This window comes from Colossoma macropomum, unplaced genomic scaffold (assembly GCF_904425465.1).
Source record: "Colossoma macropomum unplaced genomic scaffold, Colossoma_macropomum, whole genome shotgun sequence".
Taxonomy (NCBI): domain Eukaryota; kingdom Metazoa; phylum Chordata; class Actinopteri; order Characiformes; family Serrasalmidae; genus Colossoma; species Colossoma macropomum.
Genome location: NW_023494801.1, coordinates 12,027,306 through 12,155,452, shown reverse-complemented (window position 1 = coordinate 12,155,452; position 128,147 = coordinate 12,027,306). Strand labels below are relative to the sequence as shown.

At 38.4% G+C, this 128,147-nt stretch overlaps 8 protein-coding genes across 18 annotated transcripts; 5 read left to right on the top strand and 3 right to left on the bottom strand.

Annotated features, from left to right (window-relative positions):
- Positions 1 to 17,164: 17,164 nt before the first annotated feature.
- On the bottom strand, positions 17,165 to 18,836 carry nupr1b (nuclear protein 1b). Its single transcript, XM_036589861.1, has 3 exons — positions 18,546 to 18,836; positions 18,131 to 18,268; positions 17,165 to 17,536 (listed from the first exon to the last, which is right to left on the bottom strand). The coding sequence occupies exons 1-2, from the start codon at positions 18,640 to 18,642 to the stop codon at positions 18,141 to 18,143; spliced, it is 225 nt and encodes a 74-aa protein (XP_036445754.1). The 5' UTR covers positions 18,643 to 18,836; the 3' UTR covers positions 17,165 to 17,536; positions 18,131 to 18,140.
- Positions 18,837 to 24,349: 5,513 nt separating this feature from the next.
- sgf29 (SAGA complex associated factor 29) lies at positions 24,350 to 31,996 on the top strand. Of its 2 annotated transcripts, XM_036590383.1 has the most exons (11): positions 24,350 to 24,368; positions 24,586 to 24,697; positions 26,181 to 26,260; positions 26,388 to 26,463; positions 26,584 to 26,656; positions 27,908 to 27,972; positions 28,056 to 28,185; positions 28,388 to 28,534; positions 29,671 to 29,706; positions 29,886 to 30,048; positions 31,445 to 31,996. In XM_036590383.1, the coding sequence occupies exons 3-11, from the start codon at positions 26,186 to 26,188 to the stop codon at positions 31,559 to 31,561; spliced, it is 882 nt and encodes a 293-aa protein (XP_036446276.1). In that variant the 5' UTR covers positions 24,350 to 24,368; positions 24,586 to 24,697; positions 26,181 to 26,185; the 3' UTR covers positions 31,562 to 31,996. The 2 variants fall into 2 exon arrangements, with proteins under 2 accessions (XP_036446276.1, XP_036446277.1); XM_036590384.1 differs by lacking the exon at positions 24,350 to 24,368 and having other exon boundaries at positions 24,567 to 24,697.
- An 803-nt stretch (positions 31,997 to 32,799) lies between these two features.
- On the top strand, positions 32,800 to 38,283 carry LOC118821710 (nuclear factor of activated T cells 2 interacting protein). The gene is made up of 9 exons (XM_036590441.1): positions 32,800 to 32,863; positions 34,055 to 34,174; positions 34,555 to 34,609; positions 34,761 to 34,899; positions 35,312 to 35,395; positions 36,068 to 36,320; positions 37,281 to 37,425; positions 37,662 to 37,771; positions 37,915 to 38,283. The coding sequence occupies exons 1-9, from the start codon at positions 32,852 to 32,854 to the stop codon at positions 38,074 to 38,076; spliced, it is 1,080 nt and encodes a 359-aa protein (XP_036446334.1). The 5' UTR covers positions 32,800 to 32,851; the 3' UTR covers positions 38,077 to 38,283.
- Positions 38,284 to 39,246: 963 nt separating this feature from the next.
- On the top strand, positions 39,247 to 54,934 carry spns1 (spinster homolog 1 (Drosophila)). 4 transcript variants are annotated; one of them, XM_036589956.1, is made up of 14 exons: positions 39,247 to 39,528; positions 40,954 to 41,066; positions 41,364 to 41,573; positions 43,322 to 43,387; positions 43,556 to 43,692; positions 43,820 to 43,971; positions 44,517 to 44,583; positions 45,080 to 45,222; positions 48,186 to 48,338; positions 49,261 to 49,450; positions 49,998 to 50,063; positions 50,143 to 50,241; positions 51,586 to 51,754; positions 53,649 to 54,934. In XM_036589956.1, exons 3-14 carry the CDS (start codon positions 41,366 to 41,368, stop codon positions 53,717 to 53,719), a joined length of 1,521 nt encoding a protein of 506 aa, XP_036445849.1. In that variant the 5' UTR covers positions 39,247 to 39,528; positions 40,954 to 41,066; positions 41,364 to 41,365; the 3' UTR covers positions 53,720 to 54,934. The 4 variants fall into 4 exon arrangements, with proteins under 4 accessions (XP_036445849.1, XP_036445848.1, XP_036445847.1 ...); XM_036589955.1 differs by having other exon boundaries at positions 41,361 to 41,573; XM_036589954.1 differs by lacking the exon at positions 40,954 to 41,066 and having other exon boundaries at positions 39,248 to 39,528.
- Positions 54,935 to 59,161: 4,227 nt separating this feature from the next.
- lat (linker for activation of T cells) lies at positions 59,162 to 75,224 on the top strand. Of its 2 annotated transcripts, XM_036590394.1 has the most exons (13): positions 59,162 to 59,671; positions 62,863 to 62,967; positions 64,600 to 64,636; positions 65,006 to 65,034; positions 66,219 to 66,276; positions 66,967 to 67,016; positions 68,236 to 68,268; positions 69,018 to 69,087; positions 71,076 to 71,137; positions 72,708 to 72,767; positions 72,853 to 72,921; positions 73,125 to 73,195; positions 74,787 to 75,224. In XM_036590394.1, exons 2-13 carry the CDS (start codon positions 62,865 to 62,867, stop codon positions 74,814 to 74,816), a joined length of 672 nt encoding a protein of 223 aa, XP_036446287.1. In that variant the 5' UTR covers positions 59,162 to 59,671; positions 62,863 to 62,864; the 3' UTR covers positions 74,817 to 75,224. The 2 variants fall into 2 exon arrangements, with proteins under 2 accessions (XP_036446287.1, XP_036446288.1); XM_036590395.1 differs by lacking the exon at positions 68,236 to 68,268.
- Positions 75,225 to 77,126: 1,902 nt separating this feature from the next.
- Positions 77,127 to 92,902, bottom strand: atxn2l (ataxin 2-like). 6 transcript variants are annotated; one of them, XM_036590595.1, is made up of 24 exons: positions 92,540 to 92,902; positions 92,173 to 92,279; positions 90,969 to 91,008; positions 90,197 to 90,253; positions 89,869 to 89,940; positions 88,593 to 88,767; positions 88,324 to 88,445; positions 85,936 to 86,027; positions 85,266 to 85,484; positions 84,218 to 84,582; positions 83,030 to 83,113; positions 82,773 to 82,904; positions 82,585 to 82,653; positions 82,419 to 82,480; positions 81,635 to 82,002; positions 80,839 to 80,908; positions 80,533 to 80,682; positions 80,340 to 80,406; positions 79,662 to 79,822; positions 79,350 to 79,482; positions 79,041 to 79,150; positions 78,707 to 78,889; positions 77,856 to 78,057; positions 77,127 to 77,618 (listed from the first exon to the last, which is right to left on the bottom strand). In XM_036590595.1, the coding sequence occupies exons 1-24, from the start codon at positions 92,558 to 92,560 to the stop codon at positions 77,560 to 77,562; spliced, it is 3,120 nt and encodes a 1,039-aa protein (XP_036446488.1). In that variant the 5' UTR covers positions 92,561 to 92,902; the 3' UTR covers positions 77,127 to 77,559. The 6 variants fall into 6 exon arrangements, with proteins under 6 accessions (XP_036446488.1, XP_036446492.1, XP_036446490.1 ...); XM_036590599.1 differs by having other exon boundaries at positions 79,041 to 79,123; XM_036590597.1 differs by having other exon boundaries at positions 80,340 to 80,403.
- A 4,872-nt stretch (positions 92,903 to 97,774) lies between these two features.
- On the bottom strand, positions 97,775 to 114,911 carry sh2b1 (SH2B adaptor protein 1). The gene is made up of 11 exons (XM_036590594.1): positions 114,460 to 114,911; positions 114,057 to 114,112; positions 110,490 to 112,650; positions 109,407 to 109,508; positions 109,090 to 109,181; positions 108,190 to 108,272; positions 107,694 to 107,846; positions 106,475 to 106,686; positions 105,855 to 106,029; positions 103,622 to 103,712; positions 97,775 to 101,800 (listed from the first exon to the last, which is right to left on the bottom strand). The coding sequence occupies exons 3-11, from the start codon at positions 112,206 to 112,208 to the stop codon at positions 101,779 to 101,781; spliced, it is 2,649 nt and encodes an 882-aa protein (XP_036446487.1). The 5' UTR covers positions 112,209 to 112,650; positions 114,057 to 114,112; positions 114,460 to 114,911; the 3' UTR covers positions 97,775 to 101,778.
- A 4,278-nt stretch (positions 114,912 to 119,189) lies between these two features.
- On the top strand, positions 119,190 to 127,229 carry pitpnbl (phosphatidylinositol transfer protein, beta, like). Its single transcript, XM_036589768.1, has 11 exons — positions 119,190 to 119,314; positions 119,804 to 119,834; positions 120,125 to 120,270; positions 121,857 to 121,948; positions 122,635 to 122,642; positions 122,828 to 122,902; positions 123,098 to 123,181; positions 124,512 to 124,589; positions 124,729 to 124,836; positions 125,814 to 125,936; positions 126,264 to 127,229. Exons 1-11 carry the CDS (start codon positions 119,295 to 119,297, stop codon positions 126,309 to 126,311), a joined length of 813 nt encoding a protein of 270 aa, XP_036445661.1. The 5' UTR covers positions 119,190 to 119,294; the 3' UTR covers positions 126,312 to 127,229.
- Positions 127,230 to 128,147: the final 918 nt, after the last annotated feature.

Genomic DNA, 128,147 nt, shown 5'->3' with positions numbered 1-128,147 from the left:
TTGTACTGTGCCAGCGGCAGCATCTGTCTCTCTCTCTCCATATAATTTACTCTAATGATGCCTAATGATACATGTGTGAAGACACACAACTGGATGCTCACACACACACATTCAGTCCACACACACACACACACACACATGAAATGTCTTTTTTCTCAAGAGGGCCGTAACCTATCAACTCCTGACCCCCTCCTCCCCTTCTGTTTACTCTCTCTCTCCTTCTCTGTATCTATGTCTCTCTTTCTCTCTCTCTATCTATCTATCTATCTATCTATCTATCTAGGTCTCTCTTTTTCTGTCCATCTTTCTCTCTCTCTCTTTATCTGTCTATGTCTCTCTGTCTCTCTTTATGTATTTATCTTGCTAACTATTTAGGTCTGTCTATCTTTCTCTGTCTCTCTCCCTCTCTCTTTATCTTTTTTATCTCTCTAAGGCTCTCCCTTTATCTTCCATGCCTCTATCTTCCTTCAGTTCTCTCTCTCCCCACTTTATCTCTCTGTTTCACTCTATATATCGATCTCTCTCTCATCAACTCTCTATCTCTCTTTATCTCTGTCATCTCTGTCTCTCCTTCTTTCTCTCTGTCTCTCTGTCTGTCTCTCTCTTTCTCTTTGTCTCTCATCTCCTTATCTCTTTCCTCTCTTGCTTTCTTTTCTCTCTCTCTATCTCTCTCTGTCTGCGGTCACTGAGTTGGTAGGGGGCTTTCCCCCAGGCGAGCGCTCTCTCTCTGTTTCCCCTTGTTAAAAATCTCTCCAGCTCTGATGCAACACGTCTCATTTTTCCCCTCCCTTTCCCTTTTTCTCGGCATCCCTCCATCATCCCCCACGTCGCTGCCTCTCTCTTCTTCCTCCAATTTTCCTCGCTCCTTGCTTGGCTGAGGGATCTTTATCTCTGTCCCTCTGGCACGGTTGACTTCTGTGTATCTGTTTGTGTGTGTGTGCACATTTACACACGTGCACTTGTCAGTGTCAGTGTGTGACACTCCGACGTCTCCTCTCTCTTTCATCTCCTCGTCTCGGCATATCTCCTGCTCTCCCAGGTCCACAATCTAATATATTGGGTTATTTATTAAAGCCTGGCCATGTTGCTTTGCCCAGCTCGTCAACCTGCTTTCACACCAGTATCATGCTGATCAAAGGGGCCTACTGTACAGATGTAATGAAAGCAAACCAGTGGCCTTCCAGACCACACCAGCAGAGCTGACCCCGCCCCCACCCTTTAGTGAACTGTGTGTTTGGACAGTCAAAAACTGGTGAATTTCAGCATTTGCTGCACTTAAACAATTGTAAATACAAGTGGTAAACTTGGCCAGCTGTCATCGGGTTGCTGGGATAAACTCATAAACTCTTTAACTGCCATGTTACCTGACAGGCATGTACGCCCTGGGAAGGCTTAAGCCCCTGCCACTCCTCCGACTCTACAGGTGCCCTCTTGGTTGATGTGTAAAATAGTTATATTTTATATGACTTCCACCATTCTTCAGTGAGATGTGGCTCAGTCTCAGCCCAGGAATAGAGCTTGGCTTGTGTTCTGCGAGATTCATTGCTCTAAGGAGTTCATGGGTTGGCTTGGGTTCTTGAGATTCATCACTCTTGAGAGCCCCCTCTAGTGCAGTACCGACTGCCTGTGGAGATTTCTGTAGTAACTCCAACCTGTCTGGCATCACCACAGCGCTGGAAATCCCACCAATAATCTTGTTAAGAAAGCGTTATATTCCATAATGTCCAAATTCCATAACAGGCAAACATGATATGAGCAATAAGCGCTGTTAATATCTTACACCAAGTTTCCATTGTTGGAAAAAACAGATTTGTACACAACTATATGGAACTGTTAAAAAAGTTAGAATCAGAATTATAAAACATAATAATGTAGCAATCAGATGTAGCCAACTGGGGTTCAAATCCATGCACCGATAAACACATTTCTGCTTTTGGCTACCTTTGAAAACCTCTTAACACTATGTGTGGATTCATCTGAAACAAAATTACCCTGTTTCTCTTGAGACGCGTCATTGCAATATACAGAAAAATCAATTTAGATTAATTCATGTTAACACCATTGAGCACCTGCCCCCCAAAATGTCTCTGTTACCTGAAACTGTGATCGGTGATATATCATCAGCTGACACAACTGAACACAGCAGACCACTCTGACACTGTTCCATCCCAGTTGAAATACACAATGGTGCAAAATAAAGGAGGTGGGATTTGGTGGAGAGGGGGGAATGAATGTGTCCTACTTTTTGAAGATAAATTTGGGGATGATTGTCACAAAAGGTACATGGCCTACATTACTGATGACATTTTTGAGAGTAACTTTTCCATAAAACCCCACATCAGTGTTATTACTGATCTAAACCAGAGAGGCTGAGTGGATGAAGATGCTGTACCACCACTGAGGTGTAAAAGAGTCTCTAGCTGTGGGCAGCAGTGCTCCACTAGCCTGCCAGCCAACCCCCACGACCTTTTACTTCTAGCAACCTTGCATGATTACTATCTTTAACATATTCACATTTGGAGTGTTGGTTTGTCTAAAAAAATACATTTGCTCCTTGAAGCAGATTATTCACATAGGAGAGCGTATTTCAGGCCTATTATTGCCTTTTTTCAGCTTATCGCTTCGTTCAGAAATGTGAAACAGCTTTGGGATTTTTATATTCCCAATGAAAGTAAAAACAAACACAAAGGTGTTTCAGTTTGTTATAGTCAGCAGTGTCAAGCTCTTCTGCAGGTTTGGAAGCTGTTGTGTATAATAATATTATTTTTTCAGGTTAACTGAGAGGCCATAAACCCCACACAACATATTTGCAGTATTTTTCATAAACCACAACATGGAGATCAGACAGGATTTATTATGTTTCAGTGTATTTTAGTGATAAAAAATTTAATTAACTTTTCCATTGTTAAGGGCAAGAAACTGATAAACTGAATATGTTTCAGAAAATTCATGACATTATTCATGTAACAATACTGTTTTTTTTTTTTAAATATTGATTTACAAAACCTTATATATATGGCAATACGACAATTCTAACTGCAAGTGTATTTTTCTCACCTCCTGACATTAGTTAGACCCCCACTGGTCTGACCAAATGTGCATCCCTAGATTTGCCCAATGTATGCATAGTTGCCAATATACCCAAATGCAATCAACTTGTAATTATGATTTATGACATTTTTCCAATTTTACCAGTTGACAAGGACCATCCAAATGCACCAAAACCCCAGTGACCTGCCAGACAGTAACGTTGCCAAACCCCTTTCCCAGGGACAACATAATGTTCAAACATATTGGACCCAGTCAAGAAATGTCTGTGAGTACTGAAATCTAAAACCCTGTTTCCAAAAAAAGTTGGGATACTGTGCAAATGTAAATGAAAACAGAATGCAATGATGTGCAAATCCTATATTTATTGAAAACTACTACAACATATCAAATGTTGAAACTAAGAAATTTTAGTTTTTTGAAAAATATATGCTCATTTTGAATTTAATGGCTGCAACATGTTTCAAAAAAGTTGGGTAAACTTTAAAAAAAAAAAATTGTGGAACATCTCACAACTAATTGGGTTAACTGGCAACAGGCCAGTAACATGATTGGTATAAAAAGAGCATCCCAGAGAAACTGAGTCTTTCAGAAGTGAGGATGAGGAGGGGTTCACCACACTGTGAAAGACTGCACGATCAAATAATGCAACAATTTAAGAATAAAGTTTCTCAACATAAAATAGCAAAGAACTTGGGGATTTCATCATCCACTGTACATAATATCACTATAAAAGCTTCAGAAAAATCTTCGGATGCATAGGACAAGGCCAGAAACCAATACTGGCTGGCCATGATCTTTGAACCCTCAGCCAACACTGCATTAAAAACAGACATAATTTTAGCATGGAAATCACTGCATCAGCTCAGGAACACTTCTGCAAACCATTGTCTGGGAAGACAGCTCTTCGATGTATCCATAAATGCAGGTTAAATTGAAGTTCAAATTCAAATAAGAAACCATATATAAACAGGATCCACTGCTTTCACTGGGCCTGAGCCCATTTAAGTTGGACTGAGGCGAAGTGGTAAAGTGCCCTGTGGACCAACAAATCAAAATTTTAAATTCTCTTTGGAAATCATGGACGCTGCATCCTCCAGGCTATAGAGGAGAGAGACCATCCAGCTTGTTATCAGCACTTAGTTCAAAATCTAGCACTTATGATGGTATGGGGGTGTTTTAGTGCACATGGCAGGGGTGACTTGCACTTTTGCATCTTTGAAGGTACCAATAATGCTAAATGATATTTACAGATTTTGCAGCAACATATGCTGCCATCCAAACAACGTCTTTTTCAGGGAAGGCCTTGCTTATTTCAGCAAGACAATGCCAAACCACATTCTGTATGTATAACGTACAACAGCATGGCTCCATAGTAAAAGAGTCCAGGTCCTAAACTGGCCTGCCTGCAGTCCAGATCTGTCAATCATTGAGAACATTTGGCACATTTTGAATTTAAAAAGTGCAAAGGAGACCCCGAACTGTTGAACAGTTGAAATCCTATATCAAGCAAGAATTGGAAAATATTTCACTTTCAAAACTACAGGAATTGGTCTCCTTAGTTCCCAAACACTTAAAGAGAGTTGTTAAAAGAAGAGGTGATAAAACACAGTGATAAACATGCCCTTCCCAACATTTTTTGTGTGTGTGTGTGTCTTGCTTCAAAATGGGCATATATTTTGCAAAAAATTTTTGAGTCTTGACATTTGATATGTTGTCTTTGTACTAATTTTAAATAAATATAGGTTTTAACTGATTAGCACATCATTGCATTCAGTTTTTATTTACATTTTGCATAGCGTACCAACTTTTTTGGAAATGAGGTTGTATTTCTAGTACTTTTTTCCACCATTTTTGTCATGTCGTATGCAAGTTTGAATCTTCAGTCAAATTGTGAAAATAAGTTTTCCTATCACCTACAGAGAACAAACCAAAATACACCTTTTGTCTGCACATTTTAATTAAAAGTTTCAGTTTATTTGCTGAGTTTAATGTATTGTAAAAAAGAGCATGAAATATAAAATGTACCATAACTTTTGTACAGGCCACATTTTATTAATTTTTTTCCCCATATGTTAAATTCACAAATAAACAGTAATTGTCCAATAAAATGTGATGAAGTTTGTTCCCTGCAGAGGACGTGTTCGTTATTTTAAAACATAAACAAAACCTATAATTTGATAAGGAGTGGCCCAACCTTTGCATATTACCTCATGTCGCTTAGAGAAAGTGTGACCTTAAAGTGTGAGGTCAGCTTTACTCAAATATAACATGATATCATTTAAAAAAATAAAAGTATTTTTTAAAAGTCCTATAATAGTTGCCGCACTTGCTAACTCTACGATGGATAATATTAATGGTAGCTAACATTAGCTAGCTAATCTATGCAGTCATGAAAACCTAGTAAGACCAGTCATATTAAGCCTCATAAGTTCATAAGATCATTTCTACTGATAGACTAGTGTATACGTGTTGTCATTTGCCCTTTTTCATTATCTGTCTTTCTTTCATGCATGAGTCAAGGAGAGCGTGAGAGTGGTGGGACGGACTGTGAGAATGGTGGGGCTTGAGGATGATGCCTGCTGCCATATCATCATCACAAGACAGCTAAATCAATGAAGCAGTCTCGTGCTCTGATTCAGGCTCCCGCTCCCCCCACAGCACCAGCAACAGTCATCTCTGGAGCTGTTAAGTGCACTGGCTTAATTAGCATTCGTTCATTTAGCACGCCACAGGCCGCATGTCAAAAAGGTCACGCGAATCCTGAGCCACTCGAGACACGGAGGCGCTTGATTGAAGAGGAGAGGCAGGCGTGTGGATATTCTCCAGGGTCCGCAGTGCTGGAAAAGCTACGCAGGCCCTCGTCTTACGAATGGCCGAAGGCATCGCCTGGGCGGAATTTGTGCTTTATTGCACGTTTTATATTTCATAACATCATGCGGATATTGCATAGATCAGTATCACAGTCCCTATTTGATTGAATTAAATACAGAGTTAAAAACAAACCACACTAATTAGAGCATAAATCTTCTCTATTGGGGTAATTAGAATGCCAGTGAAGTATAAAGCAGTCTTAGATGGGTTGTTTTATTTTATTTTTTCCCTTGAGGTCTACGTGTGATATGTGTGTGGTTTTATGTACCAGATCTCACCTTCACCAGCCATATTATATCATATATCATATCATATCACATATCAAGCTATCACCAAAACAGCCTTCTGTCATCTTAAAAATACAGCCAGAATCAAGGGTTTGATGTCCTGAAAAGACCTTGAGAAGCTCATTCATGCTTTCATCTCCAGTAGAGTGGATACAGCAATGGTCTCCTGACCCAAAAAGACCATTAAACAGCTGCAGCTTATTCAGAATGCTGCTGCTAGTGTTTTAACCAGAACTAAGAGAACAGAGCACATTACTCCAGTCCTACAATCTTTTCACTGGCTTCCAGTTTGTTATAGAGTAGATTTTGAAGTGCTGCTACTAGTCTTTGAACCACTGAATGGTTTGTGCCCAGAATACCTCACTGATATGTTTAAGGAATATAAAGCGAGTAGGTATTTTAGGTCCATGGATTCAGATCAGTTAGTAGAGCCCAGAGTCCAAACTAAACATAATGAAGCAGCATTTAGCTGTTGTGCTGCATACAACTGGAACAAACTGCCAGAAGATCTTAGATGTGCCCCAGAGATTTTTAAATCCAGGTTAAACACTTTTCTCTTTTCATGAGACCTTTGTTTTAATTTCTTTTTATGTTTTTATTCTTTACTTTACTTTATGTGCCTTGCACTTTCTTTTAAATGTTTTGTAAGATTTTTATCTTATTTCTTATTTCTTAAGCACTTTATCTTTTTTCTTTTGTTGTTCTTTTTGACAGAGACTGAGAAAAACAAAGGTTTTTTAACACATTTATTTAAAATCAATGGAAAAAAATGTGGATGCTTGGCATGTCATGTTATTCTTAATTTGGGAAAGTCATTAAAAAACCCAAATCAAATTGATTCAGTAAAATAATGTTTTAAATAGATATTTGCTAATACTTTGGGTATATTCAACATTCATCAAAATGTCTGAAAAGCAGATTTTTTCTAAATATTGATCTTTAACAAATGAAAGCACACAGTTAATCCAGTGGTGTGGCATGGTTTTGTCAACAGGGAGGGTGGTGCTATTACTCATCTCTCTAACACAGTGGCCCAGTTTCATTTCAGACTCTGCTGCTTTGCCCTATCTACTCTGTGTCACTGATACAAAAAAGTTCCTGTCTTCCATGGAACCCCTGCTGCTTTTTTCTGTGATGATCCACAACCAAGCAATGATATAAAATGATGAAATAAATGTCAGAAAACTGTCAGTTTCCATAACCATTATTTATGCAAGTTTCCTCCATTCTAATGATGCACAGAGAAGCTACGTGACTGCTCATAGTTATTCTCTCTGGAGAGCCTTCAGCTGGCTAAACTGAGGGTATCCAAGCCATGTCTATTAGGTGCATATGATGAAAACGCTTGACAGAACAGCTGGACAGCATATATTATCAACATCACACACATCAGCCTAGAGATAAACAGCACAGCATTCAGCAAATACTAATAAATATATATAGTCGTTAAAAGATCCACAGAGCTGAAAAAACATTACAACCAGAACAATCAAAATACATACAACAGTAATAAACCTGACTAGTGATGTGGAAATACTGTAGCATACAATTACAGAAAGCTTCAGGATACTGACCAGAATTGGTCTTTTCCCATTTTAACATGATTTATGTCCACTTAACATAACAATAGATTTAAAATGACCACCTCAACCCTTTTAGCAGACTGTGTTACATTAGCCATGTTTATCAAACCTGGCACCTCAAGCTCTTGATAGACAAAAATGTGGCCAATCGTTGCAAAGCAGCATGTTAATTTTGCATAACAATGGCTGCTCAGTGTGTCGCCCCAGCACCCATAATGGACAAAAAAACCCTGATTTGAAGTGTTTCTACTGTGCAGTCCCTGCATTACTAAAGCTACTCGTTACTTTGTGTGCTGTGGCTTCTATTGCAGAAATGTCACAGCGTTTGACGCAATTCAGAGAGCTAAGAGGTTACATTTACCACAAGTTCAAAATCATACCGTTCCCAAATGAGTAGGTTTCATGCAGTAAAATTAAACTCAAAGGCATTTGGCATGGAATTCAAGTTCAAGCTGAAAACAAATGTGTTTCAAAACATAAAATCAAAATAATAATTACTTACTTTCTTGAATTATTTTCTCCCCAAACAGGCAATTTTATACCACAATGGTCAAATGTAAATTATGAAATTGCACTTATGTTAATTTACATGGAAGTTCTTTAGTAGATGACCTGTTGGGGGTGGCTATTGAAAATTGGCCACCCATACCAGCACAAACTGTCATAGACCATCAGTAACTGCCGCATCTTTTAGTAAATCTGGGGGCCCCCAGTCTTGCTAGCTGATACACTGATACACTAAAATTAAAGGCTAACTAATAACAATGACTACCACAGTCTCACAGTCTAAATTATCTAAATTTATGATGGGCTAATTTGCATATCGCTGATGATTGGATGCTTATGTGGGTTTCTAATAAGTTACAGTTTAAATTACAAATTACCTTCTCAGCATTCTCAATTGAGGGGTCTTTCTCACCACACAGCATTTCTTGCTTGATGGAGCTGAAACTTCGTCAGAAGGTTTCTGCTTCACTCTAGATCTACTACTCTTTGTTTTCCAACTAAAGGCAAAACAAAGGGCATAATGTTAATGCAACAAAAAAAATCATATCTTTGTCTTTAAGCTTTTTCTCATTATCTATTTTCCTTTTCATTTTTTGGACTCCAGATGCATATGTTCGTTTTCGAGACATGATTAACCAGTTTTGTTTTCCCTCTCACTCAGACATCTTAGACAACATAAAAGGGTGGTAATAACCCTGAAGTTATTAGTGGGCCCGCTGGTGGCCACAGGGCCCTAAGCAGCTGCTTATGTCACTTACAAGGTAGAGCTGGCATTGAATCTGCACCTCAGACCTGGTTACTTAATTTTAAGCATTTCTGCAGAGTCTTTAGGGTATTTGTTATCTGCATAAATCTCACTGCAGCAGATGGTGTTAATTGTGCTATCAAGGCCAACACTGAACCATATTTCAGTTGCAACAGAAACAACATCAAGTGGGTCATTCCAGCACATATTTTCTTGTAGTTGTTCCTTGCAGTTGAGTCTAAGTGGTTCAATCTTAGGTGGCAAAAACTAAATAGGAAATTCAGAGCTATATTTCAAATGAAACAACTCTGGTGTTGTGTTTCATCCATTCAAATTCAAATCAGTTTACTGTGCGAGGGACAATTGGAACGGAACCGATCCAACTTGATTGTGGTTCAATCTGGCAGCAATGAAAATCAATACAAACCAAATGTTCAAATATCTCCTCGTATCCTTCTCATTCACATCCCTGCCCCAGGCTCACCAGGCGGGGGACCGCCTCATAGAATCACACACGCACATGTTGGATTCTGCTCGTTTGTTCTTGCCACAGTGAAATAAAATGTAAAAGAGGAATAAAAAATGAAAAGATGAGGGTGGAAAGTTGTGTAGAGAATAACAGAAAGGAGGGGGGTGGCGTTCGAGTGACAGTGACACTGACACAAACAGACAGCAAAGAGATGATGTCATGTCCCCTAAACCCCGACCTGGCTGTCACCATGGTAATGAGGTGGCTGTGTAAGCAGGTAGTATTGCTGATTGTTTTGGAGCCTTCTGGAAGCATCTCCTTACAGTACAAAAGCTCCCGAAATTAAGCGAACAATCTAAAAATAAAGCTAACTACTATGCTTTTCAGAGAGGGAAAGACAGAGCAAGAGAGCGAGAGAGGAACAGGCTTGAAGGAGAAGGACTGAGGGAGAATGAAAGGGCTAGGGGTCCAAGAAGAATGAACATTTAATCTGAATGAAATTGGACCTGGATTGTTATCATCTCAATTAATTAAGGCTCATTAGGGCTAATAAGGCTGATGCTCATTATTGCAATGCTGGCACTCTCGGGCATGCTTGGTAATTGTCAATAGGGGGAGAGAGATTTATAGAGTGTGAATGAAAACAGAGATGAGATAGGCAGGAGGTAGAAAGAAGGAAATAGATAAATAAATAGACAGAGGGGGTAGAAACAGCGGGTGAGAAAGAGCATTTGAAAGTAGATGGCATGGTATGGAGAGAAAGTAATGAACCAGAAAAAAAGGGGTTGTAAGCAGAAAAGAGGGGAGGATGAGAGAAGAGGTGTGAAACATTAGCGCTGAGAGCACTGATACATCAGGGTTACACAGTGCAGGCCCAAGTGTCTGCAGGTATTTGTTCCAATCCTGTATGTCACCACCTGGTTTCACTGATTAAGTTCTCTTTTTTGTTAAGGTAATGACATCAATGAAGTGACTGACCGAGTTCATTAGAGGGGAATTCCGTTTATTTTTCAAAATTTTGGCCTAATATAACCTTGGACATAAACAACATCATTCAGAGTGATCTAATATCAAATGCTGCGTACTCTGCTTTTTTGCAATAGTGCTGATAGGAACTAGGTTTTGCAACACATTTACTATCCAAGAAAACAGAATCTAAATGTGCCTTCTGAGTTTTTTTGATATGGTTTTGCATTATCTGCAATGCAAATATAGCCATTTCATTTATTGTCCAAAATAACCAGTGAACCTGTTTTTATACGTAATGTTGTTAGTGGTAATATAGTGGTAAACCTGAAAAAATACATTTGGGGAGATCATAAGTTTGATCCCCAGCAATGCCACAGCCATCTGTGGCCAGGGGTCCAAGCCTAATTGTCCTCCCTCTCCCACCGTCACTCATTGCAATGCTAGCCAGCTGACGTAACAGAATTTGCAGTAAGCCCTCTCCTCCAAGTGTGTTGAACTGTCCAATGACATTGCATTAGCGGCAGTTTGAAAAGATAAGGTGACTTGGAAAAATTACATGCTAACCTTCTCCCTCCCAGTGTTGGTAGGATTGTGCGATAGGTGAAGATCTAGCTAGAAGATAGAATGGAACGTGCTGAATCAGGGAGCAAAATACTACAGTAAAACAATGTCTCAGGCATCTTATAATCATTTTGTGTAATACTGGTAGCTTTTGGCGGCATTAAACTCTTTAGACTTTTGGTTCCTGTCACCACTGCAGTTGACAATTCTGTATTTCACATCAAACCAAATGACTTTTTCTCCAACCATTTAATTATGCAGAACCTCAGAATAATCAGTGGAATTCCCCTTTAACCCTAGTAGGACTGCACACTCACTCTTCAGCCACTTAATTAGAAACTAGCCTTTCATCAGTGGTCAGTTTCTGACAACAGAACTGCTTTGGGCTGGATTTTTTGGTACCTCTCTAAAACAGCAGCAACAGTGACATGTGTAAAAACCAGAGCAACATCATACCAGCACAACACCCACTACCTGATTGAGCTGAATCAAGCTGAATAGCCTTTGCTTGTCTGTTTATTCATCATTGCCATGAATGATTCATATGTTTATATGAGCTATGAATGATTAAAGTGGGGTCTTTGGGCACGTTTAGCTGCTATAGCTTGTGGCTTTATGCTTATGAAAGTCAACAAAACTGCTCAAGCTCATTAGGATTTCTATGAATTTTTAATGAAACCATTAGTCACCTATTCTGGAATTTTCATCTAATTCTGAAATTTTGATTACCTGGATCATTGTCAGCCAAGAACTTTTATCAAGAGGTGATTTTTACCCCTTATATTTGACTTTCAGGGGCTCTGGGAGGACATACCCTTTAAAAAAACAATGAACACCATACACAAGGGACTTGTTTTTAATAAAAAATTAAAACTGACAAAAATAAATATTAGACAGTTTTATAGTCTGCCAGTCTGTCTGTGTCTATGAGTGGTTGGTCATGGTCTGTTTTCATTGTGCTGTTCAGTATGTCTATTCTCTGTGGACGTGGAAACAGATTTTTAATTGAAACATTTCATGTTTCACCCACATCGTTGATCTCAGTGGCGCTGAACGATCCAGTGTCTCTTTTAAAAAATATCACTAAGGACTATCTATCAGCCACAGGCCAGTATGGTGTCCACAGAGACTAAAACCATATTTCACATGTCGTCTGAGTAGACAGCCTAAAACAGAACGTATAGTTCATATATATATATATATATATATATATATATATATATATATATATCATTCATATCTGACTTTGAAGTGGATTAGGCGCCTTTGATGTATGCATGAATTTACGTGTTTGCCCTTTTTTATGCTAATTGCTTTGCCATGCAGGCACTTAAATGACTGCACAATGTTTACTGGTTGATTTAGTCCGGTCTCACATGTGGTAACGATCAGTCCTGCAGGCTGCAATGATGTGCTGACCCTTGTTCTCATAGTTCACCACTGAGACCATGTAATATGGAGGTTAATAAAGACAACTGCTTGGGCCACACACACAACACACACACATACACTCACACACACACTATACACACACACACACACACACACACATCGAAATGACAACACGCCAACATTAGACGCTCGCTCCTCTACAAACCAGTTAATGCTTTGTATTGGGAGACGCAGCCCACGTAGGTAATGATGACAGGACGTAGATTTGTCATGCAAAGCTCTTTAGTGCACTCACTAAATTCAATGTGAAACCAAAACTAACCGGATCAAATGCATACTATATAACAAAAACATCAACCTTGGTTCGGACCTTGGACCTGACTTTCAGGTGTGAAAATGCCATTAGACTCTGTCTAAACGGGGGTGTCACACTCAACCACTAAATGGACTTGAGCTTGATTTTATTCTCTCTTTCAAAGATGAAAGTGTTTGTCTGATAGTGACAGCATTGGTGGGCTGCCTGGTCTTGCACGGTTGTTAGGACTCCCATTTTCTGTGCATGTTTCAAGAATTTTCTGAATTACAGTTTTGGAAAACTGCATGTGTTTCCTCCACTGAAAAATGAGTAACTTTTATTTAAGGGCCTTTTGGCTGCAAATTGAATACATGAAAGGGAAAGTCTCTTACTTTTACACAGGGCTGTAGACATATACGCCAGAACACATACAATGACCAGTTGCTCTCGCTGTGGAAAATCATGTAATGGAGATACATGATCACACTCAGCAATTCACACTTGCCCCTACATACACACACACCAGCTGTTGACTGCTGTGTTGACTGATGCAGCTCCACAACTCTACGCATCCTGCAGATGTATTTCAGTGATGCTCATGCAACCCCCATCTCTCATTACTCTTTTTCTCATGGACACCTGTTCACCTGTGTCAGAAAACGCACTGCCACTGCCATCTTACACACACCTTGGGCGCACACACGCTCACATTGCGCCACCAAGAACACTCCCTGTGCTCTCCACGGGCTCTTTTGGAATTTCCAAAGGCTAGTTGCTAGGCAACAGGAGGAGTTTCTCAAACCTCCACAAGTGAGAAGGGGATTGAGAGAGGAAGAGGAGAGAAAGAGATGGGTTAAGGGGGGAGGGGGGCAAAAAACTAGGGAATCAAGCAGTACTTGCTGGGGTCCATACACGATTTGTGACTTAATTTAGCTTGTGTTTCATCATCCAGCTACTTGCCTTGCATACTCTTTCAGCTCTTTTATGTAATACAGTAGACAGCTTCAGCTGCAGCTTTAATATGATAGACTTCATTTTGCCAATCTCTCATATTATAACCTGTTAAGCAGTGGAATCAGATGATACTCAGATAATTCAATCTGTAAAACTACCTCAGGCATTCATAATTGCTCCGTATGTAATGCAAATGGAATCAGATTACTAGTCAACATCAAGTAATACTTGAACCAGAAGTTTATATTTTACACCACAAATGAGAGCGTGCCCACAAAATCAGATCTTTTGTGGCGACAAATGTACTTGTGTGTGTGTGTGTGTGTGTGTGTGTGTGTGTGTGTGTGTGTGTGTGTGTGTCTGAGTGAACACATGAGATCGAGGAAATGAAAGCAGTGAAGCAGTGGAGTATGAGGGGGTGGGGAAAATTACATAAATGGATTATCTTGTGTTACGGTACAAGTAGAATGGTAGGTTCGGAGGCAGTGAGAGAGAAATGTGAGATTTTGCTTGTCCAATATCCCTGCTTAAGCGTGTGTGTGTGTGTGTGCATATACATGTTTGTGGGCTGCCATTGGCTGGTTTCCTGTAGTCAAACTGCTCTCTTGGTAAACTTCTCTGCTTTGTGAATATTGATCAGGCAATTAGCACTGGCACTCAGAAGGACAATGCCTTTGAAAATAATAATGCTTATAAAAACAACAATGCTTTTGATGCGCTGAAATAGCAGCTCCATATATTCCAATATTAAATCAAGTACTGTGATGAATATTATTTATCACCCCCTGCATGAAATAGTGTCTCAGATGGATGTTGTTCCATGGCAGTGTACAAAGACGTATTACTGTTTAGCTTATATTCATTCATTCATCCATTCAGTCATTCATTCATCCATCCATCCATCCGTTCATTCAATCATCCATTCATTCATTCATCCATCTATTCATTCATTCATCCATCCATCTATTCATTCGTTCAGTCATTCATCCATCCATCCATCCGTTCATTCAATCATCCATTCATTCATTCATCCATCTATTCATTCATTCATCCATCCATCTATTCATTTGTTCAGTCATTTATCCATCCATCCATCTGTTCATTCATTAATTTATTTGTTCGTTCTTTCTTTCATTAATTCATTCATCCATTTATTTATTCATTCATTTACTTGTAATTACTCTTACTAAGTGAAATTCTCTCATGCCACTGGAAAATAATTTACCAAGTACAATATGTTTTAAGTGATTTTCCCTTTTTCCCATCATAACACATTGCTCGTAATGACTTCAGCAGAGCTTCATGTTTTATTAATTGTGAGGAGTTGAATTTTTACAATTGTTTAACACATGCTAATGAAATGCTGCCGGTTGTTTTTCACAGTTGAATTTCACTGATCAGTGCTTCATAAACAAACACGATCAGCGGGAGAGCTCGTGTGAATTTATGGACACTCGGCAATGGGCATTTCACAAGATATGCAACAGCAACACTCGCAGCATGCATATAAAGAGGCAAGGGAGAGAGAGAGAGAGAGACAGAGAGAGAGACTGAGAAAGAAAGGACAAAGAGAAATAGGGGGAGAGAGAGGGAAAAAGTGGAAGAGAGAAAGATAAAGAGAGAGAGGACAGAAAAAGAGGAAGAAAGAGATATAGAGAAGGAGGGAGAAAGATAAATATAAAGAAATGGGGGTAGGGGGAGGTAAAACAGAAAGAAAGAAAGAAAGAAAGAAAGAAAGAAAGAAAGAAAGGAGAGCCTTGGAAGGAAAGAATGAAGAAAGAGAGAGACAGGGAAAGTGAGATGGTGAGAGAGATATAGATATAGGATGGATGGAAATAGCGAGAGAAGGAGAAACAGATGGAGAGGAAGACAGAAAAAGAGAAAGAAAGAAGGAAGAGAGACTGAAAAATAAAGAAGAACGAGAAAGTAAAGAAAAAAGAGATGGGGAAAGAAGGTAACAGGGGGGAGAGGGGGCAAAGAGCAAGAAAAAAGAAGAAAGAGAAAAGAAAGATAAGGAGAGAAAAAGGGAAAAGAGAGAAAGATAGAAAAGAGAAAGACAAAGATACGAATGGATCAATAGAGAGAGATATTTATGGGCACTCCGCATTGGGCATTTCACATGATAGACAACAACAACACTCACAGCATGTGTTTGAAGAGGCAAGGGGGAGAAAGAGAGAGAGAGAGAGAGAGAGAGAGAGAGAGAGAGTTAGTTTCAAAGTCTTACAGTATCAGTCTCTGCTTGGCTGCTCCAGGCTGCAGACCATTAACAGAAGCCTTCTTTAAACATTTATTTCACTGTATTTCACTGTGAGCGTGTTTTGCTCCCCAGAGGAAGCCCTTCAAATGAAACACTGGCTCTGGGCTAATATTGAGTTCATAGATGCTACAGGTGTGATAAATGTACTCTGTGTAAGGTGCCTGGTTTGGTAACTATGGCTCTAATGACCTGATTTCCAGGCCACTTTTATTAGCCATGTCATGTCATAAGCACCAAGCTTAAGCTTGGTAGCCTCAGAGAGTGTGTTCCACTGATGCTACAAAGTTTCTGAGCCCTGGTGAGTCATTCAGATTTTACAAGGCAGTCTGTGCTACGACAGTGTGGTTATTCTCCTTCCCCACTGAGAATACATTAATGTTTCTAACAGCTTTGAAATAGTGCCTGGCTTTATAGTGGGAAAGCTAAATTATATTACATAAGCTTCATGTTTAAACCAAAATGGTTCATCTACTTGAATCATTTGGTACCTTTTTTGGAGAAAAAAAAACATCCAAGGACTTACTTTTTGTATGAAACTGCCTTTCGCTCTTTTCAAGCGCTCCAAATGAAATGCAGGGCTTTTTGGGATAATCCTCTGAGACACTCATTTCCATACTGCGGTTTAATGTTCCCCATCCAAACTACTGCCTCCTATTGGTCACCATAAGAACTACAACTCAAAGAAGATTCAAAGGAGGCACAGAGCAGCTTTAATCAATGTTTAATAAGTGCCATAACACCATCAGCCTGGGACAGATCCAAATCTTGGCAATAATGAAGAAAACCAAGTCATTCAGTGAGAATTAATACCATTTTACCTGAACCTTCTTAAGCCCAGGTCATTTGAATGACTTTAAAACAGGTGCACTTATGCATGCTGATCAGCATCACTGAATATTTTCTCAGAGTGAGCTGCATGATTCTGAACTTCATTTACAAGTACTGACTAATAACAGCTGTTAACCAGCCTAGACCTCCCAACACAGCACATACTTGGTGTGTTCATGAAAATCTGTGATACATTTGGACATATTTAGCTTGACTTCCAAAATAGCTCCTTCATGCATGCACCACATCTGTAAAGACTTGCTCTTAAGGCCTACCTTCTTAATCAGTGTGCAAGCACACGCACATGCTACAAAGCCAAAAGCTCTGTGCATTTTTGCTTATTTAATCTGAAGTAAGCAGGACTTGGACTGGTTAGAAAAACAAGACTTGCATTTTAATAGGTAAAAAAAAAATTCTTTATTCTCTTTCAGAGTTACAAATGTATTTAAAAAACACAAAGACAGTCATAAAAAGCACTGTCGACCACCACCACAGAACATGCACGTCTGCTTCTCCGGGGTTTATTCGGTCACCGGAACAGGTGTGCGGCCGCACATGGCACAGCAGGCCACACGTGCCTGTCGAAACCTTGTGAACCCCAAACTAAACGCTGGCCACCGCATGCCGTTTCACCGGTCTCCCATGCCAGCAGTCATCTTATCACAACTGGAGTGGACTTTTGGAAGTCCACCTATTTCCTGCCCTTTGAAATCAGTCGCCAAGGCGCCCAAGGTCGGTTGCCAGATCAAGCCGTCCGAATCATTCTAAGAGGAGAGAGGAAAAGCTTAAAATTTTTTGATAAAATTAACATCATACTGCTCATTATGGTCAATAAACAGAAATACACTACCAAAATCACTGCTCGAAGCTTGACTACATACAAGTTGCAGATATATGAGTACAGGCTACAAAAATATTGCTGATATTATTATTATTATTATTATTATTATTATTATTATAACAACAACACAACACGAGGACTGAAAAGCGGTGATCAAGTGTCACATAGCAGTTACTATAGTATTTGTAAACACTAATATATATATATATATATATATATATATATATATATATATATATATATATATATATATATATATATATATATATATCCACAGCTCTCAGCACACCTGAACCAGGCATTCATTGCTTTGCTCAGGTGTGTTGCGAACTGGGACAGATCAGAAATGTGGGCCCTTTGGTGTTTTGAGAACTCCAAAGCAGGATTTCACAGTTAACCAGATTAAGTCAAAATTCAAGCCTGTCCAACAGAAGACGAGGATCCTATTGGACAATCCCCACCTTGGACTTAAATAACCTGCCTATTTGTGAAGGATACCCTGCGTTATGTAACATACCTGTTGGTTTTCACTCCTTGCCCTTCTTCTCAGAGTTCTGAAGCTTCTCGACGATCTTGCGCTCATGTCCCGCGGGGTTTTGGCGGTTCGTGTTGCAGCTCGCCTCCTTCTTCGTCTTCCCTTTGCGGCTAGTGCACTCTGGCGGACACACAGAGAAGCGCACACAACAAAACGGGTCACTGTACCACGTAAACTTCACCAGCACTTCCCACACACAGTCCTGTGGGGCGTTTCACAGAGCAAGTTTCGAGTCAGCCACAGAATTTAATCCCTAAGCGAAGACTATTCAATAGTAAGAGGCATTTTTAGCTTTTCCAGTCAACTGAGAAATTAATATTTGAGAATTATGAAGAAGGAAAACTGTCGGAACGACAGTAAGCTGTGAAATGAAAGCTGTAAAAACTCGAGAGCTTACCGGTGTAGCGGTCTGTCAGGTTATAATATTCATATTCGTCGTAGTAGCGATCTTCAAAGGTAGTAGGCTTCAGGTTTTTCACATCAACGTGACTCATTTTGCTTTTTATAAACTCTTAAAACTCACAGCTGCTAAACAAGGCTACAACTAATTAGGCACACTTCACAGAGGAGTAGTGTTAGGCTTGGAGAGTTCAGACAGCTCAAAAGATAAAAATAAAGACTATAAAGACTAGACTAAGGTTTTGTTCTTCGGTTGTCGTTTTCTCCACGGTATGGTGTTTACATCTGCTTCTCTGGCTGTTTTTATAGAGAAGTAGCTCCGCCTCCCCTCCAGCTCTTCCCAGCTTTTAGGACTGAGTTGCATCAGACTTGAGCTAATGTTTGACTGAAAGGCTTTGCCCACAGCCAAATAAAACATCATGTCAGATGACCTTGTTTTGTTTTGCTCCACTATTTTTCTTTTCAGAGAGACTGTGTAGGAAGAGTGTATGTAGCTTAGCCACATTGGATTTATTATATTCTGTCCTGTTCTATCTTCTATTTGTTCTAGTCTCCTCTGTCATGTCATAGTACACTATAATAATGTAGTTTATTCTTTATTTTTTTTGTTCTTCTGTTTTTTGATGTTTCTATTCTAGCCAAACCTAGTATTTTTAATTATGTTCTTATATGTTGTATTCTGTTTTATTCTGTTTAAATATATCCCATTTTAGCCTAGTTGAGCATACTACCCAGACAGCAAGCATGTTTGGGCCAGATTACTTTGGCCGTCACAAAGTCCTAGCAGTCGCATCTGCACTGCGGACTTGTGCCACATTTGGGCCAGATATGAAGATAATATTTAGACCCGCACCAATTCAGGGCCAGATGTAATGCTGTTCTTTGCTCATCTTGACCGGTTTTTAATCAGTTTTGCCGCAGATCCGTAAAACAGATCAGTTCCGGTATTGGGCCATTGTGCAAAAAGACAGCGCTACATTTGGCCCTAATCAGGCGCAGTATACATTTGTTGTCTGGGTAGTCTTGTGTTATATTTTGTTCTAGTCTAGGCTAACCAAGTCTAGTCTGTTCTGTTTTTTTTCTAGTCTTATTTAGTCAAATCTTGTCTAGTCTGTTCTGTTTATGTTCTATTCTAGACTAGTTCAGTGTAATCTAGTTTAATCTGTTCTGTTCTATAATATTCTAGACTACTCTTGTCTAATCTAGTTTACTCTGTTCCGTTCTGTTACATTCTACTCTAGGCTAGCACTCTTAACAAAGATGTTTCTTTAGAACAGGGAATGGTTCTGTGTAGAAACATGAGTTCTGTATAGAAACATGTAATGCTTAATTGGTTCTTTGCATCGTGAAATTGTTCGTCAGATTGGTGGAGAATGTGTTGTACATGGTTCTATATAGCACCAAAAAGGGTTCTTCTTTTGTTACAAGCTTGACATCGTAAACAATAGCAGAACCCTTTTTGGTGCTATATAGAACCATTTTTAAAAAGGTTCTATATAGAACCATGTACAACACATTCTCCATCAGTCTGAACAACCATTTCACCATGCAAAGAACCATTTAAGCATATAAAATTTCATGATTCTAAACAGAACCATTCCCTTTACTAAAGAACCCTTGAAGAACCATCTTTTTAAAGAGTGTAGTTTAGTTTAACCCAGTCTAGTCTGCTGTGTTCTTTTATAATCTATTCTAGTCTAGGTTAATCTAGTCTGTTGTATTTTATTCTATTTTATTCTAATCTAGTTTTGCCTGTTTTGTTCTGTTAAATTGTGTTCTAGACAGGTTTTGTCTAATCTAGTCTAGTCTGTTGTATTTTATTCTATTCTAGTTTAGTTGAATCTAGCCTAGTATAACATTCTAGTGTAGTTGAATTAATCTAGTATAATCTGTTCTGTTTCAGTGTAGTTCAGGCTAATCTAGTCCGGTCTGTTCTATTTATTATATTTTACTTATTTCTTTTTTAGTGAGTGTCAAACTATTGGCCTTCACCCACATCCATATCATGTTTAGGTAGATTACAGTTGGTAACGTTTGTCTCTCTGAGCCACACCTGTCCATTTCCTCACACTTCACACATCCTGCAGCAGTTTGTGTCCCACTAACCAAAACTCAACATGTTTACATCTTACATTAGAAGTGATTTCTGAAACTCTTCCATGCAAACGTGTAACATGTTAAAATATATTTTATTATGTTCTCCTTACATCTAGGAACATATTCACAGCATACTGCAATATATGCCATTTCCATCTGAGGTCCTAGTGCATGTCATGTTATCTATTTTTTTTCTTTTTTTATTATTTTTACTTTTTGTTCAAAATAATCCAAACATGCTCTTTTCTTCTATCTGTAACCTTGGTCAAAGGATGTTGTTCAAAGTTATCTCTACAGCTTTCACTGGTCACTTTGCCAAGTTTTATTCCTGTGTGTTTACGCTGAGTGAGTGTGTGCAGAGCCACACTATGTGTTGAGAGGACGCAGTTTTAAAGGCTTATTGGCAATAATATAAAATCTCAATCACTGAATGAAGTTCAGCTCCATTGTTTTTTGTTGTGTCTGCATTTTCTTAGTGATGACGTGGCTTCCCATAAGTTTCCTGTCCAACCTCAGTGACGGCGAGAAATACGACTAGAGGGAGTGTGTTTAGAGCTGAGGTCTGGAATATTCCACAGCGCCGTGCTTGGATACATGACCTCAATGTTTATGGGTACAGTGAGTGTGTGCACTGCACGAGAGCAGAAGTGACTCATTGTTCAACGTTTGGAATCAAGGTTTTGCCTAACATAAAACCAGTTTGGTTGCAAGAAAATGTATAAAAATAATTCTAACATATTAGAAGTTCTTGAAAAAAGAGATTGAATTTTTTCATTGTGTCCAGAAAAAAACAAAGCAATAAATGTTCTGAATGACTAACAACAGCTGTAATTAATATTCAGAATGCCTCATATCTAAAAAAAATTCCTAAGGCAGTTGATGTAGTATTCTAGGTGGTTTCTATGGTATTCCAGCAGTTGCCAGGAATTGTTGTAGGAAGACAATTGTGTAGAATAATGATAATAAGATTCCAAAGAGCTGTATGTTGGCTTTGTCATTTGTCAATTCTTAAAGAACAAATGTTCACAGAGTTGCCCCAAGATTACTTTTAAACACTGTATCCTTTTGCTCCCAAACGATGTGAAATATTGAATAAAACATGTAAAATACCTTTTGACATCTAGTTTATAGCAAAACATAAATCTGCATTGTTTAAGTAACTATCATATATAAAATAACAAAAATTAGAAGTGAAACTTTTAAAAACCAGTATCTTCTGTTTTCATTCACAAACAGAGACAAAGTATGTGAGAAGAACAAGCTGTTCTACTTATCAGCAGTCACGTACACCCATAAACACACATACACCGCTGTGTGAGTGCAGACTCATACTGTATGAGTACAGACTCATATGCTTTGGAATCCAGCCATTTCTCCTTTTTCTCCCACAGCTCAGTCCTAAAACATCTAACAACATTCTTCCAACCACAGAAAAGGACCTAACGCACTCCTGTCTGAAACCATAACAACGCAGTGCAAATTCTTCATGCAGTTTCTTTCTCTTATACACTAAAACATTCTGCACATGTGCTTTCCCTTTCTGTCTCTCATTGTTTCCTCATGAACTGGTTTTTGGCTTGAATTGTAACTGATGTCATGTGAGGCAGGAGTGTTTGGTACAATAAATATTTGGATTATTAGCTGAGCTAGTAATAATCCTCAGCTAGCAAATATCCTTTTAGCTGTAAAACATCTGGGTTTATAGAGCTGCACTGCTTTTGAAGCAACCCTGTTGAAAATTAACTTTATCTGACCATTTGCAGACTTTGGACTCCTATGATTTCAGATCTGAAAGACGTGTAATCAGCTTGATCTACTATTTACATAAATCAAAAAGTCAACACCTTGTTTTTTTGAGCAAAATTAAAACCATCTGCTTTCACTTCTTTTCTCTTGAGATACTTTCTCAGGCGTGTTAGATACAGAGAGGCTGTGCAGACAAAGTTCAAACTACTTCCATTTGTTCATAAGTAGAACACAAATATCATTCAGGTTGATATGGAAACTGAAAGTGGCTTACTTCAAGCACAAATATGACCTTGGATGTTTAATCATGTAAACAAACCTTGTTATTGAAAACAAACACTGCAGTTCAATAATTTTGCAAAAATACAAAGAAATTGTGCCTAAGGTCTGTTTTTTTATTCAAAACACTGTTGCATTTGCATAGTTTACACAAATACAGTGCAAGAGTACTGGCCTGCCCATTATTGGTAACTAATTTTATGTCCCTAAATGTGCAACTGAGCACAATAAAAGACAAGATTATTTTATGCACAGATCATCCTCAGTTGTGTGGCATGTACAACATTCTTTTTTTTTGTGTTTTCTTATTATTATATTAGTTCAAAGTCAAAGCCAGTTTTATTGTCATGCACTCTCAAAACAGATGTGTTGAGTTAGGGACAAAATATAATGCTACATTAAACTCAGAAAAGCAGCAGACAGTAAAAAGAGATATAAATACAATACAGACAATAAGCTACACAGAACAATATGCAATGAACTCTACTGTGGAATATTTAATACAGTAAACAACCATTAAGCACAGGACAGTAGAGACTAGACAGTATACAATAAATGTCCATATATTTTTATCAGTGCACATTAATCGTTTTGAAACGACATACGGCCATAGACAACCATAGCCATAAAAAAAAACTACAGACTTTGTATACAGATTAAAGTGTCTGTTGTTCATATAAAGTAACTGGGTGTGGTAAGTATAGTGCAAATACATCTAATCAAATCCCTTCCGAACTGCTTGTAATTGACCCTGTTCATGACTTGCGTTCTCTGTTATGTGAGTACAAATGTGCACTAGTTGTATTTTGGAATATGTGAAATTTTTGCAGTATGCAATGTTGCACTGTGGCAAATAAGAAATAGTACCCCCTATATTTGTATATCATGACAAAGTTGAGTTACAGTAGTTTGGCGAACAATTAAACTCACACAATACGGTCAATATGCCAAGACAGGTTTTGAGTCCAAAACTTTTCCTTAATTTTATAATGGAGTTACAAGTCTAATGTAGCCAAAATAACAGTTTACACCCATCAGTTAGCGTCATGTTAACTCCATGCCTAAATCATCACAGTGTTATCAAGACTGTAATAGAAACTGACAAATATTTAAGGCAAATATATGAGGATTTAGGCATTTAGGCAGTTTGCACAATGGCCCCAACCATAAAAGGACAGAGCCTTAGAACTGTTACAATATCAGGTTCAGCTCAGCTTTTTCAAGTTTTCCAGATTTGCTTAATTGTATTCTGTATCCCTGCTAGAAAAAAAACAGCATAGACTAGCATATGAGGCTGGTATGCTGGTCAACCAGCATGACCACGCTGGGGTGACCAGCTAAACCAGAACAAGACCAGCACTAGACCAGCATAAATCAGTATGCTGAAGCATGAAATGCTTGCTGGTCTGAACTGTTTTTATTTTATTTTTTATTTTATGTTTTTTAGCAGAGGTGTTTCTGGTTCAGTTTGTTTAGTTGTTCTGCCGACCAAAAAGCTGGCATTAGGGGCAACGACAGGTTAGAAATTTGATGTAGCTCTACTGCCATGCACTTCTCCATAGTCTGACCAAGCTGGCTTCAGGTCAAATATTATCTTACATAAATGATCTACTGCATCTTTTTTCTGATTCTTTTGTGCTAAAGTTGAAAATTAGCAGCGGTTACCTGCAGCGCGAGCTCCAGTGCAAAACTAAAGAAGGTAACCAAACATGATCTACGTCGACTAGAATGTAGGGGGAATAAGAATAAGGGGTGTTAATTATATTTTTTGCTAAATTATCGCTTGAATTATGGGATTTAAATAACAGTTTTAATTAAATCACCATTTATCCAAAAAATGCTGGCCTCGTGGTGTACTTCGTTCTTTATTTTTCCACATTCAGTACTAATTCACACTGACTGACATGAATTTTCAGTGCTGGGGTTCCGTTTCAGAGATGCCGTCGCGGTGAATGTCCCTTCGAGGCTTCTGTAGCTACAAGGCCTAAGCTAGCTAACGAACCGCAGACGAAAACAAACCTCAAAAAGGTAAGTTAGGGCTGTTCAGATGAATAAAACGGGAGGTTTTCAATTACGCGAAAATCGCCGCCACTGAATAAATATTTAGGCACCCCACTATAAGCCCTAATGACAAATTTTTAGAGGAGTAGCTCAGCGCTTTCCTCGTTGAAGCTAAAGCTAATGCTAGCCAGGCTACAGACTACAGTGTTGTGACCAGAGTCAGTGCAGCAGCGAGCGGATGGAGCCGAATAACACAGTTAGCTCATTTACTGCAGTATACTGCATGTGTAACTTACACCCGAAAAGTTTGTTCAAAATCTGTGCACATCTGCATGAAAAGTGTTACAAAAATCTGAAAATTCGTTTGCCGTGCAGCCTGTAGATGGCTGGCTGTAATAGTTGTTCTCTGCCTTCAGGTCGAAATTAAATATTTGCAATGCATTTAGTGCATTCAGGCTGTTTCTGAGTTGTATGCAAAGCAGCGGAAATATTATAAATATAGACTTAATTGTAAATTGCTTACCATTTATGGGGCATGTAAAAGTCTCAAGATCAATTGGTTTACTTTATTGCAGGGATGGGCGATATGGCAAAAATACATATGCCACATTTATAAAATACTGTCAGAAAGTGCAATATTTATTTTTAATATTTTTATTCACTATTTCACATACTGCACCACACAGGCCTAATTCAGTTTTCTGTGCAATAAAATATGCAGTTGTTCAAGTGCTGGTAGTTTCCATGATATATTCAGAAAAGTTTATAGTGACGTAATTAAGCAATGGAACATCAGAGGTCAGTGTGTTGTCAGAGTCAATATCACGGCTGTGATTCAGTCACAGATCATCACAACTGTGATGTTATTCGAGAACACACATTCCTGAGTGTTGTATTGCAATTACATAATAATTCTGTAAAATAAAGGACAAAAAAAAAAGCAAAGCAAATGAGCAACATTGTATTAAATGTGTTTTAATATTGGCAGTTCATTCTACCAATAAAGGGTAGAGCCATAAAATTGTTGGAATATCAGGTTCAGCTCAGCTTTATCAATATTAGCTAGATCTGCAGAATTGCTTGTTTCTGGTTAATTCCAGTTTGTTTTGTTGTTCTGCTGACGGAAAAGGTTGCTTTAGGGGCAACGACAGGTTAGAAATTTGATGTAGTTCTACTGTCATAGTCTTCTCTATAATCTGACCAAATGGGCTGCATATGGTATAGAAATTATGTAATCTATCCATTTTATGTTTATTGACATGCTAAAGTAGAAAATTAGTAACAGCTGCACTGTAAAGAGAGTCGCTGCTAAGCTGTTGAGCTTTACACCAGCTAACCATTACTAATTTTCTCTCTAATAACATGCAAATACCAGCACGTTTCTGAATCAACCAGACTGTGTTGTTGAAACTAACTGTTGTATAATGTTATGCAATTTAAGGCGATAATGATGCATCATTATATTGCTCACTGACTGTAAGGAGAGATTTTTCTGACTTTTCTGTTCCAGACTCAATGGCTTTGGTGTCTGCGGATACCAAAATTGCTGAGCTTCTGACTGAGCTCCATCAGCTAATAAAGCAAACTCAGGTGACACTTTTTTTGTTTTTAAACCTCGCTCCAGCTGTCAGATTTTGAGGTATTTTCTGTGAAATTGGTTGTCCAGTGGTGCATTGGCTCATTATATCTCTCTCTGTTTTCTTCCTCTGATGGAAAGGAGGAACGTTCACGCAGTGAACACAACTTGCTCAACATCCAGAAGACACATGAAAGGATGCAGACAGAAAACAAGAGTCAGTCTACAAGTTCTAGTAGTATCTCTCATTTTTATTTTAACTAAGCCCATCAGCCATTTGCTAATCTACACTAAATCAAAATATGCAGAAGTTCTGAGCCTCCTCTTCTCTCCACAGCCTCTCCATACTATCGGACCAAGCTCCGGGGACTCTACACCACAGCAAAAGCAGATGCAGAAGCAGAGTGCAGGTAACTAGCTAAGTTAGGCATTGTCTGTGATTTGTCATGCATTTAGAGGTGTATTTTAGTTGAGATTTATTCTAGGTATACACACACACTAAAGGATAAAAGCTACATATAGAAGATTGTTATGAGTCATAGAAGACATGAAGACACACTGATATGGAAATTCTGGGCCAACAATGATCATTTTATGTCCATGCTTGATTAGCTCTATCAAGGATTTATAGGGTTGACAATGCTAGCATACATCTATTAATCCAGCACATATCAATTAAATACTAAAATCAATGCAGATATTAATATTTTTGACAGTGATGTCCTGATAGTAATATAGTTAAAATATGATCATGCATCATTACATAAACTTTTGTTTGAGAATATTTAGAATTGTAGTTAGAATCTCTGTACTAATCAAGTAAGCTTGCATAGCTGAGGAATTTGTCTTCAGAATATTGTCCTAAGAATATTCACTGTGCTAACTTTCCTTCCTTTTCTTTTTTGAACAGTAAAGGCAATGGTAATAATAGAGCTCCATCTTGTGGTATTAAGTGGAGAACAGTTGGAGCTCATATGCTCTTCTCTTTAACCCCTATGTTGTTCTCAAAGGAACCTCCTTTAAGAGAATAAAAGTAGCGTTTATTATGTTATTTGCCTAAAAGTAGCGTTTATTATGTTATTTGTCATGTTAGGTAATATTCTGTAGAGTAACATTGCATCCCTCAGCCTCATAAGTTTGACAGAATTTATGATTTTATTTCCTTTCTTATGTTTTCATCCATCACTGTTCTCTCACTACAATACCCAGCATGCATTACACAAATACATCATAAAGCCATGGGGAATCGCCCCAATGTTAATAAAGGAATCAACTGATGTTCCACTTATGTTTAGGCTAATAAATAAAGATGTGATATCACCTTCATGGATGTAACATTACATGTCTGGCTTCCTTTTAAACGTTTTAAACAGCCCATCCCCAAAAATCCACCCCAAACAATTGTAGTTTTTCAAAAGTTCCTCCCACCTTCAAGATGCATCATCAGAAGGGTGTTTTCTTAGTCTTTTAACCAGAAAATCTTACTCTTGGAACTCCCATGGCACCACTGTAGAAGATGTAGAGGCATGTTTACAGTATATGTAGCAAGGGTTAATTTTTCATTTTTGCTGGAGTGTCCCTTTAATATCCATTTTGTTCCATTTCGTTCCATTTTGTTCCATATGCGGCAGCAGATTAGACTGTCTGTGTTTGTCCTACAGCATTCTGCGCCATGCTCTTGACAAGATTGCAGAAATTAAATCACTACTGGAGGAGAGACGTATTGGTGAGTCATTAAAAGTGTCTGTGAGTTTGAGAGAGATTGAATCTGTGCTAATGGCTGACTCACATGACCTCAACCTCTCTCAGCTGCGAGGATGGCTGGAGTGCACAATAACAGTGACCCACCCAGGAAGACCATGCGGAGAGGCGTTCTGATGACTCTGCTTCAGCAATCTGCTATGACACTTCCTCTATGGATTGGCAAGCCGGGCGAAAGGTAACGGCTCACTCTTTGAACTCTCCATTGCCTGCGTTTACCTGTCAGCCTCATTCATCTGCTGTCTCTCAGCTGGCTCTTTGAATCAAACATGGTCACACACTGAGCGATGATTTGTCCATGCTGTTCCTCATCATGATACAAGATCTCTTTTCAGATGAAAGTGAAGTGTAATCCTGTCCCTGTTGTTTCCCTACTGCAGTCCGCCTCCTCTGTGTGGGGCCATCCCTGCAAGCAGTGATTACGTGGCAAAGCAGGGGGATAAGGTGGCAGCTCGAGTGAAGGCTGTGGATGGAGATGAACAGTGGATCCTGGCTGAGGTTGTCAGCTACAGCCACTCCACCAACAAGTAACTATCTGCCAACTATCTGCAGTTTATAGCATGAGTGTAAATCTCTAACCTCACAACAATTTGATTTGATTATGATTCTTTAGGAGACTACTCAGTGCATTGTGAAATGTCAAATTTCATCTCTCAAAATAATTTGATTAACCTGAACTTCTGACTTTTTTTAATATTATTAGAATTGATTGTAATCATTTCTAACATTTTAAAATCATTGCAGTGGAACCTTAAATTAAAATGAACCATAAGCAGTATGAGGTGCTGTGAGCATAACCATTGGCAAGTCACTAAGAAACTGACAGCAAAAACAGTTAAAGTAATTGTTTGGTGAAAAATCAAATGTACACGATTTTCTTCACATACCAGATGTAGTTGATCAGCCAAGACACGTTTGTTGTCCAAATTTTGCCTTTTTAATTTAGCACTGGAGCTATAAGGCTAATGTTGTTAACACTAGAAGTCATTGTCACCCAAATCTTTTCCATTAATACATCCCCAAAACTTCTTTTTACTTGCTGAAACTCCATCCAGGCCTTCATTAAGATTGTACAGGTTTGTTGATGTGGTTTAGGCACACAGTATAACTTGCTGTGAATTATAAAAATGAACAAAATTTCATTGTTCAGCAAGGCAGTGGGCAGCTTTTTTAGACATGTTTTCTATTTATAAACCTTCAGTATGAAATTTCTTGATTAATATTTATGTATAAATACGCACGCACATTTTCTAAGCCACTTATCCTTCTGGGTTGCAGGGGTTATAATAGAGACAGAAATTTTTAATGTATTGGAGAGTTTGTATGCCTGCGTAATATGCATGTGATTTGATTGGGTTGAGAGAAGTTCTGGAGATGTATTTACAGAAAAGATTTGGGTGACTATTGACTTCTGGTGTTTGTTAGCAATGTTGGCCTCGTAGCTTTAGCACTAAACTAAATAAGCAAATTTGGACACTAAACATGTCTTGACTGATCAGCTACTTCTGGAGTAAGTGGAAAATTACGTAAATTAATTTTTCACTGAACCATTCCCTTAAGGACTGTCACTGTCTGCCAACTATGCAGCTGACAACAAACTAACTGCCAGTCAGAATTTCTTTTGAACCGCTTTCATGTTTGGGTTTTTGTCATTTGTTCTTAGGTATGAAGTGGATGACATTGATGAGGAAGGAAAAGAGTATGTATATCTTATATCTTTATGTGTAAAATAAGTTGCCGTGGCATGCTTTTCTCTCTCCTCTCCCTCTTCTTTCATTTGTTGCTCTGTTAAATTGCTGTCTGCCCTTGCTCTTCTTGGTTTCTTCCCATCTCCTCCTAACCTCTTGTCCTGCTCTTCTGTCTCTGGTTTTGCTCCAGGAGGCACATGCTAAGTCGAAGAAGAATCATCCCTCTGCCACAGTGGAAGGCCAACCCAGAGACGGACCCCGAGGCCCTGTTCAGCAAAGACCAGCTGGTGCTGGCCCTCTACCCACAAACCACCTGCTTCTACAGAGCACTCATTCATACCCCCCCACACCGGGTGAGAACATGAGGGAGCAGTAGAAACATGGAGGGATGATGTTCTTTGCAACATTGATGCTAACAGGAAGCCAAACTTCTGTTCCTTTTTACCTGTTCACAGCAGAAAAGCTTTCAAAAATAGTGTGTATGTTTTTATAACAACATGAACATCATCTGCTTTACTAGTTAAAGGAATACTTTAGTGCTCTTCAGGCTAAGCTCAGTCTGCTGCATCTATAGCATACGATCAATTCAGTATCTGCCCATTGCCTGTTATTATAAGTGTGTCTTAAGTCAACAAGTTTTCTGTTCTTTCACTAAGTATATGGAAATGGGTTGAAAGTATAGTCTATGGTAACTGATAGTATAATACTGATGCAGTAGTGACTAGGTTGAAGAATGCTGGAGTATTTCTTCACATGACACAGCAATTTTTTAGCTTTACATTCAATACTGTGCAAAAGTCAAAGACCACCTTTCATTTTTTTAATTTCCAGTCAAAAAAATATTAAGTACATGCTATTCATTTGTCAGCATCAGGGGAAAAAAGCACAAAACATATATTTTACAGAAAATTACACAGGAGTCTGAACAACTAAATTTAATCACATTTTTAGGATTTAGTTGGTCTGCCCTGTGCGTTGATTACAGTTTTTACAGCATTGCTCTAAGTTTTTCAAAGAAATCTGCAAGGATAATTTTTCACACCTCCAAAGTTCAATCTTAGAAGTTGGTTGCATTTTCTGCTTCTCAAAATCCAAGTAATTCCAATTACACGTCCTTTCAGACCTGTAGAGTTCTCACCTTGGAAGGATGGAAAGCAAGAGCTGTGGATTTTTTCAAATCTAAAGCAAAAGTGAAGCTTGATTTTCTCCTCTCTCTCAAAATGAAAGCTTTATGTACTGTTTGTCTAATCCTTAAATGATTTAAGTCCAGTTTTAAAAACTTATATCTCCTTAGAAATATCTCCTGAAAAATTAATAACTTGTATTTCATAGTTGTTTTGACTGGAAGATAAATAAATGATAAGTGGTTTCTGAGTTTTGCTCAGTACTGTACAAAACAAAAATTCCCAGCTAGAATGATTACCATGTAGAAATGAAGTGGCTCAGTGTTTATCAAAATGTAATAGTTTGAATTCCCTCATAACATAAGAATATAAAAAACACATAATGAGGAAAAAGTCTTGTACCTGCAAGAACCGCTAAGCAACATCTTTCTATGGAAAATAAATAGGCTCTGAACCAGTGAACAGAAAAGTTCTAGCTAGGAGTTAGGCCGCAGCAGAAATTCTTTCATTGTCCCTTAGCGATTTAAATACTACTTTGAATTACTTTCGGAAAGATCTAGACAGATGATCTCAGAATTAATGGATCATATGTTTCGTATTTTAACAAGCATCACTTTAATTGCAGCCCCAGGACGACTATTCAGTGCTGTTTGAAGACACTTCATATGCAGACGGCTACTCACCGCCTCTCAATGTAGCCCAGAGGTACGTGGTGGCCTGTAAGGAGAACAAGAAGAAGTGAAGAACACTTTGACTATTCTGCGGGTCCTGATCACCTCTGTTACAAAACTAGATCTTGGATCAGGGCTCTTTAAATGCTTTTCTCGTTCCAGATCAACTGAAAAGTAGACTATGGCAGAGATTGTGCCTTTAGCTGTAATGGGCACATCCTCACTTTTCACTTTGTATTTGCAAAGGACGCTTGGATAACACTGGATGACATTATCACTGTTGTCCAACAGTTGTTTTGTGAGTGGTGAATTAACCCGAAACTGTGCTACATCAGGTCTGCGTTCAGCGTTCGAGGCTATGTGACCTTGGTGTCGTTTCGTGTGTGTGTGTGTGTGTGTGTGTGTGTTTTAATTTTTTTCATATGACATTCTTGTCCATGTGGTGGCAAAGAAGCCAACTGCCGGTGAATCGTGTAAAAAGTGAAAATAAACCATTTTCAAGCTTTGCGAGTGTTTTTCTCTCTAAAATGAATAAATGTTTAGGTTAGGTTTAATTTGAGTTTTTCAAGATCTTTAAAAGTCTTGAAGTGCTTGCTTTTATAAAAGGTCACATGAATTTGTAAAGTATCTATTATTGGTATATTCCACTGATTATTCAAATTTTCCACATAATTCAGTGTTCTGAGATGTAAACCAAGTGTTTTGTGTTTTGATGTGAAACAATCGCAGAGAAACTTGCTGACTTGTCTTTATAGTGGTGGTGAAAGGAATTGGGGGTCAAAATGTGTACAATACAAATGTATCCATTTTATCCAAAATGACCAGTAAACCTACATGTGTCGTGGACCACACAAGTTTTTATATATTATGTTAATAATTGCAAAATAATGATACATTAAAAAAAAAGTCTTCTTTAGGTCTAGTTTGTTTTACAATGCCCTGCATGTATCCCTCTTCCATGAATGGGTTTAACTTAGGCCAGAATTGTATCTCAAATCACAAAACAATATCTAAGGCATCAAGCAGAGTATTGGTAACTACTTCATGTAATACTTCTGTGAAGTAGCTTTTAGAGGCAATAAGCATTTTGGACGTCTGGTTCATATCACCAAAACAATTTGGACTGTAAGTATCTAGAATGGAGCATTTCACATTCGGTTCTATAGGTAATTCAGTTCTGTGTTTTTTATACTGATGTTGTGTTTACGGTGCTTTACCGAACTCGACATGACACTGCGTGGAGACGTATTCGCGCTCGAGACCCAGTTTGTTTGTGTGGCGCTCTGTTCAGCGAGATCATTGGCTGGGAGGGGCGTTACGTCATTGGACAGCAGCGACGGGGTTCCGCGGCTGTACGAAAGATGGCTGAAGTGGTAAAGTGCTGATTTTTACTTTGTAAATTTGTCTGTTGTCTTGTTTTTTTGTTAAACGACACACCCGATAACTCCGTGGTCCCGATATCTTTTGAAAATAAACTTGTGTAATTGGTTGCTCTTCGCCCTAACTTTTTATTCGCTGTCTACCTGCTTAAAACCTCGTAACGTGGTTAGCATGCTGGCTAACACTGTTTGGTATGACATGAAAATAAGCATAGCGGAGAAACAGCCTCGGGTTGAGTTTGCGTCTAATCTAACAGCCTAGCTCGCGTTAGGTGAGTTACTTAAGCTAACTGTCTAGCGATCTTAGTACTGTGTTGTAAGTAACGTGGTCTTTCTGCACTGTTATAAGTAACGGTACCGTTGATTACAGGCTTTTGCATTGTTAGCTAATCACTCATGTTGCAGTTAGACGAGTTGGTGTGTCAGAGGTGAAGACCAGCATCTGTTTTCCGTTCAGTTTTTCAGTCACTGAACAAAATTACAGCTGGTTGTGAAACATAGTATAGTATAGTTTTCTGTAGAGGTGGGCAATATGGCAAAATGTAAAATCACAATACGTTAGGATGTTTTTACGGTACACAGTGTGTCAAGTTATGTTTTCTGACGTCTGATAAGTTAGAACAGACAAAGCAATGCCACACTTGAAAAATACTATCAAAAATGATGAATCCAGTTTCTTGTATTCAACATTTCACACACTGTGCTGCACTATATCCAATTAAACAGGACTAATTATGCTTTCTTTTTAAACAAACATGCACTTGGGAAGTGATTTCTAAGTTCTGACGATATCCGTGATTTGCTTAGAAAAGCATATTGTGATATTGTCATGTAATATAATCACGATAACAATAAATATCATATTGCTCAGCCCTAGTTAACTGTGATGTATGCAGTTCGTTGTGTGCCTCAGATTACTCAAATAGTTTTCCTTTTGACACATCAGTCCAGTCAAAACAGGCTAAGTCAGAGTGCATTTACTTAGAAAGCATTGTTTTATTAACTTTATTAATGCAAAATTAAATGCCATCTGATACCATAGTATATTTGGGAAATACTGTAAGATTGAATATTATCAACATTGCTCAGTACTACCTGTAATGAGTGAGAACTAAAGGAGATGTGAATTTAATGATAAATGTTCGAGCGGATGTGATCTTTGTTTCCCTTTTATCTCCAACCTAGATATCTGACAGTGACAGTGATGGGGAAATTCGGGTGACAAGTCGACCCAACCCACCTCCCAAACGCAGGCGCATCATTGACCCTTCAGCTATCACATCAGTACCCATTTACTCAAATAAGGTACGGTCCTGTTCCTGGAACCAATAACTTTGCCAGGTCTTTGATGGCTTAGTGTGCTTATGACACCTAAACTAGTACACATGGCTACATTTGGCTGTAAGCGTTCTTTGGTATCTTGCCATTTTGGTATCGTGTCAAGGCCTCAGCATATGACAGCTTGCTTGCTAAACTAAATTATTAGTATTCATGCGAGTATGTGAATATTTTCTCATAATGTTTGACATATGAATAAGTGAAGTGTCAGGCCTTTATCAAAAATAATGTTTGTCAGTACATACTCCATTGGCAGTGGTATAGGTGTATGGTATCAAAATGAAGGGAAAAAAAATATAATTTTTTGCTTGTTAGAACCTGTGATGGTTATTTTATTATTATTTTAGGTGAACAGCAGCCTACAGCTGAAGCCAGCTATTTTTAAAAAAGTGGATTGCACAGGTAATGTTACATCTCATTTTGTTGTTAAGCGTTCATGCTATAAAATAGCTCACTTTACCTGTGACTTAGGTTATATAATTGTATGTTTGTACATCATTGGGTATGCAGTAAGAATCCAGTGCAGATATGTTTTGAATGAAATGTCTTGTAGAAGGAGAAGACGAGGAAGCCAACCTGTGGTCTCCATCCCCACCCAAGAGAAAAAACAAGCCAATCAGCATAACCCTGAGTGACTCAGAAGAGGAGCCAGAGAGAGATGAATCAGAACAAAAGAACCAGAATGAGAATCGGTGAGTTTCAGCTTAAATAACAATACTGAGTGTCAGTACAGTAAAATATAAGTATATAGTAGAATTCTGTATGAACACTTTTGATGCATTTTCAGTAGTATCTATAATAAACACTTATGTATTAAGAATGTGACAATGCTTTGGTATAACAAGATGATGGGAGATTAGATAAGTAGATGAGATAAGATAACGTGATGTTGTTATGAAAATCTTTGTAAAATTATTATTATTATTATTATTATGTCAATGTTTTATTATCAACTACTATGTTGCATATTTATTTATTTAATCTGTGTGAGATGTAACCTTCATCTAACAGAAACCATAAGAGAGAATAAAGATAATGTTCTTGCTTGTTTTTGTCTTGCCTTCTTTCTTATTGGCTTTCTTACCTTTCCCCTCTCCATCTAAGAGAGGTCTTGCGATCCCCCTCTCCACCCCCACCTCCCCGTAGCCCACCTGTGAAACGAACTAACCGTGCAGACAAAAAAATAAGGTGAGTAAATGACTTATTAAATAGTTATTAAAAATAGTTCATGTATAAATATATATAAATATTAGTTAGTTTTAGTATAAATATAAAAACTATATATATATATATATATATATATATATATATATATATATATATATATATATATAGTTTATATTTATTCATTTATATTTATATTTATTCAACATATATACATATACTGATCCACTCGTACCAGCACAACACACACTAATACACCACCACCACATCAGTGTTACTGCAATGCTGAGAATGATCCACCATCCAAATAGTACCTGCTCTGTGAGGGTCCATGGGGGTCCTGACCACTGAAGAACAGGGTTAAGGGGACTAACAAAGTATGCAGAGAAACAGATGGACTACAGTCTGTAATTGTAGAACAACAGAGTGCACCTATAAAGTAAGTGGAGCTGATAAAATGGACAATGAGCGTAGAAACAAGGAGGTGGTCAGAATGTTATGCCTGATCGGTGTGCATGTACATGTATATAATTACTTAATGATGAAACCCTAAATAAGGCAGCATTGCAAAATAAAAAACCTTGAGCTCACTATTGAGGCCCAAATTGATTTTGCAGAATCTGTATTTTATAAGAACAGCAAATAAATGCATGCAACTGAATAATTTGCAATTATGGACTTTTTCTTTTCCCTTAGAGAGATCAACAGGAAGCTGGAGGAAATTGACTCTCTCATGTGTCCTTCACCTGAAAGAGCAGAAGATGCTCTTGAACAGATTGACTGCCTCTCCCCCAGAAATGACTATGATGACGACGATGACATCATAATTATTTCCTCTGAAGATAAACAGAAAAGACGTCCGCCGAAACCCGAGCCCAGAGCACCAGCCCGAGAAATTTCACTGAAATTCCGGTGGCGAACAGATGTGTACAAAGTTCCAGTGCTTTCGGTAAGATGGGCATTTTATTATTTGGGTGTTTTCATGCCGTATAAATCACTTTAGATCAGTGTTTCCCAATCTGGTTCTCAGGGCCCCCCAGACGATCCACATTTTCACTTTAACCTAACTCACAACACATGGCAATGGTGGAAAAATGTGGACTCTGTGGTGGGGTTCTGAGGACCAGGTTGGGAAACACTGCTTTAGACATTGCCTGAAGAAAGGGTACAGTCCATTGTACAAAAGAAATATTGCTGGTGCACTTGAGTGGGATAAAAATTAGCATACTCTAGTATAGTCTTGAGGTAATAATATATATGTAAATTAGTGTTATTGTGGAAGGATGTTTTGGTTTGAATTATATGGTGCACATTTACTTAAGGTGATATGTGGATAAAAGGCATATTCTGTACGGCTGGGACCACTTATGGGTCTATCAGTTCATGAAATAGATAATGGCCATGAAATCAGTAAGTACAATTTTTTGTATTTTCTTTACATTTTTAGTGCATGAGTGGTATATGTGCCTTGATCCATTATCTCCAGTATGCAGACACTGGGTACCAGCCCGTTCTGCTAAAAGATAATTCAGTAGTTGCTGACTCACAGAAGCTTTGCAGGGGTACTTTGTGTGTGTTGTGGAGTTTAAGGCACTGCTTATCTCAGATTTCCACACTTTTTTTTCATGTGCAAAATGCAGATTTAGGCATTAAAGCTTTGTTTCCCCCTCTAGCGCAAATGAAAACTGTCTTAGGATTTGTAACTAAAATGGTTGGTGATGTAAATAATGGAAAAATGCATATTTATTGATGTCCTGATTTTATAAATTTTTTAAAATGTATTATAGTCCAATCCCTAATACAGTGTAAATTTGATAAGATATATTTGCCAGTTATAAGGGACAAATGTGTAAAATATATAAGTCTTACCTTTTAAAAAAATTACATAATACACTGGTTTTCATTGCAGACGGACCCTTTGAGTAAGGCTGTGGAGCAGTTATCTGCCAAGCTTAAAGTCCTGCCTTCTCAAATACTGCTACTGAAGCAAGACACTGAGCTCCCTGTGGACTCCACAGCCACTGAGTTAGGTCTTGGCATTGCTGACATCATAGGTGAGTGGAAATATGTATCTTGATTAAATGATGAGTCAATCTCCAAAATCATGAGTCATTTATTTTCGTGTGTGATACTTGTTGTGGCCTGTCTCCTAGGCACAAGACAAACAAAACACTTGACAACAAACCATCATGATTCCCTTTATTGTAGATAAGTGCACTGGAGACCCATATCATTCTTGTTCTAAATGTTTTGTCTTTTTCACGTTGAATTTTCATCTATATTCCATTAGACTGTGTTGTAATAACAGAGGACAAAGAAGAAAGCAACAGCCGTGATGTCATCACTCTGCGGCTGCAGGGCCAGGCGAAAGGATCTGCACAAGAATATTCTTTACATAAGGTTAGTGTCTTTGCAAAATTACTGTAGTATAAGGTCATCATGGGCATTGAATACTGGACTCATACAGTAATCCTTGTGCTTATTCAGTCTCTCTCTCTCTCTCTCTCTCTCTCTCTCTCTCTCTCTCTCTCTCTCTCTCTCAGGATGCTCCTCTAGGTTCTATCCTCTCTCAGTACACATCAGGCCTGTCTGCTGTTGCCAAGCGACGGGTTAAATTCCTCTTCGATGGGTCAAAGGTGACACCCAATCAAACACCTTCACAACTGGATATGGAGAATGGTGATGTCATTGAGGTCTGGACCTGAGTTCTACAAATAAGCAACATTGCTTATTTAAGCAACAATGATGGACCTCATTTCTTTAAGTAAAAATGCTGTTTTATATAAATTGATATATTTAGTGTTTTCTTTACAAGGATATAAATTAAGGGTTTTATAAAGTAAAAAATGTATATGTGTAAAGTTGGATTTTGATTTATATTTTTAATAAAAGTGAATGTGGATTAAAATGTGCATGTGTGTGTGTGTGTTTATTTATTTATTTTTTTTAAGACAACAGCAAACAGAGAGATTTAGAAACAGAGAGTAGTATCTGTGTTTAATTGTTCAAACCAACAGTGATCGAGTTCATAATATCGCATAGCTGATTTAACTGTTTGGTGATTGAGTCACTATTCGTCAGTGCATGATCACGTGCTTTGTCCTGAAGGCTCTGCTGAGTTGTCACTAAGAGTCAGTCAGTAAGCAACTCAATAAGACAGAACTTGATGTCCAGTGTTTTTTTTTCCAGTAAGTATTGTTTTCACATTATTTCTTTTTCCAAAATAATGTATATAAACCACACGTTTGACACTTTCCTTCTGTATCATCACGTTCCTGAAAGCAGTTCATAATAAATGGCTCATTATGGGCCATGAACTAATCAGGTAATGTCGCATTGTGCTTTTTGTTCGCCTTTGCAGGGTAATAGCCAGCTTATCATGTGGAACTGTTTACTTAACCATATCTCTGTAGTCATGGGTAGACCTACTGTGATTCAGCTATCAATGTGGCGAATGAATCTTTATTTTGATCCGGTTCACGCGTCCAAGTGAATCGAACTATGTTGGATCATCTGTGCAGCGTTTACGTCAGTATATTTGACTTTTACTTTAATCTGTGTTTAGATTCCTTATTGCGGAACTAAATATTCTCTGGATTCCCCTTTCTGATGTGTTTTGCCACGTACGTTGGGAGACTGACTTAGTCTACCAATCAAATGAATCAACTTGTATATTTGGTGGTAATTGTATATGCAGAAGAAGGTAAGATAATTAACTAATTATTGCAAGCATCAAACTGATTTCAAAGTCAAGGCATATGAAGGAGAAGAAAATGAATTTCACTTGAATCATCCTTGTAGCAACGAAACTGAACCGTTCGTTTAAACTGAGAGTTCGAGAGAGTCGAATCACTTTAGCGCGTGTCGTAACAGTCATGTGAAACTGGAGCGGAAATTCAGAGTCACTTCAACATGGCGGCGCCGTAGGAAGACTTGAGAACAACAACTGAGATACTGGAAAAAACAGGGAGACGATCAGATTGGAAAGCGGCCGGCCTGGATATCGAGTCACTGGTTTTGGTTTTAAGATGTTCACACGTCAGCTAAGCTAACCGTTTAAACCTTTTGGCCAACAGAGCGAGTTCAGTGTAGCGTCCGAGTGGATCTGTGAGGGCGCAGCATCCATCTGCACTGCTGACTTCAGCCTGCAACTCCAGGTAAACAACAAAAGTATCACCGTTCAGCTGCTGAGATTATTCAGCGCGGGTTATGTGGTTTTATTAGGCGGTTCTGCCTCATTCCTAGCTATAAATATCACCTCTTATCACTAAACACAGCAAACAAGTTCTCTTGTTTTTCTTAATCCTGTTTCTGATAGGTATTAACGGTGAATGAATTTGATAATGTAAGGTTAGTTAAATAGCTACATTTCTCAATGTCCACTTTGACAAAATAACGTCATTTGACCTATTTCAAGCATATGTTTCAATGAAGTGTATGGTGTAATAGTAGCCTGTGTGGGCAGTGTGGAAAGTCTTTAAAAAAAGCTGGTCGTGTGTCATTTTATTTCATGTTATTGTCAGCTTAAGTTTTTATCTTAAGGGTGCTCAGCTGTTATGCTTGTGGTGTTGGTTGCAAAACCATTTTTTTTTTTAAATGTTGGTCAAGGCTCAGGATATGGTCCAGTCTTGTCAGCAGAAATAACTGCAACTCAGAAGGATTTGAGCTGACAAGGGCGTCTGGCTTAAAAACACAAAATATGTGACTGATGTGTAGACAGCTTTCATCACCTGTGGTCTTCTAGTTCCCCTAGTTTTCTCACTTCTCTTAGATTTTATTATGTTAATTCACTGTTAGTGCGGTAAACATATTTTCAGGTTCAATACAAATTTTACTTCTGAGGTAAGGATTTGATGCAAAATATAAATTTTACTTAGAAAGATTGCAAAGTAGCTTGTCCTTTTGCAAAATAGTGACCTCATTAAACTTGCTCTCTTTGCACCTGAGTTATAAACAATGCAAAGACCTGAAGTGCCTCATAAAGAACAGATAATGACATGATTAATGTCACATCTGCCGATGCTGATATTGACACCAATATATATTCATAAAGTGTAAAAGTTATAACATCTATTTGTGTTAGCATTACAGTCAAAAGCAGTACATTCTAGCATACGTGGTAACCTCACATGCACAAGCTCAAAAAAAAGGTCCAGCTTGATGTATAGGTCTCAAATGGGAAATCAACATTATACTGATAAAGGCGACAGCAGGTAGTTCACTTGCATTCTTGGAAAACATGTTCTTCACCAAGTTTTGAAAAAAAGTTATTTTTAACTCTGATCACACTGTTATGCTTTGAAGTTTTGATACACCATGTTAGATTTTTTTTTCCTGCTCTAAGCAGTCAAAGACCTGCACAACAACAAACATGTACCATGTAAACATACCATTTATGTATTACATAAACCAGCTTACATAAAGCAATGAATGTTTTCTGCTTTCACTTCTGAGATATATTTACATGTATTTTCATTATCTGACATCATAAGTCCCGTGTCCTTATTTACTTCCTCATGCACATGTGTACACACCCTCACATTTTCCCTTCTCCTCTGTGCTCCGCTTGCTGAATAAATTAGATCGTGCACACTTTCGTGTACCTGGGTCTTCGCAGACTTTTCTCAACGAAGAACATACCACAGTTCCTTTTCGCCTCAGTGTTTCTTCTTGCATGACCTGTTTTCTGAAACAGGTCAGTGCACCCAGGCACCCATACATACACAAACACATCTTCTTCAGATTCAGTGATGTTAAAGAAATAGTTTAAAATGCTGACATTGCAGATCAAAACTGAAAGCTAACAGAAACCAGTTAGAATTTATTTGTGAATTTGATAACTGTTGAACGGACAACTGAAATATTCCTTTATGATCTATCTTGTGTTCCTTTTGAAGGTTTTGCTTGCAACCTTTCTGATATAAAACTTTCTAATATCTTCTAGGACATTAATATCCTGCCTTTTCTCTCTGCATCTTCTTTTTTGCAGCAGTGATGTCACTCGTAGATCCCACGTCTGATACCACACCATTCTTCTCTGATGACAACGAGGGGGAAGGGTCTGCTGGAAAGGATGAACTGCCTTCACCTAAGCAGGAAGAGGACTCCCCTAGTGGGCTGTCGTATATGCGAGCACATCTGACTGTAGCAGTACTCTGCTACATCAACTTGCTTAACTATATGGACAGATTCACTGTAGCAGGTAACTAGTATTGTGCATGCAGATTTAGCACAAGTTGTTATGGAAATGAATTGCAAACAGAACAAACAAAAAAACTTAAAGAATGAAGGCTTGTTTTCTACTTTAAAGTATTGTACACTGAGAGCCGTGTGTTTGATGTTACAATACTTACGTAGAACTCCACATTATAGGAATCTCTGTGATTCCCAGAGGCTGGTGAGAACAGCCATAATGTCTTGAGGTGGCTGAAGACGCGACTGTATGCATGTTTAGTGTTTTTCCCGACTTCTGAATTATTAAATTTGTATGTATCTTTACTTTTCAATTAAGAGTGGTTATTCTGTACTGGCCACATGGGTTTTATATTATTTTACAGTAAAATGGCGCAATGAATGTGATTTAACATATTGAAGTAGTGCCAAGCCACTTGGGCTCTGTAGAAAAAGTTTGATTAATGTTTTATTTCACTGTTGACCTGTGTGGAAATAATTTGCTTGGCTTCTTCCGTGATGTCCGGACAGAGGTTTAACTGGCAGTAAAATCACATCCCTTTAGATAGCACTGTCACCACGAATGTATAGTTTTACTGTGAGGAATTTGGGAGTTGCTTCAGTAGGCTATTGATCAGTCATGCTTGAGGCACATGGGATCTCTCAAGAAGACAATCAATCACTGACCCTGTGAATATATTGATTTCAGTCATTCAACAAAAAGGGTTAAAATCCGCCGTCCCTTTTAAAATTGTAACACTCTGGTCATCCTGATTGTTGAATATTCTATATGGCTCAGAGAATTGGGCCTGATCGTTTATTTATATTGGCTTATATTGCGGTCCATCTGATTTATTAGTGTTGCTGATAAACCGGGCCACTAATTATTCCTTAATATTCAAAGGAATAGACATGATGTGACTTCTGAGAATTGAATGGTTTCAAATGCATGTGGTGGTCTTTAAAGAGACTGTTAGATCACCACCTCCTCACTTCTTCTCTTACCAAAAAATATACTGGGTCTGTATTACTGGTTATCATATTTCTAGCTCCTTAAAATTGGTGTCGGTCACAATTTTCATCTAAGTCAAGCTGTAATATGTATTCACTGAGTACCTTTAAGCACTTGAGGGGAATTCCATGGAATTTTTTTAATCTATAAAGTTCCATTATTGCAGCGTAAACAAAGTAATTCAGGGTGGTTAGATGTGAAATGGTTTATTGCAGAGAAACTTACTGACTCAGATTTCTTTACGGTGGTGGTAATAAGAACCAGGGGTTCTTATAATTACCTAATTATCTAAAATGACAAGTTAACCTACACATGCCCTCTTAGTTTTATATAATATGTTAATATAATGGAACGTTGGTAATGGTAAAATATTAATAAATCTGAAAAAATAAATTTTCTTTGGGGACTATTGTACCTTACAATGCTGTTTACCTCTCTGCAATGGATAGATTTAAAAATATATATATTTTAGGGCAAAACCTTCGACAGCATATTTTGTGTAATAACTTTCTGTGAGGGAGCTTTTTGAGGCATTATATTCTATAGAGTACTGGTTCCTGTCACCACCAGTTTGAACAGTTCTGAGTCAATAAGTTTCTCTCAAAATAAAGCATTTTACACAAAACTGCTCTTAATGAATTTAATGAATTGCACAGAAACTCTGAAAAATCTGTGGAATTCCCTTTAAGATAAATCTCGTCAGTAGTCTATGAGAAGACAGTGAGAATGTGGATCAAAGCTGAGATTGCTGATGTCCTCTCCTCCAGGTGTGCTTCCTGACATTGAGCACTTCTTCAACATCGGTGATGGAAAATCAGGGCTGCTTCAGACTGGTGAGAAGAAGCCTCAGAAATGTTATGTCTGTTTGAACATTTTAGATTCAGAGTTACTTCATCCATGTTTCAATTCATAGTATTTGTTTTACTAAAGCTGGAAGACATTAGTTGAAGCATGTGAAATAGAAAGCAAGGTTAAGTGTGTAACACACCCCCCTCTCACAGTCTTTATCTGCAGCTATATGTTCCTGGCTCCTCTCTTTGGTTATCTGGGAGACAGGTACAACCGGAAGATGATCATGTGTGTGGGCATTGGCTTCTGGTCAGTGGTCACTCTGGCTAGCTCCTTCATTGGCAAAGATGTGAGTTGCACATCTAGCTAGTAGTGTTTACACAGCTTACCCAACAGTTAACCTTGGACTGACTACATTGATTAATGTATGTTTAACTGCCTGTCTTTGTTGATTAATTGCCCTCTCTCACTCTCAGTATTTCTGGGCATTGTTGTTGACGCGTGGCCTAGTGGGGGTGGGTGAGGCCAGTTACTCCACCATTGCTCCCACCATCATTGCTGATCTTTTCATCAAGGAGAAAAGAACCAACATGCTCTCCGTCTTCTACTTCGCCATCCCTGTAGGCAGGTGAGAGAGAACATGCATATAATAAAGAAGGTCAAAAGTAAAGTTTCAGCTTTTCAGAACAACAAATTGGATTTTCTTTAACGCTTTGGGAGTTGCTGCAGAATGCTATTGATTGGTCTTGCATGAGGCACACAAGATCTGTCTGTTAAGTGTTAGTCTATAGCGCAGACCCTTAGACCGTTTGAATCCCAGTCAATCAACTAGTTAAAACTGGAATCCACACATCCCTTTTTCCCATTTCAGCAAGTGATTTGTACAATAAGCTCTGAATACAATTCTTTCACCATCACTGGCATGTCAAAATGTAATAACTCCATAAGTCGTAAAATAGATTTGACAAATGTAAGGTCAAAAAATGTCTGAAAATGTTTTTACTAATAATAGAGATAATAGAGATATTACACAGTAAGGTGAGGTCTTAAAAAGTATGTTTTTCACTTCACCTATAAAATCACTATTTTAAAGACTTAAGGTGTTGTTTGATGATATTGTAGTATACATTCATTAATTTGTTCATTTTCTCTCCATTTCTCCTTACAAATTAGTGGTCTGGGCTATATAGTGGGATCTGCAGTGGATAAGGCTGCAAAAGACTGGCACTGGGCCCTGCGGGTAGGTCTGCTAAACCCTTCACAGTCCAGCTTGTTTTATTTCTAGTCCTACATTCTCAGGAGAGAAAGGTACCAAACTGTCACTGGGGTGGTAACCTTCATCGCCCTTGGATTGGTCTTACCTTACTAAACCTTACTTTTAGTTGTGAAACATAACTGTGCTATATTTCATATGTTTTAATATTATTATCAGTATACATAAGTTGCATCAGCTCCATAAACTCTGTCTAGGCTTTTTTATTTTTTGAAATGTTGAAAGGTTACAATAAGGTACAAATGTGCATCTTTCCCCTTGGCTAATGAATGTAATTTAACTTTACACAGTTGTACACAATTAGACCTTAAGACCATTTTAGTATGTTTTAACATTTACATTGTATCTTGGTGAATAAAAATACACCTGTACAGTACCCTTTTTCTGACGGTGTAGCCAGCTTTGTTCTGACAAATGACACTATCTCTGTCTGTCTGTCTGTCTGTCTGTCTGTCTCTGACAGGTGACCCCTGCTCTGGGACTGGTGGCAGTCTTGCTGTTGGTGTGTGTGGTTAAAGAGCCCAAGCGCGGTGCTATTGAAGCCCGACCTGAACACACCCTGCAAAGGACCAGCTGGCTTGCTGATATGAAGGCCCTCTGCAGAAAGTGAGTAGTGTTAGTTAGTAGTGTTTGAGTTCACCAGGAAACAAACTTTCTTGATATACCTTGGTACTTGATCAAGGGCTTTGTTGATGCAGCTCCATACTGTATATGTTAACCAGTTCCATCATGATCAAATTAAACTTTTTTGTTATTCTTTGCCTCTTTAGGTCATTACTATGATAGAGACTGAGATACAGTTTGGCACTCTTTGAATTGTTGACCATTTAGCTGACTCCTAAATATCAGTTGGTTATAGCATATACAACCCCATTTCCAAAAAAGATGAGATGCTGTGCAGAATTTAAATAAAAATAGAATGCAATGACATGTAAACCATATTTTAAAAGGAAAATACTGCAAAGATAACATATCAAATGTTGAAACTGAGAAATTTTATTGTTTTTAAAATTTGTTGCCAACATTTTGAATTTGATGCCAACGACACGTTCCAAAAAAGTTGGGACAGGGCATGTTTACCACAGTTTCATCACCTCTTGTTTTAACAACACTCGGTAAGCATTTGGGAACTGAGGAGACCAGCTGTTGTAGTTTTGAAAGTGAAATATTTTCCCATTCTTGCTTGATCTCCTTTGTCGTATTTCTCATTTCATAATGCGCCAAATGTTTTCAATAGGTGACAGGTCTCAGTCCATTTTAAATGAGATCAGGCCCACAGAAGGTCGCAGCATTTCTGGATCTTGTTTATATATGGTTTCTTCTTTGCGTTTTAGAGTTTTAACTTGCATTTGTGGATGCAGTGATGAACTGTGTTCACAGACAGTGGTTTTCAGAAGTGTTTCTGAGCCCATACAGTGATTTTCCACTACAGAATCATGTCTGTTTTTAATGCAGTGCCACCTGAGGGCCCAAAGATCACAGCCAGCAAATACTGCTTTTTGGCCTTGTCCCTTGCATACAGAGATTTCTCCAGATTCTCTGAATCTTTTAATGTTATTGTGTACTGTCGATGAAGAAAAGCAAAAGTGCTATTTTATGTTGAGAAAAATTTGATTGTGCAGTGGTGAACCTCTCCTTATCTTTACTTCTGAAAGTCTCAGCCTCTCTTGGATGCTTTTTTATACCCAATCATGTTATTGACCTGTTGTCAATCAACCACCAGGTGTTTTTTTTGTTTGTTTTTTTAGCATTACACAATTTTACCAGCCTTTCTTTGCCCCTGTCCCAACTTTTTTGGAATGTGTTGTTGGCATCAAATTCAAAATTCAAAAAAAAACAATACAACTCTCAGTTTCAATATTTGATATGTTGTCTCTGTACTATTTTCAGTTAAATATAGGGTTTAAATCATTTGCACATCATTGCATTTTGTTTTTATTTACATTTTGCACAGCGTCCCAACTTTTTTGGAAATAGAGTTGTATGATGATAATTAAAGATGGCACTAATTTGATACGGAGTATCAGTATCGGCTGATATCAGCAGAAAATGCTATGCAGCTGAATGTTAGCTGTGTATTTCTTTCTGTGGGATGGTAGAGTTTGTGAGTAGTTTGAGCATGATGGCCTCAGTTTGCTCCTCTTGAGTAAAGTATTTTAATTAAAATAGCTCATTTTAAAGCTTAGTAGTTTAAAAAAAAAAATCTGTCTGATTTCAGAGCAGTATCTAAAAAAAAGTGGTATTAAACCATCTCTAATGATAAAACAGCATGGAGCTCTAATTCTATGATCATCATCAGGGTGGTTGATTTTTAGGGCTATAACAGGTGATCATTAATGATCATGTAATCAATTAATTGAGTACTCAGTGGATTTTGTCTGCACTTGATATTTCTTTGGACCTTTCAGTTGTTCGTGTACATGGTGCTCAGTCAAGTTATGTGTTCTTATGATTATTTATACGCCAACATACAAGTTAAAAGACAATAAAAAAATTGTTCACAAAAAAAATAATAATTGACTACTCAAGCTATTCTTCAGTTTTTCTCCATTTGCCCCACCATCATTCAAAGTTCTGTCAGTGTGACAAGGTATTTTTTTATAGTGTAACAAAACAATACTATCTGTAGAGTATTGCCACCTGTCAGAATGACCATGTGTGTCAGATGAGCATTAGAGAGCATTAAAGATGACTTTTTCTCTAACTGCACAAAACATTAGCAAAAAATCCCTGCAGATTTTTCACAATAAATGTAATTACGAAGGAATTCTTTAATAATAATTGCATAGCACTACATTAAAGATCTAGACCAAAAAAAATCCATAGTAAGTGACCTGGCTTCAAATTTATGCCAAGAAATGCAGCCAACCTAAACTTTTTAAGATAAACAGACGACTGCTAATTGTTACTTCAGCTAATGTTAACTTACTCTCCTGGTCACATCATAATAATTTATTTCACCTCTGTACATTTTAGCTTGAAAACAGCATGTTTATAAAAAGTTAGTTATCTGATATCAAGCCTAATAAATTCACTAAATAATGTTGAAAGTTGTGTTCCATTAAATTTCTATCATTACAGTGATGTTCGTGGGTGGTTTTTGTACTATCTGCTGGCACGACAAAACACTTCTTGACTAGTGTTTTGTTAGCTTATGGGTGGCTTTGTGATCTTTCTGTTTCCTTATTTAGACTAAACATATCAGAAGCTTTGATGAAAATGGAAGACGCAGGCTTTTCACTGCCTTCAGGTGGAGTTTAGATGTCTCATGGTTCTTAAAAAATGAGAAGTGTGTGAGGCTAGAGAAAAGCTGATTTGCCTATAAAAAACTGGTTACTTTTAGGTTATTTAAACCTTCATGAGCTTTTTACATTTTTTTAATTAATTTATTTTTTTGTTTTGTTTTTGGAACGTTCCTTTTTCGAAAATTTGAAAATTCGGGCTTATCCCTATTACTTACTGACATACTGGATATTGGCCTTATCTTATATGGTAGTTTATTTGAGCAATTATCTCTTAATCGTTATCTAATTATAATTGTCTCTATGTCTGTCTCTCTCTTTCTACAGTAATAGTTTTGTTCTGTCGACGTTTGGCTTCACGGCGGTGGCATTCGTCACAGGCTCTTTAGCTCTGTGGGCTCCTGCTTTCCTTTTCAGAGCTGCAGTCTTCACTGGTGAAAAACAGCCTTGTGTTGCCGAGCCCTGTGACACCTCTGACAGGTAACACACACACACACACACTTTCTTTCGCTCACTCATACACACATGCACACATAGACAACGATAGAACAAGTCAAATCTATAGAATCCTTTAATTTTTTTCATGGCTTTTTTATCTTGGGGCCTGTCTCACAACATGATCAACTGTTAACTCACAGTTCTGACAACAACTGAAGTGCAACTGAAGTGCATCAAATTGTGTGTGGAGTTGTAAAAATAAACTGTATTAGATTTCTACTACTTTGTCATCCATTAAGTATGTGTTTGAATTAAACGAATCAGGTCAGTGACGCCTTGCCGAAATATTAAAAATACGTTGTGCAGTGCACATGACAGTCAAATGCTTTGTATTGCTCATCTGCCGTCATTAGCAGCAGCTCATGTCGCAAGAGCAATATAAACGTCCCTGTTCAGACAAGCAAATTTTATGCAGACAGTACTGCTCTAATGTGCACTATGAATAGCATTCCCTCACCAAAGAAATCATACTATGTAAATATGCAAAGTAAAGCATTAAGACCAAGTAAAAACCCAGTGCTTATTTGAGTAATTATTTCTTTGTTCTTGACATGTATGTAGTATAATTTGTCTCCTCTGCTGAAAAGCTGTATCTTTCAGCTTTCAGGAAAATACCACTTAAAAACAGACACTAAAACACAGTGCAGCATCATTGCTCAAAACATGTAAAGCAGCTTGCGTACTGTAAAGAAATTAAATAAAAATGCAAAGAAAGCTAAATCAGAAAGAAGTAAAATAATTTGGCAAAGCACAATACATATTCTGCTTATTCCTCTGACAAAGAAAGTAAAGAAAGCAAAAGCATGATTAGATCCCCGTGCATTATGCCTCACAGTGTTTAAAACACAATCTTTGGGCTGTATTTTATGTTTGTTCTAATCACTTCTGTGTCTGTGCTCAATAGCCTGTATTTTGGGATCATCACGTGTGTGACGGGCGTGTTGGGGGTGGCGATGGGTGTAGGGGTCAGTCAGTGGCTGAGGAAGAGGACGCCACGTGCTGACCCACTGGTGTGTGCTGCTGGACTCCTGCTGGCAGCCCCTTTCCTCTATCTGTCCATTGTCTTCGCCCAGAAAAGCACTATAGCCACCTACGTGAGTCTGCTTCACATTGCTACTGTATACACACACTCGTACAGTACTGTGCAAATGTCTCAGGCAGTCTAAGGTTTGCTTAGTTGGCTAAGACTCTTGCCCTCTCTTTCTCTCTCTCTCTCCCTCTCCTTCTCTCTCTCTCTCCCTCTCTCCCTTCTTCACTTTTTTGCACACTCACTTTTTCACACTTTTTTTGCACACTCTCTTTTGTATTTATTCTTTCCAGTTCCATTCTTTTCCTGCATTTCTCATTCTCATTTTAGTCATTCACTGTGTTTCACTAAAATGAATATTGCTCATTCATCAGCAACTCTGAATCCTATATTTGAGTAAAAGGACTGTCTAGACACAGAAATAGGTATGGATGTATGTGTGTGGGGTTGTGCACCCCTGTGCACCAGATTAAATGCTGAACGACAGTGTCGGCTGCACCTTTGCCTAATTTAGATGTGGCTGTGCTTTAAAATAAACTCATGGCTTTGTGTGTGTGTGTGTGTGTGTGTGTGTGTGTGTGTGTGTGTGTGTGTGTGTCTCTTGTTTGCATCAGTTCTTCATCTTTTTTGGTGAGATGTTCCTCTGCATGAACTGGGCGATCGTGGCTGACATTTTGCTGGTAAGACTCCTTCCCTCTCTCTAATCAGTCAAACAGTCTGTCCCTTATTTACCTCTGTCTGTGTCTCTCTTTCTCATAGTACGTTGTGGTCCCCACACGGCGGTCCACTGCAGAAGCTTTCCAGATTGTTATCTCACACCTGCTGGGAGATGCAGGGAGTCCCTACTTCATAGGGGTGGTATGTGACATACACACACTAGGGTTGCAACTATCGATCACGTTTAATACGTACACACAAGCTTGTTTCCTTTCAGTGGAATTCACTGTTTTGAGTGATGACCATGCTGTTTCATGTGAATTGTGGAGATTTGACAACTTTCATGTTCTGGGAGGCGGGGAGTCTGCTGCCCGCAGAGAACACCCGAGAATTCTGAGAGCCCCTCCTGTCCCCCCGAACGCAGCAAAGTAGGCGCTCACTGTCATTATTCAGTCGACCCACAGCAGTGAAGTTGTTTTTATTTTTTGTATATTCAGATTTTTTTCTTTAGTGAGGAAAAAAATTTAACATATAAAACACGATTTCTGTGGTCTGTTATAACTGCCATTAGATCTTTGGTGACCGTCTACAAATTAAACCGCAAGTGGCAAACATTAGGGTCCAAGCATTATGTGCCGTAACGGAACCAGTAAATCACAAACGATAGGCAAAGTTTTTAGGATGTCCTCAATTTATAATAGATGGGTTCTCAAAAGTACACACTGACTTCATAAACTTGGTGCAATAAGCAACGTTTTTTTAACAAAAAAGTCAAAATACCTAGAAAAATATTTTTACATGACTTGCATTGATGAACAAAATTTCACAGCAGTTCCCCTTTATTGTACTTCCAGAATGCACTTGAATTTCATCTTAAAATCCCTTCATTTATTCCTTGGAATGATGCCACAGGACCACGCTACCGGGGATCGGTCTATGAAATACTCACCTTTTTCATTGCATGAGTTTTCGTGTCTGCTAATAGATAAACATCTTCACTATTATTTGATTGATCAACTAATCTAACTATGATGCCTTTTTCAGTTCCTCTTCCTTTGTTGCCACAATCATTCAAATTGTGCAGCAGTTGATTCCTTCTCTTATGGTGTGAAAACAACCTGAAGCCATATTTTCCCCAACTGTCATTTGTAGAGCAGGACTGCCCAAACTTTATCATAGAGTAATGTATAATGTTTGTGGTGGGTCAAGGGCGAGCTATCTAGCTAGCAGCTCATTAGCATTAGCATTTACGTTATTGCACATTGCTAATATACATGGAGAAGCAGCATTCCTCAAATACTCAGTTATTTCTTTACATAAAAGACACACTGCCTTGCCTTTCAATTCAGTGAAACGAAGCAAGTATGTCATATAAATATTATAGAGCACTATAGAACACTATTAATGAGCAATACAACAATAATGAAATGACCCATAAAGTGTTCATGATCAATGTTGTCAAGTTTGGTATCGGTTCATTATTTAAGCCCAGGAAGCTTTCTAAAGCTTTCTTTTTTTGTTTTTCTTTCTCTCTCTCTCTGTCAGGTGTCAGACTCACTGAAGCAGGCAGACTCCTACATGTGGCAGTTCCGCTCTCTGCAGCTCTCTCTCCTGCTGTGTTCCTTTGTGGCTGTGGTGGGCGGAGCCTTTTTCCTGGCCACTGCCCTCTTCATTGAAAAAGACCGGCAAATGGCTGAGAACTATGTTCAAGCAGGTGAGCAGGCTTGGTAGGACTGGACATTTTAACCATTTTTGCCATTCAAATATCCATATTTTTAAACAAATGGATTTAAGGGAAATATAGTTTAAAAAAACAGCGAAGAAAAACAGTACAAAAAAAACAGTGAAGGTTTAACATTTATTTACTGAATGTAGCTAGCATAAGAAGTGATCTGTACCTGATTGTTGTTTTGGTTTTTTGATTTAGTGAATTTTTTTTTCTTTGTTTCTTTTGCGTATATATGATTTAACACACTACCAGATGACCATAAAGAATTACGAATCAAATATTAAAGATTATTAGATAAAATAAGATGAAATAGATAAAAATAAGAGGCAATAGCAGCTGTTTGTGCCTGTCATACTCTCTGTGGTTCTTTTTACACAAATCAAAAACTTTAATTAAAAGTTGCAAGATTACATGCGTTTTACTTTTTCAATGTCAGACTAAACATGCCTTTTTTGAATACCAGATTAAGTATACAAATACTAAGTTGAAGTAGGATATTAATATATTTAAATAACCACAAGCTTCCCTAGTGCTTCGAGCACTAAAAAAGTAATTTAAGATAGTAGCCATTGTAGAATAACAGTATCTTATCCAAACTCCAGAAGTGAAAAGAGTATTACAGAAACAGCCAAAATTTCCTAAATACTGCCCTAACAGTGGTGTCCTAACTTCTAAAATTTCACTAAATTCCTAAATTCTTAAATTTTAGTTTGTGCTGTTCTAATAAAAGAGAATGTTATCATTTTTAGGCAGCTGTGACACGTTAACCAGCAGTAACTGGCATTACATTTATTCATTTTACAAAACAGTGGTGTCAATTGTGAGAGTGATTTATTTTTTTAAACTCTGCAGTTTAATAAAAACCCAGACAAACATCATTTATCTAATTCCCATTACTTGTGTCTGTTAATGTAGATGAAAACTTGCCAAATAAAATATTGCAGCAATGGTGGTGAATAATGTGTAGACTGAGTTAAACATGTGGCTGGTTATTAGGAGGAATAGCATGGTGCTCGGTGACAAAAGCTTTAAATGAAATCTGAAACGGAGTGACATAGACAACTTGCACGTTATTTGTGTTTTCCCATTTTTTACAAATAGTGGCTGTCTATACTATAACTTATATTTTTGTTTTACAATATTTTGATTACATGTATGTTTGTTTGTATTGTTTGTTTGTAGCTTCGTGCGTATCGTCGGTTGCTTGGTAACAGACATAACAATCAAATGTCAGCATCCGTCAAGCAGCTTAGGATTTCCTAACATATTAGAAGATGTTGGAAATTTAGATATGATTCATAAATAAAGATATGTATTTGCTTCTGTAATGCGTTCTGCCCCCTGCTTGGTTGAAATAAGAAATTGCAGCCACACTTACATTCAACATGCTGACTGTTGAGTCCGGAGTAAATTCTTCTTATGTGACCCATAAAAAAAAAATCACCACCCAGTAGTTTTAGCCACAAGCATCAAACAGAGGGTGTAGTCTAATTTTATGTGGTTTTTCACTGTTAAGTGATCCCACATAAATTTAGTAAACAAACACACACACACACACACACACACACACACACACACACACATATTATTTTTATATATATATATATATATATATATATATGTGTGTGTGTGTGTGTGTGTGTGTGTGTGTGTGTGTGTGTGTGTGTGTGTGTGTATATATATATATATATATATATATATATATATATATATATATATATATATATATATATATATATATATTTTTTTCACTGCCAGTGTATATAAGGCAAATATCAGTTAGCCTAGTCCATATCATGCAGACTTACTAGTGAATGTACTGTACAACCAAATGTATGGTCTCAAAAATATAAAAAAAAATCTTTTCTGTCTTTTCTAGATGATGCACCCATCATTGTCCCTAAAAGAGGAAGATCCACCAAGGTCCCGGTGTCAAGTGTCTTAATTTGATGGCAGGGATGTTGTGAATCTAGGGAATTCCAGCTTCATGCGCCAAAGTAGATGGACATAGTTCAGCTGAAGGCTGGGCCTGGAATAGCCTGGGAAGAATAGAACCACTGATTGGACTGTCTCCCCTTCAGGGATTTTTATGATTATTTATTTTGCTTGTAATATTTGTTATTAACCCTTCTGTCAGTTTGGGAGCATTACTTAAGTAACAAGAAGTATAAAAGGGGCACTTCTGAAGAACTCGCTGTTTTATAGACCTCGTGTACTGACTGTCGTTCAGCATTTCACTAAGGACCCCTGTGTTTCCTGTTGAATGAAAGCTGATGACTGAGGACTTTTGGAAAATGTATGCAGATGAAGTGGATAACAGGAGGCTTCGGGTGATCAGAGAAACACAGACTGTGTTTTAAACCCAAAACCACAATAAGGAGATTTACATTTTTTGTTGAATTTTGTTTATTTCCAGGTCAAAATTAAAGCAGCACTGGACAAATTTAGCAGATATCAATTGACTTACCTGCAACACAACATCTGAACCACTGTGTAGTGAAGTGGCTACACTTTTAGCAAACACCTGTTCTGTGGTCAGCTCTCTAACGTGGTCAGCTCTCTATGCTTTTAGCTCTTTAACATAAGTTTTGTGGTCAGCCCTCTCAAGCTAACTTCATGTGTGCAGTGTTCTAACATGTCAGACATACTAATCCAGTTCCTGTTGATTTTATAATTTTACTCATCTTATAGGCTGTAAGGTTGAAAGGTGCACAGAAACCAAACACTACCCCTAAAATCATTCTTCAGAGATGAGACTAGCTTTTGTTATGCTGATTACACTTTCTCAATAAGACACATTCAGTGGAGCTGAAAAGTTCAGTGAACAGACTGTTTTGCAGATGTTTTGCTCTTAATTGTCTGAAGAAAATCATTCCTTTTTTGATTTTTTTGTGAGGACGGTTATAGAGTACCAAGTGTTTATTTTGAAAAAGCTGTAATTTGGGGAATAATTTTTACATTTGAAGACGCTAAGTTTTATTCATCTTTTTAAATTAAATATGGTTAAGATCATGTGTGTATATTTTATTATAATATTTTTTTCCTACTTCAGCTTCTCTGAGCAGTTGCTGTGGTTGACGTCACTCCTTAGCAACTCATGTTTTATATTTATTTACTGATCCAATTCTGCGTAGTATTAAAACTCTTGGAAATAGTGTTACACCATTTATTGACAATCTTTATATTACTGGGGCTCGGAATCATCTCAGCTACTAGTACTTTTTTCCTTCTCTGTCCTTAACTGTCACTGTCATTTCCCATGCTTATCTCTCTCGCTCTCTCTCGCGCGCTCTCTCTGTTTCTCTTTCTCTGATGAGTGATGTTGTCTTCAGTTGCTGTGGTTTCCTGTTTGTAGGTGGGAGAGACAGGTTCGGTAAATTTCTCACTATACTGCAAATTGGTCTCGCAACATGCAAAAATGAAAACAGCTCGACCGCTCCAGGCAGTAGTAGTGTACTACCGGCTGGCAGTTTGTGCAACTGCATCCGTGTGAGTGTGAAAATGTGTGTGTGCGCACAGCTAAATGCCATGTGTGTGGGAGGTGAGATGTAGGGGTTATGACTGAACAGCTATCTGAGATTGCTGTTAACCCTTAACTTCGCTCAAGGCACTCTTGATTGGTGGCCTTCAAAAACTTTTTTTTTTTAATTTGCTTACAAGGAGAATCGGACAAGCCACTTTATTGCTGAAGTAGTAATTTCTGCTTAATTCATGTTTATACTCTCTCTGGAACATAGAGGTTTTTATCACTAAATAAGTGGAAGCCACACACAATTCTGTGTCCTGCAGGCAGTCATACATGAGCGTGTCCAAGACAGAAAGAAATTAATTACATGTGAAGGGGGCGATATGGTAAAAGTTTAGTATACCGATACCTGGACATTTTCATGATATATGGATTCTACTGAATTCTACTGAATTAGTTCAAACTGGAGTCCCACAGGGGATAGAAAACAATTAAGTGTTCAGACCTTACATATTTACAGTGATTATGTTCTATTTAAGCCCAAAGCATTAACTGATACAGCAATAAGCTAAATTAATACAAAATCATGATTTATAGGGTACTTTTTTACTCATTTGGGAGGTGTCTACCCACTAAATTTCAATTTGGGAAAATAATATTTTTTTTAAACATCTTTTTAAAAGTGAAATTGAAAGAGTTTAACTTTTTAATTAAAGAAATAAAATAAGAATGCTGTCCCATATTTCTATGTCGCTACCAAAACAAATGTTTTAGTCCATAGTTGGAGCCACACCCCTGCATTTTAGAGCAGGAAGTAAGACTGCATCCATGTCCCTCATGGCCACATGGTGAGCAGTTAGATCCCATTGTTTTGAAGAAAATATGTCTCAAAGTCTCAAAATCAGTGTGTAACCTTGAGAATTGTCACTACTGAAACATATTTTCTGCAATTAAGTAAAATTTTTGGGTTTTAATGAAAAATATTATGATTGTATGCATGTACAACTGTTCAAAGCTGTGTTTGCTAGTCATGTACTGGCTAGTGTATCACTACTGAAACATTTTTTAAAGTTTGGATAGTGTTTTGGCAGTGACATAATGAAATGTTCAATTATTTGTTTTAATAAACATAATTAAGGTATAGGTTCACTTGAAGTATTTAGTCTAAAGTCCAAAATGTGTTATGATCTCTGGACCAATTCAGTAGAATTACCATATGTCGTGATAGTTAGTAGTTTTGTACAAAGTTGGACAAAATGTGCCAGCAAAACAGTAGCAGTAGTAAACAAATAGATTGGTGAATTAAATACAGTGATGTTGTAATGGACTGACATCCACTCAGCTATCTGTTACTGTGTAATTACTGCACACTTACTACTGACCATTTGCAAAATTTTAATAATATCCCACCTCCCTTAGTTATTGTCATCAGAAGCACTTGTGCTAATAGACTAAAAAACATCACTAGTGCAAAGGAAAAATTCAAAGCATACAAAACAGTATATTTGAAACACTCTAATTTCAAAATAAACTGGTTTTACAAGAAGTTCAGTGATGACCACCATGTTTGAGAACTGTTCTGTTTGCATTAATGTAATCAGGAAAATCGTTTAGCCACTTAGCGTTAAAGCAGCAGGTCTTCCTCTTCAGTGAGGTGGAGGTTGGGCAACTGAAGCTACCCCTTCAGATGAGCTAATGCTAAAGCTAACACTGGAGCTAGTAAGAGCAGCGATAGATGCTAAGAATGGCTCATCGTCTTTTAGCAAACTTTAATGAAGCAGTACAAAGAATGGCATGTGTTTGAGTGCATTAATATTTGTCTTTACAGATTATTTTAAATCATTGTTTTAATCACAGATGGGAGGTCTGTACAGTCCTGTTTAATCTGACTGATTTATAAAGCTGTCAGCTAACCGATCTGAACAGTTTTCTGTACTGTTGCTTATCGTTACACATCATATTAAAATGGTTTTTAGTACAATAAACCAGATAAACGTAAGCTTACCTCAGAACCAGCATAACTCTTGCCTATTACTAGTTTTAACACTCAATGCGTTTACATGCAATTGGGTAATGAGATAATAAGCCAACTCTGGGTCTGCATCATAGACTGTATATGTGTATTATACACAGTCTGTGGTCCACAGGAATCAGACAATAATCAGATTTATGCTCTGCAATAAGCCAATAAACTGAAGACATGACATAAACGTTGTAACTTTTTTTTAAAATATTGAGTAACTTCAGTGGAAAATATGAATATCGTAGTTGGTTTTATTGCTCCAAAAGTGTTTTGTTGCCATCTCACAGGTGCTGTGTTAAACGCTGCTTGCTGTTTCTGGGACAGAAATCAGAGTTAAGGTATACGTGCACTGAAAAACCTGATTACTCAGCTAAAATCCAGCTCTCATTATCAGATTTCTTAATGGAACTTCTAGACCTTAATCCAATCTCAGAAATCAAAGTATGTTGACCATTTGAATGATTAGATAACTGCCAAAATCCAATAATGATCAGATTATTAAGTGCATGTATACGCACTCACTGAGCTGTGAGTTTGGTCTACTACATAGTTCAATCTAAAACCTTTTCAGCTTTAGGAATGAAATAAAAACAGCACCACCTTCTAGATGATCCGTATAGTGTGTATCAGGCATTTTGTGTTCCTCAACAACCTTTCCAGCATTTTTTAGTCTGATAAATCAGACTATTTTACTGCCACTGGCATTCTCACTGCAGGCTTTGTTCTGAGGAGTTCTGTCGAAAGTTTTCCTTCACCTGAAGGTGGAAGAGACATTTAGAGGTGACTATGATTGTGTGACTGGTTGAAAGGTGTGTATCATATTTTTGCAAATGGTCAATTGTACATAAGCTCTATATCAGGAGTGCCCGATCTTATCTGCAAAGTGCCAGCATGGCTGCAACTTTTCATTCCATTTTCATTGAGCAATTAATTGTCCAAATGATCAGTTGTTTGAAGACTGAGACCAACTGATTTAATGAGCATGCTACTGTTTACTTGGGATGAAAAGCTGCAACTGCTCTGAGCTTTGCAGATTCACTTCTGCTCTATAAAACTGATTTAAATCGGTCATATTAAGATACATATAGTTGTTCAGTGTTTTGGAAGTTCTGATGGTACCCATGATATATTAAGAAATGCATTCTATAAAAAAGTATCACGATAATGACACCATATCGTCATATTGTCCACCACCTTGTGGTGCTTCAGAGACAAACTGATGGAAGTAATCAGGATCGGTTTAACAGCATTTATCATCATGTCCAGTGTAGACCTACATCATCATATTGTCTGACCTTCATAAACTCTTTGACCTTGAACCACTTCAAATTCAATTCGGACTAGTGGTGTGTGTGCATGCTGTTAATGCTGGTGTTGGATTGTCTCCATCTCTAAAAGATGGGTAATTCAGAAAAATAAACAATGTAGAACCCCTTAAACTAACCTGTCAGCTTGTCAAAACTCCTATTCCTCGCTCTTTTAGAATAATAATAAACTTTATACATCAAGCGCTTTGTAGCAGCTCAAAGTGCTTTATAATCATGTGATAAAAATAAATAAGAATAATACAACCAAATGAAATAAAAGCATAAATAGAAAAAAAAGAACAAGATAGGACGTCAATTACACTTGAACACACTTTCAAATGTTACTTTACAAGAGTATACTAAGCTAAGAAAATGTAGCATTGAGTTCTGCAGTTCCATTTAATATCCATCCATCCATCCATTTAATAAAAAGTTAATAACTTAGTAACAATAATTTATTTTTCCTACATAATAACTGAATAGTATGCTTTAGGATGTGGATATGCAAAAAAGCTTAAGAGGTTAAGTAAAGCCTGCCTCTGTGAGGCTAAGAGGAGATTTAAAGAAGGGAGAAGAGGAGCAGTGTGCAGATAGAAAAGCAGTTGCGGAGGCAGGTCAGATGAATGAGAGAGAAACCACGGAGAGAGAGAGAGAGGAGCTTAGAGACTGAGACGCCACTCAGAATGAGCCTATGAGGAGAGAGAGAGGTCGAGCGTATGCAAGAGCAGGCACAGGAAAGATAAAGAACGGCAAAGTTAGTCAGGGATGGCCTAGCTCTCCAGGGCGCTTATTTGGTCAGAAGCATTGGGGCGAGCATTTGAGTAGGGGGATACTGCTTGTGTTATTTTTGTAGATTATGAGCAGTTTGGATGATTTTGTGGCTGTCTGAGACTCAGGTGCTAATAGAGAGACAGGTGAGAAGAAAGAGGGAGACCTAGGCTTAGAACATAGACGAAGAGAGGGACTAGCTGTGTGGGTGAACCAGTATGACCGAACCTAGGGTGTGATCAAGGTGTGAATTCGGTCAGTGACGTGTGTCGTGTGCGTGTGGACAGGTCCTCCAGTTTGGTTCTGGACCCTGACTGGCAGTTGCTGCTACTGTGCAGGTAAGTTTGACTGAATTCATTTTTTGTACTCGGAGTGTCACTGAACCTCAACTGGAAGTTTATGTTTGAGCTAAAAATTGTAGTAAACTGTCCAACGTACAATGTGGTGTGACTTTAGAGGAACAGTTTAGTCAGTAATACTAATGTTGCAATAATGAAGCAAAGTGTGCCCCCAATTAGCACGATAGAAATGGTATTATACCAATTGGTGGCTTACATTCATTGTCAGAAACATTAGCATTTATAATTGAGCAACTTATTTAAAGATACAGCTTTGTAGTTGCCTCATACAGTCCTTTAGTTCAGTCCTCAAGGACGTGTCTTGTCCTTGTCATTCGTCATCATCTCGCCATTTTCTCGGGCTTATTTCCTCGACGTTCTTTAGGCTCCATCTTGTCTTCAGCTGGCTTTTTTTTTTTTATTTGGGTTGTAAGGTCCTAATGTCCTTTGGCGTAACCAAGTGGTCAAATGGTCTCATAATGGTATACCACAGATTGGTCTGTTAAGGAAACCTCATTTTCACACTTTCCTTCCTTCCTTATTATCATTCACCCCTAAAAGAGAAGTGAAATCAAAGAAAGTGTAATGCTGTACTCGTTACCAAACTATGCATGATTGATTTCAACGAACTATGCAATGGTTACCCCAATGACATATATGTTTTTGCGTGTTTTTGGGTTGATTTGTATTTTTATTGTCTTGTTTCATGTCAATGATAAAATGTGCAATGTCCATGGTGGTACATAAGCATCAGTTCGTGATGTAGGTGTAGGTTCAGGTTCAGCTTGATATCTAGAATGTGTAGGGTGGGTGAGAATGCACTGGTGAAATAGAGGTGGCTGTGCCAAGGGTCTGGTTCTTGGGGGTTTGGGGCTGAGAGAGGTTCTGCAGCTGGAGGTGTAAAGAGAGGCCTAGGCCCACTCAGCCTTTTATAATGTGCCTCTTTTTCTTGTCTTCTTCTCATCTAACTGCAAAATACAGGAAATCCGTTTCCTGGCAGTAAATGCAACCACACTCACATACACACACAGCACCAGAGGGTGTGAATATATGTTGGGGTTTCTGTGCAGCCCTGCTGATGCTAAATGAGATTAATCAGATTGAGGATGTGTTGAAGTGTAATTAAAGTCATTTTCCTTTGAAAGACGGATGTAGATTTATTTATTTAATGGGAAAAAAAATGTTAAATGAATGTTCAACAGAGTGTTTTTGTTTCAGCATTTCAGTATCAAATGCATTTCCAATCTTATCTTAGCTATTTTAAGTCTGGTCTTAAGGCCTAACAGTGTAATTTAGTTTAGCCATTTAAGCCGTAACAGAAAAGCAATGACAAGATTACATTTCTGACTTTATTACCCATTTAGCTTAAAAAATGCATATTGCCATTTGGCCCCCAACAGAGTGCCTTGCTATCCCTTTGCCGCTGTAGCACTAAGAATTTCCCTGTTGTGGGACTAATAAAGGATTATCTTATCCTATCTTCAATAATCTAATACAGTCTTATGCCAAAGTTGGTCACATTGCATGTTTGATTTTCTAAGTGAAAATAAGTTTTTGAAGTTAATAAAACAGCTGCACATTTTAATACACAATTACTGCGTATTTGTGAGTTTGAAAAAAATAATAAAACATATAATGTGCCATAACTTTTACACAGGCCTCATTTAATTTTTTTTTTTTTCCAAATATGTTAAATTCAGTGAATAAACAGCAATTGTGTATTAAAATGTGCAGAAGCGTGTTCTCTGAGGATGTGTTAAGTTATTCACTTAGAACATCAACATGTCACTTAACCCGGGGTGCCCAAACTTTTGCATATGGCTGTAGACAAAAACAACATTAAAAACCATTTAAATTATGAACACCCATTTCACAAAACAGTGCTAAATTCTTCATATTAAAGTTTAAATAAATAAATAAGGTTAAAATAATGTTAAAATTAAATTAAATAAGGCCTATTTATGCAATAAATGGTAACACTTTATTTAAACGCTACTTACGTGAAGACTTCATAACACATGCATTAACGTATTTATTAAGCAATACTTGAATATTTTTATGAACAGCATATTGCAGTAATCACAAGGAGATATAGGATGTTTTATGAAATAAGTTACATTATATTGACATAAGAGTCTAAAGTGAAACTAAACTAAGTTGACTGATAACACTGATATGAAGCATCACTTCTAAGAAATGGAACTTAGAACTTGTGGCTGCAGATATAAACAACTAACTCTGTTTCTCATGTCTGCAGCCTCACACATCTCTGAAGTAGAAATCATTCTTCAAAATAGTGTAACTAATAATTCGCAAGACAGATGGGGAACTTTTATAAGATGAGTATTTTGCCAAAGGTATTTTTTTTTTCAGGTGTTCTTATGGGAATATGTATATTCATACATACCATCAGTAAAAAATAAAAAGCATCTCCATTTTTAACTATTTCTAGTTTTGCACATCATTTGAGCTCAGCAGCCTTTAACAAAGCCTGTGAACAATTGATAAATGAACCAACAGAAATGCTCCAAAATTACTTGTAACTAAATCACATTACATTAACTTACATTAACACTTGAAAATGTTTTTGCTCTTGTCCTGTAATGTTTCCATTTTGGAAATGCTTATTTTTCTTTAGACAGTGACAATATGTGGAAAAATTTTAAGGGCATCAAAATCTTCAATAGAACTAATATGTGGAGCTTTTAATGAGGCATCTGCCTTATAAGTACCATTTCTTGGGTATGATGCTTCATAGCAGTGTTATAAATGTATTACAAATGTGTGTCGCTTTATTTTAAGTCCCCGATGTCATTTACTCCATAAAATGTCTTCCATCATCTGGAGATAACTTGCTTTAAGCTGTTTATAAAAATTAAGAAGTATTGCTTTATAAATGTGTTGTTTAGTGCTTGTACATGTGTTATGAAATCTCTATTATTATTTCTTTACCAAATGATCTTTATTTAGTAAAGAAATAATAACACTAGTGATAGATAAAGTTGCTGCTTTTCCTCAGAAGAGGTTGGAAATTGTTGATTATAACTCAGTAGTTGAACCAGTAAGCATCCAAATGAACCCCTGGTTTGGTCTCTTAAACCCTCTTTAGACCAGATGTACAAATGTGTTGTAAAAATGTCAGTGTCTTCAAGTTTAAACCTAAACATTTAAAACTGTCCCAAACTTCTCAGGTATGGATTCCTCCACACTACTGAGCTTGGTGGGTGCAGCACTTGTTCTGTCAATCATCTTGCTGGCCAGCATTTGCCTACACTGCAAAGGAAACAGCCAATCAAGTAAGATAATGCAGAATCTCTACGTAGACGCTTCCATCACCGGAAAATAAAACCTCTGTCTGTGAAGATATATACACTGCCACTCAGTCTGGAATGAATGTTTTTTATAATATAAACTCAGTCTTGTTGCAGATATATCATATGGCATGCAAAGGTTTGGGCGCCCCTGGTCAAATGACGTGTTCTGTTGATTCTCTAAGTGAAAATGAGTATCTAAAGTATCCTCTACATATACGAAAGTATTTAAAAAACCCTCTAAAGAGGACACACTTCTGCACATTTTAATGCACAATGACTGGTTGTTTGGTGAATTTAACATTGTGGATAAAAAAGAAATTCAGTATGTTACACTCAGCAAATAAATAGACATTGTATACTAAAATTGGCAGAAAGCTGCCTTATTTACGTTCTCTGTGGAGGACGTGTAAACTTATTTTCACTTAGAAAATCAACAAAACGTGTCATTTGACCAGGAGTGCTCAAACATTTGCATACTACTAAACATAAAGTAGTTTCAATATGATGCTAATACACTGCAATTCCACTGATTTCTGGTAACTAGTAGAAAGCTGTAAAAGATTTAAAAATGTGAAATGTGTCCAGATGCTCTGAAATTGACTGAGAAATAGGTAGAACATTTAGAATGACTAAAATTAACTGCCAGAATACAATAATTTGCAATGTGGTGATGAAATTTTTAGGCAGATTTGATAGGAATTTGCTACAAATGCAGCATAACAGTACAATAGTATAGAATGTACATTTTCTAGATTCAGTACATTATCTATATTATCTATATTAATAGATTCTTTTTGATCACAATTAAAATATTGAACATAGCATCTAAAACACATTTGTCTGGTGGTTTGAGAAAGGGTGCTATATAGTGCTGAAAAAGGGTTCTTTGATTCATAACAATAGCTGAACCCTTTTTTAAGAGGTCATAGAGAAGACCCAAAAGGACAAAGAACCATTTAAGCATTCGAAAGTTTTTTTTTTTTGAGTTGTCATGTTTCTCTACATAACTATTGTCTTTAGTAAAGAACATTTGAAGGGTTTATTTAATTGATTTAAATCTACATATTATATAAAATCACTATTAATAATTAAAATCTATTAATATGACCTTTATTATAGGATAAAGGAGCACAACTATTAACATGGCTGGTGATTCTAAACTTTTCAGTGGTAGTGCGCATCGTCACTGTTTAAGAATAAAACAAACATGTATGTCCACTTTTTAATTTTAATTTTCCTGCATCACTGGAACACCAGGGCAGCTGCTCCTTACAAATTTGTGACAATTCCTTGATGATTGGACTAATAGAAATGATCCAAAATCATCACTTAACAAAATAAAAGTCTCTTTGCATTAACGTACATTCTTGCCTTCTCCAAGTTTGGACAGTCACGATCCATAAACTCAGCTCTTTTAATCCTATTGACCTCTTAACAAGCCATGGGTCCACTGGCAGGCGCAAAGTTTTATTGCACACCTCTATAACCTAAGAAGAGCTCCATCAGCACATTGTCCCTGTAGTTACTGAATAATTAGCTTTTGTACGAAATTAAACGGGAATGTTAAGGGGTTAAACATTGTCGAATGATATTTTTCTGCTTTATTTTTCATAGAATACATATCGCAGGACTATCAACAGTCCAGTCACGGGTAAGGAATGATGTCTAGTAAAGCTTATGCTTCACATAGTTCTGCTTTTGCTGGGCGTACTTCCTCATCTAACCACACCTTTAAAGAAATATGTGCAGCTAGTACTAATGCTGTCTTCAGGTTCATTTGTTTTTTAATGCTCACTTTTAGCACTGTTCGGTGATAAATCCCATCTAATGGATTAATTTTTTATCGAACATGAAGTGTTTCTTAATGCTACCGTATGTTGCACTACCTTCTTGAATTAGATCTGTGTACTCTGCTTAGGGCCAGCTGTGCTTTGTGTCCTTTATTTGTGTGTGTGTGTGTGTGTGTGTGTGTGTGGTGCATAGGTGATAGTTTTAAACTTGTATCTCTCTGACCTTACAGGAACCATGGATTCGCACTTGTACGCTCATGTAAATACAATATTCACTCATTTAAATTAAAACCACATTTTTCAGCTACACACAGTACTGCGCAAAAGTCAGAGACCACCCTTCATGTGTTTAAGTTCCAGTCAAAATGGCCATTAAGTACAAGTTATTCACGTTTCAGGAGATATTTCTGGGATTATTACTATTTGGGAATATCGAAGGTAAATAAGTGAAAAGAACAGGAGTTTCCAAACTGGATGCAGAGAAAACTGGACAAGTAAGAGTCCAGTGCAAGATCTGGTAGACCACCGAAACTGTCCCCATCTGATAAATAGTACTTAAAGCATTCATCTGTAAGAGAGAGGAGAAAATCAAGCTCCACTCTTACTTCAGATCTGAAAAAATCTACAGGTGTTTCTGTCCATCCATCCACTGTGAGAAGACAACTCAACACTATGAATCTGAAAGGATGTGTAGCTGTCAAGAAGCCCTTACTGAAAAAAGGAAATGGACAACAAAGAATAACATCTTCAAATCAAATAAAGAAGCTGCTGGTGTCCTCAGAACAATGGACTGACCACCCCAGAGTCCAGACCTTAACATCACTGAATGTGTTTGGAATTACTTAGATCGTGAAAGTGCAACCAATGTCTAAGACTGAACAGTGGAGGAGTGGGAAAATTTCCCTGTAGATTTGGAGGAATGGAAGCTGTTATAAAGGAATAGGGTGACACATTAGAAAGTGAATCAACCAATGTTTTATTTAGCTGTTGAGGCTTCTGCGTAATCTTCTGTTAAGTATACTTACTGAATGAAGGATGGTTCTGGCTTTTGTACATTACTGTTCAAAAGCTTGGAATCACATGTCATATGAATAATTGTTTTTATTCAGTAACAGCCAATACAGTGAAGGTCTGTTCTGGGAACAGTTATTAAGTCACAAATAATATCCCTTTAATTATTTATTTATAGTTATTTCTTGATAGATTTTCATTTTTACAACTTCCTACTAACTGGTTGATGCCCATGAAGCTGTAGAGTAGAAACTAGTTTCATGCTATTGAGAAAAGAGATTCTAAACATTTGAAAGGAAGTAAAATATTTAAACTATTATAGCATAGTGTGTTAAGATCATGTCTTTTTAATGAAAGTAATTATTATTTTGTAATATGTTAACGAAAGTGGGTAGTTATTTTGATAATGAAGTCACCCTCTCTGTTCTTCAGATACAGAGAATCCTTTGCCCAATACCCTCCCTACTCAAAATTCTTTACCGATTATTACGTGAGTCAAGCACACACCCACACCCACAGACACACACACACACGTATACTTGTATAGTGGTGGTTATATATGTGTGTGTATATATATATATATACACACACACACACATTATTGGCCTGAAGACACTGAATTTCATGAAACAAACTCTTTTATATAGTGTAAAAACTGTAACATTGCTGAAGGGCAGCACATGCAAGACTGTATGACACCTACAAGCTTTTAATGATAACTGACATGCCTACATAAGCTTTTATAAAGGCTTATTCCAACAAGCATCAGCTGTCATAAAGGCTGCTTTTGTCGATTTTAATGACATTTCACCTCAGGAAATGTTTGTTGGTATATATAAATATCATTTTTCTTATATCATTATTAGACTACATGAGTGAACTGTCATCACGACCTGCTTTACTCCACTTTCCATGTTATTGCGAAACAATTCTGTGATATCTCAGGATAGAATCAAATAAGATTTGTTCTCTGATGTCTGATCTAGTTTTTCCCTCTGAAATTAGCCTGATACCAATAAGAGGTGTCGAATTGGTGCCATCTCTAATAATAATTTTGTAGCTCTGCTGAAGTTGTGTCGTGGAGGATACTTTTATTTCTACATGAGTCATTATTTGGTTGAAGTACTATTACTTGTGTTTTTTAACTGTTACCAGCTCTTTTCCTCTGCTCTCTGTTCAGTTCTCCAATGGCTGATCCCAGGCGGAGCTCTGCTTGCCCTTCCTTTGATTGTGAGTTTGCTGCAGCCACCTTGACGTCGAAACATTTGTTTGCTGAACATGTAACTCAACATCTTTTCAAAGATCAGCAATAAGCCCTTCAAATCATTGAAAGAAACATCATAACTACATAATGTATGTTTTAGTTTCACAGTAGTTACTTAATAATTACTGAATAATATGTTTTAAGGTTAACAGCCAAAAATTAGTTGATAGTCACTACATGGACTACAATGCAAACTGACTGAGTAATTGAATTGAGTAATTGAGCATGAAAGAAACCCCTGGTATGTTCTGGCTATTTAAGGGGTTGAGTAGCGTATGTATAATTCCATTTCTAAAATCTGATTTGCCAAGCCAGGTTCAAAGCCATTGTACAATATTCAATATACACACATATGACCACACATCAACTGTATACTGTATTCATTTTAGAGCTATTAGATGCAACATTAGTTTCAGTCAGGCTTATTGTTGCAGCAAGTAAAATAACAGAAAAGCAGAATTTTGGGGGGATTATTATTATTAATAATGAGTTCAATTTTATTTTAAACAATGTAACAATACCACATATCATATTGCATCAATATGAGCCTTTCAATACGCACATTGAGCAATGCATTTAAGAGACTGGAGCATATAAAGGACTCATTTTAATACGAATTATTGCATCAAATATAATATAATATGAAACAAGCAAGACTGCAGACCCTTCTTCCTCTGAAAAATAGCACTTCCTCTGTACCTCGGAATCGAGAGAAGGGAAAAAAGGATACTTCTCATAAGCTTATATTGCCTTGTGGCTAGTGCGTTATAATAAAATATTGTTCTTTTATCATGTTGGATGCTCTTACAATCTGAAAATAGAAACATTAATATATTAACACACGGCAGATTTTCAGCCAATCCTTATTTTTGCTGGGCAGAAGAATCTTGGCTTTTCTGAATTACACCCTATTATTGAACATTTTGTATTTTGTTGCCATTTTCTGAAAAACAATGACCCACTCATGACTGGTCTGAGTGATTTTACCCCAGTTAAGGGGTGTGTAAGGGGTTTTGACGACTCCCTTGTTGTCATGAAACAAAAATGAAACAGTGAAAATGAAAGGATGTTTTAAGTCCGCAGTTCTCAGTGACACAGGAAGTTTAGGCAGAATCTGCTGTTGACTTCTTCATAATCTGATAGTTGTGGTGCTTTTTCTTGCCTTAATTTACATTTTCTTTCTAGGTGAAAGTGAGATTGATTATGTGAACCAAGAAGGTGAGTTGCACTGGAGCTACGAGGCAAATGAATTGGAACTACAAGGCTAATGCCCTGGAGCTACGGGGCTAATGCACTGGAACTATGAGGCTAATGCACTGGAGCTACGAGGCTAATGCACTGGAGCTATGAGGCTAACGTAGCTAACAAGTAATGGAAGCTTATAAGCACAGAATTTAGCACATGCAAACTTGCAAACTGCAGCCTAAATCATCACACATTTGCCTTAAACTGCATCCGGTTTTTAAGTAATCTCAAATAGACTTTATTATTTGGTTTCTGACACTGCATGATATTTTGCTATCTGTAAAGACAGACAGCAGAATGTCACTGACATCTGGACAAAAGCACCTGACATAGCTAAAAACAATAGTAGCAGCCACCTTGAAGCCTTAATTTTGTCAGCACTTTGTCCATCATTTTCTGTGCATAAATACATACATATATATATATACATAACAACACAATTTGGTTTGAGGCAAATGTGTGATGATTTGGGCATGTAGTTTGTACAGTGCTAAACTCTGTAGCTAAACTCTATATAAGCTTCCATTACTTGTTAGCTTCGTTAGTCTCTTAGCTCCAGTGCAAAACTAAGAAGCAAACCTAAGACACCAAACAAGTCTTGGCTGATGAGCTATACAAAAGGAGAAAATTGTCTAAGTGTGATATGTGTGTGTGAGATGTGAGATAACTTCTCTGTAAGAGTGTTAAAGGGTGTGATTGTATTTCGTATCTTGTACATTTAGATAACAATGAGGATCCTGGAAATGGCTATGAGGCTCCCCCTGACAAGAACCAAGACTATCCTGACTATCTGTAAGAACACATCACTGTACTTCTTTGAAAATTAACTTTTTAGAACAGTTCCTATGCTGCGTTCAGCTGAAGCCCATAACTAGGAATTTCTTATCTCCAACTGGGAAAAATGAAAGAAAACACCCCCTTAACTGGGAATTCCTACTCAGAAAGTCAGGATGGTGTCTTCAACTGAGAGCTGATACGATGACATAGTAGATAATTCACTCACACCCTTGGAAGACACGTCCTTCGCCAAGTTTCTATCTTTTGATTTTCTTCCAACATGCTCGCAAATGTCAGATTCTGTTGTTGGGGTCCGAAGCGCAACCGATGTGGCAAGATGTTCTTACACACATTATGTGCAGTTACACATGTCCACCAGAGAGGTCTCCAAATCTTACATAGTGTAGCTTTAAAGGACATTTGCTTTACAACAGTTGAATATAGAGTTCTCTAATTTGAGTAGGTACATAAATACATCATGAATGTTAAAGTTATCACTCATATCACCATCATTAGCTGGCTAGCTTGTTGTTAACAATACTCATTTTCATGGAGGCCTCAAACATGCAGAGGATGAAAATGAAACAATTCTGAGTTCTAACTTTTCATTTCAGAGCGAAGTCGAATGCAGCACTAAAGATATTCATCCTAAAAACATATTTCTCTATGTACACTACAGACCAAGAGGCAATGCTAACCTAATGAAATTTACCATGACATATTTTGCTTTTGAGAGATAAAAGACAGCTATATGACACAAAACAAAAGGCTTTGACTACAAGTCTCCAGCAATAGTGTATAACTGATTCTTAATGCCTGTACCTTTTTTCCTGCATTTTATTCCATTCCTAAACAAATCCACCTCATTCAGATAGATAAAGGCTTGATGTGTGTTAAATTAGGAGTTTATAAATAACCAAAATCTGCTCAGTGTAAAAGACAGTTATCAACAAAGACCAAGAAGACTTTTCACATAAAATATGTAAATATCCAGACTTTTTGTGCAATGTTTGTGGCAGGCTGAAGGACAAAAAGACAAAACAATATGTAAATAAAGAAGGTAGATTGGTTTCAGAAGACTTACAAGATGTATTTCAGGATGTTACAGTATATTGTATTACAAAAATACTAGATAAACATAGTATAAAAATACACTCACTGAGCACTTTATTAGTGCTCCATGTTGAAGTTCTACAATTACAGGCTGTAGTCCGTCTATTAGACACACCTATCTTGTTGGTCCACCTTGTGGATGTAAAGCCAGAGACAGTAGCTCATGTATTGCTGCACAGTTTGTGTAGGTCATCCTCTAGTCCTTCATCAGTGGTCACAGGATGCTGCCCACAGGACACTGTTTGCTAGATGTTTGTTGGTGGGTGGACTATTCGCAGTCCAGCAGTGACACTGAAGTAGTTAAAAACTCCAGCAGCACTGCTGTGTCTGATCCACTCAGACCAGCACAACACACACTAACACACCACCACATCAGTGTTACTGCAGTGCTGTGAATGATCCACCCCTGCTCTGTGGTGGTCCTGTGGGGGTCCTGACCACTGAGGAACAGGGTGAAAGTGGGCTAACAAAGTATGCAGAGAAAGAGATGGACTACAGTCTGTAATGTAGAACTACGAAGTGCACCTATGTAGTAAGTGGAGCTGATAAAATGGACAAAGAGTGTAGATACAAGTAGGTCCTAATAAAGTGCTCGATAAGAGTATGTATGTATGTTCTCTCATTGAGCAAGAGCGATTTTAGAGTAACTTTCTGGTGGGCCAAGTCAAATGTATTCATGGGTTAACTTTAGCCTGCGGGTCACACTTTGGGCAGCCCTCTGTAAGACTACAACACTGGAAAGCAGTTGGATATTTTGGAAAATGTCTTTGGCCCAGTAGTTGCACATTCACTTCTGCATGACCACATTTATTAGAAATCCATAATGCTAATGATAAATAGGAAACATTATCTCATAATTTTCAGTTCTCATCTCTGTATTGCTGTTGTAGGGACGTGTTACCAGATGACCCACACGTGTCACAGAACAGTCTCGCCTCTTCTGCAAATTCAGGTAGGTTGAGGAAGAATCCAGAGGCCTTGACTTTACACCACAACCAAATGACCTGAAGCTCTACTAAACCTTAAAGAGTAGTGTTGTGATGTTATGCAGGAGACTTAATGCGTTGGTGTTGAGAAAATGACAAATGGGTCATTCTATAGTTTTGGGCATTTTTCATGTCTGTAGGAAATATCTTCAGTATATTTTCATCCCTTTCATACAAGGTCATATTTTATCAAACAAGTACATCCTGAATAGTGGACAGAGAGGTCAAACTTTAAAGTCTGCTATGTTACCATTACTAGGTAACATAGTTGACATTTTTAATCTTATGCTTGTGAAAGGCTAAAGCAATGAAGTAGTGTCTGTGGATCTGCATTCCCATATGATTAAACATTTGTATTATTTTTTCAACTTTTTATAAAAATGGAGTAACACTGTTTATTATTACATTTATTACTCCACTCTTGACCCAGTTATTCTTTAACAAATATTTAGAAAGACATGAGAGGACACGACTTGTTTTCCCCAGGTCTTTCATGTTTGGTTTTATGCTTTTTTCCCTGAGGAAATGACATCATTTGGTGCAGGTCATGTGATAAGATTATTTTTTTTAGATAAACAGGTACCTTAGTTGATTTTTGGGCACACAGAATAAGTTATTTCACAATAAAAAATTAGCTTTTTTGCATTAAATGAAGATTTGTCCTCTATTATAGAATAGAAAGATAGGACCTTGAAACTGGATGTTTTTTTTTTGTACAAAATTTATGATTCAAGATGCAATCATAATATTTGGGAAATTTGTGTATTGTATGGTCATGTATTGGGGAAAAGGGTGAAGATGCCCCTCCTTTAAGAACAATGTACATTTACTGTAAAGCTAAACTATATCTGGGCATGAGTTTAGCATGTACAGAGCGATGATGAAAATCTTGGACAGAACCGTAAGAAGCCCCCCTGATGAATCTTGTATGAATGTATTAATTATGTTTTACAGATGTATATGGAATAATGTATGTGTGCTTATGTGTTAAATTATTATATTTTGGAATGAAATTAAAGTCTCTATTAGTTTATGTCTTAATGATTCTACTTCACTTTAACAAGTGATAAAAGACAAATGACAGTAAAATAGAAACTTTAAAATAGAAATATCAACAAAAATTAAACATTGTGATTGCATTGATTACATAATGATATTATGTAAATTTATCAGCATTACTCATCTCCTTATTATTATTATTATTATTATTATTATTTGTTGTTTCTGTTGTTGTTGCTGTCACTGCACCGCAATATCAATTCATTTGAGTGTTTGTGATAAAAGATAAGTAATTCCTGGGGCTGTATAATTGCTGTATAATTCCAATATGCAGTATGTGGGGGTGTTAATCTTGCCACTAAAATAATAAATATTTAAAATGCACAGAATTTGAAATACACAGTATAAGTTGTGGTGAAAGTACATTTCATGTTTGTATACCTTTTTGGATTTTTTTTTAGTATGACAGTGAAAAATAAGAGATGAGCAATTCTCTCCAGTGTTCTGTTTATTATCTTTGTGTTTTCCATTTTCTAGGACAAAATTATGAGAATGTGAATGAAGACACTGGAATTGATGATGATGATGATGATTCAGGTAGGATTCACACTAATAATGTACTACCCCACTGCCACATCTTCTCAAACACTGTAAAATGTAACACAATCTAATCTGTTCACAGACAGTCAACAGTATATCAATGTAGCCCCGGAGAACACAGGAAGTCGCTTAGGAAGCTTTCAAACGCCAAGTAAGTTTGCGGCTTTGTGATGTTTTCATTGTATTTAATCCTATAAATATATTATTTGGATTCAGTTAATGTGACTGTTGGTTTGGAGGTCTTTTTTGAACAGTTTGCAGTGGTAGATGTGTGTGCATGCGTGTGTGTGTGTGGGGGGGGGGAGGTGGTTCAAGAGTTTTTTCTTTATTTTTACTCTTTTCCACATTCACTAGTTGGATCCCTTGGGAGTTGCAGCAGTGATGGCCAGGGCAGCTCAGACTATGTAAACGCTCCTAACCAAGAGGTAGGACAACATTGCTTTCAGCAGATTCTTCAGTATTCAGTGCCCTTATCAGGCTGGACTTTTTTGTTCTGTCCTTTCACATCACAGTGCAAGAGGAAAGGCATTTAACACATTCACAGATTGAATAAAAATCACATGAGTATTCATGTTAATATTACACCAATACAGTGATATAATCATTTGAAGGATGATCAAATGATGAGGTGTCATTACCATCACTATCACAGCCAATACTGTGAAAAAGCTGGCTTAGTGTTGGACTGGATAGATGTGTGGACTGGAGACATACGTATATATACCTGATTTTTCCCAATAACCATGTCACTCTGCTGACCCCCTAAGAAAGACTCTAAGAAAGAACAGCAGTTGATTTACTTTTTTGGCAGAAGGAACTGCCAATATTAAAAACATTTAAACAATGCTCAGCTTCTTTGCTTTGCTGTTGCAAAAGCTGGATTTTCTGTGACTGAATCACAGCTGTGATGTTATTCAGGATAACTCACTCTATAATATTTATTTAAAGTTAAATGCTATTTAAAGGGGAACTCCACCAATCTTCCAAAATTTCTGCTTTATTCAGTGGTTGAGATGTAAACAAAGTCATTCAGAGTGGTTTGATGTGAAACGCTTCGTTATAGAGAAACTCACCAGCTCTCTACAGTAATGGTGAGAGGAATCAGGGGTCGCAAATGTAGCAGTTCACCATCCAAAACCACCAGTGAACCTAAACGTGTCTTCTGAGCTTCATATGTAATGCTGATATTGATAAAATAGGTAAATTTAAAAAGTAAATTTTCTTTGGGGACTATTTTGTGTTACGACACCCTGCAAGTACCTCTCTAACATGAATGGGTTCTAAACATACATTTTAGGCCAAAACATTATTTCAAAACTATCAGTCTGTCTCAGGCAGCATATTCATAACCAATTTATATAATAACTTCTTGTGAGGGAGCTTTTAGTGGATGTATGGTTCCTATCAACTCCACTGTGAGCAGTTCTGACTCAGTAAGTGTCTCTAAAATGGAGCATTTCACATCAAACCACAATGACATCTTATACATTGAACATGCAGACATTTTTAAATATTGGTGGAATTCCCCTTTAAGTTAAGTGCTTGAGAGACAAATTTAAAGCTGCACATTTACATTTCAGTTTTAAATGTTTGGTGTGATGATAGTGACTGTGGACGGCAGAATTCTGTTATAGAAAATGTACAGATGGTTTGAATGTGGCTTAAAACCATATGGATTTATCATTGAGAAAATATTGAAATTCTGACACATAAACAAAAAATAAACACATAAAGTAGTAATATGTCATTAAGGAGCACAGTAAAGATGTTTAAAGCTACTATTTGCTAACCTTTGTTGGGAGTGGGCTTTACACATCCAAGAAATATCAAAATTATATTATGATTAATACCACCTTCACTAGAGTAATACAAATGTGTTTTCTATTAACGTCAGCTGTTATTCTTTTCAAAAACTAGTTATATCCCAAAACTGTCACAGATATACAGCAGTATGGAATTAAACTCTTCAGATAATTTTCTCTTTTTTTTTCTCTCTCTCTCTCTTTCTTCTTCCAGTTCTGGGCTGATCCACATGTCTTGATTTAAAACAGCCAACAAAGGTCAAGATGAAATTTGAATCGCCACCCAGAGATCGATCACACAGACAGGAGTTTTATAATATATTTGATAAGCAACGTTGTAGAGTTGCCATTTTGTGTTTACCACACATTTTAAACATCATGCATTCTGGACTGAATAAACATCACATCCGAGAAGGAAATCCAGACTCTTTATTACATTTTACCGTCATTTCCTGTTTACAGGATTTGCTGACAATAACCTGAGAATATTCCTTTTTAAATGACATTTTCCTTTATTTTTAACATCATGTACAATTTCTGGCTTTTCTTTTTCTATAATTTCAGCTGTTGTTCGTTGGCCGTTGTATGTAAAATAGTGCTTTCCTGCTCTGCAGCTGTTTATTTGTTTGTATGATACTGAAATAAACGACACATCCCCAACCAACACTGTTCTTGTGTCTCTCAAATCAGATGATTTTATGCAGAGCCCTCTTAGACACCGGGACAGTGAAGCCAGCATCATTATATATACTGCATAATCAAGCTATTTGAGCTAATAAGACTGTGGTGGATTGTTGACTTGCCCAGGGTGTTTCCTGCCTTACTGCCCAATTAGTGCTGGGACAGACTTAAGCACCTCCTGCAACCTAAGGGGATAAGCATCTTTATATATATATATATATATATATATATATATATATATATATATATATATATATATATGTATGATGAGTGGGTGAGAGAGTAACAGAGCGAGAGAATTGAAAATAAGAATACGATGAAATTCTGTTACCTTTGTTTTTATATTGTGACGTGTTGTGTATCATGAAATTATGGTAATTGGAAGTTTAAATTGTTTAATGCCTCCAACTGTTTTGAATAAGCTGACTGCGTTTATAGAGGACATCATACACACCATCAAGGTCCATACAGAGGTTAAAGGCCACAGAAAAACAGCTAACAAAGGTTTTCCCATCACTGAACATGTTAAAAGGGAATTCCATCATATTTTTAAAACATCAGCATAAATCAATCTGCGAAGGTGGTGGCGGTGTGCGTTTTCTGTTGGCAGTAGAATTCTGGACTTCTTTTCCTTATTAATGATTATTATTATATAAGAAGGTTTTAATGAAGTATTTAACTAGCTAAGTCATTCTGAATAGTTTGATGTGACGGAGTGTGTTATGGAAAAACATACTCAGAATTGTTCAAATGTATACATAATGTTGAACATTGTTTAATTTAGCAGTACATCTGAGGTTTCTTTTGGGATCATTTTGCCTTACAACACCCTGCATGTTCCTCCTTGCCCCAAATTTATTCATTACCATTTCATGTGAGGGAGTTTTTATAGGCATTAAACCCTTGAGACTCAAATTTGATGCTGGCCCCAGACTCACAAAAGCATTCCTAAGAAGAAACATTGCAATTATCTTAAGAATGTTCTTATATGCAATTCTCAAAAAATAACTATTCTCTTCAGAAAGTCTTCAACATGTTCTTAAGAAAAATTGTTTTCTATTGTAGGCAGTAGATTATTTGCTATGCAGCCTATCAATATGCTATGTTTTACAGCTCACCTTAAATAACATGAGATACATGATGAATTTGAATCAACAAGCATTAGCCAGTTATTCAGTTCATTGAAAACTTCTAGCAAACAAAAACTAGATGTGACTACAAGGTAATGGTGGAGGGATTAACCAGGAACAGGGAAAATCCTCACAGTCAAGTGTGAGGCTGTCCTACGTTTAACAAAAATACCACTCATTCTTAGAATTCAGAATTGTGTACTTTCTTCTTAAGAATTCTCTTAATGTCTTTCATAACTTTTAAGTGAAAATTCACTTTTTCCTTACTTAAAAAAACAAACAAAAAAAAAAACAAAAAACAAACAAAAAAAAAGACACTTTCATGAAACTGGTCCCCGGTTTCTTTCACCACCACTGAACGCAATTCTGACTAAGTTTCTCAAGAATAGAGCATTTCACATTAAACCAGTCAGAAAATTTTAAAAAGCTGGTGGGAATCCCCTTTAAATGTTACTGTGGTCATCATGTTCAGAGCTCAGCATTTTCTCATTTAAAAATTCTGCAGAAGTGAACCAAAACTAGACAAGAAACTCTCACTGACATGTCCCCCATGTCAGTGAATAACAAGTTCTGCGCAGCACTGCACTGGAACAGTTTAGGTAGTGTCAGGTGTTTTTTGACAAACTTACAGCGAACACAAAAAAATTCCTGCGTAAGTTACCCAGCTAGGTCACAAAAAGGTTTATGTTCAACGAACAAGACAACCTAAATTAAAGCAAACAAGACAGACAGACGCCACCTCGGAGAGTTTGAAATTTTATTTATTTTTTGTACATTTTAATTTTTTTCTTTTTTTTTTTATTATTTATTTAATTAAGGGGTTGAGGCGGAAGGGAAAAAATCTATCTTTATAAAATGTCTCTCACTCATCTCGAGCTGTTTCATTCCTTCACACTCACTCACTCACTCTCATTCTCGCACTCATTCACTCATTCCCTCTGTTTTAGACACAGTCTGTGCCCCGTCCTTTCATCTTAAACAAAACAAAAAAATCTCAGTCCTTCCAACAGATAAGAATAAAACAAACAAACAAACAAACAAAATCTCTGTTTCTGGAGAGGATGCATGTGTGACTGTTAGTGTGTGTCTGTGTTTACACGCCTGGTCCAGGATCTGTAAGAGGAACTCTCACTCTGCACATCAGGCCAGTCTGAGACTCTCTCACTCTCGTCTCACTCAGTTTCCAGGAGGGTGGAAGGGCAGTTGCTGGGAAGGGTGGGGCTGCACCTGCACAGCTGAGGAGTTAAAACAATTTTTAATTATATTTTAATTATATTTTTATATCTAATAGAATGCCAGAATCAAAGCAAAGTCAGACATTTGTGTTTCTGTTCTTTCTTGCCTGTACAAGAACTTTGATGTACAGTGGAGGAAAGTCTTAAAGTTACTGTCTCTTAAAACTACTGTCTTATGTATATTGTAAAATATTCAAGGAAAGATATCAGTAATATAATACAATGGTAATGCCTCACCTTGGGGGTGCCCAATGTAGGTGTAGTGCTGGTGGGCTCCCTGCTGTGGCGGTGGGGGTCCATGAGAGGGGTGCTGGGGCCCAGGCCCAGAACCAGGGCCCTGCTGAGGGGGAGGAGGAGCATGAGCATGAAGCAGCATCATCGGTGGAGGGCCGTGTCCTCCAGAGTGGTGTGGACCCGACAGAGCTCCTGGAACATGAGCCTTAAAAAAAACAAGAAAATTTTAATAAAGAAAGAGATGAACAGAGATTGAAAAAGAGAAAGAAACTGAAGATCAGTCAAGGGCTTGAAATAATTATGCACAGCTGGGTCACTTTCAGCCACTAAGAGTCTCTCAATTAAAGTACAATGAGAGACTGCTGAGTGGATTTTGAATTACTGCTACATTAACTGATTGAAGCCGAGTGGGCAGTTAAGTGTGAAACGAGCTATTAGAACCCAAAGTACTCATTACGAGCCCACTGTCTAACTCTGTGGGAGTCAGACTGAATATACTCACTCACTTCCTCCTCTGCCTTCTCTTCTTCTACAGCACAATTATTTGATCACATAAGAGAGGCTTAGAATATCTTCACATATTTTACCTAGCACTTCAACCTCCCATTTACTAATGGAGCGGCACCCTAATCTATTCCAACTTGCACATCTGCACCTTTTACAACATAATTACTTCTTATTTCTGATCTATATTATTTTAAAAACCCTATAGATTTAGATCACATATTATGAATATATGTTACAAAAATACAGCATTCCTTTTATTTGCAGCACATAACACCTACGTGGAACATATTAGTGTTTGCATATGCTGGGTCACCATGGCACAGAGTGCATGCGACAGCGCAGTGTACCTGTGCTAGCTGGCCGATGGAGGAATAAGGGTGCGGCAGTGGCTGATGGCCTGGCAGGCTGTAGCCCTGGAGAGGATAGGAGGCCTGTGGCGAACTGTGGCCTGGAGGCATGTTAGGGGGTGTGGGTGCTGACAGTGGACCTGAATGGTACAGAGTCTGAGGCTGTGGACCCGACTGACCAGACTAGGGGAAAGAGAAAGGAAGGTTAATATAACCATTGCAGTCCTCAACCAAAGAATAATTCATTTTAATTTAATCTTATGATAAGATCACACAGTTCCACAAAAAGTTGGGAACTGAGTGGTGAGTTAGTTTGACTGGCAGGTGGCCATACCTGTCCTGGGCTGGGAGCGGGGTGCTGTGGAGGTGCCTGGCTGCCAGTGGGGGTGCTGGAGGGCTGCGGAGGATGCATGGAGCCTGAGGGATGAGAGAATGATTGGGGGGCTGGAAATGAAAGAACGTATTACATCAGCTATTTTGCAAATACACACATTTTTGTATCCTGTTAAAGCCTATTTAATATACAGGAGACACAGACAGCAGATTTACGTGAATGGTACAATTACTCATTCCACTGCAAGTAAAACTTTTACACAGAGAGCGTGGAAAGATGACTAACCCTAGTGTTTGTGTGAATACATACCATACATGCCCTGCTGGGCTCCTGGAGGCCCCTCTGTCTGACCAGGATATTGAGGGCCAGGAGGGCCCAGAGTCTGGGGGTGACCTCCAGAACTCAACATCCTTGCACCACCCTGCAGCATGGAGTATACCGGCTAGCAGAGAGAGAAACAGAAGTGAAATGACAGGGATTGGACATTTTCTCTACAATAACACTATGGTTTCTGTGTAAGAAGACCACCAGAACACATCCAGAGTAACAGCAACAGCAGCAGTTCCAATTAAGCTGTATGACATAAACTGTAGCACATAAACTGTAGGATATCACAATTACCTGCCCAGGATAGTGGGGCATGGCGGGGATGACCTGGCCATACTGCAGGTAGGGCTGAGGGTAAGGGGAGGCAACCAGAGGAGGACCCGTTGCAGACGCTGCTGTCTGGATCATAGGTGGTGCTGACGAGCTGTGATCCGGACGAGGGGTCCCAACAGAGCCTGAGTGAGAGAAGGATCCAATAAATGCAGTATGTGTCTACATGTATAAAGATTTGAATCTTTAATATAATAAATCCAGAACCATGTGCTTACATCTCTGCTTAGTATAGATTGCAAAAGGAGTCTCAGGAACACATATCTTTTCTATTCACCACTGGCAAGATTTCTGCAATTGTCACCTTATTATTATAAACATTCTACGTGTAAGCTAAATATACACAAACTGCAAAACCTCTGCTCTGTAATTCCTTCTGTAACTGGATCAAGACAGACCTTCACTGAGCATAACTGTACTGTTCCAAGTATTGAGTGAAATGCATCAAAACACACAGTGGCTTGTAACATCTATACTGCCAGACATTCTAATGCAGCCAATATTTAAAATAAAAGAAGAAAAACCTGCCTTACACTTCAGTAAGTTATGCCTAGTACTGGTTGCTAAGCACTGAGTGGTGAATTGTTAGCCCCTCAAACTAGTGTTGGTTTAATTAAGCACTGCAGGTGTGAAAGTGTTTACCTTTAGCTCTGGGGTATTTGCCCTGGCTGACAGTAGACACAGCATACGGGTACATTTGAGGAGCCTGCTGGAGACAGATAGTACTTACAGCAAGCCATAATTTACAAACACAAAACTCTTTCAGTCATGCACACACAAGTCATGCATTACAATTTACCAAAGCAATGCAATTATAAAATGTCTGTCTACATACCTGTACAGAGTGGCCCTGTAATTGTATGGGTGAGACATAGCTCAGGTACTGGGTGCCATAGATAGCTCCCTGTCCTGCAGAAGGCTGGAGCACCACAGAAGGGCTCGGAGGTGTGGGCCGAGGGGGTGTCGGGGTCGCCGAGGGCTTCACCTATGCACCGAATACAAAATAAGCTGGTGTCTTTCTTGTTTAATAGAAGTAAAATTTTAAAACAAAACCCTTCATTAGGTGTCCGTGTGGGTTAAATACATGTGACTATGTATACAGGAATGACTTTGAAAGAAAATGTTTGGCGAGCGTACTCACCATAGTTGGAGGGGCCTTGGCGGGATTGAACTCTTTGGCATTGGGATTTAAAGTAGATTTCTTTACTTGACTGGGGAGGAAAACAGACAAAAGAGGGTTCAAAAAGGCCACAAAAACACTGAAAAACTAAATGACAGTTTAAAAAAAAAAATTAAAAAAAAACACCACACACACACCAGAAAGTAAAGACTGGTCACACTTATTTTGTCAGCTAGAGCAGGGGTCTCAAATTCTGTTCAGGCTGGTGTAGGTGCAGGTTTTCATTACAGTATTAGTATAAGTATTAGTGCAGATGCTCAGGTGTTTGAGGACTGAGACTAACTAATTAAACTAGTGCTGTGAGGTGTGTTCCAGCTTCTTTGGAAAGAAAGCCTGCAGCCACACCAACCCTTTGCAGATAAGACTGGACACCACTGCACTAGAGCATCCTGTAGAAATGTGCATTGACTAATTCTGATATTCAAAATCAGTAGGTTTTCAGACAGAGGCTGCCTCAGATGAGCCAATGAGTTATTAGAGCTAAACAGCATATCGTCTCGTCAGGACTCCTCATCATCTATAGGTTTGATGATGTGCAAGCATGTTTGTCTTGTTCTGTAACCTGTCTGTTATTTTGTCGTTTTCTATTCTGTTTGGTTGTAATGCTTTTGCTTACATTTTGTTTGTCTGGCTTTGTTTTTGCAAAGCGCCCTTGAGTTTGAGAAAGATGGTATGTCAATAAAACTTGTTTAACCAACCACCCAGGGCGCTGCTGTCAAAACATTCACTCATAATTGTCTCTCTGCTTCCTACTCACTCTGTCACGCCCTCCACTCTCTCTGCAGCCTCCGGTCTGCCATCCTCTCTGCCTGGGGTCCTTGCAGGCTGGGGTGGAACTGCTGTTTGTCCATCTACAACAGAAGATTGTGAAGCACTGCCAGGAGTAGCAGTGGGTGTAGCAGAGGGTGTGACCTGTGGCGGAGTGGATGGAGTGGCACCCTCTGCACTCGTTTCTCTTCCCACCTCATCCGATGGAAGCTCCTGAGCAGGAGTTGTGGGTAACGCTGTTTTGGGTTCGCTGGAGGGGGCGGGGTCTGTTTGTGTGCCATGAGCAGGGCTGGGATGAGCAGGGTCGCTGGGTGTGGCTGAAGTGCTGGGGCTGGAAGGTGAAGAGCTGGACTGAAGCTGAGAGAAAAAGACAGCACAAGAAAGTGTGAACTCTTAAGCAACCATCAATAAAACAAAGTACATGGCTGCAAATATAGGGCTGACAATATTGATTATATAAGCATTTCATTAATATTATTTTTGATTAACAGAGTATAATATATATAATATACAATAAAAATGGAATTAATAACTATGGATAGCCTTTCACAGATCTCAAAACGTTTTGCTCAAAAAAAGATAAATCGTTAATTTGTTATTTGTTTTAAATCAAATTACAGTCGATTTTATCAAATCAAACAACTCAGGTTCTTTAGTGCCTATTTTTAAATACCAGGGTTTTTTGTCAACCCCTCGTTCATCATTTAATTCCACCCCTTAAAACAAGAAGCTTATTCCATAGTCAAAATTAAAGTTATCACATGGACACTCACCCTGAACTCTTTCCCAAACTTACGAAGCTCCTCTATCTGTGACCTCTGCTGAACTGATGCAGCTGTGGACCAAGGAGAGCAAAAGACTCAGTATTTATTTAAGTTAGACTAGACTAATGATTTCAAAATTAGAAAGCAGCTCAGGCATTGTTGATGCACAAATTACCTTTGCTGCTCTTGCCTTCCTGAGGACTGGCAAGGCTCTCTGTCCTCTCCTTAGACAAGATCTCATTCACTTTGATGAAAAGAAGAACAAAAGAGTGAGAAAAATTAAAAGAGAAAAAAATATTTTTTGACAACAGATAAAATCAAATTAACATCAGAATAATTATCAGCATAATTAGTGCTGCTCACCATCTACAGGGAAGAGAGGGGTGGGGCCAGAGGGCTTTGGGGTCACCATGTTAACCGAAGAGGTGTCCAGGTACGTAGGAGCAGTCAGAGGGGGGTCCTGGGTGGGTGCGTCAGGTTTGGGGGAATGAGAGACTGGAGAGACAAAAAGAGGGAAAAGGATCAGAAAGAAGGTAAAAAGGTTTGACAGTGTTGACTACTTTGTTAGTACATGTTCTGTACATGACTGTATAAGTCTGTGTATTCACGGGTGTTTTCACCTGTTGGTGAGGAGTGGGAGTTGGAAGTGCGTAAGCTTCTGGATTGTACAGGTCTCTGAGATTTGGGAGACGTTCTGGATGACACTGTTATGTAAAAGACAAATTTGACAAAACATCACACCAGGAAAAGTTCATACTGTCACAATCCTGCATTGTGTTAACTACTGTTCACAGCACAGCTTTCCATGTTTCTTAGGCTAGAAGAGCAAAGACGCCAAACAAATCACATGTACAGGAACATTTCAAATTACATTAAGAAAAACGCTCAGTGTAAAATTTGCAATAAGATGCTGGTGGGTCATGGATGCACGACAAATCTGATGAATCATCTCAAGTATGTAAATGATTCCTATCCAAGGACCTTTTGGTAGGCTACATGTCTTACCCCAAATTCACTCCATATCTGACACATCAGCACCACATCAGCTAACCGCAAGTGAAGCGCAAGTGACAATGCATCCAATCCACATTGCCTGTGACTCAGCTATTTCACATGTTTCAGGCAGGAATATATTATCTTTTTCACTCCTCTTCTGTTACAAGTAAACAGTATTACAGCAGGTTTAAAACCTAACAGCACAAACAGCAGATCTAGTTTAAAATGCTACAGAAATTGGGAGTGTTTGATTTTTTTTTAGATCTGTATGGAGTTTACATTTCACTTATGCAAGCAGAAAAAAATTTAACAATCACTCCAGACATTAAAACACTCCACACGTTAAAAATGCCTCAGAAGGGCCGGTGTTTTGACAGACATACAACTCTAGCACAGTTGCCATGTCCAGAAACACTGATTAAAAGATTACCTGTTCCATCACATGGACGACTAAAAACACTTCAAATATTTTTATTTTTAAGGGTGACTTTGAGAGGGAGTATTTAGGTACTCATTCAGAAATATCAACAAGTATTCAAAGTCTGTAAAATGCTGTTCGGGCCTAACATATGACTGAATGATTCTAATATGATGCTAGTAATGTGCACCTTAACAGATTACAAATAAATAGTAGGAAAGGAAGAACTGTCCAGAATGATGAACAAAGTTGTAGTCGATTACAAAATGACTGAAAATTAAAAAGTTAAAGCACTGAGAATAAAGTTATAATAAAACAAAAATAAAGTGTGTTATTCTATATAAACTAAAAATTACTAATATGACACGTGAACACACAAACACAAAAACTGTACCTCCATTTACAGGTCGTGCGGAGTCTGACAAAGACTGCGGGTGTGAGAGTGAGTGGGGGAGTGAATGTGGAGCAGGTGGGCTGGCATGGCCAGGTTCTGAAGGTCGGGCCTGAGCAGGTGGACTACACTGCGACTGATGAGGAGAGTATCCTCCTCTGATGGACAGTGGACTGTTCCTGTCAGAAGGCGGGGTAGGCTGACCACTGCCAGAGGGAAGAGGGGGCCTGGGAGAGGAGCTTGAAGGGACAGGTCTGTTTGTTCGATTAGGAAGCGAGGAGGAGGCTCCGCCCCTTTCTCGCTCGCCTCTGGATGCACCCATTTCTCTCTCTCTCGCCCTCTGGGGCAAGGGAATGTACTTGGCCTCCCTACGAGAAACACATTGTGAAGAAGAAAGAAAAGAGGTCAGTCAACATCATACATAACGCAGACAGTATATCGATGACAGGGTAACAATGCACTTAACTAATGATAACTTAAATCAGTTGCTCGCAAAGTAGTCTGCTTGATTGAAAAAAAAAAAGTTGTAATCTATCATGCACAGCTCGAAATCTCAAAATCACATAAATGATGTCACTTTCACATCATCAAAAACACAGTTCCCTGCAAATTATGTAAACCTGAGCTCACCTTACACTATAGCAAGTTACTAAGATATCTGTCCTTTTACTTTTCTCAATTACTTGATTAAGTGAAATCATAATGAACGGATTATTGAAATAATGACTAGTTGCAGCCATAGTTGGAAATGTGTTGCATGACACTGAATGTGCTGGTGTAGTTAAGCTGAGAATTTGAGTATTGGTGTGGGATAAGCCGAGAGCACGGCAAACAACACTGAACTTGCTGATGTGAGTTATGATGATTGTGACCTTGGGTGTTCACGCAATGCAACTGCATTAAATTTCATAATTTGCAGGTGATATCGCCCATGTCTGTATCACATATTTGCATCGTAGTACACTGTGTCACAATGCACTGTTACACATTACACATTCAGAAGGCTCTAAATGTGATGTAGAGATTGAGGTGAGTGATATGGCAGACGAACCTGTTCCCAGAGTTGGAGCTAGGGCTGTCTCTGCCCCTCTCTCTCTCCCCTCCATCCCGCGCCACCGCACTGAATTTGTCCTCATCTGTCCTTCCGTCATCGTTCTCCAATGCCACCCGGTGGCGGTACTGTGAGCTGGCCTCAATCTCATTGGCCAAGCGTGCAGCTCGTGCCTCTCGCTGTCGGAAAACCTCAGAGCTTCCCCGCTCCAGAGGAACTCTGAGAAAGAGAGAGAAAGGAAAACGGAGAGAAGAGAGATTAGATAGACTTAAGATGAGACAGCTGGAACTAGATTCTGTGACGGTGGTGGGCACTGAATGACATGCATCAGAATTTGGTATAACTGTTCCCACTGCTAAATGTACAACCTAACATCTGACAATGTCCTTTTCTTTATGACATTCCTCCCAGCCTCTCCACCACTTCATGTAAGAACACAGGCCTTAAATACACCTAACTGTATATATTTTCACCTGTCTAAGGTCCTAAGCTAAATGCAATTGCTCATCATTTTTTGAGTTTTATATATTCTCTTTATTTGCTGAATTTATTAGTTTGGTGAGACAAGACGTTTCAGAGGGAGGAAGAGAGAGACAGTGAAAAGAGAAAGAAAAAAAGAAAGAAAGACAGACAGATAAAGGGATAGATAAAGGGAGACAAAGTGACTCACGTGTACATGGAGAGGCTGGAGTCATAGGTGGACTTCACACCGTACGTTTCTTCATTGAAGCGGAACATCTCACTGGCATCCCAGCCATTAGACTGACAGAGAGAGCAAAAAAAATAGAATATCTTAATCATAGTTCTTTATGGCGCCATATCATGGAAACCCAAAAATACTTGACTTCTTTAAATATAAGATTTTAATGTAGTACGTAAACATTATTGAAACTGCAAAAAAATACTCTTCACTTTCCAGTCTATCTATGGAAATTATGCAGCCAAAACAGCCTGTATTGAACTGCTGAATTTTTACAATGTCATGCATCTCCCAATTCAGCCTACAACTGTTTAGCTCCACCCATTCATCCTGAAGTTATAATCAGTGTTTCAGCCCGGATTACTTTTCAAATGAGGCAAGATACAGGGCAGCCAATCAGACCTGTTTTATTTATATATACACCAGTCTTACAGGCACAGTACCAAAAACAGTCCGCTTATTTCTATGGAATATAGAGAGGTTGGGAAATGGTGAACGGGAAAATGGTAACTTCATTATCTACCCTAATCAAATTTGAATCTTTTTAGTACAGAATATTTTGTTTAAGAATGTATTTCTAACACCTAGGAATAATAGTTATTTGGCTTGTGTCTCTGCGAGGCCACTGACATGTTCCATAAGGATGCTGTGACATGAGATAAGGACTTGCTTATGCCCATCCCCAATCTATCCTACTAGACATGGCAACAGCCTGTGGTACAAGAGTTGGAAATGGGTTTTTCCATCATCATATAACTGGGTGAAAGGTGACCATTTGGGAACCTTTAAGGCCTTGGGCCTGGCTGAGAGCAACTCTTGCTGACATTAAGATGAGTATGAGGGACACTATCTTTGTTGACTGAATCTCACCAATGACAAAGAGTTCAGTTTTGTTTCTGAGCCAATACAAGTCTGCATTAAAGTAGTTTCCTTTCCTTATGTCTCCTTTTTCAGGTTACTGTAATCCCAAAAACGTTTCTTATTACATTTTGTATCTATTTAAGCTTTGAAATTCTATGTACATCTTCTCTTCTCAGTCTTTGGGATATACTGCATCACTGAAATTATGAACGGTTGACCTCAAGCAAAACACTGAAATACAATAGAAGAAAATGTAGAATAAAAGTATTTTAAACATTTCTAAATACAAATAAGACCAGGGATACACAACAACATTTTGTGCAGGAGCCCTGACATAAAGATAGCACCACAAAAGTGATCTGGCATGGACTTTAAAATATACAATCTATTGCTGAGATGTCTCCTGACTCCATCACTGCACCAATGTCACAGCACTGTGCACAGCTGATTGTGAGTTCTCCGCATCTGAAAATAATCAGTCTCTCTCAGAAATGTCACAAGGTCAAAACAGTCATCTTTAAAGTGTCTCATTTGCCCATGCTGAATGACTGAGGCTATGAGACAGGGGCAAGGTTTTCACTACAGCTCTGAAAGTTTCATTAATTTGTCAAACACTGGAAACTAAAATGTAGTTTTCAGACACAAATGGGTTAAATTATATCAGTGTATTTTCTAGTCTAGCTCAGTCTCCACAGTCATACAGTTAATGTATTTGTATTAGTGAGGTACTGAAATCAAAATTCTTGGTTGAAACCAAAACTGAAAACAAAAAGCACCAGATTTGTAATTATTTTAATAACTTAACCTGTTTGTACCACCAGTGGTACAAACAGGTAAAATTATTTAAAAAAAAATACACATCTGGCACTTTTGGTTTTCAGTTTTGGTTTTGGTCTGGGGGTTTGCCTGTCAGCAATTACTGGTGCAAGACATAAAAGAAAACAGTGTTTTTTTTAGAGCTGCACTATATTTTTTTCTATGTTTAGTTTTTTTTTTTCTTTTTCTACTTGAAAGCAGGAGTTTTAGGAACATGTCATATCTTTACGCATTAACGTCACACACCCAGACTCAAACAGAAGATCTGGATTCAAGTTTAGGCATCAAATGCAAAAATCCACAATATACTTATGAAGACTTGACAATAGTGGATAATCACTTGCATCCTTGAAAGAAACGTTCTCCACCAAATTTTTCTTTGAACCATGTTCACGGTCAGATTCATCCACAGCCGACGTTACAAAATGCATAACTGCACACAATATACTGTAGTTTAACCACTATTTTTAGTGGCTATTTTTCGGACAACTATTAAAATTATTTGTACCCGGCCTACTTAATCCTCAAAAAATTGAAACTTTTTGGGTAACATTTTCACTCTTTCAAACAAAATTTAAAAGTGTCATTTTTTGCCTAGCCACAATTTTTCAGTGGCTGAAATTTTGGTGTCTCCATAGCTTGTACACTTATGTTTGACTGTGCATTGGGGATTAAACTCACTGTGTCAGTCTCTAGTTCATAGTTTTCCCCATTGCTGTCCCCTCCATCCCATCTCTGGAGCACCTTCTCTCTGTGGTCACCATTTACTCTAGTCGACGTGATTGCTGTGTCCGTGAAGGTGTCTAAACACATATAAAAAAAAACATAATAAAATAAACATAGGTCAGGCAAAAATACAGCCCCAAAACACATCAATATTTTATAGCTGTAACTTACATTACTATGACTGATAAACACACACGCACACACACGTGCACACACACACACACCTCGCGTAGCAAAGTTGAGGTCCACATCTCTGCAGGTCATCATGATCAGGTCACTGGGGCTAAAGATCATGGTGTCCGTGATCTCCTCTCGCCTGGGATGTGCAGACACACCACCTCCACAGCCATCGCCCTCCTCATTCCTTACTTTATGTACAGCGTCCACTGCTAGCTCACACTATATATACACACACACACACACACACACACACACAGCATAAGATAAACACAGTGCAGAAAACTGCCCCAATGACAATGTAATTCCTAGATCATGACTAAGCTCAATTTTCAGGACACTATTTTACTGTTACATTTATGCATTTGGCAGACATTCTTGTCCAGAGCAACTAACAATTTAATCAGACACAACAAACCAGTGAGGAAGAACTAGTGCCTTTTAAGGCCACCTGATGATTGCCGTTCATCAACTCAGCTTTGTCTCGTCTAATGCATCTTTACAAAAGGGAACAAGTCTCTATAGCAAGAGCTGGCAGTAGTTTGTTAAACTGCAATGCACAAGGTAAAGAATATATTCTTTACATGTCTTCATTTAACGTTTCAGTTTTCTGTGATCCAGTATGTGAAAGTAAAGCAATGTTAGCCTGTCACTAAAAAAGGCTAAAAGGGATAAAAAAAGGCTGTTTTAGAGTGAATGTTTAATAAACAGTGAAATTTAGAAAACATTACAAGCCATACATTCTACTATTTTTAGTTGAGAAGCTGTGGAGCTTCTTGGCTTGTAGGCTGAGACCGCAGCATCACCTGTATGACGGTGACAAAACTCCTTCAAAAGAATTTCAGCCAATATACTGGATGAACCGCTATATTGCCCACTACTAGTTATCAGAGCTACTTCAGAGATTTTGTATGTTCTTGTAATATTCATAACAATAAAAAAATTCAAGTACTGTGCTTCTAAAATACAGACATTCAAATACACACACTGATTCACAACTCTTTCTCACGGCAGACCACTGACACCAATTCAACGGGCTCATTTAGCTAAAATGGCGCAAACAAGAGTGGACTAGAGCCAATGGTCAAGGACGCACCACACAAACTACAGGCAACTGCTGGCCACCAACGGCCTGACAGCATGTGATGGCCGACAGCTGGCTTGGTGCGTCAGGGCCTTACAACAAAAGCACGTGGATGTAGCAATAGGAGCAGTGCCCAAGGATCCTTACTAGTGTTGCACGTCATGGTGGAGAATCAAACCCTATTCTGAAGGCTGTGGTGCACTATACTATGTCTAATGTATGTAAAGATTTTTACTTACTTTTGAGCTTAGAGTCTTAAAGATCCCCTCATACACACTGCCGTTCTTCACTCTCACATCACACCTGGAGCCCTGCAAAGAGAAAGATGAGAGAGGATAAGGAAGAAAGTGATGACCGAGGTGGACAGATGACCAGATAATTAAGAAGATCTTTAAAAAAAGACAGAAAATAAAACAAGCCATGATACACAGGCAGTGGTTTGGTGAAAGCAGATATGTGTACTGGTCTTCTCTGCTGGGATTCCAATATCTTAGTATTTATCAGCTTTTTTCTATGTTTTTTGATATAATTGAAGACAAAAGCTCTGTCAGGAACCAAGAAACTCACCACCACAGCTGTGAGAAAATGAAGCATCCGGGAGTTGTTGTAGACACCCTCAAATACCTGAAAGGAAATACAAAAAAAGTGTGATCATCAAAGCTTTATCAATAAAATAAAAAAAATATATACATGACTTGCAAAATTTGAGACAGAGTTTAAGTCTGAAGACATGGCAATATGATGATATTGCAATATGATAAAATGGGGTGGGCAATATCGATATTTGTGTTTCAGTAAATTATAATAAAGTACAAGGTATGTTTCATCACAAAGAGAGCATAAATAATGACACTTGATTTATTGTAACCCAGTATGTAAAATGTTATTTATATATTTATATTTATATATATATATATATATATATATATATATATATATATATATATATATATATATATATAAATAAATAAAACCCTGGATAATTTTTATTTCAATCGTTCAAAAAGATTAAATAGGCATGCAACAATTGTTGTCATTACAATTACAAATAGGGGTTAAAAACACTTTTTCCACTTGCAACAGTCGCTGTCAATGGATTTCAACCTATCAAACTTTAGAAAAACTAAGTATTGTGGTACACATTGTGTGAAAACGTCTTCAAGTATAGTGATATTATAGTTTTGCTACATTGCCCACTCCTATTAGGAAACACCAACAGGCAGGTACATAAAAGACCAACAAAGAGACATGGTGAGCAACAAATAACATCAGTAACAAAACACAGGGCAAGGAGATACAGGTATAATGTGGATTAAAGAATATTAAAGTTGTTACATACAGTGGGAGGCTGTGAGGGGGGCTTCACAGAGTTTCTGTTCCTGAAAATAATACAAGAATTAAATGGTCAGGATAAAATCATTGCCATTGCCTTTGCCTTGTAAGAAAAAAAAAATCTATATACCCATTTCATAGTTTTCTATAAATGGACACAGCAGCAAGACAGAAGTGAAAAATGCTTAAGGCATAATGTTTAATCCCATTATTTGCCTATACCTATTTATTTGTAAAGATGATCGCTGGACACATTATGGTTACTGATGGTACTGCTCGGGTTATATAAACATCTAAAAGCGGAACTACGTGGTCTTCGACAACATTTATGCGGTCTGACAGCTTGACCCTCGACAAGGTCCAGTGGTTCCCAGACAGAAACTCGGACCTTTAACTATAAAACAGGGCTGAGTAAACAACGACCAGTCGCCGTACTGCCACACCGGAGCATTGTGTGCTCTCACTAGCCACCACTAACGATAGCTAACAAGCGGTCTAAAGAACGAGGCAATATTTGGACGCAATTCGCATGCTTACCGTATATTCAAGACAGCTCGACACAGTACCGAGTCTGATTTACCTGGTTAAGGTTACGTTAGCAAAGCCAATGCATCGAGCTACCAGGCTAGCTTTAGCCAAGATGCGCAAATGACACCGTAACAATACAGGACAAACAGACTGACGCGTACAGTCTGAAACGCGGGATTTTGAGTACCTACTGATCTATGTGAAATCTAAGAAAAAAAATAGATTGAATACTTTTTTGTCACGTGCATTCCGGGTCTTCTGCGGTGCAGAAATCGCTCGAATTGAGACGCAAACGCTATTCTGTATCATATGGGTTAGAAAAACAACAACAAAACACTACTGAGTTCTCGCTGCTGTCCTCAACGAGTGCGCCCATTGGTCAGTCACGGCTTCAATCAACTATTCTCACGATCCTATTGGTTCAGATCACTTGTAAGGGCGGGCGTTCAGATTTTTTTTCAGCGCCAGTGTTACTTCATTGGTCATGTTTACATGTCAATCAAAGCCGCTCACCTACAATTGGCCCTTACCTCCGCTAATTAAATAACACGCGGCCCAATTGGTCTTTTCCGACCCCCTTACGCGAATTACGTGAGACGCAAACGCCCACTTTAACCGGTAGGCCTCATGATGAAATGTCAGTCCCCGGACTTTTCTGTGAAGAGTGGCCGGGTTTAGATTACCTTCCAGTGGTCGATCTGGTAGTGCTATTCCCGGGAACTGTGGATGACATGTTGGCCGATCCAGAAGTACCATTAGAAGTTCTGCGGCCACCTGGTCCGGACTGCTGCTGAAAAGCATCTCGGTTAATTATATGTCGATGGTCTACGACACATAAAATTACGTTTTTGAGGCGTTCTTGTTGGGTGACCGGCTACCTACAACTTGCTAGTGAGCTAGTTAAGCTAGCTAACGTAGCGACATCATTAACAGGCATACAATGGTAGCTATTTGAGCAATCACGGTCTAAATCATCTTTATAAACGGAACATGTTGTACTGTTTATCTGATTGACTATCACCGTTGAACACAAAAATACTGGATACTCACATTCTGGCGGCGGAAAGACATAGCGGGATAGCTGGATGCTAACTAAGCTGATCACCTAGCCGAATTTCCCCAGCGTTACTGCTCAGTAGCGAGGGGGCTTCCTCCACTGTACGCTAGCAGACCCAGCTAGCTCAACCTTGGACTAAGAATCAAATATCCGGCACTCCTTTATAGTTTTCTGTCCCAGAGCCTTGAATCTTCTTTCGCCTTTATTCCGAAAACATGTCATGAGCACTCTCGAGCGAGTGTCTTACAGTATTTCTTATTTTAAAAAAGCCGGTACCACGTCCTAGGATTTGCCTTAAACATAATGGCAAGCCGGTTCTCAACAACCTCTCTTTTGATTGGTCCGTCTGCCGTTGGAACTGGATTAATGACGCACTGACGTTTCGCAACCAAGAGTCCTCCTTACACCATCAGTACGTTTCAGTACTGAGACACGGAGCGTCAACATGTTTCACGACTTTTTTTTATGACGTCTGCATGTTAAAATTGCTCACGACCTTTTTTATTATCTGTGTTGGAAAACAAGTGTGTGGGCTCGAGCCACGAATAGAGAAAACCGAGTACAGCACAGCACTGACAGCCTCAGTGACATTGATTCGGTGCTGAATGCTCTCGCTTTGTGCTGCTGACCCACAGTATCCTCCACAGTATTTTTAGTACATTTATTTAGTTTAGTCTCTTTCACGGAGAAAACCACTAACTAGTCCTAAAATAACATTAAAGGGCCCACAGCATACAAATTTAGGTCCACTGTTTGTGTTAACTCATTTGTACATTACCACCTTATCTCCTAGAATTAAAGAGGCTGTTTAACAACATGTTCTGATTGGCTTCCCTCATTCAAAAAGCCGTCTGAGCTCAAACACCCCTTATAACGCTGTATAGCTCAGAAGTGGGCAGCCGGAGCTCGAGTTACGTCATTCAGGCTACTAACTGGGGGTCAGATATGTTTCTCTTCTACTTCCAATAAAAATAACAGGGATATTCGCAGGGTGTTTCAAAGAGATATTATTTCTAATCCTTATGCAGTTACATACTGGAATATTCTTATAAAAATCTTGACTGGAAAAATATTTCTATTTTACCTTCTAAATATCTGTTAACCAATAAAATAAAGTCTCTTACAAAATTATACGCCGATGTTATCCAGTCAACCAGTTTCTTGCTAAATTTAGAAAGAATGTCAATGTCAACTGTTCTTTTTGTGAATGTAAACCCAGAAACTCTTCTACACCTCTTCTGGCACTGCACCCACACAAAAAAGCTCAGGAAGGATGTATGTAGATCTGTCTTGGACTGTACTGATCCTGATTTTAATCTTTGCCCAGGTTATGTGTTGTTTGGCTTCAGTCATTATAAAAATAATAAAGCTAAAGAATATTATATTAGTAATATGATCATTCTTATGGCAAAATGTCATTCATAAATGTAAATTTACTCATTCAAGACCAGATTTTCTCAAATTTGAAATAGAAGTTAAACAATACATAGCTTCTGTTACCTTCTCCAAAAACAAAACCTTCTCCTCACTTCATATATTTTTGTAAAATGTGTTCTGTCCCCTGGCTCTTTTCTTTTCTTTTTTTTTTTAAATTGTTGTTGAAAATTTATTGTTTGAAATTATTACAATATTTTCTGTTTATGCAGTTTGTTATCTGACATAACTACATTTTTCCACTGTATACTGCATTTGTACAAATATAAAGTTACAAAGTCCTAAAAAAGTTTAGTTTTCATATATGCACTATACGGACGGGAAGTGAGCAGTATGTTTTGAAACTTAAACACTGTTTGCATGCTACATTAATATTGTCATAGTTTTAAATTGATTATCCATGGTATGGGCTCTCTAAACCTATTCATTCTATTCAGCTTTTAACTCTTCTCTGTACTGTACTTAGCACTGATTCTACTGTTTTCACTGGTCATATTGATCCATGCCATCAACTTTCATTTTATATCAGGACAATTACAAATGTTACTTTACAAACTGCGAAAATGCCATTGTTATCATCTAAATTATTTATAAGGAACATTTATGGTTAACAGTTGTTATTTGCTTTTTGAAAACCTGTAAGGTGCTGTGTTTAAGAGAAAGAGAGGAAGTTTTGGAGGAAAGCTCCTCTTTAGGTAAAATTTTAAAGGGGTCATTGTAACATGGAGTGTACAAAAGGGTTCATGTGGCCTGCACTGCGCTTCCAAAACTATTGTGACTTAAAAATCTTTTATTTTTTTGGAATTAAATAGGAATCCCACTGATTTTCACAAAGGATCTGCATAATTGAATGGTTATGATATAAACAAATTCTTTCAGAGTGGTTTGATGTGAAATGCACGTCACTTTTGAAGTTATTACATTTAATTGTTACAGATGTTCTGTCTGATGCCTGAGACATTGTTTTACAATAGTTTTGAGAAGGTTTTGTCTTAAAACATATTTTTAAAAATACATTCATGGTGGAGAGGTATGTGCATTGTAAGGCAAAGTAGTACCTTAAGAAAACTTTTTTTTTCCATATCTACCATTGTTTTACTATTATCGGCATTACATATAAAACTCAGAAGACACGTGTAGGTTCACTAGTAGTTTTGGATAGAAAATAAAGTGGCTTTTGTGACCCCTGTTCCTGTCACTACCACTGTGAAGAGATTCTCTGTAATGAACCATCTAACAACCAAACCATGAATTAATTTATTTCAACGATTCTAAAGCATAAAGTCCAGAACCAGCTGGTTCTGAGAGAGTTTCTTTCCCCGGGCCATTAGGATGCTGAACAGCCAGTAGTGCCGGTGTATCAGTCTATAGGCCTGTGACTACACCTCTCAATCATAATGATGATCTCCATTGACAATCAACACATCCACATCTCAACATACTCACTCTGATCTTACTGCACCTTCAATCTAGCAATCTATGCTTACACCTATAGACTGACCTCTTGTACATCTTCTGTCCATATTTTGTATAATCTGGAACACTTCCATATCAATATTTTATCCCCTGTGTACCTGCATTTCATTTATTTATCTACCTCTGACTCACTAACTGCACCTATGGAAATGTGTACAACAGTACGTCATAGTTTTATTTCATAACTTATTACTATACAACTGTACATAGTGCAATATATTGTGTATGTGTATATATTTAGTCTAATGTGTACATATATATATATTCTAAAACGTGATTTGATTTGATTGAATTACAAAGAATTTTTAAAAATCTGTGGATTCCACTATAAGCATGAGAAAGTGATCTCTATGGCCAGCTTTAAATGGAGAAAAGTGAAACATCTAAAACCTCTAATCTTCATGACAGCGGTATATGTCATAATTGCTGGCTGTCTTCTGCTGCTGCTACTGTTTTCAGTATGCAACATACCCATATTCATTTCATGTTATACAGTGTCAGAAACCACATAAGCAAGTCTTTTTGAGATTACTTAACAACTTGACAGAGCTTTGCTGAACTATCACTATAAAATGTGCAGTGCAGGCGGAACTGAGGATCAGGACAGTGAAATATTGTTTTAAATGATTTGGCTAACTGACAAATCCTGCTTTGTTGAACAATCCCCTTTGGTGGCTATGCTGCTGCTACAGTAATTCCTGATTTGTTACATTATAATGCCTTTTTAAAAACATAAATACAATAATTCCCTTCTATTTACCTCATATGCAGACTTTAGGCTGTTAAAGTCAACCTAAAATCAAAATGGACCATTTTTTGACTTTGTCATATTCCTGGCCATGTTAAGAATGATTCATCATATCATTACAAGACAAAAGTTTTGTTTTTTCATAATTATTGGTCAAAGTATAGTGACTCTTCCTCCCCTGTAAAATGTCTTTTGAGTTGTGTTATATCATCATGCACTAGCAGAAAGGGAAAAAATAATTTGAACCAATAATAACGTTTAACCAGAAATTATCTGCTAGTTCCAAGACCCTCTCTTCGAGCGTTTCACTCAAATATGACACGGTACTGAAGAAAAATGCACACATTCACATTAACTGTAACTTGTTCTTTAAAGAAATGGTTCACAAAATTTAATATACACATATTTCCCCAAACCCTAAACACAAGTTTGCACTGAAGATATGAAGCTAACCTGGCTAACAAATCTATTTCCACCCAAAAGACTTTTTCCAAAACTTTTTACAAAAAAATCAGGAGATGAAACTTCAAAAAGTTTGCCGAAGGCAACAGACATGGAAATAGACAGTAATATTTTATGAATCTCGACAAAACCTTTTTCCATTTGAATTTAGCAGAAGATTGTTAATCGATACCTGAAGTGTTGCAAACACCAACAAGGTACTAAAGAAAAAAGGTACTAAATTGTCACCCTCCAGGGTCTGTGTTCAGTACCTTTAGTCAGGGAACATAATTGTATCATATTCTATTGCAGTAATATTTTTTTAATCGCAGTGACTCTATACACCTTGTCTTGAATCCAGGTTTTTTATATTATTGTTTTTTAAAGCATTGGGTTATGAAAAGGCACAAATACGTGCCTTTTTCTCAGGGTAAAACCTGTTTAAGGCACACAGTTGGACCACAAGACCACTGTCGTATCTTTGAATGTATATTTACATTGTTTCTACCTTGATGAACAGAAATATACCTGTGCAGTACCACGTTTTCTGACAGTGTATGTTGGAAAGATTGGACTTTGTTTTCAGAGAACATAACGCATTCACATATTAGACAAAAACATTTTAAAAAGTAGCGTTAACACATTTTAGCTCTTACAGAGACAGAAGTCCAGAAGGGGTTACAGCCTTTACAAATGGAAAGTGCTCAACCAGCTCCATATGTCAGAAAATCTCAATGTCTTACATTATGGTTCCAATGGGGAAAAAAATAATATGATAATGATCATACAAAATAAAAAAAAATAAAATAAAATAAAAATTTCTTATCAGTGGGTTACAGGGAAGCCAGGGAAGCCAAAGGTACATAGATTGCAACATACATTAAATTAGATATGGAAAACACAACCTACTTATGGACAAAACTTGTGTTTTTGACAGGAAATGATGTCGATATGTAAGGCATTTTTATGGCTAAACGTTTGATGGAAACAAGCTGCTGGGCAACAAAAGTGCAAAAATTATTTTAGTTTGGACACCAAACATGTCTTAGTCGATCGACTATGTTTAGGGTCAAGGGTGAAAATGTATAAATTGTGCAGATTTTTCGGTGAACCATTCCTTCAAACCATGTCAACAGCGTAAAATAGACTTTATTAACTGCAGTACAGCCACACACAGAAATAAGACTCCAAAACACATTGTTTCAGTATATTTATATTATATCATCACCATCATCACCACCATTATTATTTTTGTATTATCATTATTATTATTATTAATTATTATTAAATTCAACGTAGTACCTGAAACTAATTACACAGAGTGGACAACTGTCCACCTCAACACACGGTCCCAGCACAGAGAGAGAGAGAAAGAGAGAGAGAGAGAGAGAGAAAAAGGCACAAATAGAAGTTCAAAAGTAGTGGGGTAGAGGGAAAGAAAAAGTGACAGGGCAATACAGAGGTGTAAAAACTGAATGAGCAGAGGACAGAAAAGAGGGCTACAATGGTAAAGTGAAGGAAATGATTAGGAAGGTAAATGGTAGGCACTAAACTGGGTGGTGGACATGGTGATGCAACACAGAACCAGGCACAAAACCAAGACTGGCACAGAATGAAGGGAAATGACATAACACAGAAAAGGCACGGGGAGATAAGGGCTATTTTATCCTCATCTTTTTTCTTCTCTTAAACATTTTCTTTAAATGTGAGGAAACTGTAGTGGGACAGGCTGAGGGAGATTACAAGCAATATAAAAAGGCACAAAAAACTTCTGCAACTCGAAAAAAAAAATCTGGAGACCAAAAATAATGCATACATTGAGTATACAACATATAACAAAGGCATTTTTAAAAACAGAACCAATAAAAAATAAAATTAATACTATTATTTAGAGAATTATTACTATTATAATTATTACCACGGTTACCATCCTTGTCAGCATAATCAATAAGAAACTATTTCTCTTGTAAATTAAGGACATTCTCTCTCCCTCCTCTGGACTCCACCACTTAAACAAACTCACAAATAAAACTAAAACAGTGTGTATGTGTGTGTGTGTGCGTGTGTGTGTGTGTGTGTTTGTGAGAGAGAGAGAGAGAGAGAGAGAGAGAGAGAGAGAGAGAGAGAGAGAGAGAGAGAGAGAGAGAGAGAAGGATTCTACTATAGAAAGAGACATGGACATAAAACAACAAATAAAAAGACAGTTAACACGAATGAAGTGCAGGTGTTGGATATAGATAGAAAGAGAGAGAGATACATCAATATAGAGAGAGAGAGACAGAGAGAGTGAGAGAGAGTGAAAGAGAGAGAGACTGTGTCCTGACATTAGAGACAAGTTCAGTATTTCTGAAGCAAATCACTTTTCAAATCAGTGGTTTGCTGACATTTATTCCAGCACTCATTTAGTTTAGTTAATTAATAAACTTCTTGATCTCCCTGATGAAACTGCACTGCAAATGGAAACGGAATCTAATACAAAGCTGTGAAAACCCCAGTTGAGTGATGCATGTCTTAGGATAGTGAACAAATTAAGCAAACAATATTATATTCAACTTTGTGTAAGGTTTGGAACAGACTTCCCAGTATACTGTTTATGAAGCCTGATCACGATACTGACCTTTGCAAGACTGATATCACATATTCAATTGGGCCATCTAACAAATTACAATTTTGTACTTAATATTATCATAATTACTGTGTTATGAGCATTCTGACCAACCTCAAATGTCCTATGTTTCCATTAATGAAGGCATTCACATTCTACAAATGCATCTGGTCAAATATTCCAAGCCAATCTTTAATCAGGTGATAAGAGGTTCACCAATGGCCAATACTAATACCGGTCTGATATTTTCTTTAAAAACTGAAAAGGGGCATAATATGCTCAAAATACTTAAATACCGTACAATCTCACAAGAAGAAATACATGTCTAAAAACATATGACTCAATGAGTGAGTTTTTGCTTTTTCAGACTCATTGTTTCTCATCAGATTCATTGTTATTGCTCCCCTCTGCTAATATCTGCCTGAGACCAATATACGCTGGTGCCAACAGGCCGTCTTCGATAACTGGAATATGGTATTTTGTGAAGATGCGTGATGACATCAGAATCACATCAGCATCTGCAGATGCTTAAAAATTCAGCATTGGACAGATGATTACATTGGCGGATATTTGATGGAGCATTTATTTTATTCTGGGATAGCAGTGTTTTTAAGAGATGCGTCCGTAACGTAGCCCCAGTTTCTACATTTTATGTATTATTGTGGTCCAGAAAAAAAAAATATCTCTAAAATGGTAATTTTACAGGAGAAGGAAAAGTCCTTTACAGTACTTAAAACGTAAGTTAATGAAGAGATTTTATTACAAGCAAATTTGGAACATTACTATTGGACGATTCATCATTACATTTTTATACTAGGTAAAGTGCAGCTGCTGCGTTCAAAAGAAGCAGAAAAATAAAAGTCAGAAAAAATTAGATACTTGTTTGTTTTTTTTGGGACAGCAACTAAATGTTTACGTAGTGGCATCGCTATCCACATTGGCAGACAAGTACATGAAAAATACTGGCTATCAGCATCAGCCATCAATTCCCATATCTGTGCATCCCTAGCATTTTGTACTTAGCCCTAGTGAGTGTTAGGAACAAAGTTTTTATGTTCAGTTAATCAGATTATAGAAATACTGCCTTAATTCCCCCTCAAAATACTCCCTTTAAATTGCTAGCGTGACAGTAGCTCCATCTGGGAAGTGCTTATCTGAGTAAACTGTTCTTGTTCTTGTTGTTATTGTAGAGTTTGTCTTTCAAACACTACAATATTTATCACAAAAATCTAAAATACCACAGTCACCTTTCCCCTCCAATATCATGCAGCCCTATTCCCCACATCAACCCACATTCCAATGAACTGACTCGGACACATACACTAAAATGAATGACCGGTATGTCAGCACCCTACATGTGTGCTATACAGTTATTTGGTTCAGAAATACTGATCTTTTTTGTCAATGTGGTGCACCCTCCAGCCGGGGGCAGTGGATGAGAAATTAGGGCTTATACACCTCAAACACCTCAGTAAGACCAGCTGTTCTGGAATCAGCTTCTCCCGTTCACTATGCTTCCAAGGGTAAAAGGTCACCTGATCATAAGACCTTGTCTTGAGGAGTCTGATAAATGTATGGCCCCAGGACTGAGGTAATGACGTCCATGGAGATGTTTAACATTTGCTTTATCAAGCTTTATCAACTGACTCACAGATGAGCTTGGGTTATTTTGGCAAGCAAATAGCTGTTGCTAAGACCTGTGTGAAGCCTAGCTTTGTCCTAGCTGTGAGTGAGACCAAAATGAATACGAAACGACAACAATGAAAAACGTACCAGGAAAAACAAACGTAAGATTTCTGCTGGGTAAAAAATCTGAAAGGTTTATGTGTGTGTGTAAATGATAGCACCACGTGGTGGTAGAGTACCATCCAGTGTGATTGCACGAGGTGAAAGAACAGTACCGCTGCAGCTGCTGCTGCTTTCCTATACAACAGAACCAAGAGAGGGACCTTTAATACTGAGACGCACCGGAAAAAAAACAAAAATAAAAAAAGTAGTGTAACATTGACCAGCATTTCTTCAGCCGAGCTCCAGTTAGTGTACCGTTACTTTAGTGTTTTTACGTCGCCCTTTCAGTGGTCAGTGTGCGAGTGTGTGCGTGCATGTGTTTCTGTTTGTATGTATGAGTGTGTGCGCACGCATCTCCCTCTGTCTCTCTCTCGTTCTTTGAAAGCTTTTTTTGTTTGTTTTTTAATAGTGTTATTAACTCTTTTCTCACCCGCCCCCTTAAGTTCTTCTTCCTACGAAGTGAAAAATACTGATTGTGACTGGCTCTCCTGCTCCACTTTCAGAAGAAGGAGTACTGGTTGTCGATGGCTCTCGCCCGGCCTCCCTCTCTCTCCTCGCCCTCCGCTCCTTCCAGCTGGCGGAGGGGCATGTCCCTCTCTCGCTCCTCGCATTCGTCCGTCCCACTGCCCGTTGCACCCCCTCCTCCTCCTGCGGCCTCCAGGTCACTGCCCCGCTCCTGGGGGGGCGTGGGGGGCGGCGGGCGTCCAGGCGGGAGAGGGGGAGGAGGGGGCTGTGGGGGGCTACGGGGTCTGCTGCTCAAGTCTGAAAGAGACAGAGAGAGAGAGATGGGCGACAGAGAGAGAGATGGAGGGAAGGAAGGAAAGAGAGAGAGAGCAAAGAAGTAAAGAGAGAGAGTAAGAGAGAGAGAAATAGTGAAAGAAAGATTGAAAACAAACGAAAGAGAGAGAAAGAAAGACATAGGGACAGATAGAGGGAGATATTGGGGGAAGAGAGAGAGAGAGAGAGAGAGAGAGAGAGAGAGAGAGAGAGAGAGAGAGAGGGAGAGAGAGAGGGAGAGCGAGAGAGAGAGAGAGAGAGAGAGAGAGAAAGAGAGAGAGAGAGAGAGAGAGAGAGCATAAATGAGAGATCCCTTTAAAAAACTGCATGCATGTTTCCCAGTTATGGAATCAGTCAACACACAGCACAGACTCCCTACACTTTCTCCACAAAGCACACTAATATCGTGAAATTACAATCTGAAATTTTAATATGTCAGTAAATAACTCACTCGAGACAGTAAAAAAAAACATAGAAAAAAGTTCACCTGAAATCATGGCATTGTGGAGAAAGACCTGGTCACCTGTCAAATGTGTGACATTAGATCGGTTCAAACACGGAAAGCTGCACTGAGTAGAACTGCTGTCGTGTGATAAACACAAGCTAAAGTGAGCAATGTTCAATGTTATCTGGTGACAAAAGGTCTAGGATGGATCTATGCAACTGAAATCCAGCCGTGAATGGAACGTTAGGCAGACAGATGTGCTCTGAGGTGAACGGATGAGCTGCTGCTCCACTCCCTCCCATCTCACTATCTCTCCACTGGTACAGTGTTCAGTCACCTCTTCCTTTTCCTTCTTTTTCCTCTTTTCTGTTTTCTAAGCTCAATCACTTTCTCTTTCTTTCTCCCTCTGTACTGTCTTGGACTAGTCTTTGACCTGTAAGAATTCTCCCGTATTTCCCTGACACATCTGTAGCACATAGCCATAGCAACCATGGACCATAAACTACCCTGTACTTAGAAAAGAACAGAAGAAATGATGAGTGAATGTTTTTTTCTGTTCTTTAACTAAGTACAGAAAAGCATGCTAAAGTTATTCACTGTGGTATTCAAACGTGTGCTACAGATGCAGTAGACAGATTAGATTGAAAAACATTTTTGAGGATTTTCAAGCTTCCATCTTCCACCAGAGAGTATAGTAGTACAGCATGGTACGGTTACAAATCTGTGCTCACGCATTCTGCAAGTGAAATGTGCTGTATCTGAATCTGATTATCCTCCTTGCCAGGTATCAATCATACTGTACCTGGCTGTATGTGAGAACGTATTACAGACGACTGATCAACCACAATCATAAGAATTGCCAAACATCATCACTCCAGTCAGATTTGTGTCATTTACAAAAAACACTAGCTAGCCAGAATTTGTTTGTGACTCTTAACATAAAAAATAAAGTAAATCAAAACTTTAAGCTTCTCCATTGTTCCTACTGTTGTTTGTGTTTACAGTCAAGACTTGTATAGCATTAAAAAAAAAAATCACATTCCAAACACAACACCTCAAAAGAATCCTGCCTACTTTCAGGCTTCTGTTGTGATGGGAAATGTACACAGGATACTAATAGTTGTGGTTTAGTAACCATACCTTGTTGTACTGCACTGCCTGGTGGAAAAACACCTTAAGTAGCTGCCACTTCAGTCTCTTTTTACATTATGCTCCTTCAGTCCGTCTAAACATAACCCACTCCACTATTTCTTACCGTGGATGAATGCTGTGAAACTACGGCTTTACCTCATACTTTTTTTTTTTGTTCGTTTCATTCCCTCTCTTCTCTATCTCTCTCTATTAAATCTGGTCTCACTTACACACAGTCAGAGATGGGGGTTGATGGAGAGTCAGGGTGGCGCGTGGTGATGACATCACAGACTGTGGGCCGGCTGCCTGCCCTGTCCCGGCCTGCGAAGATGACCCAACGACAAACAACAACAGAGACAGCCAATCAGAGCTTTGGTTCTGCACTGGCAGGGGGCGGGGCCTGAGGCAAGAAGGCGGGGCAAAGGGGAATAGCAAGAGCTGGTGCATGAGGTGTATAAAGGGGGAAAGAATAGATGATTATGATTATAAGATGAGGGAGAGAGAAAATCAGACAAAAGAGAAAAGTAGATGAAATGTGCAAAGACAAGATAGAACGTGATAGCAGTGTGCAGTCATTATGGCATTGGCATGGCTAAGAGGTGGAAAGCAGGTAGAACAAAGAATGAAGTCACTAAAAAGGTAGAGAAGGAGGAGAAATATATGTATATCTATACTCTTCTTAGAATTCATTTACTTAATTGGGCATTTAAATAAAGCATCTCTAGTTTTCGATGTAAAATATAAAGTTTTTATATACGCCATTTTTAATATGCATTTGACAGAGCATGCGATCTAGAACCAGAGATGTTTAACTATTAACCAGCAAGCCTAAAATCAAAGAAGTAACCCTTCAAAATATCAATTATAAAACAAATATTTACGGTACTGAAATGTGATTGACTACGCCTTGTTAAAAGCTGTTATACTTCATATACATACACTAGTGAGCATATACACAAACTGAATTCTGGATTAACGTACAGGGATATGAGAAAGTGTTCCTTGTATGGACCGTGGGAAGGAGGTACTGATAGGTGAGGCCAGACATGATCTAAACAACCTGAAAACGTACTAAACACACCCTACATAAGAGCCTGCTATTGTTCAGAATGAGAGGCAATATGATCAAAAACTAAAACAGACAAAATAGCGATGGGCTACTAAAGCTCTATAATCTTCTAAAGTTGTATTTACCACTCTTTACTAGCCCAAGTTTAAAGGAGCTCAAATGCAATGACCAAGGCTAACTTTGGCTCAGTGCATCTAAGTAGCTGTCAAAATTCGTCGCCATCCATCACGTCCTTCTCTATAATTATGCACAACCATGCATGATTCTTCAAACGCGGTGCGTCTCACTTTCGCTTGGAGACCATGAACAGTTGACTGTCTTATTACTTGCAGGTGTTTGCCTTTGATGTGGTACATCAATGCAGCTATTGTCCTCGTGAAAAGTAATCCAGAACACCACTATTTTAGCTGCATGCTTCATTTGAAGAAGGTGCTTCTCAGTGTTAATAATAAACCCGCCTATTTAAATCGAAACTGTTGTGTATTGGAAATTAAATCCATTTAAGTTCATGTTTGTTTACACTGAAAGCTTTCATGGAACAATTGTTTATTTGTGGGTTAACTATTAATCTGTTATTCATTTACACCCTAATTGAGCCTCACAATTAAGGCCGCATCGTCTGTAAGATGCGCAAATTATTGTAATGGTCAACTCGTCGTACTTTAAAGCAACATGTCTAAAACACAAAGAAAATTCAGTAAATCGACCTCTTGTGTTAGCTGCACACAAACCTTCTGGATTTTTATATTTTCATTCAAAACAATATCAAAAATGTTCTCACTGGGAAAGAAGGAAGATGTGGAAAAGGAGAGATGATGCGAGACAGAGATTCTGAAACATTTGAAATGTGTGGGGGGCGGTGTATTAAGGGTGGTAAGGGGAGTCTAGGGAAGGAAGCAGTGGGGTCAGGCCATGTGTACTGCAAAAACCAAAACACAAAGTCAGCAAAACATCACAATTAAAGAAATAAAGCCATGCACAGGCAGCAAACTGCACACCTTGCTCATGTGAATGGAGCCGTATGTGTCTGTATGTGTGTGGCCAAAGAGGAAAGCCACACACTGTGCTGAAAAGCATGCCATGCTGGTGATTTGAAATGACCTCTATATAGACCAAATTCAATTTTAGCCACATTACAGTGTCAGGAAGCTCATGCAGTGATCTGCAGTACCTCTATATTGCAGTACTGCACTCACATGATCATTAAGGCATAGAAACACAAGGCAGAAAGCAAATGCATTCTGGCATTTCTCAATACAATGAATGTTTTGGCAATAACACAGAACAGCTGCCCCTTAACAAACCTTATTCTGCCTAAAACAATCTTCTGCCTGTCACCATACCAAAGCACCCAAGCCCTCCACCCCTTCAACGTTGACCCCAGGTGTGGGTACCTGGCTGCCGGACAGCTGTGGCGCCAACAAAGCTGATGAGAGTGACGTCAGAGGCTCCCCCAGACTCCAGGGGGATAGGGTGCACCCGGAAGTGCTCCAGCATGTCAAAGATGGACTGGAACCAGAGATGCTGCACGCGACACTGGCCATCCTCATTCAGTGAGAGCCGTAAGTGCTATGGAGAGACAGACAAAGTGAGAGATTAAGATATTTATACAATGAAATAAGGAGGCAGATAGGGTTAGGGATACTGACAAAGGGAGAAATGGAAGAAGTGAAGAGAGGGGATATCCTGCAATGCTATTACCAGTGCTTGGCGGTTGCTGCCAGCGATAAAAAAAAAAGGATCCCATAACATAACCTTATGAGGTCTTATCCATAGCTTTTTGAAAAAATTCTCATTTTCAATTTATCCCACATTTGCACTGTTTGTAGAATTTGCAAAATAAAAAAGAGGTTGGAAGTATAGATTTAAATGTCAATACAGAATGTAAACTGAACATAAACATAATTATACAACTAAGGAATTCATTATGTAATTGCATTAAAAAATGCATTAAATATAATGTAAGATTAAGTCATATGTAAAGCTGAGTGTGTTTTACCCACAGCAGACTCACCTTAGCTTTGCCCTGGAAGTTGAAAGTGAGGACGTACTCCCCGCGCCGCGTCTCACTCTGCCGCACCAGAAAGACCCCATGGCTTGCCATTCCGCCAGCCAGTACCAGCTGGGCAGCCTTTAGCCGTGAGAGTGTACCATGGAACCACTGACATTCACTTAGCGGGTGCTCCACTGGCTCTGCCACAGAGCCCTCTGAGAAAAGAAAAGACCCTGAGGAAGAAGAGCAGTAAAATGAGGATAACTGTGCTTTCTACATAATAGAAATTAACAGGTATGGAAGTGAGCATCAGAGGCCATGTGGATTAGAGGTTAAAGCCCATGTGTCAAACACAAGGCCCACGGACCAGATTAGGACCCCAAAACAATCCTCTCCGGCCCGCAGAAGTATTTTAAATTTCTATTAATATAAGCCTGTTTAACAGTGCACTGCACTACAGTCCCCAGCATGCACTGCAATGTAATGTGCTCCAACTCTCCTACCCCAACAACAGTCTATGGGACAGCAGTTACACCTTAATTCTACACAGTTTTACACCAGTCATATCACCAAACACACTAATTGCATTTCAGCTGCAGTTCAGCCTGTATAAACACTTAATGTTAGCTCAGCAGCTCAGAATTTAGGCCCAAGTATTAATGAACAGCAAAGAAAGGATGCCAGGTGTCTAGTTCAAGCAAATAGGTAGGTTTTAAACACTGAGCACCTGGGGACATTTAAATTTTGAATATTTCAAGTATTTATGTAATATATAATGTCTACTACAAGTGCCTATATTTTACTGTTTAAGTTTTTGCATATTTAAGCAATGGCCAGTTTGATTTATAGCACAACATTGATTAAAAGTTAAATAAAAACATGTTTTTTTTTCTCTGGCCCCTTTAAGATTTTCAAATATGGCCCCTTTTACTCGGTGAGTTTGACAGCCCTGGGTTAAAGTAATGGTTTGGTCAAACTTAGCCATGTTTGGTGACATGTTTGGTGTCTGATGTCTGCTTCCTTAGTTTTTCACTAGAGCTAAAAGGCTAATGTAGCATTCTAAAGCAAACTTCGAACACCAAATCATGTCCTGGCTGATCGACTTCATTTAGGATAAAAATAAAATTTGATTTTTGGCCAAACTTGCTTTAAAGACCTCCAAGAGAATTCTATTTCTGACTTCCATTGAATTATTTATTAACTCTTTGTCTGTCAGTCTACAGTTTTGGTGTGAGAATACCTGTGGCATCAGGGGTCTCTGCAAAGGGTGTGCCAAGACTAGCTCCGCCTCCACCCAGCAGTCGACTGTCAGATTCATCGAGAGGGGCGCGGGGTGGCAACTCAGGAGGCAGAGGCTCCAGCAGTGGAGAACCACCCACCCCACCGTAACACACTGCAGACCAAAAACATTCATGTAACTTACAGGCTGAAATACTGCTATACAGAAATACTGCACTCTCACTTTTCCAACAAAAAAAAAAACATTATGTAATATACACATAATCTAATAGACAGAACAAAAGCATTTAAAGCCTCAATCAGAAGTTACTAAGATTGGCAGGCTACAACATTTCCAAGACCACCGAAACCATGCCATAACGTATAGGCAGTACGTTTAGCATGCTCTGTGCAAACTCAGCCTTGGTATTGTTTCTGCTGTTTGTGACTGGGGCTTTAGTCATTTAATTCATTTGTAAGTTCACTACACAGCATGGTCACACACATAACACACTGACCTTGAGACAGGCGGTCACTGAATTCTGGCGTGCCACTGAAGTCCGTCTGTGCACCACACACTCCCTCAATGTCCTCTTGCTCACTAGAGTGATGGGTCAGAGGGTATATTTTAGGTACTGTGACTGGGTCTACCACTTTAATTATTACTACTGAGTGGTTACTTGGCCTAATAATTCTCCGCCCACAAACATGTTCTTTAGTAACTGTCGGAAAATTGGACAAGCTTCACAGAATGTTGGCAAAAATCACATTTAACTTATAGAGAAATTGTAGCAATCTCTGTTTAGAGTTGCTACGTAACATTTATTTTAAAAGGCTTTGTTGCCATATCTAATCAAAACTGCAAATTGGAAATGACAACAACACAGAATTTGCCACCATGCTAACGTTAATCTCCAGGCCTTTTTATGGCAAGGAAACCAGCACATTAATTTCTTTGGACTTAAGGCTTGAATGATGAACGTGGTCAGAATGCCAGCCCACTACATTATTAGGTTAAATTTCCCCTAATTAAAACTTGTTAAGACAACACTGAATAACGTTATAATGAATAAGGTTAGAATTACAATTGCAGCACTTGTGCTATAAAAACTGGACCTTTTTCCAACTTGCATTTTCACAATGATAAATTGTTCAGCCCTAGATCTATCCAAACAGTGAGACTCTAAATGTAGGTACTTTGACAAAACTGGGCTCTCTTTAAACTCTCTGGGTTTAATGAGATTTTGGCCAACTTTGCAACAGCTGCTATGAACAAAAAAATATGTAGAGCATGGCTACATCAGTCATGTTCTATTCTGAAAAAAACAATTTCAGTTGTAATAACCCAAGCACATAAGAACAACTTGTTTACTTTTCTTTTTGCCATTGCATTGACAACTTAACTGGATGTATGTTACCTCAGGCAGATGCCGTTCCTGATGTCACTCAGCCAAGCTCTCATTTGAACAGCATCTCTGGTCTCAATTACATACTGCACCTGTCCTTCCAGCTGATTGTAGGAGAAAGAGAAAGAAAAAATGAGTATGAACAAGACACAGAATTATAAAGAAAGCAAAAGACAAAAAGAGAGAGGGACAAGAGACAGTCAGATAAAGCGGGGTAGGAGCAGGTCTTAGAAAGACCGGTTGTTGGAAATTCTAAAACCTGGATATAGGACACAGACAACGAGACAGAAACCGAAACTAAGAGACAAGGTGTGATAGTGAAGACATACCTGCAAAAGGAAAGTGTTCTCCTTGTCTGGTACCTCAAGAGCTGTGGTGCTCCTAACATCAACAATGGAGCAGCATGGTATAGTCAGTCTGGGCTTGGAGGACTGTAATATAAGAGCAGAATACCTTCAGTTAAGTTCACCTGTTTCCTGACAATGACATTATCTGGATTCATAGCATCACTAAACAGGCATAAGCATTACCTTCCAACCTTCCAAGTGAATCAAATAATCTCGATCAAGATAGATAAATGAAACCTAAATCAGATTTTATCCAAAGTACAACTTAGGAATAAGCAGTTTTCTATATCTAGTTCTCACTAACAGTTTAACTTAATCCAAATTATGCTGTGCCTGTGAAATATTTTTAAAAGCAAGTGACGTTTCAGTGACCATATGAATGAGTCACTACCTAAACCAAGTATTACGTTAGTTTTCTGTGAATAAGAGGAACACCTTTTTCTAAAGAGCAAATAAAGGGGCATTCCACTGAATTCCTAATCTAATTTCTTAACAGTGGTGGTAATAGGAACCAGGGGTGGCATGTCTACAACACAAATATAGACATTTTATTTACTATACAAAACAACCAGTGAACCTATCATGTTTGTTTTGATTTTTATATGCAATGTTGATGATGGTGGGGAAAAAAAGAGGTAAATGTGAAAGATAAAAGTTTTCACTATGCTTGTACCTGTTCACCATAAATGGAAACATATTCATAACTATTTAATGTAATAGCTTCCTATTTTTGAGGCATTTCATACTTTGGATGTCTGATTCCTATCACCTCTACTGTGAGGATTTTTGCATTTCACATTAAGCCACTTTGAATGACTTTTACATCTTAATGACAATTAGTTACTGAAAGTCAGTCAAATTCCCTTTTAAGGTTATATATTCCAGGACATCCGTTAATACAATCCTTATATGTCAGCTTGGTCATAATCTACCATAACTTTTTCAAACTTATTTGAACCTGAAAGATAATGGTGGCAAAGCAAAGACAAGAACGGAGGTATTTACAAAACGATGAATGCAGATTATGTGAGGCGAGGCTAAGAAAATCCTCGTTATTTGACTCACCTTGGGAGGGATGTAAAACTCCAGGAAGTATTCCTCTCCTCTCTCCCCTCCCTCCTTATCTCTCTCTTTTAGAACCAGCCGACACTTGTGCCAGCGTGTGCCCCGTCCACCTATAGCGCCCCCTGTGGCCAGAGGCTGCACTCCACCAGTCTGCCCTACACCAGAGCCAGACGCTGTGTTGTTGTCCGTATTGTGGTGGAGCAGTCCAAAGGAAAAGCCCGGAAAACCATGAGAGCCAGCGAACTCGTCTGAGGACGAGAAGACGGTTACTCCTCCTTCTCGGACAAGCCTGCCTGTCTTTCTGGGGGCCGCTGCACTGCTGGGGGGCAGGGCAGAGGGCAAGAGGGACGAAGAAGGTCCCATGGTGGCAGGCAAGGTGGGCGGAGGAGAGCGAGACAGCCGCAGCTTCTCCAGTCGGTGACTCCACTTCTCCTTTTCACCTTCTCCATTACTTCTCCTCCGGTCACGGGCTTCGGAGAGCGAGAGGGAGGTGGCACTACTGGATGAAGAGGGGGGCAGGGAGGACGAGGAAGAGTGAGGGAGGGAGAGAGGGAGAGAAAGAGAGACAGGGAGAGAGGCTGGCACGGCCTGAGAGCCTGAGGTCCTCTTGCCATCCTGCAGGCCTGTAGTGTAGCTGTAGCTGGAGGGCAGTGGTGCTGGGTTTGAGGGTCCACAGTTCTGGGGGGAGTCGCTGGAGGAGCTGCGCCAGTGCAGGATGCCACGTACACTCCCCCGGACACTCCGACCCACACTGCGCAGAGAGAAGCGCTTCTTCAGTTTGTTTTTGGAGTGACCTCCTGGCGTGCCATTGCCTTTAGAGCCAGAGTTCAACTGCATACCAGAGGCAGGGCTTATTGGAGTCTGGCTGCCATCAGCTCTGTCAGTTAGAGCCCCGCCCTCTGCCTCTCCATCCTTCCCTGCTTGCTCGTCTGACTCTGCCTCCTCCCCAGTCAAGGGTCCCGCCCAGCTGTCCTCCTCCTCTTCCATGTCTCCATTGCCAGGCAAGTTGCCAGAACACAGCTTAACCGTCAATCTGTCCTCCCTCCGCCCATTGTTGCCACCCATTGAGGAGGAGCAAGATGATGAAGAGGAAGGGGGAAGAATTTGCGTGTGAGCGTAGGAGTCCTGAAAAGTCGCAGGATTCTGGAACCTCTCCCCACCTCGGCTGTCCAACGCTGGCCGAGTCGACAGAGGCTTTGGCGGAGCCCGAACATGAGCAGGTGGTAAGGGGGCGGTGGCCTCGGGTGGCAAAAGGGGCGGGGATGTCGCCTCTTCGTCCAGCGATGTAGCATCTGATTGGGCCACCCAGCTCCCTGTCCCCTCCCTTCCTGCACCGCTTCCCTCCAGTTCGCTTTCGAAATGTCGAACGAAACGGTCTGTGAAGCGGCGGCAGAAAGCAGCAGCAGAATCTGGGGAGTAATGCGGGTTCTCCAGCAGAAAGGCCCGGAAATGACGGGCGAAGTCACCAGCCGCTACCCGGGCATGGAGCTCACAGAACTCGGTCCAGCTAAGGCAGGGAGAGGGTGAGGGTGTGGGTGTGTCTGAGAGAGAAGACAGCGGCTGGCCGGCAGGAACCGGAGGGGGCAAAGGAGGTGGACGTGGAGAAAGAGGCAGTAGGGAGGGAGATGGAGGGGACGGTGAGGGAGACGGAGACGGGGGCAGAGGGGAGGAGCTTGCCGCAGCCCGTGGGCTGGGCGGAGTTAAGAGGGAGCCGTTCATAACTGACTAAATGAGTGACTGATTCGTGGTGATTTGGAGACTAATCACTGAAGCCTTCTGATCAAGGATCAAGCGACTGTCAAAATCTGATGGGTTGAGGAGGAGGCACGCTCTGTTCATCGGGTAAAGTTTCACATAGGTCACAAGTCTGGGAAAAATGATTGGCCAAGCAATGAGAACTGATGACAATCTTCCGTCATTTAATAAATGACTGGACTCTTAGATGATAAAGCAGCTCTATAACAGTTCCTGCACTCTGCAACAAGCAATATGTGCTAACTTATATATAGGCATCTGCATGCTGAGTGTCTTCAGAACACATCAGAAGGATGATGGACAGCTAGTGTTGAGCGAAGAACGTAGCAGACGAGTTGTTTTATTTGCCTCTGGTGGTCTTGTTTTTTCAAGGCCCTAGAAGCAACCAGAGGAACGGATCCATGGCCTGCAATGAAGCAAGAAAAAAGTCTGTTGGTAAAATTTACCCCATCTAGTTACAGTAGATATTCCAGATATACTGTCATGTTTGCACTAAAACATCCACTAAGCATGAGCTCAAACAATGAAAGAATTGAAAGGCTGTAACACATATGCTGATGTTTATCATAATTGTGATATTACATCACAGTGTGTCAGAATGTGCTTATCTAAACATATCATGAATTTCATCAGTGCTTAAAAACCACCAACCAAATGCATGTTTCATTAGAAATAGAACATAAATTAGTCTTGTTTAATTTAATTAAGTGTAGTAAGTGAAATGTGAAATAAAAATCACTGTACTCATAATGTTAAAATATTATATTTTATAATAGATAATATTAGGCCTTTTTAAATATTAGGTAATACTTTGATATTACTTGGTAATAAACAAAATATAATGACACATATTTTGAAAACGTTTAAGTATTGTGATATTACATTTTTCCATATATCACCCACTCCTACTTAAACATGAGGAATCACTATGGCTTATTATTACCCCTGCCTGTACCCCTGCCTATTGTGACTACTGTATTGAAATTTAAATTTGAAAACTGCTACAGTATGGCGACACTAGTGAGTATTTAGGGAAACCTCAAAAGAGACAGTATGGAGCCAATTATTGGTATCTCTACCATTATTACTACAACTTATAACAATAGTAATAATAACAATGAGGCAGAACAGTAGTCTCCTTTTAGATACAGTAAGTGCTTTAGGTAATTCTCTAGAAAAGCCTGAATGAGTCAAATATTAAAAACAGTATCTATAAATGATAGCAGGGCATGCCTCATCATTATTTTCAGAACAAATGACCTAAGACAGCATGACACACAGTAACAGGTTGTGTTAATCAGCAACTAATGTAACAACAGACGTTCTTACACACACATACATATACACAAGTACACACACACACACACACACACACACATACACATATATATATATATATATATATATATATATATATATATATATATATATATATATAAATCTTCATACAGCTTTTGAAAGTATCAACGACACAACACACCATACCAAGCTTTTTCGCCTGTGAATGGAAAATAGCAGTTGATAGTCTGACTGACGACGTGAAACCTGAAAAACAACACCAGTTCCTACAGCTAAATTACCTAAAAACTTCTACTTCTTCAGTCGGCGAGTTAGCGAGCTGAGTTAGTGAGTAATGTGTGCAAATATGGTCTGTAACTGCTACCTACCCAATGTTTACAATAGCATTTTCTTTAAATTATATGCTTACTACGTCAAGTCGGTGAAAGCAGGTTTGTTGACACCGAAATAACGTGGCCAGTTCGTATTGCAAGTTGCTACCAAAACATCATAAACGAGCCTGTGGTCACTCACCATTTTCGGGTCCGTATGTAACTCGAGACCGGTGCCTTTCTTGTTTTGTGGGTTTGCTAACGTTAGATGGAGAGGAAAACAACAGATCAGACTCAAACACAGGCCTGGCTACGATAACGCAGCTGTCATGTAATCAAAGGCTAGACAGAGATATTAAGCTCTAGCTAACGAGACAATGTTGTGTCGTGCATGGTCACGTTACTGGAGTAAAATTACAGTTAGCCAGCTCAACAACGAGCTAATAATGTCAATATGCTGAGCCAAGTGGCGTTAGCCAGCTAGCTAACACGCTAGCCAGGCAACTTTTGCTAATAAAAGCGTTAGCTAGCCAGCTCGCTCGCTAGCCAGAATCTGCTTCATACAGTTTATCTCAAAGAGAAAACATTTCCCAAACTTAACCTACCTTGGCCGAAATAGACGGCATTTGCACACGACTGCGAATCTGCAAAATAACAGAACTGCCTCGGAAAGTAGCTAATGTATCTTGCTAGCCAGCTAACTAAGCTACTATTCGTAAATTACCTATCTTGTAAATAGCTAACTAGCCAGACAGCTACACAGCTAGCTGTATAGCCAATAAGCCAGTGTTGTTGCCTTCAATATCACTTCTCATTCCTCTCTCTCTACCTTATCTTACGCTTTACATCTATTAAGGGCGAACGTGTTGATAAATCATATGGCAGCGTTTACATCTGTTTTTGGCGACTATAGCTATATTGCTCTGTTGTTGTTATAAGAATATGAATATTTCTCTGCCTCCTGTCCCAGTCTGTCTCTCGCGATATAGTGGGAGAGAGTGTAGGATGGGGGGCCAGGGAAAGTGAAGAGCAGGAGAAGGGGATTTCAGAGGGAGAATAATGCACCAGCGAAGAAGATGCAGAAGAGCTACCACAGGTCGCAGCATTCTGGAAAATTATGATCAAGTATAAACAGGTTTGATTTAATGAGCTGCCTCAGTAATCATATATGTGACTATGGGCGTGTTAGGTTAGTGTGTGGTAGACAAAGAGAGTTAACATGTACTTTTCAGTCCATTATTATGTCTGATAAGGTTTCAAAACTATCCCAAATCAATATTTGATATACTTTGTATAATCTATGCTCCTTTCTTCTAGATTTGTTTCTAATTTTCTAGCAATTTGAGTACACTGTTTTGCATATTAGGGTTGTTTTCTGAGCTTTTTAATGCACTTGCTGCAGTCATACAAAGCAAAATACAAAATAACTAAATCAAAATAACTACATTGGTAAATAAGTAAATGAATGAATAAATAAATGATGTCAAACAAAATTTTCTAAAAATCACAAAACACTTATTAACATGTGTCACTTTGTTTCATGGTTAATAGGGTCACATTTGTCCTTAGCACATTGTAAATGTCACAGTCAAATTATAGCCTCCTGTCCTTTTACTGTCAGTTAGATTTAGAGGTATGCAGCAGATGACTGTCAACAAGCTCTTTAAATCAGATAATGAGCGGTAACTATGATGCACTGTATACTGAATTTTACATACCATAGAACGCTGTATCTTCACAACCCCCCCAAGGTATATCTCAGAGTTAGTGGATCCAATGTTGCAACTGTTCAGTGCAGCAACTAGTGTGTTTGGACTTTTTACCCCTGGATACCCCAACCCCCAGCTCCACCTCCACCCATATAGTTCCTCTAAGGGTAAAATGTGTGCACGCATATGTGTTTCTGTGTACCCATGGAAATTTCACAAGGTAATGTCATTATCGTCTTCTGTTTATGTCCTTTACATCACAGAAGAAAGTCATTTAGGCACCTACATGCCAAGTAGGGCGAACAAACAATCATTAGACCTTTAAGTGGGTATACAGAGCACTTTCACTTCTCGGTTAAAATATTCTCATTTACCCACTCTGCGGTCATTAAAGAACATTCTTCACTTGCAGAGAATAAAAGAGGCTTTGTAAATCTATAGTCATTATCTTAAAATGACATTATTTCTGTCCAGTCAAAGGAGGTGCCTTGCAGTACTACAAATAACTGCTCCACAGAGAACTCCACAATGTGAATTCTGAGCAATTTTCTACAATAGGCAGTTGTATATACAACCCCATTTCTGAAAAAGTTGGCACGCTGTGCAAAATGTAAATAAAAACAAAATTCAGTGATGTGGAAATCATTTAAACCCTATATTTCATTGAAAATACTACAAAGACAACATAACAAATTTTATTGTTTTTTTGAAAAATATATGCCCATTTTGAATTTGATGCCAACAACACGTTCCAAAAAAGTTGGGACAGGAGCATGTTTACCACTGTGTTTCATCACCTCTTCTTTTAACAACACTATGTAAGCGTTTGGGCAATGAGGAGAACAACTGCTGTAGATTTGAAAATGAAATGTTTTACATAGGATTTCAGCTGCTCAACAGTTGGGATCTCCTTTGTCATATTTTTCATTTTATAATGTGCCAGATGTTAACAGTGATGACAGGTCTGGACTGCAGGCAGGCCAGTTTAGCACCTGGACTCTTTTAATATGGAGCCATGCTGTTGTAATACATGCAGAGTGTGGTTTAACATTGTCTTGCTGAAATAATCAAGGCCTTCCCTGAAAAAAATGTTGTCAGGATGGCAGCATATGTTGCCAAAACATGTATATATCATTCAGCATTAATGGTGCCTTCACAGATGTGCACGTCACCCATGCCATGTGCACTAATGCACCCCTATACAATTATGAATACTAGCGTTTGAACTGTGCACTGATAACAAGCTGAGTGGTCTTTAACCTGGAGGACACAGCGTCCATGATTTCCAAAAAAAAATTCAAATTTTGATTTGTCAGACCACAAAATACTTTTCCACTTCGCCTCAGTTCATTTTAAATGAGCTCAGGCTCAGAGAAGGTAGCAGCATTCCTGTATCCTGTTTACATATGCTTTCTTCTTAGCATTCATGGATGCAGTGCCGAACTGTTTTCACAGACAGTGTTTTTCAGAAGTGTTCCTGAGCCCATGCAGTGATTTCTACTACAGAATCATGTCTGTTTTTAATGCAGTGCCGCCTAAGGGGCCCAAAGATCATCGCCAGCAAATACTGGTTTTTGGCCTTGTCCCTTGCATACAGAGATTTCTCCAGATTCTCTGAATCTTTTAATGATATTATGTACCGTAGATGATGAAAAGCAAAAGTTCTTTGCTTTTTTACATTTTACATCATTACATTTTTGAGTTGTTGCACTATTTGATTGTGCAGTCTTTCTTAGAGTGGTGAACCCCTCCTCATCTTTACTTCTGAAAGACTCAGCCTCTCTGAGATGCTCTTTTCATACCCGATCACATTATTGACCTGTTGCCAATCAACCACCTGGTGTTTTTAGCACTACACAACTTTACCAGCCTTTTGTTGCCCCTGTCCCAACTTTTTTGGAACATGTTTTTGGCATCAAATTCAAAATGGGCAAATATTTTTCAAAAAATAATTAAATTTCTTAGTTTCAACATTTGATATGTGGTCTTTAAAGCATTTTCAATGAAATATAGGGTTTAAATGATTTGCACATCATTGCCTTTTTTTATTTACATTTTTCACAGCATCCCAACTTTTTTGGAAATGGGGTTGTAGTTATGTTATATTGTGTATTATGTACAGTCATATGCAAAAGCACCCCTGGTCAAATTACATATATGTTGATTTTCTTAGTGAAAAATAAGTTAGCACAACCTCTAACAAAGTAATAATAATATTTCTATTTATCTGCTAAGTAAACATAAAATAGAAAATGTGACATAACTTTTGTGCAGGCCACACTTAATGGTTTTACATTTTTCCCATAAATGTTAAATATTCCAGTAAATAAAACAGTAATTTTCCAGAAGTGTGTTATCTGTTGGGGATGTGTTAAATTTTTTTCAGTTAAAAAAAATCAACAATACATGTAATTTGACCAGCGGCGCCCAAACTTTTGTATATGATTGTAAACCTCTTTAATGAATTTACTTCCCTCTAAATACATGGGCTACTGATTGCAATTAAGAAGGGTTATTCACAAAAGTAATAAAAACACCACATATATACCCTAAATATTCTTTCAAGTAAATTAAAGTGAGATTAAATGCCAAGTAGTAATATGTATTAGGTATGAAAAAGTATGTAAAGTAAAAAGAGTGAAGTGGAAAATCATGACAACTATGCCAGACACAGAGAAGCTGCATCCGCATCACTCAAATCCTAATACCAGAGATAGATACTCCATCAAATCATCCATCAAAAAATTGAAGTTACACATTTACCCCATTACCCTAAGCAAAGTTGATCAGCCAAAACATGTTTAGTGTCCCCACAACTTTGTTTTCATTTCTTTTGAAAGGCAAACTATTTTCTCACAGCAACTCTAAACAGGTGAAATATCTGATTAACTGTTCTATAAAATAACAATTTGGCTAAAATGTGACTTTTTAATCACCAATTTTCTCCCCAATTTAGTCATTGTCAATTTCACCTACGCACTCTTACACGATACTACCAAGCTGGAAGGGTGAAGGCTATCATGTGCTTCCTCCGTGAAGTGAAGCGCCGACGCATTTTTTGATACTGCCGCTATCTTAATGTCACTGGACAGCTCTACATGCTTGCAAGACTGACTGCCAAGTCTGCTGTCAGCTATGTTGGCTAAGATCCCACTGAGTGAAGGGGGGAAAGGGAAGCAGGGCTTTCCTACTCACCCAGAGAGAACAAGGTCAATTATGCTTTCTTGGACTCCTGACTACAGATGGCTGTGGCATCACCTGGGATTGAACTTGCTATCTCCCGATGATAGGCATCACTGAATTTTAACAACCTAATAGAAAGTGCAACTGAGAACATGACAGTGAATAGAAGAATGAAAATTACAACTAACTGCACAAATTTTCATGGACTTAGACCAGATTAGAACATGTTTAGTGGATTTTTGGTCGTTGCTGGACATAAAAGGTTTCGGGTTAGGGCTGAGTTAGCAGCATTTAGCCCAGGAGACAGATATACTGAAGACAATGGGAGTACCCCACAAAGTGAGGAAAACAATATTTTATTGTGTGTAAGTGTGATTGTGTGTGTGCGGGTGTCTCTGCTCCCATTCCCTTCCCATCATGGTTACTCTCTCACACACCTAGTAGCCCTTTAAGCCCCCCACTTCCCTGATGACGCATCCAAACGCGCTTGTCCAGTTTCCGCCGACCAGAATCTGTTTGTTGAATGTACCGTTCTGTGCAGGTTCGGGATGGTACTCATCAAGGAATAGTGAGTACCCATCAATATAACATCTTTCTTGTCACGTACACTGTGTACATTTGATAAAACTAGATGTCATTTTTGTGAGTTAAGACCTTCGCGTTGTATATCGATAATTAACGCGAGGCAGTGATTGGGTTTCTCCGTCCTCTGCTAGCATTAGCTCGGCTTAGTTTCTTTAGCCCGCTTGCTAAATGTAGCTAGCTACAGATTCATATGGGTTCCAGCAGTGTGAGACACAGATTAAACGCCAGTATAGAGATGCCGTTTAGTCGAATCACACTCTGTTTTCGCGTACATGTCGTACATGTTTACCAGAGTAAAATAGATAGATTGGTTTATATGCTACAAACTGAGCGCAGGGCTGATGGTTCACGCCCGTTACTGAGCTAAAGGCGCCGGAGCGGAGCGTTAGCCTGCCGGGGATGTCCATGCCTCCGTTATCCGAATCCAGTAACGTTATGCCTCACATATTCTTTCTCTTTGCTTCTCTTTCAGCCAAGTGGTGTTGCCATGTTCAGTAGAAGAGGTAAGTTATGAAATCCAACGCTGTAATATCTAGTGTTGACCCATAATTTAACAGCTTTTATAACCGTAGTTAGCTAGCTAGCGTTAGTTAGCTCAGTCATGTGAAGCTTAGCCTGGTAGCTACAAGAGCCTTTTTATTATTGTTATGCGTAATGATGCACGTAAACCTGTCATGTAGCTAGCTTAGCACTTTTTCTCGCAGTGCTCTGTGTTAAAGAGTTTTATCCCATTGTGTGGTGTGTTAGCGGTTAGTTGCCATTAGTTACTTATGTAATCCCCCAACCCCCCCAGTACCAGGTTGGCCAACTGTACTCCGTTGCCGAGGCCAGTAAGAACAACACGGGAGGGGGAGAGGGGATCGAAGTCCTCCGGAATGAACCGTACGAGAAAGAAGGGGAGAAGGGCCAATACACCCACAAAATCTACCACATACACAGGTACGTGTGCGCTTTCACTGCTCCCCTGGACGTCTCCATGTGACCGATGTTGATTCTGTTATACATCAAACCTATACTGAAGCTTTTCAGACCTAGACTGGTCATAATCTGAGTTTAAGAAACTTGTATCTGATTTGTGTTTCACATTCTACTGCCAGCATGCTCCTCAATTAAAGACGTTTGTTTCTCAAAGATGTTCTGGCCACCTACGCATACATAAAGAAGACCCTTGCTCCTTTGAAAGACCTCTGGTGGGCGGGGTCTAAGCTGTTTTTGTCTACAAAAAAAAATAAATGGTGTTTCACACAATGGTAGAGAGTAGGGGTCACCAGTCCTAGTCCTGGTGGCCCAACACTGTGCACACGGTTTCGCTTTTGCCTCATCTTGCACACCTAATTCAATTCGTTAAGTAATTAACAAACCCCTCATTGGCTGGGTCACGTGTGTAGGGTAAGGAAAACAGAGAAATGTGCAGAGCAAAGGAAAGCTTAGACTGGGATTGGGAACACTGGGAAAGAGAAGTGTTCCAAAGCTGGCATGTTTTGTCCTGTGTGTATTGTTGTGTATTGTCTGCCAAATGTACTATTAAAAATAACAATAAACTTGCAGCTACAGTGATTTTTATTTAGTGTTTCACAAACAGTGCTGCATTAATTCCAATGAAACAATGAAGCCTAGTTGTGCACACTTTGTAATAAACATTTAGTTAGTTTGTGTTCTCTGTGTAATGATATCCAAAATATGCTGAGAGAAGCATGTTGTGATATCACAGTAACAATAAAATATTGTTATACTGCTCACCCCTAATTATGCTACATGCTAACACTTTGGTGCCTTTAAATGACATCACTGACTTGTACTATAACTACACTACTTCAGCTCCTCAAACTGTAGTCTACTATTGCCAAAGCCACAGTTGCCCAAGCTTGCTAGTTTTGCATTTTATAATTTGGTAAGGATGCCAGTGTTATAATTAGGAATGCACCGATATGGGAATTATGGGCCAATGCTGCTATCTGGTATTTTTACATTTGACATTTTTTTCTGCCAATGCTGATACAGAATCCACCACATAAACATTGTGAAAAGTAGAAACTGGGACATTTTAGTGCAGTAGCCCAGGGTCACCTAAACATTCTGCTCCTGTGGAGTACATTTAATACACCATCAAATATCATTCAAATCTGAACATCTGTTCAGTTCCAACAAATTTTAAGCGACTGTCTGCTGATACCAATAAAATTGAGATCATCATTCATCCCTACTTTTAATCTCAATTCAGTGAACAGGATTGTTGGTTTGCATGTCGCATATGTGTAGCAATAGCGATATTTCTATTTTGACCACTTAACAACCTTGTCATTCAAATGAGACCATGATATTCAGGCAAAAAATGTATGTAGGACGTAACACACTTGCTTTGGATCTCATTGTTTAACCCCAGAGCGTGTTGGAGGAGATTTATTGAAAACACTGTTCATTTTCCCATAGATATAAACAGTTTAGACCCAGGGCTCATCCATATGCTAACGTGAGTCTCATTTGCAGAGGTACATGCTTTGAACAGAATGTTCTCTCCCTTGTAGCAAGGTGCCCAGCTTCATTCAGATGTTTGCCCCAGAGGGAGCCTTGGTCTTTCATGAGAAAGCCTGGAATGCCTATCCCTACTGCCGCACCAGTTAGTACCTTTTAAGTTATCTTGTGTGTTTTTAAATGGGTGGGGATGACTGTATGTTGTTCATGCAGTTACATGGTACAACATTAATCCTGTAAAGTTACCCAGGTATATCATATATATATATATATATATATATATATATATATATATATATATATATATGTGTATGTATGTGTGTGTGTGTGTGTGTGTGTGTGTGTGTGTGTGTGTGTATATAGGATATACCTGGGTAACTTTACAGGATTAATGTTATATATATATATATATATATATATATATATATATATATATATATATATATATATATTTGTGTGTGTGTGTGTAGTGACAATAGACTTTAACTACACCAGCATAAGACAAACCCGAAGCACAAAACATCCTATTCCACTACATCATGTTCATATTTTAATCAAAGACACACGTGAATAGTTCGTAGTTTTTTGGCCTGTGATTGTTTTTGTTCTGGACTGTTTTTTCTTAATCTATAAAATTTTTTTTTTAAGGCTGTATTAAACGCAACATGTACAAGAGCAATTCTTTTCACTTTTGAAAATCACAATTTTTTCTGTAAATATACCAGGAATTTGAGTGTTTTTTCATTACCAACTAGTATTTGTCCCAATGACAAGTCTTTTCTCTTCTTCTTTTCCCTGCTCCTGTATTGGATTAACATTGGAATGCTGCAGTTGTTACAGTAAGTGTGTGATTGTTTTTCTTTTACTATTATACCTTTTTTATGTGTGAAATTTGGTTTTGCACATTATTTTAAGATAAAACTGGTCAGCATTATTCCAACAGTGTAAGAATATTTAGCTTTTAAAATGCGGTATGTAATGTCACAGAAATGTGATCATTCATGGTGTGCAATGTACTCTCCAGAATGAGTACATGAAAGATGACTTTTTCATTAAGATTGAGACTTGGCATAAACCTGACATGGGAACAACTGATAATGTGAGTCTGTGAATTCATTATAAAGTGTCATATAAAGCTTTATCTTGGACGTTTATTTAACTCTATAGTAAAAGTAAATGTTAAGTCATGCTGAGTATTTTTAAGAATTAGTAGCTCATACCAATTTATCACTACATTTGTGAAATAGAAGCTCTGATTTTCTGTTTGTTGTCTGTTTGTTTATTTACCTTCCAGCCTCATGGGCTCCCCCCTGAGGAGTGGGAGGAGACTGAGGTAGTGCCCATTGATATTGCAGATCGTTCTCAGGTGGATGATGTGGTGAGTCAGACAAGGAACTCCATGCTGGTTACTACTCTGCAAATAAATTCATGCAAGCAGTACCATGAAACGCTTTGAAATGTAAATAAGCACTGTGCACTGAATTTTTTTGATGACATGTTTATGAAAGACAAAGAATGAGGGAGAGACATGATAATAAGCCTTGATATACAATGAAGCTGTTCATCAGTTAAGCCAAACCCAAGTCCAAGAAATTTAGGACAGTAGGTAAACTACAAATAAAAACAGAAAGAAGTTATTTATAAATCTATCTTAACCTGTATGTGAACAAAAACAGTTCAAACACAAGATGTGTAATGTTTTTTCTTATCAGCTTTATGTTTATATATAAACATGCTCATTCTGAAACTGATGCCTGCAGCGTGATCTGATAAAGTTGGTACAAACTTAAAACAGGAAACGCAATCATGTTTGGGTATTAAAGGAGCATCCAGAAAATGCTGAAAACCACAAATGAACACCCACAACCTTCGACCCCTCAAATGGAAGTGCATTAAAAATGGACATGTTTCTGTGATGGATATCACTGCAGAATACTTTCACAAGCTGTTGTGAGTAAACTTCATCCATTGCTGCATCCACAAATGCAACACTGTACCATGTGCAGTGGAAGCCATATGTCAATGTCCAGAAATGCTGCTGACCTCTGAGCTCAAGCTCATCTGAAATGGACTGATGTACGGATGTAGTGGAAACGTGGATTGTAGTCTGGCGAGTCAACTTTTGAGAATATTTTTGGAAGTAATAGACATTGTGTTCTCTGGGCCAAAAAAAGGACGGTCCCGGTTGTTACTAGCAACATATGCTGCCTTTTACATACTGTGTATTTCACAGACTTCCATGTATATTTCAACATAACGAAGCCTCATTCTGCACGTTACAACAGCATGGCTATGTAATCAGAGAGTGCAGGTGCTAGACTGGCCTACCTGCAGTCCACAACTTTCCCCCATTGAAAACACATCATATTAACCTCAAAAATACGTCAACAAAGGCCCTGTGTGGTTGTGCAGCTGAAGACTTGGCAAAGAAATCTGCTTTCAAAACTGGAGCAGTTTGTATTTGACGTGATGTAGGCGTCAAACTTGGAATCAAAGTAGATTTAAAAAAAAAAAAATGATATTCATAAGGTAAAACAATAATATTGTGTTTTTGTACAATTTTCAATTTAATATAGGTCGAACAGAATTTATAATTTACAAATAGCTGTTTTGTGTTGTTTCCCCCACCCCCCACATTTCACATACCGCCCTAATTTTTTTTTTTGGAATTGGGGCTGTACATGAAAATTTACATATTTGTCTTACAGGACTATAAGCCAGAGGAGGATCCCGCCATTTTTCACTCTGAGAAAACCGGGAGGGGACCACTAGGACCAGGATGGAAGGTACCTCTTGCTTATGTACTGCGCATCAATTAATATGTAAACACATTAAAACATTGCTAAAACATGCTGTTCTCATGTGGTCACTTCTTTCTCTCTGTTTCTCATTCTCTCTCTCCCTCCCTCACTGCCTCCTCTGTAGAAGGAGCTTCATAACAGTAACTGTCCTTACATGACTGCATATAAGCTGGTGACTGTGCATTTCCGTTGGTGGGGTCTGCAGGGCCGTGTGGAGAACTTCATTCACAAGGTAAGAAGATTTGTTATTTAGATGTGTTCTGTCCTGCTTCATCTTTTGTCTGTGTTTGAAGCTGATGTTGGCTCCAGAAAAAGTAAAAATAAATTTCTCTGACAAGCAAAGTTGGCAAATTGTCCACCGCAGAAGAAAAAAAACAGTATTCAGTGTTGTACTTGTAAGCTGTAGTTTTACCTTATTAGCTCATCTGAGACAGCCTCCATTACATTACTCAATACGCACAAAAAACTCAATTTCCTTTGGCTGTTTTTGAATAATAAAACACTTTCAAGTGTATTCTTTTGCTCAGTGCTAAATTTTTATGCAACACCAGTACTGTCAACTCTAAAAGTAAGCCACAGCTCTATTACTTTTAGCCTAAATCTGTTTTTTTTCCACTTCTCTGCAGTTAACTTGATATCCATTTATGAACTTTTACAGATACTCAAATATCAAAATTAGTTGAAATGCACATTTCAAGTGTAGACACGTTCAAACGGTCAAACAGGTGGAACTATTTCATGGTTTCTACAAGGGACATTAGACATATGATTTATAGTTTCTGTTCATGCCATGTATCAAGAAGGGGGTACAACACCCAAGGACTCACCACTTGAAAACGCATCCCGCTCAATATGCAGAATACAGCAGAATAACAGAAGCATAAGGGAAAGCCTGTGAGCTTGCAGATGCCACCTGTAACCTCAGTTTTTGAAATGATCAAAAATTCACAAACAACGGGGCCAAAATTCTTTGCTTTGGATGAGACCAACCATTGTCTTTTGTTGGATTTTGTGGCACATGCTGTAGCGTATGTAGTGTAATTATACATTTTTTGTGAACTCTTTTTTGTCATCTTTTTTGGTTTCAGCATGTCCTGACTTTCGGTTTTGGCATAAGAAGTTTCGTTTCATTTCAGTGCATCACCTACAATGACTATGTAGTAACGAATCTCTTTCTATCTATCTTTTTCTTTCTTTCACTCCGAGCAGCAGGAGAAGAGGCTCTTCACTAATTTCCACCGTCAGCTGTTCTGCTGGCTGGACCGCTGGGTGGACCTCACTATGGATGACATCCGCAGGATGGAGGAGGAGACGCAGCGGGAACTGGACCAGGTACCTGTCAACAACACCGCAACCTGCTATGTTGTGTTTGCTTAATTATTGTTTTTTTTTATTAGACCCAAGTATGTCAATGCTTGAGTACACCTCAGTATATTTACAGTTTTCAACCTGCTCGCCCTAAACAAGTCAAGTCTCCAGATTTTAACTGCAGTCCTCTGTAGAATGTTCTAAACAAACAGGAAAAGACACCAGTAGATCTTATAACACATGCATCGTTTCTCAGTTGTGATTTCTTGGCCTTTTTCTTATTTTATGTAAGTCACCATCATTGTTTCTGCAGTAAGTGCCATATACATACGAGAATTCTCTTCTTCGCAGATGCGTAACGAAGGATCAGTGCGAGGGATGAAAGCAGGAGAAGACTAGAGCGGAAATTAGTGAAGGACGGAACGAAAAAACCGGGGCTACTTTTTATTTTACCTCCTTCAGTCCTCACATGGCCAATCACAGTGTGCCACTTCACCAAGCCCTTCCGAACAGGAAACTGTCATCTCTTACCCAGGAAGTGTCCATTATCATCTGCGAGAGAGTGCGTGTGTGTGTGCGTGCGTGCGTGCGTGTGTGTACACGTGTATAAAATGTGCGTTTGTATTTGTGGCGGTGCAGTTTGACTCTGAACCTCATCATTTGCTGCCAAATTCTTTGGGATTTTACTTAAAATGTGTTAAGTAATGTCAGCGTTTCTTTTTATAATTAAGTATTATAACTGTTTTATCGTTTTTGGTTCATTTTGCAACCATCAGCTTTTTACTCAGTGTGCCAGTGGGGTCCTAAGGGCCAACTAAGTTTTACAAAAACGGTTTTGGGGACGCATTTCACTAAACATGTACTTCAACCATGAATAAACGACTAAGTGATTTACTCATCGCGATTAAAATTGATTATGTTTAAAAAAATTCTCAGTGGAGGAACTTAAACTACAAGAGAAGGGCGTGTGTAATAAAAAAAATACGCAAGTAACTGAAAAAAAATGTATTAAGATTGCTTGTTTTCCTCATATGAAACTCAAAGCACGATGGACGGAGCTTCTGTTTGGCTTTATTTTTTGGATTTCTCTCTGCACTGAAGGCTTCATGCAGGGTAAGCGTCCACGTTTCTGGGTGAGGAGCTGTGTGGATGAGACTGTTTTTAACTCGAGCGCAAGACCCTTGAAGCCTCTCCCACTTTTGACTGATGCGGCAGGCCACGCCTCACCACTGGAGTGAAGCGGGTCAGAACTTTTGGAACCAAGTCTGATTTACAATAATGTAACAAAAAAATAAAAACAAACATCATTGACTGTCACGAACTGTCTGTGTCTTCACATTCCTCTGTACTTTGGGTGCCTACACATTCACTTCTCAAGTAGTACGTGCAAGTCAACCAATTGAAGTTCATGTGATTTTTCTTGTATGACAATGCAGTGAGCAGAAGCCGGAGACTGCCATTCATTGTTTGTTTCTAGTCAGGATGTCCATTAAGTACAAGATATACATTTTCCTGAGCTATTTCTGCAGTGATTAGATACGACGTAACCCACATGCAAAAGGAAGGAAATAGTGAAAATACAAACCATGTAAGACCTTGTAGACCACCAAAACTGCCACTAATAGATGAAATGGATTTGGAATAACTGAAATTTGGGAGGAGGGCCTTGCCTAAAACCCCTCCTCCTTCCAATCTGTTGCACTAAAATCTGCCTTCTGTTTCTCATGACAAAAGTTTTTGCCATCCCCATTACCACCCACTTTCCTCCTTGTTCTTCAGTCCTATATAAGTCCCACCACAGTTCAAAAAGTGGGGGGTGTCTAGGCTAGGAACAGGAGCTGTTCAGAACCTCAAGTTCTCAAAGTCCTCTCCCTTCCCTCAATCTGTCTCCCCTCATACTACAACCACATGTTGAAGGCATGGTCTGAATTCACAAACTGTACTTAAAGCTTTAGATCTGAAAAAATCCACAGGTGTTTCTGTCCATCCTGCCACTCTGAGAAGACAACACTATCGGTCTGAAAGAATGTGTAGCTGTCAATAAGTTGTTCTTGAGAAAAGGACAGGACAAAAAAGTGGAAATTTGCACTGGACGTCTGGGATGTATAGTAATGTTTTATAGATGGATGAGGCTAAATTTGTACTTGGGAATTGTGAGAAGCAGAAAAAAACCTAACTTCTAAGACTGAACTTTGGAGGTGTGGAAAATTTTTTTTTTTTGAAAGACTGAAAGTC

Bases quoted from the DNA above. Each gene is read 5' to 3' on its own strand.
- nupr1b (XM_036589861.1), bottom strand. From the start codon at position 18,642: ATGAGTCACGTTGATGTGAAAAACCTGAAGCCTACTACCTTTGAAGAT. The intron at 18,269-18,545 runs GTAAGCTCTCGA...TGTGTCCGCCAG, and splicing joins CCTGACAGACCGCTACACCG to AGTGCACTAGCCGCAAAGGG.
- sgf29 (XM_036590383.1), top strand. From the start codon at position 26,186: ATGGCTTTGGTGTCTGCGGATACCAAAATTGCTGAGCTTCTGACTGAG. The intron at 26,464-26,583 runs GTCAGTCTACAA...TTCTCTCCACAG, and splicing joins GATGCAGACAGAAAACAAGA to CCTCTCCATACTATCGGACC. The intron at 28,535-29,670 runs GTAACTATCTGC...ATTTGTTCTTAG, and splicing joins TACAGCCACTCCACCAACAA to GTATGAAGTGGATGACATTG.
- LOC118821710 (XM_036590441.1), top strand. The intron at 34,900-35,311 runs GTGAGTTTCAGC...TCTCCATCTAAG, and splicing joins AAGAACCAGAATGAGAATCG to AGAGGTCTTGCGATCCCCCT. The intron at 36,321-37,280 runs GTAAGATGGGCA...TTTTCATTGCAG, and splicing joins ACAAAGTTCCAGTGCTTTCG to ACGGACCCTTTGAGTAAGGC.
- spns1 (XM_036589956.1), top strand. From the start codon at position 41,366: ATGTCACTCGTAGATCCCACGTCTGATACCACACCATTCTTCTCTGAT. The intron at 45,223-48,185 runs GTGAGTAGTGTT...CTCTTTCTACAG, and splicing joins ATGAAGGCCCTCTGCAGAAA to TAATAGTTTTGTTCTGTCGA. The intron at 50,242-51,585 runs GTATGTGACATA...TCTCTCTGTCAG, and splicing joins GTCCCTACTTCATAGGGGTG to GTGTCAGACTCACTGAAGCA.
- lat (XM_036590394.1), top strand. From the start codon at position 62,865: ATGGATTCCTCCACACTACTGAGCTTGGTGGGTGCAGCACTTGTTCTG. The intron at 66,277-66,966 runs GTGAGTCAAGCA...CTCTCTGTTCAG, and splicing joins AATTCTTTACCGATTATTAC to TTCTCCAATGGCTGATCCCA. The intron at 72,768-72,852 runs GTAGGATTCACA...ATCTGTTCACAG, and splicing joins TGATGATGATGATGATTCAG to ACAGTCAACAGTATATCAAT.
- atxn2l (XM_036590595.1), bottom strand. From the start codon at position 92,560: ATGTCTTTCCGCCGCCAGAAT. The intron at 91,009-92,172 runs GTAATCTAAACC...TATTATTTTCAG, and splicing joins ACCAGATCGACCACTGGAAG to GAACAGAAACTCTGTGAAGC. The intron at 83,114-84,217 runs GTACAGTTTTTG...TTTACATAACAG, and splicing joins CGCACGACCTGTAAATGGAG to TGTCATCCAGAACGTCTCCC.
- sh2b1 (XM_036590594.1), bottom strand. From the start codon at position 112,208: ATGAACGGCTCCCTCTTAACTCCGCCCAGCCCACGGGCTGCGGCAAGC. The intron at 109,182-109,406 runs GTATGTCTTCAC...TCCTACAATCAG, and splicing joins AGAACACTTTCCTTTTGCAG to CTGGAAGGACAGGTGCAGTA. The intron at 106,687-107,693 runs GTATTCTCACAC...CTTCTTCCTCAG, and splicing joins AGAGACCCCTGATGCCACAG to GGTCTTTTCTTTTCTCAGAG.
- pitpnbl (XM_036589768.1), top strand. From the start codon at position 119,295: ATGGTACTCATCAAGGAATA. The intron at 120,271-121,856 runs GTACGTGTGCGC...TCTCCCTTGTAG, and splicing joins AAAATCTACCACATACACAG to CAAGGTGCCCAGCTTCATTC. The intron at 125,937-126,263 runs GTACCTGTCAAC...TCTTCTTCGCAG, and splicing joins CGCAGCGGGAACTGGACCAG to ATGCGTAACGAAGGATCAGT.